Below are 144,179 nucleotides of genomic sequence, written 5' to 3'. Positions count from 1 at the left end.
AAAATTTTGGGGGCGGGAAATTTTAGCGCCATGTTTTTCGTGAATTTTAAGTCAAATAGGCAAGTATGCTCTCTCACCGCCCAAGACAAATAAGAAACATTACATCCCAAGACAAATAAGATCCTTGCTCTCTCTCTCTCTCTATGCTATCTCTCAAGAGGAAACGGTGCCCTAATTTTAGGGCAAAACATTTCACCTTCCCCAATCGCCTCCATCTCTATTCTCATTCTCAACTCTGAACTTGCCCTCTTTTTGTTGCTGCAACTGCAACCTACAAAATCTACAAGAATCAAAAGTTCAAAACCCATATATTTCAGTTTATCTATCTGTCCGCAAGAATCAAAAGTTCAAAACCTATTACCTATATCAAAACCCATATCAGCATATCATTTCAGATTGCTCAAAAAATCAAAACCCATATCTTTCAGTTTCCATCACCCGCTGTTTCAGTTTGGGTTGGCCGTTCACAAGCTTCAGTTGCTGGCTCTCAACTCTCAAGCTTGCCACCCTCTCTCTCTCTGCAACTGCTAACTTGTATGTATGGGTTTTGATTTTATTTTTTTTCTAAATCAACTAATCAAGCTCTGTAATTCTTTGTAATTTTTTTTCTAAATCAACTAATCAAGCTCTGTAATTCTTTGTAATTTTTTTTCTAAATCAACTAATCTATGGCAGGGGCGGCCTCTGCTCTCTTCCATCTTGACATCAAAAGCCGTGTTCTGGTGTGACGCAACTACCGTCGCGATGTATCAACTGTTCAGGCCGAGAAACTCTTCACCAAACCCATTGAGAAAGAGGTTCGATTTTTGTCTAATTTTTTTCATAAATTATGTTCCAAGTTTGGTTGATTTTGGTGATATATTCTACATGTGAAATTTGACTTTAATCACGAGTTGCTTTCATAAATTTCGATCTCAGATCGGTAAATTGGATTAAGCCTTTTGGTTGCTAATAAAATATAGATGTTCCCTCCTTGTTTTGATGGTCCCCAAGTCCACTGTTTTCGCCAACCTATTACCATAGGTTTTTTTATGTTATTTAAGCAAATATCTTAGGCTTTTATTAAACCTGTTATATCTATTTCCTTGGAACTAATGAAAAAAACAAACGGTTGTTCTCATTTAATTGAAGAAATGTTGAAGATGGTGATGAAATATTTAATTTCTTAGGTCGTCCCAGTTGGAGAATTAAAATATCAAGCGATTATAGTGATTTAATTGAATAAATGACGTTATAAAAAATCAAGTAGTTATTTATCAAAAAGATAATTCGATTAGCCCTAATTGGATTGATGAAGAATCAAGTGGATGTTTTTAAAGTATGGAAAAGTCAAATTGTAATAACCCGAATTTTTAAGCTTTTAATTTATTTAAGTATATTTTTTTGTGTCATTGGAGACTTATTAATTAGAGATTGATCTTTATTTTTATTGGAGACTTAACCATTAGATTTTTTTGATATGAATTGCAGTTTAATTTTTATAGCATTTGTATACATATAATTATCGTTATACAAGGCATCAGGTGGAGTGCATATGGGGCTGCCGAAAATTAAAGAGAAAGAGGAGAATAATGGTGATGGTATTTAATGGGGTTGTGTGATTATATTATAATATATTATATTATATATATATATATATATATATATATATATCAATGTGGTTTGGTGTGATTATGGCACCATGGTGCCGAAAATTGGTGGAAAAAGAAAGATTGAGTTGGTTCGTTATTGTGGGACCCACGAGGAGATTAAATGGGGATTGGATTTGTTATATATATATATATATATATATATATATATATATATATATATATATATTCTTGGTTGCTATTAGGTGATGAAGGAATAAGAAGAAAAAGAGAAAAGGAAAAATAAAGAGAATGAAAAGCTTGATTTTGGGGTCCCACTTAAGATATTTAAGGAGTTAATTGAATTTAGTTGTGTAATATATGTATATATATTTGTGGTGTCTGAAGGAAGGTGGCAGCAAGGTCAGCCGAATGAGAAGGATGGGTTGATTTGGTTTGGTTTGTTTCATGAAATATATATATTGTCTAGTGTAGGAAGATGGGCTGCCAAATTTGGTGGAAAAAAAGAGAAGAAAATGGTAATAAATTTGTGGGGCTCACTAAAAGATTTTTAAAGGGAGCAGGCAGCCGACATGTGAAAAGAAAGAAGGAAATCAAGTGATAAGGTTTTTGGAGGCGGGCCCACAAGGAAATTGTTGCCAAAAGCTCTTTGATTTTAGTCTTTCACGTGGGCTTTGTCTATAATTTTAGAGAGATAAGGATTATTGAAATGATGGTTGTTAGCTGGTATGTATTATTGTGTCGGTTGAAATTCTCTATTTATATGGGCATCTGTTTGGTGAAGAAGAATAAGAAAACTAGAGAATTTATGTGAGCGACAAAAAGAAGGAAAATTAGAAAAACAAAATTGAGGAAATACAGTGAGATAGAGAGAGAGTTTAGAGATACAGAGGGAGCCGAGAGGGCTTAGTATTTGATGCAAGCTTGGATGATCCAGTGTGAAATTGTTTTACAGAGTAGGGATCATCATATCTTGAATGGCTTGGATGATTTGTTTCAAATATTTTATAATTGCTCTTTTGTTTAAATTGCATATACGTATTTTTGTTTAAATGTATACGTATATTTTTGTGAAATTAATTTTGCATGAAACTTCTTGAAATCCTTGTTATGGTTTTTCCTACTGTCTAACCCCCCCTACAGTTTCAAGTACCGAGGATGAACTTGGATTCATAGTTGCGGGCTTAGGTGGAAGAGTTGGTGTTGATGATTATTTTATGTAATTTAGAGATAGTGTATGTTTTTATTTGAGGAATTGATTAGTATCAATAAAATGATATTTTATTTATTTTGAGATCCTGGGAGTGTAATACTGATGTATTTTGATTTGAATAAATCAAAAATTTTATTTAGAAAATTCGGGGCGTGACAGAATGGTATCAGAGCCTGTACCTAGCCGAAAGTGTAAGTTTAGTGATGATGTTGTCAGGTGTGTGTGGGCGAATGTTTAGTATTGACTAGCTACCACTCGTAGCCGGGTGTGTGTGTCCGGATGTCGTTCACTGGCAGCTATTGGGATGATTACTATCAGTGATTAGGGGCAGGTGTCCCTAAATCACTATCGGTTTTATTTTATGGGCGGGTGACGGCATCGTCTTGTTACCACAACGGTTACGGAGTGTGTGGGCTGATAATTAGCACTGTCAGCTACCACAACATTTTCATGTCACTGAATTTCACATGGGGTAAGGATTTTTGGATTTTGTTTTGCCTCTTTTGATGTTTTCGGGTATGCGAAGACTATTGGGTCTGACTTTCGGGACAAAATTCTTTTTAAGTGGTGGAGAATGTAACAACCCGAATTTTTAAGCTTTTCATTTATTTAAGTATATTTTTTTTGTGTCATTGGAGACTTATTAATTTGAGATTGATTTTTATTTTTATTAGAGACTTAACCATTAGATTTTTTGGATATTAATTGCAGTTTAATTTTTGTAGCATTTGTATACATATAATTATCGTTATACAAGGCATCAGGTGGAGTGCATATGGGGCTGCCGAAAATTAAAGAGAAAGAGGAGAATAATGGTGATGGTATTTAATGGGGTTGTGTGATTATATTATATTATATATATATATATATATATATATATATATATATATCAATGTGGTTTGGTGTGATTATGGCACCATGGTGCCGAAAATTGGTGGAAAAAGAAAGATTGAGTTAGTTCGTTATTGTGGGACCCACGAGGAGATTAAATGGGGATTGGATTTGTTATATATATATATTCTTGGTTGCTATTAGGTGATGAAGGAATAAGAAGAAAAAAAAGAAAAGGAAAAATAAAGAGAATGAAAAGCTTGATTTCGGGGTCCCACTTAAGATATTTAAGGAGTTAATTGAATTTAGTTGTGTAATATATGTATATATATTTGTGGTGTCTGAAGGAAGGTGGCAGCAAGGTCAGCCGAATGAGAAGGATGGGTTGATTTGGTTTGGTTTGTTTCATGAAATATATATATTGTCTAGTGTAGGAAGATGGGCTGCCAAATTTGGTGGAAAAAAAGAGAAGAAAATGGTAATAAATTTGTGGGGCTCACTAAAAGATTTTTAAAGGGAGCAGGTAGCCGACATGTGAAAAGAAAGAAGGAAATCAAGTGATAAGGTTTTTGGAGGTGGGCCCACAAGGAAATTGTTGCCAAAAGCTCTTTGATTTTAGTCTTTCACGTGGGCTTTGTCTATAATTTTAGAGAGATAAGGATTATTGAAATGATGGTTGTTGGCTGGTATGTATTATTGTGTCGGTTGAAATTGTCTATTTATATGGGCATCTGTTTGGTGAAGAATAAGAAAACTAAAGAATTTGTGTGAGCGACAGAGAGAAGCAAAATTAGAAAAACAAAATTGAGGAAATACAGTGAGATAGAGAGAGAGTTTAGAGATACAGAGGGAGCCGATAGGGCTTAGTATTTGATGCAAGCTTGGATGATCCAGTGCGAAATTGTTTTACAGAGTAGGGATCATCATACCTTAAATGGCTTGGATGAAACTTCTTGAAATCCTTATTATGGTTTTTCCTACTGTCTAACCCCCCTACAGTTTCAGGTACCGGGGATGAACTTGGATTCATAGTTGCGGGCTTAGGTGGAAGAGTTGGTGTTGATGATTATTTTATTTAATTTAGAGATAGTGTATGTTTTTATTTGAGGAATTGATTAGTATCAAAAAAATGATATTTTATTTCTTTTGAGATCCTAGGAGTGTAATACTGATATATTTTGATTTGAATAAATCGAGAATTTTATTTAGAAAATTCGGGGCGTGACACAAATGGGTTTCCAAAAAAGAGATAATGGTTGTGAAATACGAAAAATTAGGATAGTCTGAAGAATAATGTTCCAGCAAACCTCAAGAAGCCATTATTCCATCTTCCAGCAATCCTCACTTTGATAAATCCTCTTCCACTAGTTTTGTTTCCCATTCAAAATATTTCATCCAATCAAATCCATAGCTACCAAGGTCATCTCCAAACCCATTCTCTCCAAACTAACCATTATCTCTACCAAACAAATTCTTAGCATCACATCACATCTTCCTTATTTCAATAATGAGATCTAATAATAAAAATGGTTATGGAAGAATCAAGTCATTAGAGAAACTTATTTGCTTTTGTTAAAATAATTGTTAGTACCATAATTGAGAAGATTTATTACCAATCAATAGAAATTGTCCATGATACTCGAACAATCATAGCTCTGTCCCCCAGTACCTTTTTTATCGCTATGTCCATGATACTGGAACAATCACACCCAATACATTTTTTTTTTTTTCTACTCTCTCCCAGATGCTTCGGGCATAATTTTATTGGAGAGGAAGACTTGAACACACAAACACACCTAATCGAGGATACTTAAATCCTAAATATAATAGTCTAGATCAAGGATCGAGTATCACATAATATCAAGAGAGGGATTCAACCCTGGTGTGGAAAAAACTGTGCGAGTACACTAGATAAATAAAAAATAAAAATAAAAAATCCAAATCCATATGCAAATGCCTTTCATAGTTCACTATTATTACACAGTTTGTATATCATCTTAATTTCAAAATGTATATTCACCTTCCTTGTCCTTTTCCTCTCATTTATTTCTTTCTTTTTCCTATCCTCCAAATCCTAGATGCACCATCCAACACCATTTGATTAATGGATTGATATTAATATTTCTTTTTGTTCATCTTTTAAAACTAAAAGAAATTTTATTTATGAAATTATCAAAGCTATACTGGCCTAGCTTCAAGTCATGCAAAATTCGTATAGTTCAGCCAACATTCCATTGTAATTGTGTGTATGTGTGAAAAATTAGTTCATTACAAGCAATTGTTTCAAAATTTAAGTGAATTAAAAGGAAAGTAACAGCGTCCATTTTGATTTAATATAGCAACTATTTTCTAGTACTGAAAAAACTGCAAAGCAAAAAAACAAATCAAAACGTCACTTAGATATATAGTTAATTAGTTATGACAAGGGTTTTTATTTATTTATTTATTGAGGTACAAGATATTCAAAACATAATTTCAATACTGCATCATTTTCCTTATCCTACCTAATAAAGGTAGCAAGCCAGGGGAGGTAAAATTGCATCTTGAAGACATTAACATTATGTGTGTATATTATTGAAATATATATGTAGTATAAAACAACTTCTATATAGAAATTTATATATTTTATCGCTATGTCCTCCAGTGTATTATTATTATTTATTTTATTTTATTTTTTTTTTTTCATGTTTATGTGCGTGTTCGTGTCTGTGTCGGTATCCATGTCCTGTGTCAATGTTCATGCATTTTAGCAAACCAATCTTGAGAAGCTCCTTTTACTTATAGGGGCAGCTCTAGTTTATTCCAACCTGAAACACATCTTCTGGATGTTCAAATTGAAGCTTTTGCCTGATAACAAAACCCCCAAAAGACTCCCAATCTCATCATCCATGGCCAAGATTGAAACGCCTTCTTACAATGAAGAAAATAGAAAAGCTGATAAGGATGATGAAGAATAAGAGAGGAAGCTTTTGGTTTGAAAATAATAAACGCTTTAGTTGAATCTTCTCATTTCTTCATTTAATTTATCCCCTTAAATGTCTTTTTTTTTTCTTTTTTCTTTTTCTTTTTTTTTTAAATGGTATTAAAAAAACACAAACTACAGGTTATTTTATCTTTCATTTCTTGATAGGCATAGGATTTAGAAGTTGGATTATGGTTTTCACAAAAAGAAACTGATGTTACAAGTTAGGTTTTAATCATTGACTGCATGGTAATGTGTGGTCTGAAAATTTAAATTTGATAATGACTACTTTCAGTAAAAAATTATTCAACTTTTTTCTTCTTCTTTGAAATTTCAGAAATTTTGTATGACGACAGCTTATACATTACCACCATTTCTAGTTTTACCGGCATTGCGGGATTTTTGGGATTTTCTTCTTTTGTTGTAATACTTTACGCCATAATATGTCATAGTGGATATTGTTTGCTATTCATATGTTTATGGGCCGAATTGCAATTTTATTAATGAGGGACTGGCCACTTGTCATCCGACGCAAAAGATATAAAAATAAAAAAGATACAAAAACCTACATCATGCAGAATTGTAGCCTTAGAAAAAAATCAGATTTCAGAGTTGAAATTCATTCTCCTACTTTTAAAATTTTTTACATATCATTCATGATATGATAAGAACCTATATCATTCATGATATGGTAAAAACCTAAGTAGATAGAAGTAGTTTATTGATTAAAAAACTATGAAATGCAGTAATTTAAAGAAGTTGACTGACAAAGTTTTGAGATTCATATGTTGCTCGTGCAGAGCAGGAGACACGTGTTGCTCGTGTAGAAATGAAGGAGACAGTGTAAAAGATACGTGCTAAGTATGATGTAAAATACGAAGCTTTGAATGCAAAAATGGCTATGCTTTTGCATCATATCGAATATCAAAATTCTAATGTACAGGTAAATAATTTTGTTATTGTACCCTTGTAAACATTTAACTATATAAATATTATAAGTCCTAATATATTTATAATTATATTCTATTATGAAGCTGCATAATAAAATTATATTTTATTGTGAAGGTACCCGGCTCCTCAACTACACTTGGTGATCCTAAAATTTTATTTTTGTTCATGAAATTTCATCCTTGGTGAACACTATAGATTTTAATTATCTTATTTTTTTAACCATACATTTAATTATCTTAATTATTATTCTTTATTTAATGGTTCAACTTCATCTCTCGAACAGAAAGTAGTTGAGAGATGGATGTCTATAGAAATTCAAAGCCAAAGCATTCAAATATTAATATGTTATACACTTACACATCAAATCTTGTGAAAATGTTATAATTTATTTTTCTTATTCTGAATCTAGTTTTATTCTTTATTTTAGAAAAACAAATTTGCTACACTTACGTGACACATTGGGAAACATTCTGGTGGAATGGAACAGATTATACTTTCTTGTTATTGGACAACAATTTTTTTGTTTGCATGTCCAATCTTGAATTTATTCTCCACAATGATTGTATTGATAGATTGGAATCAATAAAGCTGTAATTTTTATTCAATGTAAGATGATTAGAGTGTTATCATCTTTTGATTCTTGATGATAAATTATCTTTTAACTTTCTGACCTCTCCTATTCAGTTTTAAGATATTGCATTTTTCATATTGGAACACTTTTGGAAAAAGATGGATTATCGTGCTCATCATATGAACTATGGAAAAATATGTATTGTCATGCTCATTATATGAACTATTATTTCCTTTTCGGTTAGATTAGTGGTCATAACCTATCTTTAAATTTCTTATTTTTTTGGACAGGCAATCTTTATCATGCCTAAGAGAAGTTATATCTTGGAGACAAATTGCTTCTAATAGAAGGGATGCTGTGGTTAATGTTAATGTTCCAGAGTCTACATATGCTAAAAGAGATACCGAGAGTTTGCTAAGTTTAAAAGAGAGAATATTAAGGCTTTGGATGTATAATACCATCCCGGATAAGCAACAATGTGTTATCTTTAGTAGTTTATCTATTTTTTGTTTCTTTATGGACATGTTAGTTTTTTTGTAGTTTATCTTTGTTTTTTTAATGAATATGCCATTGGTATATGTATGTAATGGACAAGCCATGCATGGATGTATTTACTAGTTTGTTTTTTTGTCTTGCATAAACCATGTGTATTATCTGTATATGTATAGGACATGCCATGGATGTATCTAATTTAATAAAATGAATTACCTTTTATTGTTTTATTATAAGTGATTGGTGGTATTTAATTATTAGTTTATTTCAAATTAGAAAAGATGAAAAGTAGACAGGTATATTAATTATATTACCTATTATATTATATTTTTTATTACAAAATAATTGGTTATTTGCGACAAAACATAATGGTCGTAAAAGTGTAGATTATTTATGACCAAATATAATGGTTGCAAAAGGGTAGGTTATTTGTGGCCAAATATAGTGGTCGCAAAAGGGTTGACCATTAGTGACCAAACCTTATGGTCGCAAAAAGATATGCCTATTTGCAACTAATTTAGTGGTCGCAAAAGGAGTGCCCATTTGTGACCAAACCTTATGGTCATAAAAGGATTAGCCTATTTGCGACCAATTTAGTGGTCGCAAAAGGTTTGATCATTTGTGACCAAACATTATGGTCGCAAAAGGGTTACCCAATTTGTGACTAATTTAGTGGTCGCAAAAGGGTCAATCATTTGTGACCAAACCTTATGGTCGCAAAAGGGTCGCGACCAATTTTGTGGTCGCAAAAGGGTACTTTATTTATGACCAAATACTATGGTCGCAAATGAATATATTTTTTGCGACCATACATTATGGTCGTTGAAAGTCATCTTGGTCAGTAATGTAATTGGTCACAAAAAATGACTTATTAGCGACCAACTCATTTTTTTGGTCGCGAAAGACAATTCGCGTCGCGGTATCGTCGACCACGGGGCGACCAAAACATTTTGGTCGCTAAAGGGTATTTGCGACCAAAATATGACCTTTTGCGACCAAATATTTGGTCGCAAAAAGGCATATCTGTTGTAGTTAGTGACACATATGTATTTGCATAAGTGGATCACTTGAGAGTTGTATTTGGATTGTTTTACTTTAGGCCTTGCAAATTGTCTTACAAATTTATTGGGATGTTCTTTATAAATTATGGACGAAAATATATACATAACTATTAAGATAGATTCAACATATGTATTTGCATAAGTGGATCACTTGAGAGGTATTTGGATTATATTACTTTGGGCCTTACAAATTGTCTTACAAATTGATTGGGATGTTGTTTATAAATTATGAACGAAACTTTCAACATACCTATGAGGATAAGTTAAACATATACATTTGCATAAATGGATCACTTGAGAGTTGTATTTGGATTGTTTTACTTTAGGCCTTGCAAATTGTCTTACAAATTTTTTGGGATATTTCTTATAAATTATGAATAAAAATATGAACATAAGTATTAGGATATATAATACATATATATTTGCATAAGTTAATCACTTGAGAGTTGTATTTGGATTCTATTACTTTGGGTCTTGCAAATTGTCTTACAAATTGATAGGGATATTTTGTATAAATTAGGAATGAAAATATGTATATAACTATGAGGATAAGTCATACATATGTATTTCCAAAAATGGATCACTTGAGAGTTGTATTTGGATTGTATTACTTTGGCCCTTGCAAATTGTTTTACAAATTTATTGCGATACTTTTTATAAATTATGAATGAAAATATATACATAAGTATGATAATACCATCTACATATATATTTATATAAGTGGATCCTATAGCAACCCGAGTTTTTCAACCCGATTCGTTAGTGATGAACCGAAAATTGACCCGATAACGAGTCCGAAATGCGGAAGCAAAGATAACTCAAAGTCTTTAAAGATATAACGCATCTCTAAGACACCAATGTGACCTTCCATGAAGTCACGAAGCTCAATGAGAACGAATGCGGAAACAAAGGGTCAAAACGGACAAAAACCATAACCAAAGGGCAAAATGGTCAACTCACCATTAAAAGGAGAAACATGACTCTGAACAATTCAAATAAGGTGGAAACAACCTAATCTAATCATTTCAATATTTTCCAAGAGGTTCTAAGAACATTGGACAAGAATCTCACAAAACGCCCTTTCCCGGTTTAAGCAAAAACCGATACACTCTCACTAAAACTTAAATAACTCCCACTGTGATTAGAATCTAAGAATGGCATTAGTATCATTGGAAAGCTGACTCAAAATTCATGAATTTAGGCTCAAGAATCACCCCATTTGGATTTAAAACGAAGGAGTTATGGTCATTTGAAGTTGGAAGAACAGTGCTGAAACTGGACTGAAGCTACTCTCGGGATCTAGCTATTTCGGTCGACCGAAATGACCCATCGGACGACCGAAATGGACAAAATTTTAGCTGTAAACAAGTCTTTAAGGCTTGGTTGGTTTGATACACCAAAAGAAACCATTGGTCAACCGAAATGAGCCATCAGTCGACCGAAATAACCCTAAACGCTGACTTTGGCTACTGGAAAGTGAAATTTCAAGGTTCAAACAAAACGCAAAAGGCTTTGGTCGACCGAAATGACATTTTGATCGACCGAAATGACTCAAGAAAGTGCAAAAATTTCAGGTTATGCACTCAAGGCTGAAAGTTTACTTGGAATCCCCCATGGTATGTTCAATTCACATAATACGCTAGTATGTGATAATGTGAACATGCACGCAAGTGTAATATGGATATTTAAATATGTTACAATGGCCTACGGCCTCATTACATTCTATTTACAAGATTTGACATGCCAAACCTCCAAGTTAGGAAAATAATACATTTCAAAAGCAAAACTTGGAATCTAAGTGCATACATTTGAACTTTAAAGTTGGTGACCCTTGGCCGCAAATCATACATATCATATAGGTTCCAAACAACTAACTTAAGTATACTTTACATACAATGAGACAAAAATAGCATATTGAACCTATCTAGGTGCTATAACATCAAAAAGAAACTTGAACATGCTAACACTTGCATGTAAACAAGAATGTTTTGAAAGAAACTTCAAATCTCCAAACCATCAAAGATAAACGCCAATCTCCATATCTTGAATCCTGTACCTAAAATATGCCCCAGTAACGTAGGGGTGAGCAATATAAAGCTACTCGTAGGAAATGAGCATGCATCGACCTGCGTTTTACAAGTTTGCATGATTTAATCATTGTGGTTCATTCCACCTAACGTCTATGTCAAAGGTGAGACCCAGGGAGCATCCTAGCTACCTAAGATCATTACTAGCATAAAACACATCCTTTATGCAATTTCAACAACCCAAGAGCATGTTACACATAGCAACACGATATAACATGCTTACACAAAGCAACAAGATATAAATATGCTTACACAAGGCAACAATATAAGAACATGCTTACACCAATCATCAATATAGGAACATGCTTACACAAAGCAACAAGGTATAGATTTTCCAAGTAATCAACTTAAAATCTAAAATGCGAAATCAACTAAATATAACAATTTAGTATAATTAGAATATCTAATACCACACATCAAGACATAGATTCTCTAGACTATTAACTAGAAATATAAAAGTGTGAGATCAACTAAATATAACAATTTAGTATAATTAGAATATCTAATATCACACATCATGACATAGATTCTCTAGATTATCAACTAGAAATCTAAAAATGTGAAAACAAATAGTGGAAGATTTGGACATCACGTCTCGGATTTCCGCCGAGAACAAAATGGTTATTCCTGGCATTAACCTGCTGGGAAGACCACCCTAGTGCGCACTATCTCAATTGGGGAGAACTCATACCTCCCGCACTAAAGCCGAACTTTAGCCATGTCACATGTAACAATGTCCCAAGAGATTCCAAAATATATATCAAGTTCAAAACTTATATATATATAATAAGGCATACAAACCACCTTACATGCACAAGTAAGTTAAAACCACACAATTCATGTCTTAGGATTTAAATTCTAAAATGGCATACATAATGTCACCACGAAGTGTACAATTCATTACATAAGTTAGTTATATATCCAATATTGGAAACAAGTTCTCATGAATATAATTTTAACAACAAGGTACTCAATGCTTAAAACATAATCAAGGGAATACACCACAAGTCTAAATTCATGATCTTAAAATAGTAGCAACTTCTAAAACATGATTAAATCCATGGAACAATAAGATATAGTTTAATTAAATAAAAATAATTAAACCCTCTAGATTTTCATACTCAACCAAATGCTCTCAAATTAAAGTATGTTAACCAACATGTCAAAACTTAATTTAGAAGCATAATACAACTCAATTTTATGCAAAGTATGGCCATAAATTTTAATCTTTCACAAAAGATAAATATTAATTAAAAAGTGCAATCCTTATTTAATTAATCCCAATTTAATATATGTTAACCAACATATTAAAGCTAAACTTTCTAGCATGCCACAATCCAAATCAAAGTTACATATCATCATGAATTTTAAATCTTATACAAAGAAATAAATATTACTAACTTTCTAGATTTGATACAAGGCAAACATATAGGTTGTATAATCATGGGAAACACATAATACAACACATAAATAATCCTAAAACATTCCCTACCTCCATTTGAGATGAAATCTCAAATCCCGACCCAAATGGAAGTGCTCCGAATCCGACGAAACTTCTAGGTTTTGTCGGGGACAACACCACAAACAAGAATCCGAAGAAAGCCCCATCAAAAACACATCTTGACCTCAAACCCAAACTCAAGAAATGGCCAAAACTGAGTTCTAATAAGGGGGAAAGGTAAAGCACGGCGAGGGGAACAATAAACACAAAGGTACTACACCTTTTCAACCAAGGGAAGTGACCGGAAAAGAAGAGAGAAGCATGGCAGCCATGGCTACCATGAGATCCGGCCAAGAGAGAGAAGAGAGAGAGAAAAATCTGATATTTTCTCTTAAGTGCTCCTATTTATAGAAAATCTCAAAAAGTGCCCCAAAAGGGCCCCGCCGGGTTCGGAAAAGTGAAATTCGAGCAGACACACTCAAACGGTAAAACTCTATGAACAAAAAAGATTCAAAATTAAAAAATATGAATAACGGAAGAAACAGCGTCAAAAATCGAGTTCCGAGCAGAAAGTTATGCCCCAAACGAATTTGGCACAAACTGGGGCTAGAAACCCTGAAACTGGAAAACATCGACCAGGAGGAAATTCCAAGAGTACACGACTCGACGAAAAGTGAAAATAAATCCCGTACGAGGATCCAGGCTCAAAACAAGACATTGAGCAATAACTTTCATTAATTACACAACGGCCCCTCTAAAAAGTGAAAACTGCGAAACTGCCCCAAAATGAAAATATCTTCCAAAAAGATATTTTCTTAGAAACCCCTGAAATAAATATCTTCAAAAAATATTTATGAAAAACACCCTAAGAAAAGAAAAAGATTCCAAAGAACTATGCATCCATGCCCCCATAGACACCCGGAGCAACCAGAGTACTTTACTACAAAAGTAAAAATACGTATTTCATGGAAACCACTGAGAATGAAGATACGTGAAGTCAAAAACCAACACCGAACACAAAAAGTGTGGTTAAGCCAACAAAGTGACAAACGGGGAAAAGACATAATAGGGAAAAAATTAAATGGGGAAAAGGACAAAAAGTGAATAGTGTCGAAAAACGAAAAATGTGGAAATGACTCGGTCCTCAAAGGAAGTTGTCAATCAAAATAAAAGAGTCTCGGAAGTCATTCCAGAGCACTCGAGACGACACTAATCGACAAGAAACCAAACTCAGAAGAGAAAAGACAACGGAAAATTTTTTTTCCGAAAATCCAGGTTATTACAGATCCCTTGAGAGTTGTATTTGGATTCTATTACTTTGAACCTTGCAAATTGGCTTACAAATTTATTTGGATATTTTACATAAATTTGGAACGAAGATATGTACATAAGTATTAGAATAAGTTTTACATAACTTGAGAGTTGTATTTCGATTCTATTACTTTGGGCTTTGCAAATTGTCTTACAAATTTATCAGGATGTTTCTTATAAATTATATTGAATATATGTATATAAGTATTAGGATATGTATTACATATGTATTTGCACAAGTAGATCACTTGAGAGTTGCATTTGTATTATTTTACTTTGGGCCTTACAAATTGTTCCAATGCATTTACCTCAATTCAAATACTTGACTCACACTCATATGTCACCAATTACATTTCATAATACATTATCAAAACCAGTTATTATGCATTTTCATAATACACAAAATAATACAAATTTGCTCAACCTCCCGAAATTGTTATAAAAGTCAACAACAATTAAGCAGAGTTAAATCAACAACATCATAAAAATAATGCGAAATACATAATTGAATTATTGTCAATAATGAAAGAGTTGTTCAATTGGTCAGTCCGTCTCCGCGATTGGCATTTGGGATATTGGTCTGACACTCGATTCGCAATTGTTTAAATCTGCTATCTTTCAATATAATCATGCCACAAAATGCAATCAAATTAGATAACATCATAACACACAAGAAAATTCCATAAAAATTACTGGTACGAATTGTGTTGATGAGGACAACTACATACCTTATCACTTCTGAAACCATCAGTGAAGCAATCATCATGTGAATAATTGGTATTGAAATTGCATGAATCGGCAACAAAGGTCTGCAAAATTTTATAGTTTTCCTTATATATTATAAACTATCAATTAAATAATTATACAACTTTGTATATTACAATTTATATGTTGGTTCCAACTTAACAGCAAACTTGCCTGGTTAGTTAATGGAGTACTTATTTCACCATGCGGTTGCCAAAACCTTGTGTGATGCATTACACGTTGTGGTGACATCACATAACTTTCTTCATTGAGAAATTCAGCGGAATTTCACAGCCCTACAAAATAAATGTTGTAAAACATTTGACCAAAGATTAACTTGTAACTATAATGAACATGTTAAACAGCCTGGGAAGCTGCGAGACAGAAAATTGAAAAGGTAGATTGGGCTGGCTTATGTTGGAGTGGGGGTAGACCTAGATGGTCTGTTCATTCAGTCTTAGTTATGCAAAGAGTAGTTATTACTCAGGAATTCTTGCAAAAACGAGGCTTTGCATTAGCAGCAAGGTGTTATATATGTTATAAACAAGTTGAAACTTAGGACCATGTGTTCTCTAGTTGTATCTACACTTGGAAAGTCTGGACTTTTCTTTTGAAACTTGTGGGTGGAATTTGCATAGAAGTTTAGGTGTTCAGGACCTGGAAGATCAGTTTATCCAGAACTCTCAAAGGAGAGATATCAAGAAGATGGCCAGAATTAGTTACACTGGTACTTTGTACTTTCTATGGTGGGAGAGGAAAAACAGATTGCCTGATAAGATTGCAAGAGTAGCTAAGGATCTAGCTAAATGTATTTTATGGGAGGTTTTAGATGTGATGGGAGTTAATCTCCAAGACATTTTGTAACTTTCCATTGCTTGCTAGTTCAAGTGTTTTAGTGTCATTTTCTAGGACTATGTTTTGTTTTAATGAGGGTATGCCCTCATTTGTCTCCATGTATTATTTGTTTATATTCAATATACTCCTTTCATTTAAGAAAATAAAAAAATAAAAAAATATATATGTTAAGCAATGTGCTGAAAATTGTTATGCAACAATACTCACATTCACTAACACGTGGTAGGGGATTGTTCCATTATGACTACTGCGACCTGCCTCTCCAGATTGAAGGGCTTCATTACAATTCTAAAACACAATTATGAGAATTATTACGTATGCATAATTTAATACATAGAACTGGTATTATTTATGACACTACTTAGAAAACAGTAAAGGGATAAAAGTACCTGAACCTAAACTGTTCATTTCGTTGATTTCGTCTTATTGCGACTCTTTAGCTCCATGGTCTATTTTAACCTCATAAATTTTTGTTTCCGTGTATCTTTACACTTGAGGCCATCAGGGATTTTGTCACTATTTATGGTACTCCCCAAATATTGGTTTTTGCTTGTACCACCACTATAAATTGTATTCCTCTCAGCAAACCTACGCCTACAACTTGATTGGGCAATTTTTTTCCACTCCATGGCTTTCACTAACAAATCATTGTATCCGTCCTTATCCTCTGATACAATGAAAGAAATTTCTATCAGAATACGACAAAGTACCCTATGCCATCTCCTAACCTCAATTTTTGGATCAGCATCTGTGATATCCCTTGGATCCGAGACACGGGTTGATCAGGCCCAGGCCCAAACCCGAGGGAAATATCAAACAATTAATATATAACGAACACAGAATACAAAACGGATTAATAAGAAATAAATAATAAATGGCTAAAAATAATTCTAATTGAAAAATCCTCAAAGTATAATTGTTCAAACCCATTAATTCAAAACCTCCAAATTATTTAACAACTCGGGAATCCATCTAGTATACCCCTAATAAAAATCCCAACTATAAAATAAAATAACTGTAATCAAAATCCAAAGCTACTAAGGAAGCAGTCCTACGTAGTCGGTGGAATGGAAGTCTGTATCTGCTCTACACGACCAAGCTCTAACCCTGGAACTGACGAGCACCTATAAAATAAGAGAGTGGGTTAGGCCCACACGCAAGTCCTATTCTACTACGATCCAAACAGGAATTCAATACGCAGATACATCCTAGATAGACTCAACAATATCTAGAGTAGTCCATATATGTATATAATACACACTATAGGACGCTCACTAGACCAATAGGTCTGTCTCAGCCTCAGTAGAGATACCATGCAAATCGCACATAATGTGGTCATGTGTACCTAGACCTACCAGGGAATAGCAACTATTGTCCAGCTATCCATCCTAGGTGATATACGCACCCTAACCATAGTCCTGAGACTCAAACTCATACCACGGTACTGTGACGACCTTGGTTTTTTCAAACCAGTACGTCCTGTGATGAACCAAAGATTGACCCGATAACGGATCCGAATGCGAAAGCAAAAATAGTAAACAAGACTCAAAGAAGTCAAAGTGAACTTCCATGAGGTCGTGGAACTTAAAGAGAACTGATGCGGAAGTAAAAGATCAAAAATATGACAAATAAGCCCCCAGGGGCAAAATAGTCATTTCTTAAAATTGTGGACTTGGATGCCACCGAGTACACTGCTGGAAGGATAATGAAAAACTAATCAAGATGGACTCAAGAATCGCATGATTCGAAGTCCGGACAAAGAAGAAACGGCATGACGAAGAAAAACGAGCACTTAAAGCAAAATGGGTAAACTGGTAATTATCCAGAAAGATCCACTTTCAACTGAGCACACCGTTGGAAAGACAGTGAAAAATTAGTCAAGTTCAAAAAAAAATTCACTCAATTTGAAGTCCGGACGAGGGAGAAACAAGTATTTGAAGTTGTAACATTGCGACGGCCCGACGAAGGCCATGGCGTGCCCGGCACCCATGCCGGCGCCCAATGGCATGCACATGTTGACAGCAAGAAAAAAAATTGAGTGTCCAGAACTGGGGCTTGAAACGGAGGTCGAAACGAGTTTTTCTGGAAAAATACGAAAAACATGCCCCTACTAAAATTGAGTTTTCTATCCGACTACATAGAAGGAAATGAAAAAAACTCACTGTAAAATTCCCAAAATGCCCCCAGATTAGAACTGGACAAGAGGGCAAAAAGCTACTACAGGATCTGAGATCGAAAACGGGCTACCAAACGAATTTTTCTGGGAAAACACAAAAAAGAAACCCCCCTCAAAATTGAATTTTCTACATGAATTAAAAGATATTTAAAAAAAAAAACCCACTGTAAAAGGCCTAAAATACCCCTCCATGAAATCTGGTCATGAAGGCCAAAAAGCTGCTACAATTGAAAACTGGAAGCTGAAACTTCACGAGGGATTTCCGATGCCAAGATAACATTTTCTGAAAAAACACGAAAAAGAAACCCCCCCTAAAATCATATTTTCTAAGCGACCATGTTGAAAGAAGAAAATAAAACTGTTGTGAAAAGTTTAGAAAACCCCTAGATCAGATTATGCAACAAAGTTTCAAAATGAGTCCGTAGGAGGCTCATTTCACCAAAGAAGAAGGTTTGCCCGGAAACGACCATGCACGCAAACGTAACTTACCTATTAGGACGTGCTACAATGGTCCATGGCTTAAAAATACCACCGATGCAAAATCTGACCCCCCAACGGGCAAAAAGGCAAAAATAAACAAGAAAAAGGGAAATTTGAAAACCAAAATTGACAAATGATTTCAAATTACCGTTTGGCCCTTGGCCACACTTCAAACATGATTAATGAGACCCTATGATAGAATAAAAATGGAATTCTCACACCCGATGCAACCATGGTGAGATAATGACTTGGCACTTTCCAATATTTTCATAATATTTCATAAAGTTAAAAGTTACATAGGATACAAATTAGATGTCATTGGCCCATGGCCTCATCTCATACATGTCAAATACATTGTAAAGAGTATACTTATCTACACATTATATAAATAGAATCAAATTTACATATTTTGACATATAAGGCTATAAATGGCATTTCAAGCCAACATTTTACAAGAAGTGAGAACTTCAAGTTTACAAATCATCCAAGCATGATGTGAATCCCGAATCTTGATCCCGGTACCTGAAAAATGTCCCCACTACGTGGGTGAGTAACATAAAGCTACTCGTAGGAGATGAGCATGCATCGACCTAGCATTTTACAATTATATCACCTTATGGTGAAACATGTTAAAAGGGCTTATGCCACCTACCATCTATGTCAAAATGAGACTCAGGAATCATCCTAAACTACTCATGCAATTGAATTGAATAACGACATATAAGTATACATGCTCAAGTACACTAAACCGTATTAAAACATGATACACGATATACAAGCATACATATTCAAGTACCCTAAATCATGTTAAACAAGAAAAGCAATATCCAACATACATACACAAGTATTCGATATATATATAGAATACTCATAAATCAAGTATACAAACACACGTATACTAAGCTAAATACATACGCACAAGACAAGTATACATGGCACAAGTATACTAAAATGAAATCCGCACATACAAGACAAGCATACTAAGCGTAAATACACTAGATAGAGTTTAGATACACCAACAAGGATACAAATTCAAGTATACAGTTTCAAGTATACTAAATGAGATTAAAATACATAAGCAAGAACCAATTCTCAAGTTACAAGTAATACATGATTAACAACTTGAAATTGAATGCGAAATCAAAGTAGAAAGACTAGGACATGTGGTCCCTAGACCAAGCAAGTGTTTCCGGGTAATTACGACCCACAAGGCACTACCTAGTGTATACATGCATGAGTTATTCCGGGCAATTACAACCCACATGGTACTACCTAGTGCGCACTTATAACGTAGAAGACTCTTATCTCCGTACTAGAGCCAAACCCTAGCCATCACGTGAAATATGTCCTTACAAACTTTCCAAAATCAATAAGTTCAAAACTTATACAAAAATTAATAAGTTAGACCAAACTTATACCAAATTCAATAATGCATAAAACCATCTTCCATGCACAAATAAGGTTGAATCCACACAAACCATGTCCTAAAATTCAAGTCTAGATAGCATATGACATGTCAAGCCTCCAATATGCAATTTATACACCAAAATAAGAATATTTTACAACAATTGAACCACATTACCACACTAAGCCACAAGTACTAAATAAGTCTCAATTTAGTAACTAGCTTCCAAGGTAAACAATTATAATATTCTAACAAGCTATATACCTACACAAGATATATCTAAACAAGATATGCAAGTCAATGATATTCTATATCATGCTAAGTCCAATGACCATTTCAAGATGCCTCAAGTACTAACTACATCAAATTAGTAACATGCTCACAAGGTAATTACACGGACTACATTTCAAGGGATTATCAACCTATTACCTCCAATATCAATTTAAGTGACCAACACACTTAAAATAAAATTAATTAAGCTCATTAATTAATTTTTCTTTAGATTTTCAAACATATCCAAATGTCCTCAATTTAATATATATTAAAGAACTCCCCAAGGCCTACTTAAATATCATATTACAAGTTGGTTTCATGCTTGATACAATTATGTGAATTAATCTTTCACAAAAGATAAATATTAAATAAATTTTGCAATTCTTACTCAAATGCTCCAAATTTAATATATGTTACACAACTCACCAAGGCCTAATTTACTAGCATGCCATAATTTAATTCTAAACTATATACCATCACTAGAATTAAATCCTAAATGAGGAAAATAAATAAATTAAATTCTAAAAACTTGAACAAGGCATACTCACAAGTTGTATATGCTTATAAAACAATCAATACAACAATAATATAAACCTAAGACATCCCCTACCTCAATTTGAGATGAAAATCTCAAAAGCCCACCGAAAAAAAAGTGTTCCGAATCCGACGATACCGAAGGGTTTTGTCGAGGACAACACGATCTACATGAGCCCACAAGAAGCCCCATCAAAATCACAACTTGACTTCAAACCCGAACTCAAAATTTGGCCAAAAACGGGTTCTAATAACGGGGAAAGATGCGCGTGGTCAAGACGAACACAAAACGCAAAGACACTTCGACTTTTTAACAAAGAGAAGAAGGTTCAAATGAAAGAAGAAGGGTGGCAGCCCCCTTGGGCTGCCATAGCAGGTTCTGGTCATGCATGGAGAGGGGAGAAGATGACTTTTTAATTTTAAGTCCCCCTAATTATAGAAAATCTCAAAAAGTGCCCCGAACGGGTCCCGCCGTGTCCGGAAAAGTAAAATTTGAGAAGACGTGCTCAAATGGAAAAACTCTGTGAACGAAAAAGATTCAAAATAAGAAAATATGAACAGTTGAAGAAATGGCGTCAAAAACCGAGTTCCGAGTAGAGAGATATGCCATGAACAAGTTCTGCGGCAAGCGGGGCCAGAAACTTTGAAACTGGAGAAAAACGACCAGAAGGAAATTCCATGAGTACACGACTTGACGAAAAGTGAAAGTGAATCTCGTACGAGGATTCAGGATCAAAATGAGGCAATTTTGCAATAACTTTCATTAATTGCACAATGGCCCCTCCAAAAAATGAAAACTGTACTAATAGCCCAGAATGAAAATATCTCCCAAAAATATTTTCTTAAAAACCCCTGAAATAAAATATCTTCAAAAGATATTTACGAAAAACACCCCAAGAAAAGAAAATAATTCCAAAGAACTTTGCATCCATTCCCCTATGGACATCGGGAGCAATCAGAGTACTTTCTTGCAAAAGTAAAGATACGTATTTCGTGGAAACCACTTAGAATGAAGATACATGAAGTAAAAAACCAACTCCGAACACAAAGAGTGAGGTTACGCCAACAAAGTGACAAACAAGGAAAAGACAAAATAGGGAAAAGGACAAAAAGTGAATAGTGTCGAAAAACAAAAAATGTGGAAATGACTCGGTCCTCAAAGGAAGTGGTCAATCCGAAGGAAAGAGTCTCAGAAACCATTTTCAAGCACTCGAGACGACACTAAGCGACGAGAAACTGAACTCAGAAAAGAAATTTCAACGAAAAAAATTCATCTGTGAAATTCTGAGGAAAGAGAAAAGGAAGGAAATGACCGGGTCATTACAACCTACCCTCCTTAAAGAGATTTTGTCCCCGAAATCAGGAACATTCTCAGAAGAATAGAAGAAGGACCGTACACAAGGTCACACCAAGGAATAGATCATAAAATACCCAAGGACAACTCCAAATGTCTCAAGATCAACGAAAAGACACAAAACCACGAACCGTGAGACACTTCACCAACAAATTGACATGCCAACTCAATGTCAACCACCCCAAGGAGATCAAGGCGACTACACATCGAAACAAGGAACGCAACTAGAAGCAACATGGCAGTACGAATACTAACTAAAACCCGCCCACAACGTGCCCAAAGTGTGGTAGCATCCACAATGTCAAGTGCCCGCCCACACTCACATTACTAGCTAGGTAATGCAAGGTAGCATCGACGGCAACTAGCACTCGCCCACACACAACCTGTACGGTAGCATGACAGTATAAAGCCCCAATTCATCACCTGCCCCCAACAAGCTTACCCGTGAAACCTATCAATACAAATCACATCAATGTCAAAATGATCATTACCAAAAGCACCACGGAAACCAGGCATTCTGTGAGAGTTGTTATGGTCCAAAATGTCCGGCCAGACCATTCTGGCCAATCCAAAACTCTGACAACAATGTCATAGGCACCGCTACGCTTAAGGCCTTAAATCCTCAATACTGGAAAAAAAAACTGACAACCACAAGTCTCAAAACACTGTTGTCAACCACACCAATCACGAATCCAAAGCCTGACAAGTCTATACTTTCAAGCCAATGGATTAGACTTTACAAATCAAACGACATCATCATTACCCTAGTCACAACGACTTCCAACAAGACAATGCACCCAAAATCCTCCACGTCATCCTAAAGCTGACCTACTACAAGGCTACACCTAAGAATCAAGACATCGGATCAAGTTTACACACACAATCCCGACAACTAAGGTCATACAACCCCAAGCACAGTGCGAAAAGATAAAGGAAATGAACTAATAAAGCAATTAGTCATGAAACATATATACATATGCAATCATACATTCACAAGTATACTAAGAAATATCGAAATGGAAATACTATATATATATGTGTACAAGTATACATTCGCAAGTATACTAAGCAGTACTAAATCCATGCTAGACAAGTATACAGGCTCAAGTATACTAAACCCAAACGGAATGAAATAAATAACGAAAAAGCATACTAGGTACAAGTATACTAAACATAACTGAAATTCTATGCACCAAACAACTAAACACATAGTGTATAAGGGCAATTAAATATGCTACCAATCACATACGGGTCAAGCATCAAAGACACGCTACACATCACCTATGACGCTAGCATGACAAGCAGATATAGTAAATGAAAAACATATCATCTATATCATCACATAACCACCAAATAGTCATATCCCCTAACATGTTTCTAAGGCATTCTCAAAACAACAAGGCATATAAACATGTAGGAATCACTATGCAAATAACAATCCTGCAAAATCACAAGCAAGAAGGGATGAAATGCCTCTTAGAAGGACAAAGTCACGGAAAGTGAATCCCAAAAACCCGGATGAGTCTGATCTCTCTCCGTGAGGAAATGAATCATCTCCTAGAATGAACACTAAGGTTCCCGAAACAAAGAGTCCACAAGTCTTTCCCAAGACTGGCCCAAACACAAGGTGGAATCCTAACGCCACACAAAACAAACAACGGTGTAATGGATAGTTTTAATACTAACCATTACGAGACACCAACGAGAGAACTCAACTCAAGATGCCAATGAGTTCGATGAGAACTCTATAAGATCCTGTCCATACAAAATCCCAAGTCTCCAAGGACGAGGGAGAATAATTAATTGCACCAATGAAATTAATTACGCGTAACCACTCATACCCCAACCTTAGCTTATAAGAGCTGTCCAAAGCAAGACAAGAAGAATCTTAGGTCAACACACCTATCAAATCTCTAACCATCACTCTAAGAAGAAGAAACGCGAGGACCTCGCTATTGAGGGTCACGAAAACAAAAACTACCAATCCCCAAGGAAAAACTCGAGTCAATCTGACCTATTGTCCCATGACGCTAGAAACAAGATACCAATGATGTCACCACATCAAGGTCACCACGAAACCCCAAGAGATGATGCCCTAGCATCAATCTCAACCAACCAAGCTGGAACAACCCACAATGCCTAAATAAGACATAAAAGTAAGCAGTTGACACGTAACATAGCAATAGACTACATACTCACACAAGTAGTAAGGTCATATAAGGCATGTCAACGTATGAATCATACAATCAGGCTAAGGATGACAAGCACATGCAATACGCTAAGCCAAATAAGCATAACCCACATGCTAAGTAGACAAGCGTAAATTGAAATGCTAAAACAGACAAGCATAGAGAAGGTACTGAAGTCGACAAACATATACAGTATGCTAAGATAGACAAGAACATACAACATGCTAAGACCTATAAGTATATACAATGTACTTAGACAGACTAGCACATACAATATACTAAAGCAACAACCACGTATATCATGCTGAGACAGTTAAAGTAGACTTCTAAACATACATCCACATAAGCACGTAAACATGTGATCACATTCAATATGTTATCAAGAAGTAAATAAAAACATAGAGCATGGCAACACAAGCATGATATGCACCCAAAACCCGTCGTCCTAAGGTTTTCGAACCTAGGAGCTCTGATACCACCTGTGACGATCCTGGTTTTTTCAAACCAATACGTCGTGTGATGAACCGAAGATTGACCCGATAACAGATCCGAATGCGGAAGCAAAAATAGTAAACAAGACTCTAAGAAGTCAAAGTGACCTTCCATGAGGTCGTGGAACTTAATGAGAACTGATGCGGAAGCAAAAGATCGAAAATATGACAAATAAGCCCCCAGGGGCAAAATAGTTATTTCTGAAAACTGTGGACTGGGGATCCACTGAGCACACCGCTGGAAAGACAACGAAAAACTAATCAAGATGGGCTCAAGAATCGCATAATTCGGAGTCCGGACAAAGGAGAAACGGCATGACGAAGAAAAATGAGCACTTAAAGCAAAAAGGGTAAACTGGTAATTATCCAGAAAGATCTAAGTGCAACCAAGTACACCGTTAGAAAGACAGCGAAAAATTAGTCAAGTTCAAAAAAAAATTCACTCAATTTAGAGTCCGGACGAGGAAAAAACGAGTGTTTGAAGTTGTGACGTCGTAGCGGCCCGACGAAGGCCATGGCGCGCCCAGCACCCATGCCCGCGCCCAATGGCATGCACATGTTGACAGCAAGAAAAAAAATTGAGTGTCCAGAACTGAGGCTTGAAACGGAGGTCGAAACGAATTTTTCTGGAAAAACACGAAGAAAAAAACCCCCCTAAAATTGAGTTTTCTATCCAACAATGCGGAAGGAAAAGAAAAAAAAAAAAACTCACTGTAAAATCCCCAAAATGCCCCTAGATCAGAACTGGACAAGAGGGCAAAAAGCTGCCACAGGATCTGAGATCAAAAACGGGCTACCAAACGAATTTTTATGGAAAAATACAAAGAAGAAACCCCCCTTAAAATTGATTTTTCTATATGACACGGAAGAGAATTAAAAAAAAAGTCACTATAAAATGTCTTAAATACCCCTCTATGAAATCTGGTCATGAAAGCCAAAAAGCTGCTACAATTGAAAACTGGAAGCTGAAACTTCACGAGGGATTTTCGATGCCAAGATGACATTTTCTGGAAAAATACGAACCCCCCCTAAAATCACATTTTCTAAGTGACCATGTTGAAAGAAAAAAATAAAACTGATGTGAAAAGTCTAGAAAGTCCCTAAATCAGATTATGCAACAAAGTTTCAAAATGAGTCCATAGGAGGCTCATTTCACCAAAGAAGAAGGTTTGCCCAGAAACGACCATGCACGCAAAGGTAACATACCTATTAGGACATGCTACAATGGTCCATGGCTTAAAAATACCACCGATGCAAAATCCAACCCCCCAACGGGCAAAAAGGCAAAAATAAACAAGAAAAGGGAAATTTGAAAACCAAAATTGACAAATGATTTCAAATTACAATTTGGCCCTTGGCCACACTTCAAATATGATTAATGAGACCCTATGAAAGAATAAAAATGGAATTCCCACACCCGATGCAACCATGGTGAGACAATGACTTGGCACTTTCCAATATTTTCATAATATTTCATGAAGTTAAAAGTTACATAGGATACAAATTAGATGTCATTAGCCAATGGCCTCATCTCATACATGTCAAATACATTATAAAGAGTATACTTATGTACACATTACATAAATAGAATCAAATTTACACATTTTGACATATAAGGCTATAAATGGCATTTCAAGCCAACATTTACAAAAAGTGAGAACTTCAAGTCTACAAATCATCCAAGCATGATGTGAATCCCGAATCTTGATCCCGGTACCTAAAAAATGTCCCCACTACATGGATGAGTAACATAAAGCTACTCGCAGGAGATGAGCATGCAACGACCTAGCATTTTACAATTATATCACCTTATGGAGAAACATGTTAAAATGGCTCATGCCACCTAACGTCTATATCAAAAAGAGACTCAGGGATCATCCTAAGCTACTCATGCAATTGAATTGAATAATAACATATAAGTATACATGCTCAAGTACACTAAACCATATTAAAACATGATACACGACATACAAGCATACATGTTCAAGTACCCTAAATCATGTTAAACAAGAAAAGCAATATCCAACATACATACACAAGTATTCGATATATATATAGAGTACTCATAAATCAAGTATACAAACACACGTATACTAAGCTAAACACATACGTACAAAACAAGTATACATGGCACAAGTATACTAAAATGAAATCCACACATACAAGACAACCATATTAAGCGTAAATACACTAGATAGAGTTTAGATACACCAACAAGGATACAAGTTCAAGTATACAGTTTCAAGTATACTAAATGAGATCAAAATACATAAGCAAGCACCAATTCTCAAGTTACAAGTAATACATGATTAACAACTTGAAATTGAATGCAAAATCAAAGTAGAAAGACTAAGACATGTGGTCACTAGACCAAGCAAGTGTTTCCGGGTAATTACGACCCACAAGGCACTACCTAGTGCGCACATGCATCAGTTATTCCGGGCAATTACGACCCACAAGGTACTACCTAGTGCGCACTTATGACTTAGAAGACTCTTGTCTCCGTATTAGAGCCAAACCCTAGCTATCGCGTGAAATATGTCCTTACAAAAAATCAATAAGTTCAAAACTTATACAAAAATTAATAAATTAGACCAAACTTATACTAAATCCAATAATGTATAAAACCATCTTCCATGCACAAATAAGGTTGAATCCACACAAACCATGTCCTAGAATTCAAGTCTAGATAGCATATGACATGTCAAGCCCCCAATATGCAATTTATACACCAAAATAAGAATATTTTACAACAATTGAACCACATTACCACACTAAGCCACAAGTACTAAATAAGTTCCAATTTAGTAACTAGCTTCAAAGGTAAACAATTGTAATATTCTAACAAGTTATATACCTACACAAGATATATCTAAACAAGCTATACAAATCAATGATATTCTATATCATGCTAAGTCCAATTACCATTTCAAGATGCCTCAAGTACTAATTCTATATCAAATTAGTAACATGCTCACAAGGTGATTAAACGGACTACATTTCAAGGGATTATCAACCTATTACCTCCAATATCAATTTAAGTGACCAACATACTTAAAATAAAATTAATTAAGCTCATTAATTAATTTTTCTCTAGATTTTCAAACATATCCAAATGTCCTTAATTTAATATATGTTAAAGAACTCCCCAAGGCCTACTTAAATATCACATTATAAGTTGGTTTCATACTTGATACAACTATATGAATTAATCTTTCACAAAAGATAAATATTAAATAAATTTTGCAATTCTTACTTAAATGTTCCAAATTTAATATATGTTACACAACTCACCAAGGCCTAATTTATTAGCATGCCACAATTTAATTTTAAACTATATACCATCATTAGAATTAAATCTTAAACAAGGAAAATAAATAAATTAAATTCTAAAAACTTGAACAAGGCATGCTCACAAGTTGTATATGCTTATAAAATAATCAATACAATAATAATATAAACCTAAGACATCCCCTACCTCAATTTGAGATGAAAATCTCAAAAGCCCACCGAAAAAAAAATGCTCCGAATCTGACGATACCGAAGGGTTTTGTCGAGGACAACACGATCTATATGAACCCACAAGAAGTCCCATCAAAATCACAACTTGATTTCAAACCCGAACTCAAAATTTGGCCAAAAACGGGTTCTAATAAGGGGAAAAGATGCGCGTGGTCAAGACAAACACAAAACGCGAAGGCACTTCGACTTTTTAATAAAGGGAAGAAGGTTCAAATGAAAGAAGAAGGGTGGCAGCCCCCTTGGGCTGCCATAGCAGGTTCTGGTCGTGCATGGAGAGGGGAGAAGATGACTTTTTAATTTTAAGTCCCCCTATTTATAGAAAATCTCAAAAAGTGCCCCGAACGGGTCCCGCTGGGTCCGAAAAAGTAAAATTTGAGCAGACGTGCTCAAATGGCAAAACTCTATGAATGAAAAAGATTCAAAATGATAAAATATGAACAACGGAAGAAACGGCGTCAAAAACCGAGTTCCGAGCAGAGAGATATGTCCTGAACAAGTTTGGCGGCAACTGGGGCCAAAAACTTTGAAACTGGAGAAAAACGACCAGAAGGAAATTCCATGATACACGACTTGACAAAAAGTGAAAATGAATCCCGTACGAGGATTCAGGATCAAAATGAGGCAATTTTGTAATAACTTTCATTAATTGCACAATGGCCCCTCCAAAAAGTGAAAACTGTACTAATCCTGAAATAAAATATCTTCAAAAGATATTTACGAAAAACACCCCAAAAAAAGAAAATAATTCCAAAGAACTTTGCATCCATTCCCTATGGACACCGGGAGCAACCAGAGTACTTTCTTGCAAAAGTAAAGATACGTATTTCGTGAAAACCACTTAGAATGAAGATACGTGAAGTCAAAAACCAACTCCGAATACAAAGAGTGAGGTTACGCCAACAAAGTGACAAACAGGGAAAAGACAAAATAGGGAAAAGGACAAAAAGTGAATAGTGTCGAAAAACGAAAAATGTGGAAATGACTCGGTCCTCAAAGGAAGTGGTCAATCCAAAAAAAAGAGTCTCAGAAACCATTTTCGAGCACTCGAGACGACACTAAGCGACGAGAAACTGAACTCAAAAGAGAAATTTCAACGAAAAAATTCATCCGTGAAATTCTGAGGAAAGAGAAAAGGAAGGAAATGACCGGGTCATTACAGGTACCATATCATAAATATATAAAGTCCATATCTTCCTAATACAAAATATCACCCATCTAGTATAGTGGTTTGATATATGTATAACAATCTATCCCAGAAACCAAATTATGTCATTCAGTTATTTACTAACCTGAGACAAATAGGAGTTGGACTTAACCTTTATGGTTAATCCACACCTTAATCCATTTTAGATAGGACTTAGTGTTGAACTAATCCATACCTAGTATGCCACCGTCCCATACCGGTGCATACTATTCTCCAGCTAACATAGTTGACAAAACAGTATAAAACATTCATCAACCACATTCCAAAATAAGCATATATATAGTTTAACATGTGTATAACCAGATTATGCATCCAATATAAGATTTAGAAATCCTATTCTGGTCCTTGAAACTGATAAAGTAAGATTACCCAATCAACTCCTCCAAACAGTACCATAACTGATGCAATGTATAGCAGGTTTTAAACATCAATTAATTCCATCTAAGCATACATATATTTAAACAATTATATGGTCATATCACAGCTAAAAACATGATTCATAATTTAAGATCATGCAGAGAAATAAAAATTGCTAAAACAATAGGCAATTTAAGTTATTTATCCAATCATCCACATACGGGTTCATTGTTTAACCATATGTTAATTCCGTCCTCCATATTAAAATGTAAACATGCTTTGCAACATTTTTATAAGTCTTTAGCAATGAATTACACCATCCAGTAGCCTTTAAACAGCTTTAGAAAAACCCAGTTCAGCCAAATAGACCCCAAAAAACAGTTTTTATGCTTTTAAAGGAGAGAGCATGCTCCTAAACTTGAGAACCTGCTCTGTTACAAGGAGAGCCAGCTCCCCATCCTTGGGAGCTGGCTCTAGGCTGTTGAGAGCCGGCTCTCAACCCTAGAGAGCCGGCTCTAGCTTTGTGGGAGCAGGCTCCCTCCCTTTTTGGAGCCTGCTCTCACCCCAAAGAGCCGTAGTCCATTCTTTCTTCGACTCCGGTGATTTCCAGGCCTCTGTAGTAATTTTTATTACATGTTTTAAGGTCTATCCTAGTTCCAGATTGATCATAAGACAATAATATACCGCCAAGACTTGAATTTAAAGCACAAGTTTTTAAGCATCGGCAGCAAGATTACAGGTTGAACTCTTAAAACAACTAAGAACAGATTAATTCTATGGAAACCCATAACGATTAAACATGCATAAAATGTGTATTTAAGCTTCAGTTTACCCTGGAGTCTACCTAAGCATACACAGAACACAAATTAAAGGGAAAGAGTAGAACAGAAACTTGCCTTGAGTTTCAGTTTTGAAATTCTAATCCACCATCTCTGAATTTTTTGACGAAATCCCCGACTGATATTCCACCTATGTTGCTCTTGGTTTCACCTACGAACAACTTCTCCTTCCTCCTCCTTGGTCCAACCTTATTCTAGACCAAAACCTAGCATTCCTCTCCTATCTCTCTCTGTATTGCTCTGTATCTCACCGTCTCTCTGTTTTTCAGAATTACGCTTACGTTTCTAAAACCCTAACCACCGTAATAACTATATTTATAGGCTTAAAACACTAAACCCTAATCCTTGTTTAATTAGAGCCAGAGCCCTAATGTAAAATCCTAGTCGGCCCATAGAATAACCTAGGTTATAATATACTCGGCTGCATAAACGTAACTTAACTTTAATAACCTAATTTTAACATTACAATACCTATATGAATTTAATCTTATTACAACAGTGAATTTCAAATATAAAAAAAAATAATACAATTAACACACAATAAATAAACAATGTAAATAAGTCAAATAATGCATATAAAAATAATTAAATCAATTTAATTCAAAAATCAATTGATAAACGCAAATAAATAATTAAAAAACCAAAATTAACAATTAAACAAATAAAAAGACAACAAAATAAAAAATAAAATGCCGAGACTATCCTTTTAAAATTAGGGGTGTTACAACATCGGCAATCACTTTACCGGAAATATTTTCCTCTAACCTACCATCTCTAGCAGTTCTAGTCTACCTTCTTAATATATATCGACGAAGCAATGTATTGGCGAACATAGAGTCCTTTAGGATTTTCAAACTATGCTTGCACATAATACTCTCTCTTTCAAATTTATAACAAGAACATAACAATTCATCTTCTGATGTCTTCGTCACGTTGTGTTGCATCCCATCCTCACCAACAACTTTATAAACACAGCCTCCGTTGCCATCGATGGGACTGCAACCAATGATCCTCTGACTGGTTCCAGCTGCTAAGAACTCCTCCTGGAAAATATTAAATATAACATTTGTGTACAGGTTTGCCGCCTCTACTAATATATTACAGTTTGTTTTCAGTTGAGGTAGATTGTAGAGCAACCCATACCCGGCTACATACTCCTTGTAATGTTTGTCGGACAATAGTCTTTTAAAGTGTGTGAAGAAATCTGGAAGAATCAGTTGCCTGGATAAGTATGCCTTCAAGCAACCATTGAAGCTTTCACTCAGTTGTGTGTTGTGGATACCCGTGGACCAGGCATATTTAATAAATGCCATGGCCCATCTATGTTTCAAACCTAACAGATTTGTAAGCCACGTGTTACCAACAACACCATATTCCATTGTCATTAAATTCCATTCCCTGCTAAATTCTTCCTCCTCCTCAATTTGAAACATTAATTATGATAACACCTTTTTAAAGCCTTGCGCATGTCTAAACAAGAACCCTAGATGCTTCTGTGCATTTTGCATTAGGTGCCAAACACACAGATTATGTTTTGTCCCTGGTATCACCTGCAAAATTATTTTCTGTAATATAACTACATAATAACATGTACCACTGCCAACTACACAATGCAAAAGGAAATGGAAAGAGTGGAGATCTGAATTGAAATCACCTGTGTCAATGCCTTTCCCATTGCAGCATCTTGATCAGTGAAGATCGTCTTTGGCGCTTTATTGGACATTGCTTTCAAAAACGTTTGAAACAACCAAATAAATGACTCTGTAGTCTCGTCATACATAAATGTTGCTCCAAACATAGCGGTCTCTCATTGATGATTTAACCCCAAGAAACTTCCAAATGGACGGTTGCCATGTACAACTTTGTATGTTATGTCAAAACTTACAGCATCTACAAAATTGCAATTATCAACTATCATTTTTTAATCAGCCCAAAATATGTTAGTGATCATTTGATCACTATCCAATTGGAATACATAAAAGAAAGATGGATCTTCACAAGACTGAGTCTCAAAATAATTCATTAGCCATGCTGCCTCTCCATATTTAAGCTCAGTTTGTGATGAGCGCTGAAAAATGCACATTTAAACCCCTTAAGCTTGGGTATTCTAGTACTTTATCCTATCTTATTTTTTCATTTTAGTCTAATTTCATGTTATCTCTCTTTTCAGGTACTTATCCCCAAAATAAATTAATTCAGCCAAATTAGAACATAAAAGAAGCAATCTCAAGCTGAATGGAAAAAAGAAGCAAAATGGAAGCAAAGTGGTGGAAAACAGCACCTTTGATCGATCAGACCAAGCTTTGATCGATCTCACAGCGATCGTTCCAACCATATCAAGATGGATCGAGACTTTTGACATTTTCCTCACCAAAATACCTTCTTCGATCGATCCAACATTTCTCTGATCGATTGAACACCTTTGAACTTATCCCCACCTACCACTTTTGTCCTTTTTCCTAAAATATCCCGAAAATATCTCAGATTTGTCAGTATTCCAAAAGGCACCGCCATGGTTTGATCGATCTCACCAGATTTCGATCGATCGAACCCCCTCAAGTGCAAAAAAAAAAAAATAGAGTTCCAACTAATTAAAAGGGTGCTCGTGGTACAATTATTTGGAGGTCCTAGTGCATGAGGTCTGACTATTGGGTGTGACACTTGAGCTACCTATCATTTTACACATATACAATCTTGGAGAATCATAAACACAAGAGAGGTTGGAGGAGCAGAGATTGGAGAGATACACACTATTTTGAGAGTTCTTCCACTCATCTAGGGTTTCCATCAAGGAGAAAAAGAGCATTCCTACCATGGAGATGGCTCTTGAGGGTTGGATGACTACATCAATGAGTGGCTAAACATCTTCTTGGGGCTAGAATTAGCCCTAAGCATGCCTCCTAGACTTTGATGCTTTGTATTTTGAGGGGATTTGTGTTGTAATTCTTGTCTTGACATTTGATTTATATATGAATCTTGTTTGTATAATGATTTGTGTGGTTTAATACTTCCAAATGATCATTTCATTCTATTCATATGTCTATGTGTGCTAGAATTAGATGTTCATGTGTTTATCTCTAGGTTTTGTGATATTGATGCATGTTTATGTGTGTTGATGCTATGAATCTAGAGATTGTCAAGGCATGGTGCTTAAATAGAATACTCTTGTGGAGTATTTGATGGTTCATACTTATTTCTTGATGGATTGTATCTCTTCCTTAGTTTCATTAGTTTAATTTTCATGTCCCTATCTTAGTTGTAGTGTAGTTGCCTTACTTTCCTAGATGAGAGGACAATCCATGCTTGTTGTTTGATATTCCATGCTTATAAATGCAAGTAGTATATTTCTTAGTTTGTTGGTGTGTTTTGATTGTGAGCTTAAAGGAAGGAGCAATGGCTTAATTTGATATATTGTGCTATTCATTAGTTTGTCTAGACTGTGTATGCTTAAATGGTCATCCATGCTTGTTGATTCAATCAATCACACACTAGTATTGTAACATCCAACCCCCCTCATTTATTGCACATTGAGTGTCTAGGAAGTTGATGTTTAGCGGTGACCTCTAAGTCCCAAAACCTCTCTCTCTTATTTCTCTATACTTTACTTACTTTAGTTGTTCTACATTGATTTCATTTAATTTAAAATTGTAGTTTAATTCACCAATCAAACCACCTTTTGATCACTCAACCTACTAATCCGACCTTGTTTCCAAGCAAAAGTACGCTTCCAATCCCTTGGGACGATCCCTACTCACCCTAGCTATATTTAGTAGTTAGAAGTAGTAGTGGCATTTTATAAATTCAAACTTGGCCACTCTTTAACACATTTTAACTTGTTAGTTCACGATGACACCAAGTTTGTCTTTGGGTCCTTATGTGGTTTAGTAAATCCAACTTCATGTACCCGACTGATTCTTTTCCACCAGCTTGCTTTCCCATCTACTTATATGAATTGCGAGGGCTTATTCCTGAATCAGAAGCCAATTCCAAATCAATGGCCTGAACGCGGCTAATTCTACGCTAAGACGGTAGCATGTGCATGCATTCATCAATCATCAATAGATAGTTGTGGCTTTCAACAATTTTTGTATTATGGGTATACTTGGAAACTTGTATAAGCATTCGAGCAAGGCAACCAGTTCGTGTTTCGGCCTTGGAAGTCTTTGTATTACTGTCCCGAACGTCATCAACCCTGAAACCCTCCTTGCAGCATGTTAACAATCTCGATGACAGCTTACCAGTCTTCTTGCTCTTATTAAAATACTATTTGCGGATGTTAAAACCAACTTGACCGGCATATGAATTATAGAAATCATATGCCTCTTCCTCAATTTCAAACTTCTTACCTATTCTTGGTTTCCATTCTACGACATTGGCCCCTGCAATAGGAGCGTTTTCTGTATATGTGGTGTCTTCGATGTTATTTAATACCTCTTCCATTCCAATAATTCAAATCAGAAACCTACAATATTAAAAAAAAAAAAAAAATTGAATAAATGGCTGTCTTGTAGGTATGGATTATTAATTGGAAAAATTTTCTGACCTATTAACATTATTCACGATAATATAATGTATCAGGGATCCAACTTCCTCCACTGCACATATTTTAATTTTGCTACAAATAACAAAATTAATAATTTATTTAAGTTTTCCTAACTCAAACATGCACTTCAAACCTTTTTGGGCCTTCTATTTTCATAAAATTTATACTATGTTCAATTATTCATTTAACTGTTTCTAAATCAAACATGGACTTGCAAACTTTTTTGGGCTTATTTTGAGAAACATTACAATCATGTTAAGTTATTTATAATGAACAATCATAACTCTCAATAGAAACTTACAAGAATACAACGGAAAATTTATTCTAACATCTTAAATTGGAAGTTTAAAACATAACATGACTTATAATACAGAATATCATAACTTTTACACAATTTAATAGCTTAATTTTCACAATTTCTCATTCAATTTTTCACATTTTAATAACAGTTAAAGAATGACCAAACAAAACTAATGAAACACAATGTTATACTATTCACAAATTCACTTACAAAATCAATACACTGTAGCTTCGTCTTCCTCAGCCTTCAATCAAACAGAGGACACTGTACCTTCGTCTTCCCCGGCGTTCGATCAAACCTTTTCAAAGATATTGTAAATTTAGAAAGAAGAAAATTAAGGAAAGCTGGGTCAAGAAAATTTTTGGGAAGAGGAATTTATTTCTTTCTATATTTTGGGAGACATAAGAAAGAAGATTAAGAACATGCGTTATACCTTCGTCACTGTAGCTTCGTCTTCTCCGACGTTCAATCAAACATTTGGAAAGAAATTGTAAATTTGGAAAGAAGAAAATAAAAAAAAAGATAGTTGAGACTTTTTTTGAATGAGGAATTTATTATTTTCTATATTTTGCAAGAAGAAGAAGAAAGAATGTTAGAAATTTAGAAGAGGCACTAAATCTGTTTTAGAATTTTTAATTTGGCGCTTAAATCCGAGTTTCAATAAGTATAATTTCATATATGTCTGTATATATAATTTCGCACCATTATTTCAGTGCCTAAACAGTAAGAACCGAGGGAAACAGGTTCACCTATTCCAACGGAAAGAATTTTGATCCAATTTAAAGGATTCAAACCCATTCTCGTATACAAGATACAATTCATCCAAACACCGAAGGAAGGCACGCTCTACGTAAACGGGCAAGTACAAAATATTTAGAGTACGCGTTTTAAAGTCAATATTTTAGTACATCAATGTAAACGCGGACTCGAAACTTTTCCCTTTCGGTAAAGCTACTTGTCAGCCCAACAAATCTACTTGTCCTAGAGGGAGAATCTACTTTGCACACGATTTTTCACATTGAGTCATGTGGCTCAAATCTTTCCTTCCAATATTAGAAGCCAACACTATCCACTTCAACACTCTGTACACTTAAAATAGAGCATGGAACTAACATTTTCCCTTAATATTTTATATTTTATTCAAATTTTTTACTTACGTGTTCAAGTGCTATTTAATTATTTTATAAATTGATATATATATATACAAAAATTAGGTATAATACTTAACAACCCAATTTCTTAACTTGTTGACAATTGTAAAAGATAGTGGAAAGAATGAAAAGAAAAGTTTTTAAAGGGATATGATATTAACGGTCTACTTTTTTGTATTTTGCAATCCCTTTGATTATTTTTACAGTAAATAAAATGACAAAATTACCTTTCAAAAATAAAGTTGAGGAGTAGATTTTGAGATAATTGTGTAGCCTGTTTTGAAGGTCTATTGTCTAATTTCTTTTTATTTTCTTTTTTTTTTTTGTCAAAAAAGTATATATAAAAAAAATTGAAATAAACAAGTCAAGGGCAACAGTATAAAAATGGGATTTGAATATTATTTCTTTTATAATAGAATAATTAGTGATATATGTTTTAGAATGAAAATAGATTTGATATGAAGTTAGTTATTTAGTGCTTGTTTGGCTGAGTTTCCTAAGGGCTTAAAACGGGTTTTCAAGCCTATGTAGTCCTTTTCAAAAAAATTATGTTTGATGACAACTTGAAAATTTGCTTTTGGAATTCATTTTTCAAGAAGCCAGATTTTAAGTTACAATTTTTAATTACAATTTTATCCTTATTTTAAAAGGGAAGAACACGAGATCGACGTGGAGGATTTGCAGAAATTTTTTTCCATTGATTTCCATTTGATCTCGAAGACTGAGGAGCGAAAGAGTTATAAAAATATGTGAACCCTCGTCCAAAAAAAGTTAAACTCTTGGTAAAAATCTGGACAACTTTTCTATCTCTCAATATATATATATAATATATTTTTTAAGATCTCTCTTTTGTTTTAGGCATCAAGTTAGGGTTTTATTATAACTTTAAATAAGAACGAAATGATATTGGGTCTAAATACTTCTGTTAAATTGCTACAATCCTCTCACCGTGTTATTTATTTATTCCTTCAATTTCTATAGATCTATATACATAATATATTGATCTTTACTTTGTCATTGATGGTGAAAGTATAAGCAATGAAATTATGCACAAAATTCACGTGTCAATTAATTATTGCTCCATCATCTCTAATTTTCACTCCATCACTATAAAATGCATTTTGTAATGCCCATTCGGTGGAAGGAATTTTAAAACTAGGAAGCCCCCCCAAACAAAGTATTAGTGTTCCACTCAAAATCTATTAATTCTATCTTGATTATCATAAATTATAATAGCTACTCCTAAAATTTAATTGAATGAATAAAATTGTCATTTTCACAATTTTTTATTTTTTTACTTTGGGTGCACAAATATCTATTGATTCAAATAAATTTAAACCATACAATTTTGTTTGATTATGTGGATTAACGATTCGAATCCTACCCCAAAAGAGCTCATAAGTCTATATTTGTTTTCATTTGATATATTGTTAATTTTTAAAATAAATTATATTGGCGACTTTTGAAATTTAGACAATTTATAAATGTGTCTCTCCTAAGATTTGATCCGTATGTTCAATGGTACTCCTAATATATATATATATATATATATATATATATATATATATATATTTGTGCAGTTATTGACCCGATATTATAAAAAGATAATTTCATCATTCATTCATATAAAATGTGATATATATAATATTATAATGTAAAAATATTACTGTCTTTTCACACGAGAAATCCAAATCCTAAACAATCTACTTATTTATCCAAACCTCAAAAAACTCATTATAATTTTCCGTAATTTTTATTGCCATAGATTTCCATAACACACACTAATCTTTACCTTCATTATTAAAAGCATAAATGTTTTAATTTTTGTTGTCATATTATTTATATTTTATTCCCATGCTACAAGTAAATCATAAATATATATATATTATTAAATGAAAATTTTATCTATATCATACTAATGCTAAGTTGAAAACGTCTTGTTTTAAACTATTACTATAAGCTGAAAAAGTCTTGTTTTAAACTATTACTACGTACTATATTCTACCCATTAAAAAACATTAAAATTGATTTAGTATGATTCAATCTTTAAATCTAATCAGTCCATTTGATGTCAATTTAAAAAAAACCATTTTTGATCAAATCCAATAGTGTAAAACATAAACCTAATCCCTAAAATCTTCACGTGCGTGTCACATTTACGTATGAGTGAAAGTGGTGGACACGTGTAAAGGACCCAAACCAATAACCATCTGAGACCTCACCACCGATTCCTCCAAAGCCTCTCTCCTTCATCTCCTCTCCTTCGCTCCTTCCTCTCTCTTTCCCAACTTTCAACTCAATTTCTCCCATTTACCCTTCCTTCACTTTCTCTCTCTACACTCCATCGTCATTCCCCCCTCTCTTTCTCTCTCTAAAAACTGAACCAAAGAAAACAGTTGCGACTTAAGATCAGAACTCGCATAGATTCATCACGAGTCTCACCGATCCGTGTCAATCTCTCTCTCGGGCATGGCGTCGACAATCTCCGAGAGAGTCGAGCTCGCGAAGCTGTGCACTTCTCGAGACTGGTCAAAGGCGATTCGAGTCCTCGATTCTCTTCTGTCCCAGTCATGGAGCATCCAAGACATCTGGTGTGTTCGCCAAATTCAATTCAATTAACTAATTTATTGATTCTTCATCGATCTTCGAAAAAGTTCATAGATTGATTGATCTGTAACTGTTTTTTGCTGTGAATTTCAGTAACCGAGCGTTTTGCTATAGTCAATTGGAGCTTCACAAGCATGTGGTCAAGGACTGCGATAGGGCTCTTCAGCTTGACCCAGCGCTTCTTCAAGCCTACATTCTCAAAGGTCTGTTAAGTGAAAATTTTAACTCTTGCTTGTTCAATTTGAATCAAAGACAATTAATTTAGGATTTTCAGCAAAATTGATGAACAGAAATGAAGCTAAAATCGAACATACGTGTGGAATTTCCAAATATGTGATGAACAATGAAAGGGGTAAACAATTGCTCAAGCAATTATAGGCTTCATTCAGAATAAAATTCTGTTGTGTACCCATCTTAGGATACACTAATTTGCAATCTACTAGAGCTGGCAGGAAAACTAATTTTTTATTTTTTAATCTACTCTTCTCAGTTCAACTAATTCTTCTTTGGAGTCAGTTATGTTTTTATCATTATTCTTTGTTCCACATGTGTCCTAAATATTTCAACCCATATTAATTATGGGTTTTTACCAGTAGCACTACCTTCAATGTGGATTGTGCCACTCTTCCTAATTGGTGCACTAAGGGGTCTTTACTGTACATGTTTAAAACCATCATAATTGGTTTCACTAATTTTATCTCTGATTTGCTCTACTTGTACCGCCTCAAGAATGTGTTTCTTTCTAAATCAACATTAGTATTTGGATTATGCTCATTTTATGATCACATTGTTTCTTAACTACCTAACACTTGGGTCCGTAGAAAGCATGACTGGTCTTATTATTTTCAACTTTATGGGTATAAGTTGGTTACAAAGCACACCAAAAGCACTCCACGTTGCTCATATCGTCTTAACTTCATTAGCAACATTCTCCCTCTAGTTTTGTATGATCAAACTTTGGTAGTAAAAATTGTTCCCTTTTTGGTTCTTTCTTGCTCTTCAATCTCACTATTTTCCCCTTGTATTTTGCTAGAAATTACACATCACACACTCAATTTAGTCCAACTTTTATTGATGTCTCTTGATTTCAGAGCTTCTCTCAGGACTTCTAATTTGGCATTTGCCTTATTCTAATCTTATCAGTTAAAAACAATACCACTGAAAAAAAAGCACACATTTGAACCTTATATTGGATCCGTCACACACTCAATTTTGTCCAACTTGTATTGGTTCCTCTCGATTTCAGAGCTTCTCTCAGGACTTCTAATTTGGCATTTACCTTATTCTAGTCTTATCAGTTAAAAACAATATCACTAAAAAAAAGCACACATTAGAACCTTATATTGGATCCGTCCATTTCATTCATTAACAAATATCTGAAAATGATAAAAATATAATGCTAATCTTTATGTAAACCATAGTGAGTGAGAATTTACTCGACTCTCATGTAGTTGTTCTTACTATACTAATCCATCATAAATATCTTTCATCATGTGAATATATTTATTTGCAACGCTGACCCTCCTCCCCCCAAACTACATAATATCTCGAGGAATCTTAGAATAGCCTTTCTCTGAGTCTTAAAACAGTGCATGGGGATCATTGTATTCTCTTTACACCTTTCTATTAATCTTCTGTTTGTATTGAAATTTTAAATCCTGTAGCCAAGCTAGTATTTTACCACTGTTTGTTTCATGTCTAATTCATTACTCGATAAACATCTCCCTAAGACTCATTTGTTTAATACAGTGCAGATTTTTATATCTACTTTTTATTTATTATTATTTTTTATATGAGTCCTGAAATACTCTTTTATCACACATCAGATATTTTCTTATAATGTTGCTTTCTTTTTGATAAGTAGGATAAAAATTCTATGAAAACGAAAATCCTAGAATGATAGGAATCTACAAATAAAGCTATCTCCTCATTAAGCTGGTAGAATAACGAAAGCACAATTCTTTTGAAAAAGAAAATTATATAATGATTGGAACTTCATCTAGTGATTCAAAAACTCCTTAGGATCCCTTGAATGGAACATCCTTTCCAACCGACCAGCATGTCATCACTAATTCCTCGCTTAGTCTATACTAATTCCAAACAAGATGAGTAGGACCACTCTTTCTTACACATACAACACCAATCACTAATGACTTAGATCGCTCTTTCTTGAATATCAATTGACAAGATGGCTTCTAACGTTGTTTTGTGTGCAAAGAAAGCTACCTTTAAGGGTGCCTTTGTTCCCATATTACTTTCAAAGGAAAGGACTGCTTGTTACCACTAGAGAGCCTATGGTACATTTTCAAAATAAATTCTTGTTCCAAGCACCATCCACCTAATGGAGTATTCTCCCTCCAAATAACTAACTAATGCAATCAGCTATGAAAGAAAACAAATAAATCTGAAGAAGGGAAAACAGAGAGCTAATTCAAGCTAGAAAATAGCTTAAACACCCATAACTCAATCCCAAAGAAAGGGAGAGGTAAAAGGCTGCTACAGAAGACTGAAAATATTGATAATACGTCAAAAAGCTGCTGAATACAACTTGGAACAACCTTTTATAAGACACAAGGGATGCCCTAGCAAGGAATTAATCCTAGCCCTTCGTATAAATATAATCTAATAGCTAGAATTCTATCCAGCAAAATAAAGACGCTAAAATGACAAAATAGTGCTTAAGTGGTCACATGACTCGCTTAAAAAGGCACATGACTTATAAAATAAAAACTAAAATGACAATAGTATCCTAAGCATGAAATAAAGACAGACTTAAGACTTATATAAATGACTCTAGACCAATAAACAATCACACAATCTGATCACATCATCAGCTGCCCTTATTAATGGAAACTCATCATAGTCTTCTTGGATCTTTAACTGTTTGAAGAAAGTCCTCTTCCATTTGCACTGCATCTGTCCTTCTAGGTGAGAGAAAACTCGTCCTCGAGTTAGAAACAAATTTCCACGACCAATAAAAAATCAGAGCATGGTGTTCCATCCCCTCTTTCTTCTTTTCCGAACTTGAATCAAATACAATGATCTTCTTGTACTAACAAAGATTACATGTATTTTGCTAGATTTCCTTTGAAATTGGGTAGATTTGCAAAACCCCAGTCAGTGGAACATGTATCCTGAACTAGAAGTTTAATCAAACTTCAATTTTTCTTCGACAAACCGCCTTGCAGTTGTAATGCGTTCGAAGAATTCACTCCAAATCATATCATAAAAGTGAAATCCATTTTTAGTGCTTGAATCTTCAAACACCAACCAATGATCAGATTTGTATTCTTGCAAAACTTCCGCTAGGGAAAGGTTGAACACTTCATTGTTCTCCATTGCTCTTGTTAGCGCCACGATATCATAGCTTCCTTCATTTTGAGATTCTTCTTTTGTAGCTTCCGTACCAGAGATCGCTAATTGATCCCAATCCATAGATTCAATGTGTGGTTCTTCATAAAAAATTGGAGGCTTACTCAAGTCAACAAATGGTTCTATGGTAGTCGATGTTATGAACAACCATGGCTCATCATCTGTTGAATCATTCTCGGAATCGTGATAGAAACTTTCTAACCGTGGCTTCTCATGATTGACGAAAGCGTTCTCATTGGACTCGTCATCCTTATCATAAATAGGTTCCTCTCCTTGTGGTTGTTCTTCTTCTCCACCAAGATATCCTACAAATTCTGGAATTTTCACCTTAAAGCCACCATCCCAACGCCTTTCTTCAAATGGAATAGATGCTGGTCTGGTTGCTGCGTTTCCGGAAAAGGATTAATAAAATCCTCTTCCAGATTGTTCTCCTCCTCAGATTCGACGCCATCTTGAGAAGGGGCTGGGGTTTGCGTAACGTGCAGGGCTAAAGCTTCAATCTGCCTTCTTAGATCTTTTATCACGTTAAGCACTTGTTGATGATCAACAGCTGCGTCCTGATGAGGCCAAACGGCTGGTTTGCGAAGTGGATTTCTTCTCCTTGGTGGCATTTTGCAAAACCTAAGAGATATATCTAATATCCCAACGCAAAACCACTGGACCAGAACTTGCTCTGATACCAACTAATGCAATCAGCAATGAAAGAAAGCAAATAAATCTGAAGTAGGGAAAACAGAGAGCTAATTCAAGCTAGAAAATAGCTTTAACACCCACAACTCAATCCCAAAGAAAGGGAGAGGTAAAAGGCTCCTACAGCAGACTGAAAATATTGAAAATACGTCAAAAAACTGCTGAATACAACTTGGAACAACTCTTTTATAAGACACAAGGGATGCCCTAGCAAGGAATTAATCCTAACAGCTAGAATTCTATCCAGCAAAATAAAGACACTAAAATGACAAAACAGTCCTTAAGTGGTCACATGACTCACTTTAAAAGGCACATGATTTATAAAATAAAAACGAAAATGACAATAGTATCCTAAACATGAAATAAAGACAGACTTAAGACTTATATAAATGACTCTAGACCAATAAACAATCACACAATCTGATCACAGCATCAGCTGCCCCTATTAATGGAAACTCAGCCTAGTCTTCTAGGATCTTTAACTGTTTGAAGAAAGTCCTCTTCCATATGCACTGCATCACTAACCTTCATAACAACTTGAAGAGGGAGACCATTGCCCCCTAACTCCCAGTGCTAAAAATCTCTACAAAATAAAGGATCTTTTTTTTTTTTTTTATAAGTAAATAATTTAAATAATTCATAAAAGGCGTTCAAAAGGGGAACGCATCCCAAATACAAAATAAAGGATCTCATACCACTTCTCCCTCCATAAGGAACATGAACTCAACGACTCTCCCTCGGAAATCACTTTCCTAAAAAGACAAGATGCTCTCGCCAAATATCATGTCAAAATCTAATCATTTATGCATTTGCCTCAAGTAATGTAGTTTGAGTATACCCTCACCATTTATTAATGCTCTTCCAAACGAGAAAAACTTGACCAGTGTTATCAAAGGCCCAAGGCGCAATAAGGTGCTAGAGGTCCTTTGGAGCCTAGGCGTAAGACGAGGCGCACATTTGAGTGAAGTGAGGCGCACAATGGAAAAATTAAATTACTATTAAAGAATTTAAATTCCATATTAAAGGCGCTAATCCATGATAAAGATGCTATTAAGTAAGGAGTTGAGACGTTTTTATGTCAACTGCAAAACTGTTGGTTATGGCATTAAAGCTAGTCTCTTTAGCTGACATGAGAGAAGGGGTGTGCCACCTCTATGTGACGTATTGTAAATGGTCGATGATAGCACGTAGGCATGATGACATGGTATCACCATTGTACCCAAGTTTTTCTCCTTCCAAACACCAAATCCACAAGATAAAAACACCTCCCTTGAGGAGCACCCCCTTTTAGGAATTGCAATTATTGCATTCCGTTACTCTCTTCCACAAAGTCTTCCCTTGCAACCAATGCTCCGATACCCGTTATTTAGAAGAGCCTGATTAAACCTTTTCAACCTCTTCACCCTGAACTCCTTTCCATTTTAGGAGAACAAGTAGCGTCCCACTTAACTAAGAGTGATACTTGAACTTTTTCGCCAACCAGTCCCATAAGATCAAGCTTTCTTTAATCTCTTCCCAATTGAAGCCAGTTTCGAGAAAATGGAAATGAAATAAGTGTGCAAACTTGATGTGATGAAGTGCCCTTATTTTAAAAGATATTGCCTCTTCCATCAAACTTATCTACTCTCAGAACAGTGATTGATGCAATGACTAATTTCCATACCATTTTCACCTTAAATAATTTCATTAACCAAGACACATAATATATCGTCAATTTTCTTGAAGACCTTCCTTTTTTTCCCTGCAAAGTAAAGTCCTTGGTATTTTCACTTTATCAACGCGCGCGCACACACTCAAATATCTGCCTTGGGCACTTGGATTCTAAGAAAAGATCTATTATCTCTAATTTTATTTGACAGCTTCTAGGAAGTAATCATTCAACCTCCATATAGTTTCTTAATCTTTCGCTCAGACCTCGAGGTCATCACGGTTTATGCACTTATCATGTTCATGATATTTTTATTTTTTTCTCACTGTTTGCAAGTTTGTATAATTCTTCTCCTGTGGTATAATTATTGACATATGTTTTAAACTTAGCTTCTATTGGTACCTCTTTTTTCTTCTTCTTGAACATTTACATCTTTCAAAATTTTCCTCATTTCTAATTTTTTTTGCTAAGTTCCCCCCCCCCCCCCCCCTCCCTCTCTCTCTCTCTCTCTCTCTCTCTCTCCGGTTTGCATTTTTTAATTCTACTAACTAAAAGCTGTAGATAATCCATCATGATTACCTGAGACTATCTTCAGTATTCTTTTAATTGTTCTATTTCGCTTTACATGAGTTTTGTCTTAAATATTTCATGCTACTTCCTATAACATTTTTTCTTCGATCAGTTCTAACTTCTCCCCTTTTAAACACCAGTATTTACTTGTATTTCTGATCTCTTTTCTCATTCTTAATTGTCCTTTGATAAGTATGTCTATAACATGATGCAAAGCTCTCTCTCCTGAGAAATAACCTTGCACATTAGATTATCTACTTTGCTAGTTCGGAAAAATCTGTTTGACCCTTATTTGATCTTTCTTTATTCAAATATGTGTTTGCTATTATTATTTTTCCTAATTAGGTGTTTGCTATTATAAGATCACTTGCCATTATAAACGAACTATAAAGTAGCCTCCTAGAATTATTCTTATCTCCAGTTTCATTTTTTTTTTTTGATAAGTAAGAATTATATAAAAAGCGCTCAAAAGAGGAGTGAATCCCATGGAAACATAAGGCCACAAAAAGACTCAAGCCTTCAAAGAGGCCAAAAAAATAACAATCTCCTCAACAGAACGATAATCTCTCCCTGAGACCCAACAAAAAAGAGTAGAAATAATAGAGAATGTAAGCATAGAAATGGGTTTCTCCTTGCCATCGAAATATCTCCGATTCCTCTCGAGCCAAATGCACCACCAAACATAGAGAGGGGTAGCCCTCCAAGCATCCCGGATGAGAGCCCCAACTGAGAAAGCTCTCCAAGCTTCAATCAACCCTCTAAAGGATCAGGGCATAACCCAGGGGACCCCAAATAACCCAATCATCATATCCCGACAATCTCTGGCCATATTGCAATGCAATAGAAGGTGATCCACTGTCTCCTCATCGCGTCGACACAAGTAACAGCGATTGATAACCACCTGCTTTCTCCTTCTCAAATTATCCTGGGTTAAAATCCTACCCAAGACATCCAAGCAAAGAAGGCCACCTTAAGGGGAGCCTTGGAGCGCTAAATAGCCTTCCAAGGGAAAGGGCCACCCTCCCCAATAGAAAGGCATCTGAAAAAGGATCTCACCTCGAATCGACCCTAAGAGTGTGGACTCCAAAGCTAACAATCAGACTCCTCATGAGAGATCACTTGACGATACAGTAACTCCAAAAAATGAGTGACCACCTCAATTTCCCAATCTTGAAAATGCCTCCTAAACTGAACGTCCCAAGTTAGTCTTCCGTTATCAAGATGATAACAGTCAACCACCAAGGCCTGCCTGTTAGAAGCAATCCTGAAAAGTCGAGGGAAAGAAAGAGCAAGGGGAAGCTCCTCACACCAAAGGTCCTCCCAAAATTTGATCCTCCTACCATCCCTGATCCGAAATCCAACATGATTACGAAAAATGTCCCATCCCTTTCGAATGTAAGTCCACACCCCCACACCCCTAGGACCACGCACCTCAAGAGAACACCACCCACCTCAAGAGAACACCACCCACCACTGATTTCGCCCAACTTTCTGGCAATAACTGTCCTCCAAAGCCAATGCCTCTCAACCAAACCTCCAAAGACATTCCCAAGAAGAGCCCTATTGAAAGGCAACAACCTTCGAATCCCTAAACCTCCGCTCCGAAGAGGACGACATACTTGCTCCCATCAAACCAGATGATATTTGAACTCCTCTCCTCTCCCTCCCCAAAGAAAATTGCGCTGCAAACTCTCAATTCTCTCCGCCACCGAAGAAGGAATCTGAAAAAGGGAGATAAAATAGGTGGGAAGGCAAGAGAGAGTGCTCTTGATCAGAGTGACCCGGCCCCCTTTGGAGAGGTACTGCTTCTTCCAACCCGCCAGCCTCTTCTCAAATCTATCCATCACCGGATCCTAGCTCCCCACACATCTCGAAGGAGCACCCAGAGGCAAACATAAGTAAGAAATGGGAAAAGAGCCAATGCGACATCCGAGTATCTGAGCAAACATATCGATATCAGGAACATCCCCAACCGGCACTAAAACACTCTTTCTGACATTCACTTTAAGCCCAGAGGCAACTTGGAACCATATCAAAATGCATCTCAAATGTCTCAGTTGGGACGCATCAGCATCACAAAGAACCAAGGTATCATCCGCAAACATCAAGTGAGAAATCTCCAACTGACTAGTAATATCTCTACCCACTTGAAAGCCTCTCGACAATCCCAGCTCAACTGCCTTTTTCAACAACCTGCTAAGCGCCTCCATCACAAAAAGAAAAAGGAAAGGAGAAAGCGGACCCCCCTGTTTCAAGCCCCTCGAACTAGAGAAAAGCCCGTCGGAGCTCCATTCACAAGGACAGAAAAGCGCGCACCAGAGACAAAAAAGAATCCATATTCCCAAAATTGTGCCTTTAACATGATTTTTTTATCTGACTTGGGGTGCATAAATGCTAATTTATTTATTTAATTTTTTTTTTTTGAAGAATTTGTCTTTTTAGCATCAACTCAATGAAGCCTCGTCCTGACTATTTAAAGTTAGATAGACGGCGATTTTTATCCATATGTTCTATCTGAGGCCATAATTTTTGTTGCATCACAATCGATCTTATCTTTCCTTTATTACAATTCATGTTAATTTTGGGTTCCCTTTCCTTTAGCACTACCTTCAATGTAGTCACGTCATGCTTCTTTACATGTATAGTTTTTGGTCTTTTCTGCACATGTTCAAACCATCTTTATTAATATCCTCTCAATTTTTTATTTTTTGATAAGTATTAATATCCTCTCATTGTATCTTCAATAGATGTTTACTTCAGCGATCTCACAAATAGGGTTCTTTTTCTAATTATATGTTATTTTTTATTTTTATTTTACCATGTATGAATCTTGACACCGTAAATTCTGCTGCGTTGATTTTATGAACTTGTTGTCATTGTTTTATAGATTTTATCTTTTAATTTTAGAGATATACATTAATGATACATTATACCCAAAGTGCTCCTATATGTTTTAATTCTAAGAGCAACATCCCAAGATTCTCTCTCTTTGTGAAGATTTTAATAATTTAATCTAGATAGTGTAAATATTCATCTCTCTCTTTCTGAAGAATTGAATCCAGATGGTGAAATTATTCAACTTTTGGTATCTATAGATTTTCGGTCTTCACTTAGTTATCCACTTTTTTTTTTTTTTTTTTTTTGATGAGTAAGATTGTATAAGAAAGCGTTCAAATGGGGAACGCATTTCAAGAGAAATTACTTAAGGGCCAAAAAGGCCCTAAGAACCTAAATAATTATTTCTCCACTTGTATTTCTAGTTTTGTTAAAATTATCGCCCATATATTAGTTTTAGTCCTACTTATAATAAACTCTTACAAGCTAAAGCTTTTCTTTGTACCTCTGAGGAGTACTAAACCCTATTTTAGTTTAATCAATTATAATAATATCATCAGTAAATCATGAAATGTGTTTTATCAATGTATTTATAACTAAATCAGAAAAAGACGGGGTTCAGAAAAATATGGGGTTATTGCTGATCCTTAATGTAAGTATACAAAACTCAGAAAGTCACTTGTTCCTCTGGCAGTTGTTTTTCTGTAGTCACAATTTTATACATACATACATATATATATATATATATCTAGGAGTTTGTTTTCTAAAACCCATCATATTATATCTCTTGGGCCCCTATCTATTTGTTACTCCTTTCTTTTATAGAAGCTACCGTATTAATGTTATATATGCCTTTTTAAGTTTGAATATCATCAAAACTTGCCAAATGTAAAAATATTTCTTAATAGTTATAATTGTCAAAATATTTTCTAATGTCAGACAAAATTTTGTTCTATTTTTTTTTTTTTTTTTGATAAGTAAATTTTTTTTTTTCTATTTTAAAATAAAAAAGACCATTACCCAATGTTCGTTCCACCAATATTGGAAGCAGGGAACTTATCAAAAAAAAAAAAAAAAATACTGGAAGCAGGGAGGTCAGACTAGTTCTATTTTGAAATACATAGCTATGATTCACTTAATTGAAACTTTAATGAACTGAAACTTTCAATCATTCTCCACCATCTAAAACATGAACTGTTACTACTACTTGATATAATCTTGAATTTTTGTTTGCACACACAAGGTTGCACTAATCAAGGTTCTCACATCAATATGTGATCCTCTTATTACCTAAGGAGTTGAACTCTGAATCCACGTAGTGAACTGTTGGGTAGTTGAACGAGTCCCACATCGGTTAGAAAACAAGGAAATCTGGGACACTTATATAGGGCAAGGGTCACTCCACCTAATAGGTTAACCTTTTGGGTTGGATACCCACAAGCCCAATAACTGGTATCAGAGCCAGTTCCCAAAGAACCGCATGTGGACTCAAGATCCCCTAGCTGACGGAAAGATGAGAAGGGAGCCTCGTTCAAGGGACCAATGACGTTCTATCCACCGGGGGGAGCCTCGTTCAAGGGGGGGATTGTTGGGTAGTTGAACGAGTCCCACATTGGTTAGAAAATAAGGCAATCTGGGACTTATATAGGGCAAGGGTCACTCCACCTAATAGGTTAACCTTTTGGGTTGGATACCCCAAGCCCAACATGAACCTATAAACTAGTCTACTACTGATGAGCTTATGTGATTGGCCTGATACAATAAATAAGTTGTGTTATTCTGCTTATTTTTGACAGTCAGTTGTCCCTTTTTTTTTATTTTATTTTTTCCAATCTTGTTGATTTGGACTAACTAGAACTTGAAGATATAACTGATGATACACTGATGTTCATGAGGACTTCTTACAAGGCTGATGAGTTTCTAACTAATAATGTGTGATGTGCATTAGATGCAAAATCTGAATTGAACTTAATCATGTTCCAGCTGTCTACTGACTGAACACACCCGCACACACTCTCTCTTTCTCCCTCTTCGTGTGTGTTGTCCTTTACTAATGTAACCATATTATTGACTGGAAATACGCTACCTCACAGTCCTCACCTATTCGTCAGGTAAATCTGTAATTATAAGATGTGAACAAGAAATTGCAATTACAGTTGATTTTAGTAATAGTGTGACAGTTCTAGGTGACAATTTAAAAGAATAAATAATTTTGGAAATCATCTTTTGGATAATCTTGCTTTTGATATTTCTACTTTTGGATACTTGCAAAGCCAAGTATCTCTCAATAAATATGTAAAAAGGGGAATGGCATATGGTCACACATGAATAATGTCTGCTTAAACAAGCAAAATCGAAACTTTCTACAATGCTATCTGTACCCTCGGTCAGTGAAATTAATATATTACTGTGACAATCAAGCTGAAAAGTTATTCTTAATGTTCATGTGATTGATATTTCAAACGATAATTTCTGATGAAAACTTGTACTTATTTATTTATTTTGGTTGATTTCACATTTGTCATGCATTGCCCCCCTTCCCCCCATAAACTCCCCACCCCCAAAACATAAACTCAGTCTTGTTGACTCTTGTAGTCTTTTTGATGTATAGGTCGTGCATTTTCTGCATTGGGAAGGAAAGAGGATGCTCTTTTGGTCTGGGAGCAAGGTTATGAATATGCTGTTCAACAATCTGCAGATTTGAAGCAACTGCTTGAACTGGAAGAGCTTCTGACAGATGCAAAACAAAATAGAAGTACTTGTGAAAACCATGATATGGAGTTCTCTAACTCTTCTTTGCCTGCATCTGAATCCGGGCCTCTAATTTCTATCAAATCAAGTGAGATCTGTAATAATCATAGTAAGTTGAGTAGTGAGTTTGAACAGCAGGGTGAATCAAGTGATACATCTGTGATTCACAGCGAGTCAAACTGTAGATCTGACGTACCTGGTGAGTCAAGTGATAAAGTTAAGAACATAAAGTCTGATAGCCAACCAGATGGAACTTACAGTAGCCAATCAAATGGAACTTATGGTAGCCAGCCAAATGGAACAGATGACTTAAGTGATACATCAGAATCATCCAGCAAATTATCAGTGATTTGCAGCAAATCAAGTGATATATCTGAGTTTCGCAGCAAGCCAAGTGATAAATTTGGCATACGCAATGAATTAAATGATGATGCCAAGAAAAACAAAAAAATAAATGATGATCCCAAGAAGAACAAAAAATTTGGTTTTACTAGGATTCCAAAGGCCAAGTCAATAACTGTTGATATGCGATTGTCAAGGGGAATAGCACAGGTGCGTCTCCAGTCATTTTTGCCACTCCTTTAACCTGTTCCCAACCTCTTGGTTCTTTTGTAGCTAAAATTTTATAGCTATATATAGTTTTAATTTTGTGCGTGTTTTATTTTCTTTTAATAAGGTGTTACTCTTTGGCCTTTGTATGCCGAGGATGTCAAAACTTTACCTTAGTATTTATATACAGAATTTCATGGTTGCATTTTCTCAGATGGCCTTATAGTTATGTCCTCTTTAGAGTTTTGGTTTCACCTCTTACACACAAATATTGTCAAAATTATATGTTATGTCCTCTTTCTGTCCCTTGTTACGAGTCTTATGACTTACTGCATATGGTCTTGTGTGGATGATTAATTTTTTCACGGCTGACATACTAGTGGCTAGATCTGGGTGATGATGATAATTGGTTAGGAGGACAGTTATAAATGTAAACTATGAGGTACCTAAAAAGTATTAAAAGGCAACTAAAATAATATTGAAGCTATGAAATTGCACCAAGATACAAGTATCATTTGAAACCTTTTCGCTGCTTTTAGGTGATAAATTAATGTGCGTAATTGGGGCTTGGCACCATGTGGGTCAACAAGGTCTGCCTTGTGTATTGATTTCCATTGGGGCCCGCCTAAAGACTTGGTTCAGCTTATCCTAAGAATGGAATCTAATGGCTAATGCCCACAGCGGAAGCCCATTTTAGGATGGTTGCCAAGGGCATCTGTTTTATTCCATTTTAGGGCAGCTTGGTGGTGGTACCTCAGAAAGACGCTTCGAGTGTGTGATCCTAGTATTAGGTGAGCTTGGCGTTAATTGATGGTGTGGTTGAGGCACCACATACTCTCTATATTGGACCCTTAGGTACTCTTTACTTGGCAGCCAGAGTTGGGGGCTAGCTGTGGTAATCCTCTCACTCGACTGGTTAAGGGTGACAGCCGGTGTCTTAGCCAACCTAAAAGAGAGGGGATTCCATGTCACTGAGACACACGCCACAGTAGCATGTGCTCCATCCTTTATCAACGAATTGGCAGTTATCTTTTTGTTAGTTTAGTTTGTTAGCCTAGTGACACAAGCTTTACGAGCTGGCAGGCCCTACCATGATGTCAATTATGATCGGTGCCAACTCCTATGGTTTAGCTGGCTCTCATATCCCTAAAAGCCCAGATAAGGCTAATAATTCAAGTTTTCATGGGCTACAAAATCCATGGAGCCTTAAGACAGTAATTCATTTCCCTTTGATCTTATATAACCTCTCTCTCACATTCACATGTTGGCTCCTCTCACTCAATTCTGGCACTTTGTTCATCCCAATCCTTTGCGTGTCATAATAGTATTTAACCATCCCTTAACAGTGCAATTCATTATTTACTCATTTCTCATTGCAATTGGTCAGATAGACCATTGACTATTACATTACCAAAATAGGTTTCATTGTCCATTAAATTGGTAGGTCTGAAGTTGTATCTTAACACATATGTGGTTGTGCCACGGAGGCATGTTCCCTCGTCGAGTACTTTAACTTCTTAAAAAATAGCTGCTTCATGTGCGAAATTTACTGAAAACAAAAAGTGTATTGCCCAATATATGTCCACCTACACAGTCCTCTAGGTGTGGGGAGGGGATGATTAGAGACAGGTAAAACATTTGACAAATTTAGTACCAACTGTTAACCACCATGTACTCTAAAAGCTTAAACTGTTAGAGATGGTTAATATACCACCATTTACTAAAAGCTTGAGCTGAAATGATCCCCTCTAATTCGCCCCCTCACATATGGCCAAATTTTCATTCTGTTATGTGTTTTTATTTTAATAATCTGGGCGAAGGTGAGGTTTGACCTTAGGACTTTGCCTGCTTTGATACCATGTTAACCACCACCTACTAAAAGCTTGGGCTGTTAGAAATGGTGTAACTTAATTGTATATATTCTCTTAAAGATAACCTATAATTCTTGTGAATTAATCAACTCTCAAACTCTCGGTTCATCCAATCCTACTTGTATGACCTCCCTGGTAATTTTTACAAACAAAATATAATCTTTAACAATATATTATTGCAATTAATTAAAAAGTGATTGGTCTTAATAGATTGCCAAATTTGGATTTCCAATATCTACTAAATGGGGGATTGGGAATTTGGGAGTTAGTACACTCCGTATGGAGCCAGAATTTGTTTCAGTGGGGTGACACACTAGAGTTTTGACAATAATAAGTAAAAAAAATTTAAACCAAAATAATAATTAAAAAACTTATTTATTGATTTGTAAGATTTTTCATTCAATACATTTATAATCATTCATGACAAATTTCATGTTTTGAAACCCTGTTGCGTGATAACCTCAGTACTTGAAGAAGCGCGATTTTTGTGCATTGATTATTATTATTGTTAATATTATTATTATACCATGGTAGGTGACACGCACAGTCACCTTTTGTTGCTAGTGGGACTTGAACCTTGACCTTCTGCTTCAGAAGGTAGATGAAATACCTCTAGGCTACAACTATTGGTGGTGGTTCTTATGCATGGATCAATTCCTGCTTAAACCTAATTAATATTATTAGGGATGTGACACTGCACTTGATTTTTTAAATCAAGGAGATGACACAATTACCTTTAATAAACCGGAGTGCAAGAGCAATATTTGGGATAATTGTGGAGTGTTGGAGTGCTTTTGAAGGATAATTGTCTTATTTCCATTTTTTAAAAAGCAAGTGGAGCGTAGAGCACATTAGTGGAGTGCCCCGTATTTTATAGGGTGAATGAAATTCACTTGAAACTAGTGCATGATTCATTATTATAGGTGCCGAATCATGCTTTTGTATCCCTAATAAAATTTAGTAAATATAATTAAAAAATTTGGATTTGGTATTCTTATATTGATAAATCCATAGCTTTTTAGTGAATTACGTATTTTCCAGTATACATGCTTTATTGATCACCTCCTTCCATGATGCTGCAACTGAAACTTTGATCTATTGTGTATTTCCAAGGATTCTGAAATAGTTTTCCTGCATCAAGGTTGACCTTTTGGGGAACCAACTTTATTTGGGACCTTTGCTTTACATTAATAAATTAACCAAGTTTTTCATAACCATTTTACCAACACAGGCAGAAATGGCACATAAAGATGATGTACCCAATGAAAACAATATGATGGACATAATCTTTTGAAAGCAATTGTTAAGTTAAAAAAAAAAAAAAAATGGTAACTGAAAATTCTGTTGTCTCAAAGATGCAAATTATACAATAATGATCTGGTATGTGATACTTTTGAAGAAATGCTAATTAATATTATGAAACTCTCTCAAATAAGAGGCAAAGGCTTTGTCTAGTTGAGTTGTATGGTCAAGGAGGTCATCATTTGGATGAGTGCATGCTGAATTTTTAAATAAATGGGAAATTTGAAAATAACTCGAATTAAAAATTAAGGAATTTGAAGACATAGGTGTTTCGTGATAATACTTACTGGTGGAATGCAATTTTCAGTTGGGAAGTGCTTTGTTGATAAACTACCTAATATTTCTTGATTTAAATAATATTATGAGTAATATTGCATTTTTTTTCTTCCCCTTTCTCTCTCTCTCTTCCCTACTTGCTGTTTTATTGTCCATATTAAAATTTAGCAAATAATTGAATGTCGTTCTTGAGCTTTTTTCGGAAGAAGTGGCATTATTTTTCGTTCCATCAAGTTTATGTATTATTTAAGGTTTTTTTTTTCCCCAGAAGGTATATTATTGAAGTTCTTATTTATAATTTGTCACATGTTTCATGGAAGTGTTCTCTTAACATTGTTCAATTGCAGGTCAATGAAGGGAAATATGCTCTTGCCATATCCATCTTTGACCAGGTTATACTTATTTATTTTAGCCTTTACATTTGTCCCATGGAGAAATTTTCATGATCCTTGTTTCGTTCTTTCCTTCATTTTTCGTTTTCTGCTTTTAGGGTGGAAAAAGGGAATGCTTTGAGTTTGAGTAATCAACAGTATATTTTTCCATTATCAAGTTTGACAGAACTTTGTCTTACCTTATATTATATACACAGATTCTAAAAGAGGATCCTACTTATCCTGAGGCGCTAATAGGAAGAGGAACAGCATATGCATTTCAACGAGAACTCGATGCTGCTATTGCTGATTTCACAAAGGTATTCAAAGCTCCAAAATCGATGTGTGCATTAAATATTTTAACTACTTGTCATAAGTGGTTTTTGTTATTTATATCCTAGGCTATAGAATCAAACCCATCAGCTGGTGAGGCATGGAAACGAAGAGGGCAGGCCCGAGCTGCCTTGGGAGAATCCATGGAGGTAAGAGCTTTCCATGTTGTATTGTTCATTTGATCTTTACTTATCAAAAAAAAAAAAAAAAAAAAAAAAAATGTTCATTTGATCTTTAGTTTCTTTCATGCCACAGCCATCTTTGGTTATTGGGCAGTTTGTTTAGAAGTCATTTCCTTGATGGTTCTGATAACATGTTCAAAGTTTTGTCAACCTCCATAAATTTATTGAAACCAATTTTAGTTTCAAAACAGTTTAAGTTCCACATCAAATTGATTTTACAGTCTTATATTAGTTAAGGTTTTATTTATTTATTTTTTAACTTTCATAGACTTCCATCTTTCCACAACTAAAGCGTTCCTAGAAGATTAAAATTTTCTAAAGCCTTCCTAGAAGATGAAGTTTTCTCTGATTTTAAGCACGCCCTAGATCTCTATTTAAAGTGATTTAGTGACATAACTAACTGTGTTTTTGGTTGAGAGTGTTTATTGGCAAGTCTAGTCAAATAGGCAGTATTCTAGGGTAGGCATTTGGACATTTATGCAAGCCTAACACACAGGTTGCCTTCTGACCATCTTAGCAAGACCAATTGGGTATCACCTTGCCAGGGATATAACCGCTATTTCCTAATTCATTCTTTTTCCAAATTAGACAAAACTTATCCTGTTATGTCCGCCATAATCTCCTTTCTTCCAAGTATATCAACTTACAAATGGTAGAGATGGACAGGGAAGGAATGGCAAGTGAGAATTTGTAGAGAGCATTAGTTCACTTACCCCGATGCAACTATTTTCATACACCATTCTGTAAAAAAAAAATATAGATTTTGTAGACCACATTTTTACATCGACCGAATCACCCTTATGCAGAGAGAGGGAAATCAAGAAAATTTTGACAACTTGAAGGAACTTCCCCCCTAAATACTTTCCCTCGAGTTTGGCAGAAAATTCTCTCATACCAATCTTGAATTATTCTTGTGTAGCTGAGCTCTGGACACAACCTCACCAAGAGCATTTGCTAAAGGACTCGATTGTTTTATGTGGAAGTGCAGGATTCAATTGTTATATGTCGAAGTGCAAATTTGAATTTACTTTCCTTTTTTCAATAAAGGAGTAACAACCACAATATGCTACATGCAATCATATTGGTGGGATTATGTGCAATATTACTGCTTTGTTATTTTTTCACTATTTATTTCTCTTGTACGTCTTTGTCTTGTCATTTATGCATGAACCCTCTCTCTCTTTGTCTCTCTCTAGATTCCAATTTCTTGTATCATACATCAAATTGAGTACCATTTGCTTCTTTATTCTTTCAATTTGTTATGTGGATGGATTGTAACGACTCACTCCACCACATGGTATGATATTGTCTGCTTTGAGCCCGAGCCCGCGTGGTTTTGCTCTTGGGTTTTACCCCAAAAGGTCTCATACCAATTGGAGTGTACAAATCCTACATATATAGCTCTCCCCCTTTCCACACTAAGGCAATGTGGGATTGTGCACCTGTAACTCGCCAGTGCCTCTTGCACCCGCCCACGGCACACTCGCCTACAAGGTTGCCACAATCACTCCCCCTTAGGGGCCTAATGTCCCCTTTGGCCACACTTCCGGCTAGGTTTGATACCATTTGTTACGACCCACTTCACCACATGGTATGGTATTATTCACTTTGGGCCCGAGCCCGTACTGTTTTGCTCTTGGGTTTTACTCCAAAAGGCCTTATACCAGTTGGAGTGTACAAATCCTACATATGCACTTTGACTTTCCACACCCAGGCGATGTGGGATTGTGCACTTGTAGTTTGCCCAGTGTGACAGCCTGCCAGTGCCTCTTGCACCCGCCCACGGCACACCCACCCACAAGGTCGCCACATGGATTATGTGTGAACTTTCAGTCATGGATATCGGTCTTGATTTACACAAATTAGTTTTGGGATGTTGAAGTTCATTATTTAATTTCTCAATTGTTTGTCTATTTTTCCTCATTGAGTTAGTGGATGTTTTCCCTAGTCGGTGAATCCTTGTGACTCGAGATATAGGTTCTTGTCTCTTCTCTTTTTTTTTTTGGATGTGACACGCCAAGGGGACACGGCTGTTCAGTAATTTTTTTTTTTGAAGGATGAAGATGTTATATACGTTTGTGTATTCATTCAAAGATATATATATATATATATATATATATATATATATACACACACACACACACTGTTCACTTGCTCACTGGTGTGCAAGGAATTTATGCACGAATTAAATCTAACCGTTAGATATAAAAGAATAAACTACCTTTTTAACTGCCCAATGGAATTTAACGGTTAATACTTGAGGTGTGCATACATTTTCCTGCACACCAGGGAGCAAGTGAACAATTCTGTATATATACACATATTTTGGATGTGACACGCTAGAGGACACGGCTGTTCTGTAATTGTTTTTTTCGAAAGTTGAAGATGGTATATAAATGTGTGTGTATCCATTCAAAGAGATATATAGGTGACAAAGATCTAGATATGTATATCTGAAAAGATGGGGGTATGAGAGGAATCGCTGGAAGAGAGAGAGAGAGAGAGAGAGCCGTGAATGAAAGAGAGGAAGATAGATAGAGAGTAAGGTGAAGAGATGGAGGAGATGAGATAGACATCATTCTGGAATGAAAGAGTCACAGACCCATGAATGAAGGGGAGTGGGGAAGAGAAAGGGGATAAAATTACAATCTAATTCTTCTTTACAACGTGTTTGTTTACAAGGATAAAAGTTTTTCCTTTTGGATATAAAGGTATATATTTTTTATTTGTATTTTAGTAAAATTTGGGCGTATGGACCTTTATGCTTTTTAAAAGAAGTATGGACTATCTGGTGGTCTAATTTAAATGGGTTATGTTTATGAACTTATCACATAAAGCGGGAGCGTGAGAGTGTAAGAGTTTAAATTTTTTGAGAGTGGTAGCGTTTGTATATGTACTTATCTCATGCAATACAGTATCATCATATTAATTTATTAAATAATATTTTTAGTTGAGTTTTTATTTTATTTTATTTTTTTATAATAGGACCATTTAAACATAATTAAATATTTTTCTAAACTGATTTTATTAATTATTTATAAGAATATTATATAAAAATATTTTGCAAATGAAAAGGGGTATGGTTGATTCAGGGGAAAAAAAAAGGGGCTATGGTTGACCGGTAAGTATTTGTGAGTTAGATTCTTACCTGTGCACTTAAGTGGCTTGCTTTTATCATCATAAGTACTTAAACAGTTGCCTTTGGGTGTGGAAGTCTAGAGAGCAAACAAGACTTTAAAGGCTTGATAGCTGGATTGCACGCAAATTCGAATAGAATACGTGGATTGCAAAACTCAATTCACGAACTTTAAAATCCAATTCATGGATTCTCCGCGAATCTGCTCCCAAGTTGCAAATTAGCTCGTGGAGCTTGGGATCGATTGCCCTATGCGCGAATTATGTGATCTAGTTTATGAATATAGATTACAAATTTAGCAAAAAATAAAATTTTATATATAATAAAAAATTTATTATTATTTTATTGCCGTGTCCATATCCTATTTTTTTGAAATTTTTCGTATCGCAGTGTCTGTGTCTATGCTTCATAGGGCAGTGTCTGTGTCTATGCTTCATAGGTTCTTGTATGGATTTGACGAGGAATAAAGCAATTTATTTCTGCAAATCTGGGAGGTTTTTTATTGATTAGGTTCTTGTGTGGAGAGAGCATTATTATTTCAAAATAGATGCACAGCAACTTCAAGCAGTTGGTAATGCCATTCAAATGTTGGAGCTAGTGACTTCCTTTATTCTCTTGACACTACAAGGTAGGGTTGTGAGTTTTGGTGATGTTTGAGCTTGGAGCTGCTCCTTAAACAGGTTTTAGATTATTCTGTGAACAACTATTGTATGGCACTGGAAGACTTTTCATGTGTTGCAGTTATGAATGGTTGCGTTGTCATTTTGCGATAAAACTTTTCTATTTTATTTTATGGCTGTTAGTTGTTACAAGACTCTTTTAAATCAGATTGGAAAATGAAGGATGAGGCTCAGGAAGGCTGTTTATGTTTATTGAGCATATTAGAATTTAAATTAGGTGAGAAAATTAGAGTGGACTTGCATGTTAATCGAGCATTTTAGAATTAAATTTTGATTTAACTTTTACCTGAATGAATCAGTTTTTTAATTTTTTATGCATGTGACTGAAAATTTTCAATGCCTTTTCTTATACATAACCCATATACACATATTCATGGCATATTTTGATTACCTTTTGATACCAGGCCATTTCAGACTTGACCAAGGCGTTAGAGTTTGAGCCGAACTCAGCAGATATATTACATGAAAGGGGTAACTTGCTTAATCTCAGACAACTTATTAATTCTGGTATAACTAGATTCAAATTCCCTCAAGGGATGATGATTGTTATGCACATCACACAAGAATGTAATGGTGGTTCCACGGCTTCCCAGTGCTTACTAGATTTGGCGTTAATGCAGGAATTGTCAGGTTCAAGTTTAAGGAATTCAATGCTGTTGTTGAAGACCTATCTGCCTGTGTAAAGCTTGATAAGAACAACAAATCTGCGTACACATATCTGGTTAGTCTGTAACATAAAAAGCTTTGCTGGCTGTGGAGTCCAATGGAATCAGACTGATAAAATTCACGCACATTCTTTTCTTTTCTTTTCTTTTTCTTTTCTCAAAAGAAATAATTTTTGTGATACAAATTTTAATTCTTACAGGGTTTGGCGTTATGTTCACTTGGTGAATATAAGAAGGCTGAGGAAGCACATATGAAATCAATTCAAATTGATCAACATTTTCTTGAAGCATGGGCTCATCTAACACAGGTATCGATGAATAAGTACTCGGTAAAATTCCCCTATAAGCATCAAAGTCAATTCAAGCTATAGCTGAATGCATCTGCTGTCATACCATAATGAAAACCTGGGAAATAGATTATACACATGTTTTAGTGCAAATTACTCAACTCAACACTGACTCTGCATAAATTCTTCTAGTTTGCTATATGTAAGTCATTTTTATTGAAATTTAAGGTATTTATGTCCTTTATAACGGCCTCTAGCTGTATTCTTTTGCCTCCCCCTCCTGTCCTCTTGGCATCTTTAACTTGAATCAATTCACTCTTTTGTACCAGTACATTAATTAGTCCATATTGCCTTTTGCCTCATCACACCAATAAATGGCTTATCCTCTTACCTTTAATGGGTGACAGCGTGACACCTCTAACTTCCTATTAGTTCATTTGTTGGTAATTTCATCTTTAACATAAAGCATAACTGGTACTTATAAAGCATAACTGGCGGCGTTACTGTTTTATAGAAAATTTTCCTTTGGTCTGGCCTTTTAGTTCGAACTGTTGATGAAACAAAATTTTGCGAAAACTAAGCTACACAATTACTTCTGGGGACTTTTGGATTTTATTGGTCTTTTTTTTTGGTGAATCTTGGGCCCATGATCTACCAGGAAGAAAAAGGAAAAAGAGAAATAGAAAATTTTAGTATATGGGTCCGAGAAAAGAAGATAATAATGTTACAGTGCAGATAAGTGCCAGTGTCATTATGTGCAGCTATTTTTTACATGATTTGTGTGGATCAAATTGTTTGACACTTGAAAACCATGATATCATCAGATTGTGAATTTCTTGTTGTAAAGATGTTGATGTTGCATTTTGCCAGATAAATTATTAATTTGTTAGCATCACATAAATGCTGGGTACCTGCTTGTTTCTAGTGAGCATCGTTGATATTCATGGGGCATATACATTCTAGTTTAGTAGGCTCTACTTCTTCAGATTTTATTGTCATTGTCATAAATTTAAAATTTTATACAGTTTTTGTTTCTGTGGTTTCCTAGTTATGCTATTCTTTGCACTATGTGAATGAATTTAGGTTTTGGATAACATTCATGTATTCTATTTCATTAGAAACATGTGCAAGCAGTTTATCACAATTATTTTATGTGTCACTTAGTTTTGACAGGTGGTGTTGTGGTGAATGTTTGATATGTTTGCAGTTCTATCAAGATTTGGCAAATTCAGAAAAGGCTTTGGAATGCCTTAATCAGGCTTTGCAAATTGATGGGAGGTATATGTTGTGGATATGCATATTTGAACTTGATATTTTGGTGTTTGATTTCCAGTGTGATGCCTACTCTTTTGACACTCTTTTGACTTATGTTACATGGGATTCGGCCCACTTGGGGATGTGTCTAATCATCAAATTTATCAAATCTCCAAAGCAGGGGTGCAACTCAGGCGGGTATAAAACAATCAGTTGGGTGGGTTGAGGTGCAACTGAAGGTATAAACACTCAACCCCCAATGGGACATTCAACCCAAGCTCCCCAACCCTAGTCCAACCCATAATCGAAACTTTGAATTAAGCTTTGGTTGGAAAATTCATTTTGAAGATAGGGTTGATATTGGGCTAGCCTTAGGTAGGGTAGCACCTTAGCATAAAAAGTTATAAAAACTGAATATAAATTTGAAAAAAGGTATAACCAAGCTCTAATGAAATTTGTTATTCAAAGGACTAATATGCAAAAAGTCGAGATTTAATAAAAGAAAGAAAGGTTGATCATATTTATAAATGTATATAATATATATATATTTTTTTGATAAGTAAAATATATTAGAAGGTGTTCAAAAGGGGAACGTGTCCTAGGCTATACAAAAAAACTGAATCTATGATCTCAAGGAGCCCAAAAAGTCCACTATATCCTCAATTGAGGAAAAATCTCTCCCCCAACCCCAACAGAAAATAGTACAAATAATAGAAAATTTCAACACCCCAATGGAGGACTCCTTCCCATCAAAAATCTTCTATTCCGTTCTTTCCAAATGCTCCACCAAACACAAAAAGGGGTTACCCTTCAGAAGACTCTCGCCTAAGCCCCCGACCCATTTGCCCCTCCAAAAATCCAGCAATTCCCGAGATGTTCGAGGCATAACCCAATGAATACCAAACAAATAAAAAATGAGACTCCAACAGTCATGAGCCACAGGACAATGCAGCAGTAGGTGATCCACCGACTCCCCATTCAACTTACAAAGACAACACCGATTAACAATAATATGTCTTCGCTTCCTCAAGTTATCCAAAGTCAAGATCTTACTCGAAGCTGCAGTCCACACAAAAAATGTCACCCTAAGAGGCGTCTTGGACAACCACACCGTCTTCCACGGGAAGGAAACACCATGAAAACCGGATAGGCACACAAAAATAGACCGGACCTAGAACATCCCCTGAGAAGAGGGCACCCAAATTAGGGAGTCAACACCAGTGCCCTCCACCTCCTGTTTGTACAAGAGAGTCAACAAGCCAGCGACATCATCCAACTCCCAATCCTGAAAAGATCGCCGGAATCGCACATCCCAAGATAACTCCCGCTATCAAGGCGATAGTAGTTAGCAACCATAGCATGTTTGTCAACAACAATCCTGAACAGCCTTGGAAGCAAAAGAGCTAAAGGCCTATCCGCGCACCAGGGATCCTCCCAAAACTGGACAAACCTTCCATCCCGAATTTTGAATCTAACATGTTTGGAAAACTCGTCCCATCCTTTTCTAATGGCCCTCCACACCCCTACTCCACTAGCAGACCTGGCCTAGCTGACCACCCCCCTCTCCCCTCCCCAAAGCGACAAGAAATAACCCTTCTCCATAATCTATGCCTTTCACTGCCGAATCTCCAAAGCCACTTACCGAGGAGAGCACTATTAAAGGGGGCCAATCTCCTAATCCCAAGTCCGCCCAACTGAAATGGCCTGCAAACCTGCTCCCATCTCACAAGATGATACTTAAACTCCTTTGCACGACCCCCCCAAAGGAAGTTTCGTTGAAGCATGTCATGACGTCCAACAACCGAGGCTGGAACCCGAAAGAGCGAAAGAAAATACGTTGGGAGGCTTGACAAGATACTCTTCACTAACGTAACTTTACCACCCTTGGAGAGATATTGCTTTTTCCAACCAGCTAATCTTCTCTTAACCCACCCTCCTGGCCGAGTCCTAACTTCCCACCCTCCTGGCCGAGTCCCCCAGTGGCAAACCCAAATACGAGATAGGGAAACGTTGTGTCCCACACCCTAAAACAGCAGCCAGAGTGTCTACCTCCTGAACCTCCTCCACGGGGACAAGCATACTCTTGCCCACGTTGACTTTCAAACCAGAGACAGCCTGAAAGCAAACCAAAACACATCTCAGATACCTCAACTGGGACACCTCTGCCTCGTAAAAAACAATAGTGTCATCCGCAAAGAGCAAGTGAGAAATCGCTATCTGCTGAACGGAGTCAGGGCCGATCTTGAAGCCCCTGATAAAACCCAAGTCCACTGCCCTTCTCATCAACCTACTAAGAGCCTCTATAACAATAATAAAAAGGAACGGGGAGAGAGGGTCCCTCTGCCTCAGACCGTGAGAATTGCCGAAAAACCCCGCAGGAGACCCATTCACCAACACTGAAAATCTGACAGTGGAGACACATGAAACAATCCATTTCCTCCATCTCTCACCAAAGCCCATCCTCTCCAACAGGTAGAATAGGAAATTCCAGCAGACATGATCATAGGCTTTCTCGATATCTAGCTTACAAAGGACACAAGGAGCCCCACTACACAATCTAGAATCCACACATTCACTGGCAATAAGAGCGGAATCCAGGATCTATCTACCCCCAATGAAAGCATTCTGAGACTTAGAGACAACTCCATCCAAAACCTCCCTCAATCGAAGTGCAAGGACTTTTGCAATGAGCTTGTAAATGCAACTAATCAGACTGATTGGTTGAAAATTCTTAGGAGTAAGGGCAATAAAAGATGTGTTCAGTGATTTCTCAAACTGCCCCGTGGAATGAAACTTATGAAAAGTGCCCATAACCTCGTACTGGGCCACCTCTCAGCTCTCCAACAGAAATCTTATAGTAAAGCCGTCTGGGCCTGGAGCCTTATCACCATTACAGCTCTTAAGAGCCTTCAGCACCTCTTCCTCCGAAAAAAGATTTTCTAACCCATCTCTTTCCAATGCAGAAATAGAATCAAAGTGAAGATCATCAAGACGTGGCCTCCACCGAAGAGGCTCAGAATAAAGCTTTTGGTAGAAAGAGACAATACTGCTACGCATCTCCTCCTCCGTAGTCAAAACCGCACTATCCACACACATCTACCCAATGTGATTATTCCTCCTATGAGCATTAGCAGTTCTATGGAAAAACTTGGTATTCCGGTCTCCCTCTTTGAGCCATAAGGCCCGAGATTTCTGACGCCACGAAATTTCCTCCAAAACTGCAATCTCCGCACATTCTGCCTGACAAGCTGCTCTTCTACTGCGTTGGGATTCAGAAAGAACACCCTCCCCTTCAAGTCTATCAAACTCAGCAATATCAGCCAATGCCCTATTCTTTCTCCACTCCAATCACCCAAAAACCTCCTTATTCCACCTTTTGAGGTTATTTTTCAGAATACAAAGCTTTCCTGCAAGAATAAAACTCGACGTACCCACCACCAGCTTCTCCTTCCACCACGAATGCACAAGACCCTGGAAGTTATCCGCACGAAGCCACATATTCTCAAATCTGAAAGGAGTGCAACGAGATCTCAACCCTCTACAATCTAAAACCAAAGGAATGCGATCCGAAGTCACCCTAGCCAACACAGCCTGAACAACATCCGGGAACTTCTCTTCTTACTCACTGAAAATCAAAAATCTATCAAGGCGAGATAAAGTTGGTGCTTCTTTTCCACTGGACCAAGTGAAGGAAGCTCCCTCAAGAGGGAGATCAATAAGCTGATGACCATCAATAAAGTCAGAAGAGTGCATCATAGCCTAAGTCCACGGACCTCCTGTAGATCTCTCCGCCGGGGATCTAACCACATTAAAATCACCTACCACGCACCAAGGAAGAGACCACCTCCCCTTCACCCCACTCAACTCCTCTCACAAACCATCCCTCACATCATCATCATCAACCGGCCCATACACCCTAGAAAAGATCCAAGTGAAACCATCCTCCTCCATCACAAAGGCACAAGACAGAGAAAAAATCCCCCTAGAAACATCCACCTTAGCCATCCATCTTCTATCCCACATAATAAGAACACCGCCTGAAGTCCCAACAGAATCCAGGGCCTCCCACTCAACAAACTGGTTACCCCACAAACTCTTCACTATCCGATCATTCATAGAATCAATCTTTGTTTCTTGAAGACACACCAAATGCACCCCCCATTTCCTCACCGCCATCTTCACCACCTTTCGCTTGCCCGGACCATGTTGGGTTGAGATTTACAACTTGAACTCAATCCTAAATATAAGAATAGTTTCCCAAGCTTAAAATCAGATTGGGTTTGGGTCAGCCAGTCCAAGTTGCACCCCTATTTCAAACTCGGCTATTTATTCTCATTATTTATTTAATTTATTTTTTGGAGTAAAAAAATGTTTTAACATGTTTTAGAGTAATAATGCAACAAGAAGGAGACACAATAAGGATGCTTTATCTACCATTATAAATATTGTAGATATACATGTCATAAATGTCACGTGTCTTAAACGGGTACAAAACATATTTGTTAGAACGTATATAGGTGTATTTTGCATTTCTTATAAGGCATTGTTGGTTTATTTTCCTTGCAATATAAATTGTTATATAAAACAAGTGAGAGAAGGTCAACTGCATGACTCTCTGAAATATTTAAACCCCATACACAATGTTTCTTCTCTGTAAATCCTAAATTCAACATGGCATCAGGGCGGGTTTGAGATGTGTGGTTATCGTTGGTGACATCATCATCACCGTTATCATTGGTGACATTATCGTCGCCGTTATCATTGGTGCTGATTGTGAACGTTGTGTAGTGATCGCTGTAGATCCTTCTTGTGTGCTGGCAATTATCTCTGCTGATCGCCATTGTTGTCGGTCTTTACTAAAGCTCTAAGTTATAAGCAGTTGAAATTTATTTGTTCCAAGCTGGGATTACATGATATATACTCGCCAACTTGAGGGGGAGTGTTAGGATGTATATAGGCGTATGTTGTATTTCTTATAAGGGCATGTTGGTCATTTTCCTTGCGATATAAATTATATAAAACCAGTGAGAGAAGATCGACTGTGTGACTTTCAAATATTCAAAACCCATTACGCAGTGTTTCTTCTTTGCTGTAAATCCTACATTCAACAGTATTTTGAAGAGTCCATCTAAAATAGCTTTTGACACTATTGGAGATAAATTTGATACTCTTTATGCCTTTCTTTATAGGTTTGCCAAAGCATATCACTTGCAAGGACTTCTTCTCCATGGGATGGGAGAGCACAGGTAATTCTCTATCAACTTGTTGACAATCTATACTTCTGAATACTAATTTGATACCATTGGTGGCCACTTAGTGAGTAGTTATCATGATGTGATGCGCCATATACACTAGTGAAGAATATCTGATCTTAAATTGGTATATATGCAAGGCACTTCGGGAAACATTTTATTCTTGTGAAAAATGAGAAGAAAATCTATCCATTATGTCAAAATCCATTATGTCTGGGCTAACCACAATAATTGTGATGTTTTTAGTTAGATTCTAGTCAGCAATGGGGTGTGATTAGGTCCATGCATATATTTTGGGTCCTTTTATGTTATAAAATGAAGCATAAGCATAAGCGGAAAGCCATTGATGGTAGCAGCCAATCCTGCTGTTTTATTCACTGATTTAGACTGCATGGAGTGGACTAGAGTGCCCAAGATTTTGAGGGGGTGTAGGATGGACTTCAATCACATGCGTCTGGTGGCTAATTGCTCAACCCTCATATAGATGGAATGATATTGGCGCTATTCTTGTTCAATATATTTATACAATGCTCGCAGCTGCCTCTAGTTAGAGTGACCAAAATCAAATAGATTTAAAAGCAAGCTGTTGTAAGATTTATTTTTCATTTCTTAAATAAAGCTGCCACATGGAAAGCATCCACAAGAACCATGTGGGAAAATCGAACTCTCAACCACAAGCTAATGGCTGGTGGTTCCTTCTTCTTGGTGTTTCCAAATAACGTGCATACTGGTCGTATTTTTGCCTGTCCCGTAGTAAAAACACTATAATATTGATCATCAATTGAGATTGCAACCTAATCGGGGGAGATATTGCAAAGAGCTCTGACATTTTTGTTTTCCTAGTTGATGCTCACACACTCACCCCCTCAAGGAATTGTTTACACCTAATAGGAGTCAAACCTTAGACCTGATGCTTCATGAGGCACCAGGGCCTTGTGACTTACCTACTTGAGCCAACCCTTGGGGTTAGCTCTGACATATTCTAATCAAGACAATTGGTAAAAGGTCTTCAAATTACCTCAGTATAATTACCTTTTATGCTTCTTGTCAGCCTTTTAATATTGGGATCATAGGCTTTTGTTGAGACAAATATTATATGATTACAACTCAATAAATTAAAAGAAGAAAAAGAAAACAAAAATACATATGAACAAGGTCATTTTATAAAATTTCAATAAATATTTTGAAACCCTTGGGGGATTTAGGCTAATGTTACCTGAAGTTGGTATCGGCAAAGTATTGAGCACTTTGTTTTACTTAGGTAACTGTTGCTCCTTTTATTGATTTGATGTTCTATTAGTGGAACGCTACCCTTGACCTGTTCCTGTTCAAAATCAAAGGTCTTCGAAGTTATATGTTTCTTTTTCTCCTTCACATTTCATGTTCTGGATATTATTTTATTTTTTCTTCCCCCCCCCCCCCTGTCTCTCTTCTTCTCTCTCTCTCCTCTTTTTTTTTTTTGGGGGGGGGGGGGTGGGGGATGTTAAATTAAGTTTATTATTGTTTTTGTAACGTAATTCATTATTATAATAAAAAGAGAATTGTGCTTTCTTTCTGTATGTAATTCTTTACATTTCTACCACTGGAGCCCAGCTAGTATAATTTATCCTCCCTCAAAGGGGAGGTAAGGAGTTTGAATCCTATAGTGGACATTTGTGGGTGTGTTTGAGTATTACCCAACCAAAAAAAAAAAAGAAGTCTTTCAATTTCTTTTCATTTTTGCCTCATATATTGATATTGATTATTCTATGCTTATTCCGTCTCCACCTTACTAATGTTTTTATCCTAATTTATCAAATAGTAACTATTCTCTCTTTGACTGTAGCCTTGAAAATATTTGGATAACAACAATTCCATTACTAATTTAAATAATCATTTTGTTCCAATCTTACGCCTTAGGTTCGCCCATAATCCTTAATATCCCGTCTAAGTTTTTTATATTATCTTCACCCTTTTATTTCATGCCACAACTTTAGTTGTCCAATATTCATTTCATTTTTTCCCCTTTATCTTGTTTCTCAGTACCTATAATGTTTTATTTTCATTATTGTCCTTTATGAAATTAATAATATTTATAATGGCTCTACTTATTCAGTTAATGATTTCATTTCATTTTTAACCTTACAACGTCTACAATACCCATCATGTACTACAATATTTAAATACCATTTTGGCCCTATACCTTGTATGATGCATTGCAGTGCCCCTTATGTCTTATGGTTTCACTTCATTCTTCTCACTCATGTCACTAATATTAATTGATAATAACAACAATGCTATTGAGTAATGGCAATACTGTTTCCATTCTTTCCCTTAGCAGCAATTGGTAGTGGTGATAATGCCATTACTTAATATAAAAAAAGAAACTGATATTCATGTAACTCTTCCACCATTTTTTTTTTTGATAAGTGTAACTCTTCCACCTTTTCTTTTCATTATTGCCATTAGTAGTGATCGATAAGAACAATGCCATTTATTAAATATGAAAAGATAGCCAGCCAACTTCTTCTTTTTATTTATTTATTTATTTTTATTTTTATAAATTTTGCTCTTCAATAATTACATTATATATTGTCCTTGATATTTATTTGTAGGGTTCAATAACCAAATGGGACTTGGGGTTGTGCTAAATATAGAAAAAGATATATCTATTTATATTAATTATACATAGCAATTATAATCAATTTTTTTTTTTTTGGTAAAGATTTATATTGTACCTGAATTTAATTTGCTTAATGGTATTGGGCATCGTTGGCCTGCTAAAAAGGATGGCAACCACTGGTTGTCTGTTTGTGTCTGGGGGGTTGTCCAGCTTCCCATAGTGACATCCTCCTTATAGAATAGACCGCCAACCTTCCCTGTCCCCTACTGATGTCAGAGTTTTACATAGGTCTCATCCCTAACCCCAAAACAATCCCTGCAACCCCTGAGAAGACACCAGAATGTGGGGAAGTGGGAGAGAATGATGGATGGAGCTAAAACAATGAAGGGGAGGAAGCCCCAGGCTTATCAAACAGGGAAGGATAAATGCATAATTTGTATAGAAAATGAGTTTATTTTAGTACTCTCAATATCACTGTGTGGCATGGCGATGCTAGTTCCTTCTAAATCAAATAGCTCTATATATATTTATATCTATCTCTTTCTTCCGTCTCCCCTCCCTCTTATAAACCAACTGAACCTGCACTTACCCAATTAGGGCATTACCCAACCCAACCCTGTAGGGTCAGCTTATCACTCTACCTATTTACTTCCCCTTTGTATCTACTAGTTAATGTTTAGAGGGAGAAGTTCAGCTTCGGAGTGTTGATATTTATGGTGTAGCTGCCTAAATGTTTCCCTCTCGCTTGCTCGCTCTCTCTCTCTAACCTCTTCTTTTGCTTCTCTGCCATTCAAGGGTTTTTTTCCTTTTTTTTTTTTTTTTTTTGGTTTTAGGGGTAAGTTCTCTGAAATTCAATGTTGTGTTACTTAAATTCAAACCGTATTAAACCACTAAAACAGCCCAAACCCCTTCCCTCCACAATCTTACTCCCCAACCTAGTTCCTCACTGTACTTCATCATATATCAGAATGGTCTAATACCAGCCATTCATTCATATTAGTGCCAGTTTTGAACATCTCAAATAAGGTCAGAGAACCTGCAGAGTTCTTGATATATCTAGAATTTTATGCTTCTACTTTTACTGTGTACTTGATTTCATTTTTGGTTAGAAACTGTCCCTAGCAATGTTGAAATTGTTCTTCCCCCTGGTAAATTAGCTGAATTGAGTAATTGACTGTTGCAGGAATGCCATCAAGGAGTTATCAAATGGGTTGAGGCTTGAAAGTGCAAACATTGAGAGTCTATATTTACGGGCTTCATGCCATCATGCTATTGGAGAATATAGAGAAGCGGTACTTTGAATTATTTTACTCTCTATTCCATGTTAAATTGCTGGGTGTCATATCTGTTCCTTTTGCAGTGTCACTATGATTTACTAAAATTTGATCTTATTCTAAAGGTGAAGGATTATGACGCTGCATTGGATTTGGAACTAGATTCAATGGAAAAATTTGTGTTTCAATGTCTGGCTTTCTATCAGGTTTGGTTTTTTTTAATATTATAACCTATTAGAAACAAGCAACAGTAGGCATCACTATTTCGATATCAGGAGTATGATTTTTTACCCCAAGTTTCTATCTTTGCACTCTTAAAGATTGATTACTTTTGGATGAAACTTAGATCCTTCATTTTGGTCAATTCTTCAAACTCTTAATGGTTCCATTACTAATTTAGCATTATTGCCAAAATATTACTAACTTGTAGCCTTTCTGATGGTTCATGTTTAATATGGATTGTCTAGAAACTGACACATAACTGACATATAGTCGTATTATATTGTGTTTTTTACTTTAAATTCTTTGTGGTTGTAGCCTTTTTCTAATGATAATGGGGGTATAATCTGAAGCCTTTTTTTTTCCCGATAAGTAAAATTTATAAAAAGCACTCAAAAGGGTAGCGTGTCCCAAGGGAACTACACAAGGCCAAAAAGACCCCTAAACTTTCAAGGAGTACACAAAATCTACAATCTCCTCTAAATATCTATAATTTCTCCCCATAACCCAACAAAAAAGAGTAGAAATAATAGAGAACTTAAGCATGAAGATAGGAGTCTCCTTTCCTTCAAATGATATATTGCTTCTTTCGAGCCAAAGACACCACCAGACACACAATGGCGTAACCCTCCAAACATCCCAGACTTGGGCCCCCATTATGTGACCTCTCCAAGCCTCAATCAACCCTCTAGAGGACCTTGGTATAACCCACTGAACACCAAACAAACCAAGCATCAAATCCCAGCACTCCCTAGCCATGGTGCAATGCAAGAGAAGGTGATCCACCGTCTCCTCATCTCTATGACACATGTAGCAACAATTGACCACAACCTGATTCCTTATCCTCAAATTATCCTGAGTCAAAATCTTCTCCAAAACAGATGTCCAAGCAAAGAAAGCCACCTTTAAGGGGGCTTTGGAGCGCCAAACAGCCTTCCACGCCCGAATCCCTCCATGAAACATCTATAGAAGGACTGAACATCAAAGTGACCCTAAGAAGTAGGGACCCACAACCATTCATCAGAATCTCCACTCATGATCTCCTGGCGATAAAGTAAATCCAAAAGACCAACGGCTACCTCGATCTCCCAATTTTGAAAGTGCCTCCTGAAACGAACATCCCAAGACGATCTTCCGCTATCAAGGCGACCACCATGGCTTGCCTATCCGTGGCAGTCTTGAAAAGCCGAGGGAAAGAGAGAGCAAGCGAGCGGTCACCACACCAAACATCCTCCCAGAAACTGATCCTTCTACCATCCCTGAGCCGAAATTTGGTGCGTTTCGAAAAAACATCCCATCTTTTCCGAATGAATTTCCAAACACTAACTCCACCTGGAGTACGCACCTCAAGGGAGCTCCAACCTCCTCTCCCCTCCTCAAATCTACTCGCAATCACCCTCCTCCAAAGCCTATGTCTCTCCACCCCAAATCTCCAAAGCCACTTCCTGAGGAGAGCCTTATTGAAAGGCACCAATCTTGTAATACCCAAGCCTCCGACACGAATCTTACAACAAACCTTCTCCCAAAGAACCAGATGGAACTTGAACTCCTCCCCCAATCCCCTCCAAAGAAAATTCCGCTGCAGCCTCTCAATTCTCTCAGCCACGGAGTGAGGAATATGGAACAACGAAAGGAAGTAAGTAGGAAGACTTGAAAGTGTACTCTTCAATGAGGTGACCCTTCCTCCCTTAGAAAGATTTTGTTTTTTCCATCCCACCAACCTCCTCTTGAACCTCTCCACCACAGGGTCCCAGCTTCCCACCCTTCTCGAGGACGACCCAAGGGGTAAACCCAAATAGGATATAGGAAACGAACCAATGCTACGCCCAAGACCCCCTGCTAAAATTGCGATCTCAGGAACTTCCCCAACAGACATCAAAACGCTCTTTCCCACGTTCACTATCAAACCGGAGACAATTTGGAACCAAACCAGAACACATCTCAAATATCTCAACTACACATCCGTGTCACAAAACACCAAAGTGTCATAAACAAACATCAAGTTAGAAATCTCCAACTGACTAGCTGCATCCCTCCCCACTGTAAAGCCTCCCAGAAAACCCAAGTCCACAGCCCTCCTCAACAGTCTACTAAGGGCCTCCATCACAATAAGGAAAAGAAAAGGAGTTACTTATCAAAAAAACAAAGGAAAAGAAAAGGAGAGAGCAGATCCCCTTGCCATAAGCTCCTCGAACTGGAAAAAAATCCCGTTGGAGATCCATTCACAAGCACAGTGAAGTGAGGACTGGAAATGCAAAACTAAATCCATCGCCTCCATCTCTCACCAAACCCCATCCTTTCCAACAGATAGATAAGAAAACTCCAACTCACATGATCATAAGCCTTCTCAATGTCCAATTTACAAAGGACACCAGGAACCCCACCACACAATCTGGAATCCACACATTTGCTAGCGATAAGGGCTGAATCCAAAATCTGATGGCCTCCCACAAAGGCATTTTGAGAGTCTGAAATAACCCCATCCAAGACTCTCCTCAATCTAAAAGCAGGAACTTTGGCAAACACCTCTTTATTCCATGTTTTAATGTCTTCCTTCAAAAGGCGCAACTTACCCGCAAGGGCATGACTTGGAGTGCCAACCACCCCATATCCCTCCCACCATGACTGAACCCTGTCAATAAAGCCCTCTGCACGAAGCCACATGTTCCCAAATCTGAAAGGGGATATTCTACTCCGCAACCCACCACAGTCCAAAACCAACAGAACATGATCAGAGGTAGGTCGAGCCAAAACTGCATGAGTCACATCAGAAAATTTCTCCTCCCAATCTCCAGAAACAAGGAATCTGTCCAAGCGGGAAAGAGTAGGAGAAGATCTGCCACTACACCAAGTAAAGGATGCACCCTCCGAGGGCTAATCAATCAAATGAAAGTCATCAATAAACCCTGAAAAAAGCTCCATATCCGAGGTCCACCTACCCCCCATCAAGCTCTCAAAGGGATAGCGCACGACATTGAAATCCCCTCCAACACAGCAAGGCAAAGGCCATCTGCTTCTAACAAATCCGAGCTCTTCCCAGAACAGATGTCGTACATAATCCTCCGTAGGGCCATAAACACCCGAAAAGAGCCAATGGAAATCTTCCCCCAAAGAAAAAACGCACAACACTGAAAACCTACCTGCCCAAGAATCCATCTTAGAAACCTATCTTTTATCCCACATAACAAGGATGCCTCCCGAAGAGCCAATAGCATCCAAGGCCCTCCACTCCACAAATCTCCCACCCCAAAGGCTTCTAACAATCAAATCTGACATCGAGGCAATCTTGGTTTCTTGCCAACACACCACAAGAGCTCCCCTTATTTGCTAATTTTGCCTTTTCATGTTTCTCGAGGATGCTATATATATAATATATATATATTTGGTTAAGTACTGGAAAAGTAGAGAGATTAAATGGAGATCCAATTGGTTTTTAAATTATTTTATTATTTGAAAAGCGAGAGAACAAAATCAAAATTGCGAATTAATTTGTATGCTTTTGGTTGGTTTTTATCAGAACTGTAATCATATGAACTTGAAAATTTTCTTCTTTTTCCTTTCCCCAAAGTAGATGCCATCCTAATCTCTGTTTTGGTAGACTTGTCCAGATAAATGTATTGTCTTCATAACCATTACACATTTCAAATACAAACTTGTTGTGCAGTTGAAGAGATGTTCACCCCACAAATTTATGCTTTTGTCTATTCAAATTTCCTGTAATCAATGGATGATTGGAGCTTAGAACAGTACACATAGTCCTTTTCTGATTCTGAACAAGCCTGTCAAAGCTTGTTACGTAGGTGTTTTGTTCTTTTGTTGAATAAGAAATATCAGTATTAGTTCAGATCAGATTTATGTTTCAGATGAACCACTAAAATTTATGTTGTTGAAAGTATATACTTAAATATATATATTTGCTTACAACATAAGAAGTTAGCAATGCCACCACCTGGATTGGATAAGAGCAGCTGTGGTGAGAAATTGACCATGAAACCAGGCAATGCTGGGATCCCAAACCCAGGTTTTTTGTCATGTTTTGCAGACTCCTTGTGTCTTCATCTTGATCTAGTTGCTCATCCCTTGCCATTCGTGTTGGCAAAATTTCCACATTAGTTTTTTGTAAGTACTCAATCATGCAAATGTATATATGTTGAGTTATATACATGCATATGTGAGCACTACAGAAAAACCAGCTTCCTAGTTCATATTTACATGCATATGCGAGCACTATATAACGAGATTCATTACTTTTATGTAATTGTAGATTCTTTTTGAACTATAATAAATGGGAAATTTTAGTGTTGTTTTTCTTACTTTCATGAACTTCTCTTGCAGAAAGAAATTGCTTTATACACTGCTTCAAAGATCAGCAGTGAATTCTGTTGGTTCGATATTGATGGAGATGTAGATCCGCTATTTAAGGTGGGTATGGAAAAATTATACTTCTCCGTTTTTTTTGTTTTTAGTTATTTAATTATTAATTTTTTTATTATTATTGTCTTTATCTTTCTACAACTAGATGCCTCAATTTTAGAGCAGAAGTAACATTTACTCTTTTAGTGTGCCAGCTTCAAATTTGGCTAATGAGAGATTGTCTTGATGGTTAAAGGTTGCTTGCTGGTCAATTGATTTCAGTGAGAGCAGAAAGGCATTAAGTGGATGAGCAATTTCTGAAGTTTGTTTCATTAACAAGTACCCATTATGTACTTATAAAAATAAGTACCTAACATGTCAAAGAACTTTTTAAGATGGTTGTGCTTCCAGCCATGTTTTATGGTACAACTTTTCGATAATAGAAGGATTTCTCATCCATAATAACATATTCACAAAAAAAGGATGTTGAGATTGAATGAAAAATGAGTGCAATCGTGATAAGCTAGAGTTGACACTGGTAGAGGTCTAGATGAGAAGTTTGACTTGGATGATCTGGTCATGGCCAGAGGAAACTATTAACTGCACCAGTGAGGAGTAATTGATCAAGTGAGTATAAGGAAAGGAGGAAGGCTGCCTATTTAGTGTGAAAATTGATATGTAACCTGTCATAAGTTAATTTTCTTTCACAATAAATTTCATTTGTTAGCAACTTTGCTAAATCTATGAATTCTTGAAAAAAAAAAAAAAAATTACTTTCTAGCTCGAAGTTCAGAGGTATTGTGGCTGCCCTTTAAGTTATGGATGGGAGCTGAGAATGACAATTTAGTTACTGTATCACCCATTGTCTGAGTAGAGCCGCATATTTTGGTTCTCCATTAGTTTGATGTGTGGTTATGTGAACATTTATGTTATTGATGTACCATATGATATACACATGAAAGATTTTACAATAATGCGAAATGCTTATCTTAGGAAGTGTGTTCTGCAGTGAGCCCCATTTTCTAAAAAATTGTTGATTATATGTTCTTTCTGTTTTTTACTTTAATTTTTTTCTTTTTCTTTTCAGGAGTATTGGTGTAAAAGATTACACCCCAAAAATGTATGTGAAAAGGTTTACAGGCAACCTCCCCTGCGTGATTCTCTGAAAAAGGGTAAGCTGAGAAAGCATGATTTTGCCATCACAAAACAGAAAAGTGCTCTTTTACAGGCTGCAGATTATATTGGCAAGAAGATCCAGTATAATTGCCCTGGCTTCTTGCCTAATAGGCGTCAGGTGCGTGATATTAAGAACTCTTTTGAAAATAAGCAAATCTCTCTATTTTAGTTTATGGATGTGGGCTCTTTTGTGTTCCCTTTCTTTCTTTTTCTTTCATATCTTCTAATCCATTTTTGGTTTCTTCTTTGGACACTCATTGAAACATCTTGTTTTCCTGAAAATTACTGTTCTTGCCCAAAAAAATTCATTTATTTTAAATATTCTAAAAGTTCCTTATTAAATGTCATCCTACAGGAAGTGGATTGGGTTTGATTTACAAACTGGTGATTCTTAAGTATCCCATTTTGGGATAATAACTAGAATATGGGACCCCATCAATTAAATCAATAATATTGCTTACACAAATATTAATGACATATTCTATATGATCAGGATTTATTTAGGATTTACTTTATTGAATTTATGGAGATGAAACTGTAGAAAAATCAAGGATAGGCAGTATTTTATTTTCATTTCTTTCTCCATTTGTTTAATTGGAAAGTCCGTCGGTTCTTCTCATATTAACCCCGCAGAGACTATTCAGTTGTATGGTTTATGCTTGTTCCCCTTCGAAGGAGATTTTACAACTTCTAGAAACTGTATTGGCAAATTTGCATTAATCGTTGTGAACATCTCCTCTATATTATGTCATGGCAACTGCTATTTCAGCACATCATTTTCATTATTCATTCCCTTTTTAAAATTGTCATTTTCTTACAGACGGGAATCCTCTTGAATCAACAAGTGATTATATAACTCATTGTCATTCCAAAAGTGACCCCAGATAACACAGCAACAAGGGGATGCCTGTTGTACTCTCACATCCTGTTCTTATCTATATTTCATTTGTTTGTTTTGCCTCTCTCTCTCATTTCCTTCTGAAATGGCCAAATACATAAAAATGTCTTTTTTCTTTTAAGGTAATGGTAATCTAAGATCCGTCAACAGTGATGGCAACAGGTTCTTCAAATTGGAGAATGTTCAGTGATTGAATCCTTAGGTTCACTTTTGTGTATTTGTTTTATGGATATTATTTAGAGTTCAACATCTTCTCTTCCCCTTTATCACTTTGTTGTTTGTTAATAGCCATCTACTCCAATAGCTTAAGTTGTTAGAGTGGGTGTAAATTAAATATTTAAATCCTTCAACACACCCCTCACATGTGGCCTTCTTTTGGTCCAACACGTGTTTTCACTTCTAAATCAAGGTGACGGTGAGGTTTGAACATAAGACCTACCGAGCTCTAATACCATGTTAACAATATTAGAGCAAGGTTGGTCCCTTGTTCAAATTTCATTGTCACCCGATTAAAAATTGAAACACGTGTGAGTAGGGCTGTAAATGAACCGAGTGCTTGACGAACGGCTTGGGCTCGGCTCGACAAGGGTTAGGTTTGTGTTCATTTGTTTCGTAAAAGAACCGAACTCAAAATGAATTTTCAAGCTCGATTAATAAACGAGCCAAGCTCAAACAAACCCCTGATCGGCTTGTTTGTTCGTGAACATGTTCAAAAACAGGCATGACAAACGGCTCGTTTAAAGCTTGTTAATATATATATATATATATAGGTTAAGTAGGCTTGTGAGTTGTGAGCCATTTAATTTCATGTAACCCATAAAAAAGTCCAAGCCCAATTCAATCCAACCCACTCATTTCATATTATTTTATCCATACAAGAGCCCAGTCCCCAAGCCCACATCCCCATTATCATTTGTAAGACAGTAGACTCTTATGGCTTTCCCTTATTCCTTCTTTTTCTCACTCACACAAACCCTAGCCGCAAGAGAGCTCTCACTCCTCACACAAATCCTAGCTGCTGCAGAAGTCCAAGAAATTGATGATTCCTCGCACAAATCCTAGTTGTTGGAGAAGTCCAAGAAAACGATGATTCCAAGCTTCCTGATTCGTCACGATCGCAGCTGGAGAACTCCAAGAAAACGTTGATTCCAGGTTTTCCCAATTCATCACAATCGCAGCCAAAGCTCTTTCGCAAGTGCAACTGTGCGAGCAAATTAGTTCTCTTTATCTCCCCTCTTTTCTCATCTATATAATCTCTCATATTTGCATGGATTTTGAAACCTGAAGTTTGGTGTGATTGCTAATGGATTGAGATTAACAACGATTTTTTCCAAATTAGCATATATATATATAAATATATAAACAGACAAAAACACACAAATAAACACGTAGACATAAACAGGAAAATGAGCTTGACTGAGCCGAGCTCGAGCCCGTTCAAACAATGCCAAGTTGAGCTCAATCTTGGCTAGTGAAATCTTGATTGAGCTCGAGCCTAGCTTGAGCAGTCCTCTGAAGTTGATGAGCCATGCCCGAAGACCCCAAAGTGTGTTTCGTTTACAGCCTTACACATGAGGGGGGCGTGTAGAAGGATTTAAATGTTTAAGTTATGCCCTTTCTAACAGCTTAAGCTTTTAAAGTAGATGGTTGTTAACATGGTAGCAGAGCCAAAAATATCAAGTTCAAACCTCACTCTCACCTTGATAATTAAAATTGAAAACACGTGTTGGACCAAAAGAACACCACTCGTGAGGAGGCGTGTTAGAGGATATAAATATTGAAGTTAAACTCTCTCTAATAGCTTGCTTTTAGAGTAGATGGTTGTTAACATTGTTAATTGGAAAAAGTTATCAAAATTTTTGGAAACTACATTAGGTAACCTTGACTTAGAATTGCTACAGGATCACAATGAACTTGGTATCATACTATATAACATTAAAATGTTACTCGTATTTTATGAATACAGATACGGATCATCAGTTTTATGGGATTGATATTACGAATCCTCCATCAATGCATTTTTCATATTTATCACTTGTATTCTTTCACTTATTAATAGAGGTGGTCATTGTTTAAATACACACACACAACACACACACACATATAATAATAATAATAAAAACTGATGTAGCCTTTGGGGTTTCTGTGCCATGGATGTTGGCCGTAGTGACCGTACCACATATATCCTTGTTTTGTTCATGCTTGATAGAATATTGAAACCATTACTAGACCATAAATGTCAAGTTATAATATGTGGTCAAGATTAATGTCCTGTGATCAATGGAGTTAGGTGGATGAGAGAAGTTTTTGGCAATTGAACAAGAAAAGGAGCTATATTTTTGCACCTTATTTGTTTTTCCAGACCCACTCTAAGGAGATGGTTTAATTGTGGACACAACAATTCCTGAAGTTAACGAGCATTATTATGACTCATTCCAAAATTTCACTCATGTTCAAGGACACTGGAAATGTTTTAAAAAGAAAAAGCTTAGTCTAAAGAGGTAATTTAATTGTGGACGGTGTCACACAGCAATCGCTGAAGTCAACAAACGCTATTAAGAGTCATTTCGAAATTGTTCTAACTGATAAGAGAAAATCACATTCAAGGACACTGGCAAAGTTTAAAAGAGAAAATAACAGAACAAGGGGGAAAATGGAAAGGATGGTGGAGTTAGAATTAGAATGAGAAAAGGATTGAAGATACAGTGGTTGCGAACTCTTACTCCATTTCTAGCTACCTTGTTTTAGATGATCCGTATTCGTACTTAGTCCTTGGTTTAATTCGAGCTTGACTTTGAACATGTGTCATTTTACAGAGCACCAGGGCTGAGCTTGAGCAGCCAGTTACTTTGTTTGGACTCAGCTGATTTGCAGCCTTATGCATTCAACACATTATATTTAGAGCGAAGTTGTTATTTAATTTTAGAATCCTTTATATTTCGCTCTTCGTTTTTCTTCATAATATAAGATCATACTAATTCAGTCTAACAATAAAAGCGTCAAAGTTTTTCATTATTTTTTTCCTAGTAATTCCCATTACATTTTCTGCTATTTTAGTTGGACTGTTGAATCTGTTGATCATATATGAACTCTGACATGTACCAGCATCGTATGGCGGGATTAGCTGCTATCCAAATTGCACAAAAGGTCTCAAAGGCTTGGCGTTCTTTACAAATAGAATGGAAATATTCTAATAAAAACACAACAAAATATGGCAAGAGGACCCGAAGAAAGGAAAAGATCAGTATCCCCAGCCAGAATAGAGGCGGTGCTGGTTGTAGTACTAGCAATTCCTCAGAAACATCAACTTCATATGGTGTCACCGAAGATAGATCATCGGGCCGTTCTATGATGTCATGGCATGATGTTTATTCATTTGCTGTCAAATGGAGACAGATATCTGAGCCTTGTGACCCAGTTGTGTGGATTAACAAGTTAAGGTAATAATTTTGCTTTAATACACAATTGAATGGTACTTGTTTTCGTGTCAGCCTGTCATGCGTGGGCAAAGGTCTACTTGGTCATGACGTGACACATGATACACGGAAGTAGAAAATCCTTGTGAAATTTGATTGTGGCATGGCAATACATAGAAACTTGTTCTTGTATATATATTTATATATAAGATTTAAGTTTTGTTAATTTGTCAAAATTTCTATCTTCACAATCCTCTAACAAGGAAGATGAAGCTCTACAAATATCTAATGTGTATAATTATATTAAATGCTAAACTATTACTCTCTTAATATATATTCTTTTAAGCTATAGTTTAGTTTCACTAACAGTGTACTACTTGCTTGGCTATTAGGGATTTGTACAAGATTCTGTTATTAGAACAACATTTTGGTTTTGCGTTTTCTCCATATATTTCTTTGTGATGTTGTCACTATTCTAACTGTCCTTAAGGCTTAATGCAATATTTCATTTCTCAAATTTTCAAAATGAAACTTCATAAATTAAGACATGAAATATTTTTATTCCAATTAAATTTCTCAAATTTTTCTTGAGTTACTTTTCTACTTAAAATTCTAATCTCTTATAGCGAAAGAAGGGAAAATAATAATAATAATAATAATAATAATAATAATAATAATAATAATAAAGTGCCCAATACTAGGAAAGCACAAATGCTTCTTAGGAGGAGCCAGCCATGTTTGTGTTCAACATGGTGCTGCTGTGTCGGTTAAACATTTGTCATACTTGTAGAAATGTTGCGTGCTTGGCTCAATTTTTTGAGGAAAAATTAATATCTTACACATGGTTAAAACAATTGAAACATGTAAAAAAATACAATTCAATATAGAAAATAATGTAGTTATAAGAGAAGGGATATAATAAGGTAAACGTAATAGTATAGCTTAAAAAATATTATATATGACATTTGTTGAGATCTATCTTCCTGAGATATGTTGTATTTAGTATTGAGATTTTAATAAATCAATCACGCCTGTTCCATAAATATTTTGTATGCATAAAAAAATATGTTTACATATATTGCTGAAACTTCTTATGTTGTGTCCTTTCCCAGAATTTTTTGTGTCCACATGTTTTTGTTTTCTCCATCGTTTTTAATGCTAAAGAAATCCAATAATATTGAATACAGCAATTACATTTTTATCTGCATTGCTTAGTTTATGTCCCTCCTACAAACATTCAAAAGGGGAACGCGTCCCAAATACAATAACGCCCTAAGGCGCCAAAGAAGACACAAAATCAATTAACTCCTCGGGGGATCCACAACATCTACCCGAGCCCCAAAAGACGAGACTGGAAATAACAAAGTGCTTGAGAACAGCAGTCGAGGCCTCCTTTCCTTAGAAAGCTCTGTTGTTGCCCTCCCTCCACAAGCACCACCATAAACACAAAGGCACCATCCTCCAATACCCTCTAACTTGGTTTCCAACAACCGCCCCACTCCAAGCCTCAATCAACTCTCTCGTAGACCTAGGCATGAACCACTGAACTCCGAACAGGCCCAACACAAGGGACCAACAATCCATGGCCACTGGGCAGTGCAAAAGAAGGTGATCCACTGACTCACCGTTATGGTTGCACATGTAGCACCAGTTCACAATGATGAGCTTTCTCCTCAAATTGTCAAGCGTCAAAATCTTACCCAACACCACCGTCCACGTAAAAAAGGCCACTTTAAGTGGCACTTTGGATCTCCAAACTGCATTCCACGGAAACCTCCCAACTGAACCTGAAAGACAACCGAAAAAAGATCTCACACAAAAAGTCCCCCGGCAAGAAGGGATCCAAACCAAAGCATCCCTTCCTACATCCCGCATCTCCTGTCAGTACAAGAGCTCCAGGAAACTGTACACTTGACCCAGTTCCCAATCCTGAACAGATTTGCGAAACGAACATCCCAAGTCGTCCTCCCGCTATCAAGCCGATAACAGTCAGCAACCGAGGCATGTCTATCCACATCAATCCGAAACAATCTCGGAAAAGAACAAGCAAGAGAGAGATCACCACACCACCAATCCTCCGAAAAACTAACCTCCTACATAGGGTGCTTGAAGGGGACTAACTCAAGAAACCTAATCTTTGGCATTGTTTTGCACCAAGTTTTTGCTTTAAGACTTAAATCATATCCTTCCCATATCACCTAGAGCTAACAATGGTTTGCATGAGGTTGGTTTGAATATTTTCCAGGCTTGGTGGCTAAAACCTAACATCAACATATTTGCTTTTTTAAAATTTATTATTTTTACCAAAAATTTGGAATTTTTTTAAGTAAATAAATTCTATCATTTTGTTATTGGTACCCAAGGTGACAGGTTGGTGACCTGGGTCATCTTTTGGCAACTCTGCACTGGTTATTAGGGTTTGCAGTTTTCTGTCCTAACGAGATCGAGTTGGTTGTGGAGTAATATTTCTAAGCATAGAATTCAGGACACAAAGTTCAGTTTTTGTAATTTTAAGCCCTTGTTTAGCAAAAAATCAAACTAATGATTTGAATCACGTTCGTAAAAGAAAAATATGATATAATATATATGTTATTTTTTGGGATGTGCATGCATGCTCATGATCATTATGCATCACATATAACATGTACCTGCATCTTTCGTAACATGATATGTTATAGTTTGGACAATTTGAACTTTTATTTGGTTGCCTATAAAATGGGTTACGTATGTGCTTGTTTGAAAGGTGAGTTAACTTCCAGTTAGGCTGAATCTTTATAGCATTTGCTTGTTAGAGAACAACAAGCAAATGATCTCAAACATTATCTTTAATTATTTTTGGCTTTGATTTTGTTGAGAAAAGGTTGACCACCTTTTGCTCTAATCTTTCTTGATTCTGCAGAGTAGTATCATTTGTTTTCTGAATTTTATTTTCATCTCTAACATTTCCAAATTAGAGTCTGAAATTTAGCTTCTGTTTTGTTCATGTCAATGTGGGCTTCTCTGAAACCAGTGAGGAGTTCAATTCTGGATTTGGATCTCATACGCCGCTTATTCTTGGGCAAGCAAAAGTTGTTCGGTACTTTCCAAATTTTCAAAGGTATAAGCAGTCTCTTCATTTATCTCCAAAGCCAAACCTTCAAGAAAATGCTCATTAATTTGCCAGTGCTGCAGGACACTGAATGTTGCCAAGGCTGTCATGAAGGAAAAGATGTATGTCTACAACAAGGGAGACAATATCATTGATCTGTCTGAAGATGGGAAATTACAAGATGTGAGTCATATTGTTGTTAGATTAAAACTATTATTCTAGAAATGGGAACTCCATGAAGAAACAGGAGTGATGCCCTTATGTAGTGGAATGCTTCTATATTGTCCAGTGAACCAGTGAGTTTTCAATATTTTGTTTCAATCTTCTTCATGCTTATCAGGTGATGCCTAGAGTTCTTATAAAGATTGTCTTTTGTATAGAGGATTAAGTTGGCAAGTGTAGAAGTAAGGCCCATTATATTATTTTTCTCTGGAAGGATTGGAAAAATATTGGAGAAAGTATAACTCAATATTGTAAAGTTGAAGACTCTTATGTTTATCATTTCTTTGTATAAGAAGCGGGCTTCAAGCCTCCATGTCAGCCTTTCAATTTATTTATCCTGTTTTCCACTCTGGTTTTTGGTATCGTCTATTGTTCATATTCATGAATATTTATTCACCAAAAGACTTGTAGATTCTTTTTTTTTCTGTTTTTTCTTTTCCTGCTGAGATGCCGTCATTCAGTCTTCCGCTGTTCCATAATATTTTTATCTATAATAGCTCATGGTTGAATAATATATGCAGATTATGAATGCAGAATCGTGCTATGATCTTTACAGAGTTGTCAATGAGGACTTCTGGTTGGCCACTTGGTGCAATAGTATAGCATTTGAGGGGTAAACATGTCTAAATAGTTTGAAGTCCTGTTCATTGCATATAGTATATTGAATTTCATTGATGAACATAATCTTTGGCATCTGAATTTTCTTGACATGACCCATAATTTGATTTATTGTGCATTTCAGGAGGCGTCTTGAAGGAACGAGGATCACCATGCTGAAAATGTAATTACAACTTTAATTATTAGTTCCTTTTTGTCATTCCATTCTATTCATTGTCTATACTGTTTATTTATTTGGAATTGTCGTGTGATTTTTCCAGGGGGGAACATGGTTTTGACTTTGCAATTCGAACACCTTGTACACCTTCAAGATGGGAAGATTTTGATGCAGAAATGGCAATGGCCTGGGAAGTATGTGACTATTGCGATTTCAATATTCAGTTGTTATTTTTTAATTTTTTTTTTCCGTAAATCTGAATTCAAACTGCCAAGTAAATTATCTTTTTCCCTGGGCTCTGCCATACTATTGCTTCTACTATGTTTGTTAGAAACTCAACTCAGATTCTAAGATATTACAAGCTTAAGATAAGAAAGCACTGAATTGCTTTGGGTCTGACAAAAAATTGCATGAGGGAAGACTCCTTGCGGGGACCCCCAATTGGCTTTGATTCTACTCACGGTTCATAATGTTTTGTGATTAGGATTAAGATTCGAGTAATATTGTGAAACTTAAATGTCCTAGGTAAGATAATAATACCAAAATGTTTTTTTTTTTTCAGTGTGCAAGGACCCTTCTTGTTTGCTTAGACTATTGACTATTGAACTCCTTTAGAAGGGCATTCTGTTCCTTTTTCTGAGTATTCTGACTAGCTTGAATTCGACTTAGTTTCTTCCCTTTTTTAAAAAAATAAAGTAATTTGTTTTGGTGGTTTAATTTTCTATGATATGTAGTAGAGAAAACAACTTTGTTTTAGAAATACTGCTTCACTCCATTGGCTTTGATTTGCACTCACTAATTTGCTTCAGAGGTCAGACCAATCTTTCTTTTATTTACAAAATGGATGTTTTCATGACCTGCTGGGCTGCATCTCTGAAAATATTTTTTTTTCTTTTGCAATTGGATATTTTTATGCAATGTCTGATATGATATGTGATCATTCATAAAAAAAAAAAATTATCAAAAAACTTTTTTAAATCTCAAGTACTACATATATTTGTTAAAGTGCTCCATATATTTGTCTTACTTTTTCTATACATTTATATTTTAATTAGTTTCAGGCTTGTTCATGGTATCTTTTTAAAAAATTTAAGATGCACAAATATTATCAGGAATTATCTCTTTCATATTTTAGAATCTTATGATTTTAAATCCAATATTGCAATCCTTCTTGAAGACCCTTCATCAAGCCTAGGATCCCAATTTCACAATCTTGGCTTCAAGATATTTTAATATTTTATGCTCTTGAAATCGACACGATGTCAATTTAGCTTCATTAATGGGATGTAAATATAAACCATGCATTCGCACCATCTGGGTTTTTTCTTGCATCGTCTAAAACTGTTAAGCAACTGACAGAAAGCGTCACCCTTTTGTCCCTCAACTGAACTGGCCAAACACACACACACACACACACACTTGAAAGAGTTTTTCTTGTTGGGAGAGTGGCGGCATAGATATCTTTGTCTAAGGAAGAGGCTTCATCTTCCAGCTCCTCATAAATGATATTAGGGTTGGGTGAATCATCCCCAGAATGTTAAAAAGAAAACAAGACAGAACGGAATCACTATTTCTCAGTGACATAGTTGGGACGCCTTGATCGAAGCCAAGCTGCGTAGCCACCCTATGAGAGTAATTTTCCTCAATCAGGATTGGATCGATTCTTGGGCAGACATTCTTTTTTGATGCAGCGTTCATCATGATAATTCCTATTAGCTGTGCCAACGACGGATGACTCTATTCATGATAATTTGTATTAGTTTTTGAGAGGAAAGATGTCTCTCTAAACTGAACAGTTTACTATACCACCCTGAGCTATACATCAAAAAGTGGCTTTTGATTAAGGCTTCTAGAGTAACCAAAGGCTCTTAGCAATTGATGACCAATTAGTTAAGCTCTTTTGTTAAAGCACCTTTAGGCGGAGGTTTCTCAATCAACAACCTGAGGTTTTTTATGCAATCTTTTAGTTGGAAGGCTTATGCATAACCACAGGAATGCTTATTAGTGTCTCCATTGTTGATAAAATGATCTTTTACAGTAAAGATAATGACCTTTCCCTTGTATTTGGTTATAACGAAAACCACTGAAATTATGTCACGGGTGTGGCAGAACCTTCTTAGGTGGAAGTGGGATGTAACAATATTGTTTTAAAAATTTTCCAACCCAGTTCCAATAATGCACTTTTCTGCACTTCATCCATAGGGGAAAGCAGATATGCTCAACACTGTGTGGCACCAAGGACTAGTTAAGCTTGATCTGTCAACTCTAGTTCATTACGTAGTACCTGAAACAAAATAAGATAAATTGGGGTTTTAGAATATTTCTTAGACCTAGAAGTCATTTGTTTGGCACTAAAATTTTCATGAAACATGCAATATTTCCTTCCTTGATGCCTTTTCTCCAGTATTAGCTAGTAATATCCCCAAGTTAGCTGCCATCACAGATCAAATGCCGCACTAACTTTACATGTTTAACCTTTATCCATCCTTGACCTTAAAGGCTAAAAGTATGCTGCATGCCTAGCATGCTTTTCACAACTATGAGCAAGATTCAGGACTCGTCCACATCCTCCCTTAATGGGTGGCATCTAAGTACCAATGGACCACCGTGCTTGTTATAGCATTTAACCTTATCTGCATCTCATCTCTTCCTTAACTGTTGTTTCAGGTATGCAACTTGCTATGTGTGTGTCTGTGTTTTTTTTTTTTTTTTTTTACCCCCGTGGAACTTGATATGCTGGTAGACTCGATAATGCAATAATTATTCTGATTTTAAATTGACTGGACTCCATTTAATATTGAAATGTGCTCAACTATGCAGGCTCTGTGCAATGCTTATTGCGGTGAAACTTATGGGTCTACCGATTTCGATGTGCTAAAAAATGTGAGAGATGCAATCTTAAGGATGACATATTACTGGTATGACATGATTTTCACTGCACAAAAGTGGTCTGGTTTTTGGACAATATATTTGGGTTGTCTGTGTAGTTAAAAGTTCATATGATTTTCAGGTACAATTTCATGCCGCTTTCTAGAGGTTCTGCTGCCGTTGGGTTCGTAGTTTTGCTTGGATTACTTCTTGCTGCTAATATGGAATTCACTGGGAGCATCCCGCAAGGTTTGCAGGTGGATTGGGAAGCCATTCTGAACTTCGATCCAAACTCCTTTGTGGATTCTGTAAAGAGTTGGTTGTATCCATCTCTCAAGGTCACTACATCCTGGAAAGATTATCCAGATGTCACATCAACTTTCGAGACAACAGGTTCAGTTGTTGCCGCTCTGAGTTCCTATTCTGACTGAGCATTTTACATCCCTAAGAGGTGAATTACGTAAGTAGGTTTGATGAATATATTAGGAGGCACCAGATGTGCCATGTTCTATTATGCTTTCTGTGGCATTTGAAGACCCTTAATTCATAAAATTAAAATAGATTATCTATAGAACTCATTGGAGTCCTTGCACAAGGCTGATATTTTATAAAATTGGTTCTGGAAGTTCGAGTATGAACTTTTCCTAAAATATGAGATGTATTTTTTTCAAATGCTGTAACTATGAAGAACAGAATCAACTCATTTTTATTTTTATTATTATTTTTGAGCCATACAAAACATCTTTAGTAATATTCTGACTTGTTCACGAACTTAACCTTTCTGCAGAGAGCATTGTAAGCAAAGCGATAAATTCTGGCCATTGATCGCCTCTGAAGTGGTTTATTCTGGCATCCTGAACCAGTAAAGAACCTGATTAACTCGAGGCAAGATTGCTTCATGTTCTCACAGGCTTGTGTTATAACATATGTGATTGTTGTACATTATTTTCCATTCTTTCATGTTTTTTTTTTTTTTCTTTTTCTTTTTCTCCCCCTTTTTTCCTTCAGTAGTTGTCTTACAGTACAATTTCTACTAAATTTCTAAATAATAGCATTTCACATATGGCAATTTTTATTTTTATTACATAAGAAGTCTTAGTCTCTTATCAATAAGGTCATTCCAATAACAAACCATTCTGATACGTGCAGTTTCTCTATTTGATTACCGAGATTAACATATTGGGCCTGTTAAATAATTGATTGGTCTACACTCTACACAGAGATGCTAAAATAAGAACTTAAAAGACGTCTTCGCAAAATGTTCACAATGTTATAGATAACTCATTCTTGAGAGGTGTGTAAATTGGCATAACTATTTCTGTCAAAAGGACTTCAATTTGGTTGTGATTTTTGGACTTGGGGTAAATATGAAGCAAAGTCCCATTTTGGTCGAGGAGTTTCTGCACCAGACCATTGCAGTGAAATCGGTGTATATTGGCTTTTGCATATAACTTGCTCATAAATAAAACTTTACAGTGCAACTCGTAATAAAATGTAGTAATGAAATCATTAAATAATATAACATACCTGTAATCTTATGATACAATGACTGTTAACTTGTAACTAAAATCATTAAACTACCATTATAATTGTCAAAATATGAATGTTTTGAAACCTCTACACCATTTAAACGATTTGGGTATCTAAATATTCAAAGCAAAACCAGCAATGACAATGCCATAGAATATACGCACTTTTCAGGCTACCATATCTGTGGAGTACTTTACCCAAGACCTGCCTAGCTCAAAATGTTTCGGCTTTGAGATTTGAGCGCTGAACTTGAGAATAAGTGCACTGGTAATACCTTATCGCATTATATTTTGTCACGTAAATAAACACTCATTTATTTCAGTGGAATCTATTAATATGTGTCAATATTTAATCAGTCGGAGCTCCCATTAAAGTATTTTTTTAATCTAAGCTCACTGACCCTGAGATTCCTTCCTAATGTGGAGCCGCTAAGATTAGTTGTATATTTTCTCCAATTTTGGAGCTAAATCACCTACTCCAATTAATATAATCACTATATATATATATAATTTGTTTATCATAGCTGAATTCCAATAATAGTTCATTGTTGTGGACACGTATAAGATCATTATTAGTATGGTAGGTTTGATATGGAATCCAGCAAATCTAACTTTAGGATTAGGATAGATTTCTCTTAGTTTTCATTTTGGTTTTACAGTTGTTGGGGTGTCTTAATCTGAGATGCTCAAAGGTGGAATGAAATGCAATCCCTTAACTTTCACTAATTACTTTGACATGCAACAATTATAATACTTCTATTAAAGGTTTAGCATTCAAGACTTTGAACATAGACATTAAAAACATAATGAGCTTCATGATATTGAACCCATACGTACATCACATGGTCTATATTGGTCAAATCAAAATTTTGCCCCCACCCTCTTTTTAAAAGTATTGCTAGTTGGATTGAAGAGTTTGGCCGAAAGAGAGAACCGAGTCCCTTGTGAGCCTATGATGGTTTAACGGAGGCTCGGTTAAACCATCAAAGGCTCATGAGGGACTTGGGCTCGGTTATACCATCAAAGGTTTAACCAAGCCTCCGTTAAACCATGAAAGGCTCGTGAGGGACTTGGTTCTCTTTTTTGGCCAAACTCATTGGTATCAAAATCATTTTCCTTTTTCAATGCTCAGCAGTTCGTAGTTCCTCTTCCCCTCATTGGAGTGTCTCAGCGAGCAAAAATACCAACACATTTACATTTCCTTCTCTGTGCTCGGCTTTCTTGCTTTTTCCACCTCTGTCCCTTCTTCACCAAGGATTCCTCTACCATGTTGGACATACCTTGAAAAGAGAGAATTGTCAGGCTCAGTGTGAGTGTGACCACCAAGCACACATGATAAATGCGAACAGTCACCACAATTCATGGTCTTGGACTACCATTTTGGCTGCATATTTAGCAACATTGTGTACAAACAGATATATCACAAACACATTATAGATATGTGTAATGTGTTGTGTCTATTAATAACTTGGCCAACCCCATTCATATGAGATAAAGGCAAAGATGATGATATATTTGGAACTTACCTAGAAAATCCTTCTTTTCCATCGTCTTTCTTGTACTTATATCGTTGACTTGATCCTTGCCCTTTGATTGTTGTATGACTTCGTGATTGCCATATGTCTTTGATTTGGCAGCAGCAAAAATCCAAGTGGCATTCATCTGCTTGTTAATCATGTGTGCAGCATGATATGGGATCGTTGTATTCCTTCTATCAGCCTCCAATTTGATGCGCCCATTGATAAACTTGAAGCAGTCCATCAAGCTTTCTTTAGCCAACCCTTTCATGTCATAAGCCTGTGATCTTCGCCACAGGCTCTTATTGTGAGGACTCGCTTCACCAGATAGACACAGAGCTCGGGTTGTGTCACTAATGGCCAATTCTGGTTCTTTAAGAAGCAAATAACATTGAGCTCTATTACTGTAAAGAACTGTCCTTTCTCTTTTCATCTTTAGCAGACACAAGTCCAAGGCTTTTGTGTACCTGACAACAGCTTGTTTGATGTCACCTGACCAGAACCTTTGGTTTCCTTCTCGTTTCAACATCCCCGCCAAAGTCTTTCTCTCTCCAACTTCTTGTTCTGACATCAATGTCTCTCTCTTTCTTCGCTCCACCTTCAACTCCCATATCTCTTCCAGTGCTCTCCGAGCTCTCTTGCTTTTCATATGGAGTTTTCCGTATTTGATTTTACTATAATCCTGTAATATGGTTTGTGTGATTCTGTCTCCAACTTTTACCATTCCTCGGCTAACACTTTTGAGCTCAACCAAATCAGCAAGAAACAGGATTACAATATCCAACACTATGTGTCTAGTATCATTGTCTTTAAGAATCAAAAGAAGACACTCAATTGCCTTGTACTGCCAATCATCTGAGGACCTAGAGAGATTGCATAAACTCTCTAGGACTTGTTTTGAATCCGCGATGCTTTTTCTTCCCTTCTTGGTGTTGCAAAGAGTTCTAATCAGCCCAATTCCAACCGGGGAGGCACGATTTGCTAGTCCGCCCCACATGCCACACAAGTCCTTCAAGAAACCTTGTTTGCAGATCTGATTGATGGATGATCTCTCTTTACATGCAAAGCAGTTTAGGAGAAAGAGAGACCAGTACTGAAGTTGACTAGCCCATTCCTCAGCTTTTCTGTTCTCTATTTCTAACTCTCTAACCCCTCTTGTAAGCAGATCACAGTGGTACTTCAATCTTTCAGTATCTTTCACGCCAACAAAGTTACGGTAAACCACGTCGAGGCATGTTGATGCTATCTCCATAGCCAAGCTTATTATCTCTGTTTCATGAGCTGCAACGGCTTCAAATGTGCTTTGATGGCTGGCTAGGTGGCCGAGGGCTCTAACGGCGACTCTTTGCTCCACCCAACTGATTTTTCCTCGCAAAAGCTCCAATAATGGCAGTATCACACCTGATTTAACTGCCATCTCCGCGAATTGAGCCTTGTTCATGGTGTAGGAGCCAATAATATGTGCAGCGTAGTAAGGGACGTATATGTTTTGGTCTCTTGAAAGCCAGTCATCATCATTGATGCCTCTGTCTATAAATTTAGCCATGCATTCAAAGATGCCAAGGCAGGGAAATTCCGGATCATCAGGCTGAGTCATGGCGGTGTTCCAGAGGCTGCTTAACACGAGTACGTTCTCTTGGTCATCTCCGTGAGGCAATTCTTCGAAGTAATTGGCCATATAGGTTCTTCTGAGAGATGAGGATGGTTCGTTCACGGTGCAGAAGAAGCAACAAGTCTTGCTGCATCTGAGCTCTGGCTTTTTAGCCTTGTGGTTGGTTGTCTTGTTTGGGTGCTGTGACTCCATGGAAGGGTAAGATGGGGGAGAAGTTACAAATATATGCTCGTAAAGATTTATAAGAGAGCTAGTGAGCAAAATGAACTTGCATATGGATAAGTAGGAGGGAATGGAAAGGATAGTATCAGTTAAGGGGGAAAAGGATTGGAGAAATGAAATTGCATAAGAGAGCTAGTAAGCAAAATGGGCTTACCTATGTATAAGTAGGGAGGGAATGGAAAGCACAGTATTAGTTGGGGGGGGGGGGGGGGGGGGGGAGAGAGAATGACTGAATAAAATAGCATTAATTGTCATAGAGCACTAAGAAAAAATAATGAAAGCAATAATCCTTTCATCTGGAAATGGTTGAAGAAAAAGACAGGAACTGATTTTTTTTTTTTTTTTTTTTACACAGGACAAAGATATAGCATATGCATTCACTAGAGAAAAAAAAAAAAAGAGAGAGGGTCAAAATGGATAATTCCCAACTCTCTTGTCATATCCTTGTGTTTCCTTCTAGTTGTAATGGGATAAGCCAAAACACAATTTAAGGGATTAATATGCCCTCTTCCCTCCTATTTCCTTCTTTTTCAAACTCATTTTTGGACCAAACACTGTTTTTCCCCTCCTCCTCTCTTTTCCTTTCCTTTCCTTTCAATTCAATCTAAATGCACTCACTGACTGTCATTTTCAAGATAGTCCACTGAGGCCATATCATCTTTTAGGAATCAAATAGGGCCAATTGTGTATTAGAACCTATTTACATCATCTCCTTGAACCTCAGTACAGTTCTTAGGTGTGGCTCCATCATTTTGCTAAGGTAGACTTAATATTCTTTGAGTAATCATGCATGATGCAATTGATCACATGGCTAACACTTAAGCACCAATAAGATTTAAAACACTATTTTTTGCCGTTACTTCGAAGAAAAATGTGACATTGCAGAAAAAATGAGACAGTCATGATGTTCACCATTTTACCCTAAAAAAACCTAGGCATTGGTCCCCTCCTCCAGAACAAACCAATCAATGGCCTCACATTGAAAATGGTTGTATAACTTGTAAGCCATTCAAATTTCCCACTCAAAAAAAGCGAATAATAGAATATGTGGGCAAGTACAAGTGTGGTGGTCTCAAGAAAATGCGGCTTCTGTATAGAATATGGAACCACTTAAGAAAAAAAGCAGTTCTTCAGTTATGCTTAGTTTAATAATGTGATTTGCAGTGTTTTTAATCATGATTATGTCCAAGATCGCGCGGTAATTTAGTTCATGTCTTGACATCTGGATGTGTTTGTGTTGTTGTTCGGCGTGATTGGCATTCATTTCTAGGCAGATGAACATGTAAACTGTCCACTAGGTTAAAAGTGTGAATTTTTCTAACTTGTTGAACTAGTTGCAGAACACAGGTGAGTGATGAACAAGGGGACTTTTGAACAGAACTACCATTTTAATATAATCTCTGCGAAGCCTAAATCTAGAAAGCACACAAAGCCAATAGCACTCTTGCTGAGCTTGAAGTTTTTTTTTTTAATCCTAAAGTGGCATGTAGGGAAGGATTTCTCTGATATATATATATATATATATATATATATATATATATATATATCTTGGCAAACTAGAGCGAAAGGGGACTCGAACACGAGCACACTCACTCGGAGAGTTGGGCGCTCTACTAATTAGGTTACTGGGTAATGCCCGAGAAGGATTTATCTCCAACCTAAACTATCTTTGCGGAGTTGCAAGGCTTCAAGTTGCTTTGACATATGGAACAAACCATCTTGTGAGGGCTCTAATGCAGATCAGTTTTGTGAGTTGTTGATGCTTTTGAATCTGCAACTATATATAAGTTGGTTTCCGCATGATTTTATAGTACAAACTTTCTTACATCAAAACCTTAAAAAGCATAGTTTCGCTTTGGAAAATTCTAAATTTGACTTGCACGCTACAATCGATTAAGAGATATGAGTGTTGGTTGTTGTAGTGGGTCGGTTGTCAACAAGTATAGCACGATTTTTTGGCTTCTGTTTGAGCACATCCTCCATCTCTCTTTAATTAATGTTAATTATTAACTTGCATAGATTAATTCTTGTAATTATTAACAGCTTAGTGATACAAAATTCCTATTTCTTAAAGTCGATCAATAATTCGAGCTTTAAATTTTCGGGAAAAAAAAATAATTCGAGCTTTAGTTAAAAGTATGAGTGTGTGAGTATCGATTAACAGAAGAAAAAAAAAATAAAAAATAAAAAAAAATTAATTTGTTGCGGTCACCATATACATATTTGTCATATCCAGCTATACTTTTTTAACATGTTAAAAGTACTCCTGACTCGATCACTTTGATAAGACTCTCACATTAAGAGATGACATTGACGTCGACTTTATACGACTATATTTATAGTCATTTTACTTTCATGTTTGTTGTATCCATATTTTTTATATTTTTGGATTTGAGCGGCATTATTCCTTAAATACTCATGTCAAACTAAGCGAAAAATGACATAATAGCCATGTCAAATTACCGAAAAATGATAATAAGCCCCAAACACTTCAATCCAACCCTTGTGACGAAACATCAATGGGTAAAGTCAAATAAGAATTTTTGTCAATTTTAAAAAAAAATAAAAATACCTTTTTATAAATATAAAATAATTATTAGTTATTACATCAAATCAGTTGTATAATCGAATAAAAATAAATTGTTAAGTATACATTGAATCATACTATATAAAAAATAAAAAACTTAATTTTTTCTCCAAATTGAAGAAAAAGTGGGCCAAGACATAAGGTGGGATGGGACCCATTGCACCTTGATTCTATCGGCTCGTTCATTAATGACAAGAACTAAAATTTGAAACAAATAATGTAGCTGGTGAGTATCATAATGAATGTAGGAAGATAAGACTAGTAAAAATTGATGCATGAAAGGTACAAGATTTCAAATTACTGTGCAAGAAATTAATGTAGGAAAGTACTTCTTCTCGTGTTATCTTTTTCTTGGCCAAGTTCTTGAGTTTATCCAACTTATAGATGATGAAAACATGAGCAAGAAATAAATTATGTATTCTGTGTGGCCGGTACATTGGGCACATTAGAATCATCTGTACATAACAAGTGCGGGCACAGACAGCTTTGATACCAAACACACCGATTATATTCTTCATTGCTATCAAGATAAAATATCAGAGAACAATAATAAGAAAACAAATAAATACAACCAATCCCTGCAAAAGATTATTTAAATAATAATAATAAAAAATAAATAAAAGGGAAAAAAATAGTGAAGCATAGAGGACATGGGTTGTGGGGCTAGGCAGGCCCATATAAGGTGGATGTCTTGGGCCTGCAAATTTTGGTCCATTTGATTTCGCATCATTTTGAACATAGAAATATCATTTAGTGGGCTGGTAAAGGTTTCTCCTTTTGTACAAACAAAATTGGACTTTCGTGGTCCGATTCAGATTTTGGACTATCCAAGTCCTTTTCAATTTTTATTTTATTTTATTTATTTTTTTTCAGCGCCAGTGACAAATAACTCCCACAGTGTATTTTGAGAGACTCGATCCCTCCACCTTTCGTAATGAAAGAAGAGACTCGATTTCAAGGTGCTTCAATATAAACTTAATTTGTGGTCATTGTTAATGGCAAATGGTAAAAGTTCAATGTGATAAATGTGAGAATGTAAGTTCGAGTCTCACAACATTCATTCAGCATTCAATCTTATCTTGCAACAATGTTTAAAATATATAGAAAAGAGTTATTTCAGTGCACGAAACTCTCAAAAATATAAACTTATGGATTGACGTTCTGAGACTCAAATCTATGTCAGTCATCATTCATTCAAGAACCAAATATGGATTTAGGGTTTCGCAATTGTAACGGTTAATGAAAGCCTCGAGGGTCATATATATAAATAAATAACTATATATATATATATATATATATATATATATATATATATATATATATATATTAGCCTTTTCAGCACCTTCCCTTCCCTCCTTATATTATTACACACACCACATATAATTTTTGGGACCATATATAATTTGTCCACAATTATTTATATCATCTCAACCAACTACAACTCTACTCCACACATAATCAAAGCAATTTTGTTTAAATTTTTATTTCCATATTGAGTTATGATTAATTAAAATCATATAATAATTTTTATTTTTTTTAATAACGTAGTCAGCAAAAGCCCTTAAAATTTAATTATCTATGTTCATTATATAAGATACAAATTAATTTACTTTACATTATCATATAATAATATAAAATTTATTATATTAGATGAAGGTAGTGAAATTATTTGTTGAAAAGCTGGAGTACAAAACAACTCTAAAATTGTGATTTAGAGATGATTGTATGTTAGTAATTACTGCAGTTTTTGTTATATATTTATTTATAAATAAAATTATAAATGAATATTATTATTAATAAAAGAAGGTGGGCTTTCTTTGAATAAATTGAATGTAGAGTATTAAATATATTTGAACCTAAACTTTCACAGTAAAACATCTACCAAATTCTGACCCTCCACCCATTGAGAACAATGTGCAATAGGAGAGAGAACAATTTTGTTACTAGTGAAGTTTAAGAACTAAAGATAGGCAAAGAGAGTGAGTTCATAATTATTTATCTAGTGCTTAATTGTTATATAACAATTAAGCACTAGATAAATAATTATGAACTCACTCTCTTTGAGTGAGTTCATATTTATTTTTATCTTTTTTCTTCTTATTTTCAGAAGGGTTTTATTCTAAGGCACTTCACATGACAATAGGTAGCTTCTTTTTAGTCATTGTCATAGGTAGGTTCCTTCTTAGTCTTTTTTTAGTTCTCTTTAGGTTCAAGTGATTTTGTTAGACTTGTGTCGAGTGCTTTCTTTTTTTATTTATTTATAATAAAACTTATCATTATTTTTATTTTATTTTGTTAACAATGAACTCACAGAACCATTTATTTCTTAATCATTTCTAGTCATTCACTTTGAGAAATAAATGAGATATCGCTGTACCACTATTGAATAATCATGTTTACTTTCTATTTGCAAATTATATACATTAATGCTCCTCAAAATTAGTTTAATGAGTCGAAGCATACAATCGGAGGAACGGGGACATCAGAAAAAATTGGAAAAATACAGAAAAGATTACTGTGGACCATTACAAGAGATATTTGTATAGAAATCAGTTCAAGGTATGCAATACTATTAGGAAAATGATAAGTGAGCCGAGTCAAACAACCGAATAAAAAGTCGAATTTAACGTGGCTGAGCCACGTCAGATTATTTTCTAAAAACATAACTCCTACCTCTTCCCTTCTCTCTCCTCTCTTAATTCTCAATTTTTCTTCTTTCTTCTGTATTCAATATTATCTTTGATTTTGGTTTTGTCTCTCCTTTTGATTTCGTAAAATTGAAGATAAAATATAAAAAAAAAAATTAAATTTCTTCATGTTTTGCAAATATAGAAGCACAAAACCAAAATAGAACAAAAAAGAAAAAGAAAATAAAAGCTACAATTTCTCTCATTCAGATTTTGTATTCATAAAAATCAAACAGAAATTTTGAGAAGATTCAACCGTTTCTCTTCCCTTTTTTTTTTTTTTTTTTTTTTTGTGTAAGAGATTAATGTATTTTGTAATGGCAACTCTTGTGTGAATATTTACTTACCACAAAAAAAAAAAAAAAAAAAAAAATCTTGTGCATATTTTTCATCCGGGATTGGAAAGATTTATTTTTGGAAGATTTATGAATAGAAAAAAGTAGGTGATCTTAAAAAAAAAAGCGAGGATAAAGAATTTTGGATCTTGTCTCTAGAATGCTTTGGATATGTGTATATCAAGAGAGGGAATGTATAAGAAGAATTGGTGAAGAACCAGACACAGAGAGGAGAGAGGAAATAAGAGGAAGAGAGAGAAAAAGGAAAAATTGGGAGAGAAAAAATCGATAATAAAGAGTTAGGTAAAGAAATTATTTGACGTGACCAATGGTGATTATTTCGGTAGAAATATTCGGGTTCTCTGTCACTGCTCGTACTATTAACATGATAGTCTAGTAGGGGATGATGACACTATTTTCTTTTGGAAAGTAAAAGCATTGAAACAAGTTTTAGCCAGAGAATGAACTTTTTCCTTTTATACCTATATTGTTAGTCAAGCCACAAATGACTTAGATCCTTAGGTGTTGTTTGGCAACCATAATTGGCCTTTACGTTTTTGCTTTGACTCGAAATAGAAGTAATTTTTTTTTTTAATTTTATTTTAGAGTGTATATAATACTATTTCGAGACATATTTGTGATAACGTAAATTTGTTATAAGATTTTTGTAAACAAAAATATAAAAATATGACTAATGGGCCAGTGGCTTAGCAGTATCGATCATGTCCTTACCTTTCTTTGGGTAAGGGGTTCAAATCTCAGTGAAAGCATGTATATATGGGTACCAACTAAGGAAATAAATAAATATATATATATATATATATATATATATATATATATAAGTGTACGTTATAAATGTGAAATATTAAATGGCTAGTTAAAAAGATCATTTTAGAGATTTTTTTTTTTTTTGGAACAGTGCTTTTGCTACATCAGCACTAATTTGGTACTTTCTATTTTGGCCTCTATTTCAAAAGTGCTTTAATACTATTCAAATTACAGAACCAACACGTTTCTTTGTGCTTTTACTTCGCTACTATTATTCGAATAAAAAAAACGTAGAAAAAAATGGTAATAATAAAAAAAAATAAGTGATTTGCCAAACAGACTCAAGTACTAATTTAGATGGATTGGACTAAATTTTTCACAGTTTGGCAATGAAACTTCTAAAAAGTTAGATGAAATTTTCAAACAATTTAAAAAAAAAAAAAAAGAAAAAAAAGAAAGGAAAAGAATCAGTCACACTAACAAAAAAAAAAGGTTTAATGAAGGACTTGGTACATTATTAATGAAGAAGCAAACATTAATTTATGTGGAGATGTAAATCAGAGTTTATTAATTCGATCAATTAAGAAAATCAATGAGACAAATCGGGGATATTGTTGTTGCACCTCTAATATTCCAATCACATGAAGAAAGCTAATTTAAAAGTTTGAGGTTCAGTTGGGTTGGTTTGTTGTTTAGTGATGTATACTTAAAAAAATGATTGAATCCATAAGATTTAAAGAGTAAATCACACCGACATCATTTCAAAGTGAAGTGAAATTACATGCGCCAAAATTTACAATGGCTTCAAGGGCAATTTTTTTGAATTTTGACTTATCCTCTATATGAATTTTGTTACAAAGGAATGCAAAATTGTAAAAATGATTATGGAACGGGTTTAACTAGGTCAATTCTTCCATTTCATTCCCGTCCCAACCCGAGACGAGTTTTTGGTAACAATACCATCCTCGTCCGAGGAAGGTATTCAAGACTTCATTCCCATCTCAAAAAAAGACAGATAGAGTCAAAAAGTTCTCACCTAAGTCATAATCTTCACCTAAATGTAGTCACGGAGGTTGATCGGTGTTGCAGGCTTACGACGAGCTGAGAAAGGGAGTGGCTACTACTCTTGTATTTTCTAGAAGAGGAACCTGTCAATTGAAGAGTGAAAATCAACCCTAAAGTGTAATATATTGTAAAGAAATAATACATTGAAATTAAGGGTGCATGCATAATTTATTTTTCTCATTAGGGTTCAATTACATATTTACCTCACCTCATTCACATTACAACTTCTAATACTATACTCATTTTTACCCCCTAGTAAGATTTTTGAGAACACAAAGGTATGGTATACTTCTCTCCATTAAAGGTTAGTGTAATTTAACAAAATAAATAAAATAAAAAATTATTAAACAATAAAATAAACTATTTATTTATTTATAATTTTAACCTGACATTGTTGGCAAGTAAAGAGTTATATTCATCAACAACCATCTCTCTTCATCTGCCATTGTGAGGCAATTAACAGAGTATTTTTCGGATAATATAATTCTAGAAATTAATTATGACATTTTATTATCCTCCTCAAACTCACCCGTGACTATTACCATCTTATCTTATAAATTTATAGTCAGTATAGGAAATACCATATGTTCTTAAAAATATAAAAAAAAAACACAAAATTAATTAAATATGGTAGGTTTGTACTGGGACCCACACTGGCGGTGCCCTGAGAGTCCAGCGAAAGCTGGCCAAACCTCCGGTAAACTTACTCCGCAATCATAGCCCCCAACAAGCCACTACGTGTCCAACTCGCATTGGCCCATCTTCTTCTCGGGCCCACATAAGGATTTCCAGCTGTACAAGAAGTGCCCTAATTCGAAAAAGCCAAATCAAAACGCCACAAAAATAATCACAAACAGGTCAGGTGACGTGGCGATCATTAACCACATTATAATAAAATAACTCGCGTCACATGCAATCCTGTCCCACTCTCCGAGCACAGACTGTTTCGATTGCCACTTTGCGCTGGTTCATTTTGTTCGCTACTGCATGGCCCACACAACTGTCGAACCTGCTTTACTCTCTCTCTAACGTCCGATCTAACCCTTTTTAATCAATCATGATGTAATACATTGATCTAACGCTCACTATTTATATACTTATCTTTGCTCCTTCTCCCTTCTATCACCATCTCCCAGATACACACGCTCTTTCTCTCTCTAGTTTCTCTCTCTAGAAACCATGGATAGGAAGATTGTGTCGGCGTTTGCATGTGTGTTTATTATAGTTGTTGGTGTCGGTGCGCAATCTCCGGCGGCGGCACCGAGCATTACGCCGCCTGCTACGGTGGTGACTCCCGCTGCAACACCGGTTACTGCGACGGCGCCGTCGACACCGAAATCGGCAGCTCCGGTGACCGCTCCGGTTTCGGCACCGCCGACTGCTGTTTCGACGCCGCCGACTGTGGTTTCGACTCCCCCGGCTACATCTCCGGTTTCGGCTCCGCCGACAGTGGTGGTTCCAGTGCCGGTTTCAGCTCCACCGGCTAAGGCACCTGTGAGCTCACCTCCGGCTCCAGTGCCGGTCAGCTCTCCGCCTGCTCCAGTACCAGTCAGCTCTCCTCCTGTTGTTGCTCCGGCGACTCCTCCAGCTGTGCTTCCGCCTGCGAAGGTTCCTGTGGCTGCGCCTCCTGCGGAGGTTCCTGTGGCTGCGCCGCCTGCCAAGGTTCCTGTATCTGCGCCTGCTCCAAGCAAGAAGAAGACTAAGAAGCACCATGTGCCTTCGCCAGCGCCGACACCCGAGTTGCTCGGACCACCTGCACCACCGACCGAAGCTCCCGGACCGAGTCTCGACTCAGTCTCTCCTGGTCCTTCACTAGCAGATGAGGTAAGTTTTGCTTGCACCCAGATCTAACATAATTCAAGTCTCATTGTGTACTTTCTTTTGAAAATTTATTTATTTTGGTATTTGAATTAGATTATTAATTAATTGTTTTCAAAATGTGAAAAAAATTCATGATTTTTTTTTTTTTAAATTTTAAAATTATAAATTATTGCAGCATTATTTCTATTAAAATGATATAAAAATGGTTGTATAATTAGTTTTCTCTAGTTCCACATTTTCTTAGTCATATACTCAATTTTAATGCTTCTGAGAGCAAGATATCATAAGACAATGTTATATTCGGTTGTATAAAATTAAAATTTTGATAAAGTAGCTTTAGTTATAAACACATTATTATCGATGCACAGGAAGTCTTTCTTAAATTAAAGTTAAATAATGGCAGTCTATTTATTAAAATTAAAAAAGTGGAAATTGAATATTATATCCTTCATTTAAATCTAAAATTAAAAAAAGTGGAAATTGAATATTATATCCTTCACACAATAATTGAATTCTGAAATTAAATTGGAACCAAATTGCAGAGTGGAGCAGAGAAATTGAAGAGCATGCAGGTGGTGGTCGGAAGCTTGGTATTGGGATGTGCTGTCTTGGGTTGGCTCTTCTAGAGAGAGAAAGTGTTTTATTATTATTAATTTTTTTTTTTTTTTTGGTTATTTAAATCTTTGTCCCCACGGGCCATGTTTCACTTTCATTATCGCGGGATCGAATTTAATGCTATTATTTGTTGTTTATTTGTATTATTATTAATTATTATTTGACTGGCTTGATATGGGGATTTACCAAATTGGGGCTGGGCTTTGTATTCTTTGGTGTTGTTTGAGTTGAAATTTGTTTGTTAGCATTGTGTAGACAAATTTCTTCCCTTTGGAATATATATGAGACCACTTTATTCTATTTTTTACTTTTTACATTTGGGACATGTCGCTTTCTCTTGGATTTTATGAACTCGATATACTTTAGAATGAAGAACAAGTAATCTAAGAACAATGTTTCTTTGTTTTAGTTGGATTCCAGACATTATTATATAATCTCGATCAATTACAATTTGACTCGTAAATATTTAACATATTTATTGATATGTCAAATTGTGATCGACTAGATCATGCAATTTCGGACAATGACTCATATAATCCCGAATCATAGTTCTAGGACTTACGAGTGCATTTGTGTTCGGGAGGATTATATATGCATCCAAAGGTGCTAGTTTAAACTCAAGATGAATTTGGAACACTAAGGTCATTATGGCCAAAAAAAAAACTTTGTCTATGAGGCTAGGTGTAAAGATTTCTATTCATTTGATGCAGTGAACTGCCTATCTTTGAACTTACTTATTATACGAAATGGATGGAAGCTTTATAGACTTGACAAATAAATTTGAGAATTCTATCTAAATATCATTATTTTCTATCCAAGGTGGGATGATAGATGATGGTTAAACAAATGATTGTGCTGTCTTAGATATTATTTGTTTTACATATTTACAGTTATTAAAACACATTAAAATAGTTAGACTGCATTCCAACCATCTCTCTCCTGGCAAAATAGGACATCCGGTAATCACGGACACAATCTCTTTGAATTACCATTTGCTTTCACTATGTCAAACCACGTGGTTATGATTAAAATATTAACAGAGAATTGAATATTTAGAATTTTGAAATAATGTTTACTACAATGTCAATGTGCGTGTCTATTACTTACCCAAAACTTTTTGGAAAAAACTTTTCTTACATGGCATAAGCAAGACTCTACTTCTAATGCGGATATGGATCAATAACAACATGACATGTGTCGAAAAAAATTAAACTTGAATCATTTGATGTTTCACTGGTCATCCAAAAAGGAAGATGATTTTCTCTCACGCGTGTGTGAGATTTGGTAATGGATTCTTCCTCTCTTTAACTCATAATTCATTCTCTATTCCTACCAAATCCCTATTGATATCCACCATCTCTCTAATTCGGAAACCCTAATATTAATTCTCTCTTCTACCAACCGACCTCCACCACCTGTTTGCCACCTCTTCCATTCCCAAACCCTAATATTTTACATTCACCCTTTAGAGATGATTCAAGCCGCCATATTTGTTGCATGTCATCTCTGTTGCAATCCCATCTCCAGAATGACTCAAAAGACCGACCAATTAATAAATACGCATAACTCTAGTGGTATCTAAAATTTTGAAATTTATCATCACCTATTGCAATTTGAAGCGAAATTAAACTATATTGATAATTGGAGTTTTACAATTGTGTTTAATTTACCATGTTTGTATTAATTGTTTAGCTTCTTGTGTAATGGATTGTTTTGCAATAGAAAATCTCAAACGCATAAGAGAAAAAAAATAAAAATAAAAATAAAATTTCTTTTGAATGATCCGCAAAAAATCCAAACAAATTTTATTAATTATTTAAAAAAGTTTATGACACATGTCATATTTTTATTAGTAAATGTCAGCATCATAATTTCAATCCTAACTTATGGGACCTGAGACAAGCATTGTTCAAATATATATATATATGGGTGCCTATTATATGTGAAATTACTTTAGGAGACAACTAATCTATGAAAAAATGGAAGCTAAACATTTAAATTTGGTGAAAAACATTATTTTCCTAAGGCACGTGATAGTTGCACTTTACTTTTTATTTTTTTACTTTTTTTTTTTTTTTAGAAAAGATAAATTACTTTGAGACCCATGAGTCCCTAGTAGTGTTATATTTAAGAAAGGGCCCTAACCAAATATCAATTGTACAATTACAAAAATACCCTTACTTTTATTATACCAATTCAATGTCTTATTTAGTAGATGTAAGCAATAAAAAAGAAATGACCAAATTTTAAAGGCTCTACATTCCCTCTCTCTCCACCCCCACTCTACTAGGCCCCAAACTTCCTCCCCCCTTTTATTCTCTTTGTCTCAGATATGCGCTCAAATACATATCCTTCACAATCCATTTTCTAGGCTTATTGGATATGCAATCAATTCAAACCCCACATGGTACCAAAGAATCATAAAAAGCAATCAAAACAAAACTTAATTCCAATCATCTTTTCAACTCTTGTTCAACCAAATCAATTGATATATTGGGGATGAGAATGAATTTAGTTTCATATATTTCGCATGACGTGCGTCTGGGGAGACACGATTGTTAGGGTTTTTGTTGCCGAGGAATCTCAATCACATACATTTCTTCAAATCTCAAATGTAAAGTGAGTATTAATTCTTCGGCCAATTCTAATTGGGAATTAATTTTCACGAGTTAAAAACAAACTCATCAAAACTGCACCAAAAATTGTGTCTGCCCCGCCATTTGGGTTTATGTGGTCCAAACAGTCCATATAAACTTTGACAAAGCATTCAATATATATTTATACTATTATTAAATATGCAAAGTGTTTCAGTATTTATTTATTTATAAAAAAATATTTATTAATTGATATAAAAATAGTTTTTGTAAAAATAGTTTCTATAAAACTTTAAAAATTACCTAATAAAATAAATCACATTTTATATAAAACTCTTATTTTTAGTTATTTTTTATGGATAATTATAGTTTCTATAAAATTCTAAAAATTACCTAATAAAATCAATCACATTCTATATAAAATTCTTATTTTTAGTTATTTTTTTATGGATAATTTTCACAATATAACCAGCTGAGCCCAATTCTGATTATGTTATTATCAGAAAAAGACACATGTCATCATTCTATTCATCCAAGAAGCCTATAAATAGAGTCATGGAGGAAGGAGGAAGGGGTACAGAAATTGAGAATTCTAGAAATTCAGAATTCCAAAGTTTTGCCAAAGAGTTTCAGTATTTATTTATTTATAAAAAAAATATTTATTAATTGATATAAAAAGAGTTGAATTCCTACCTAATAAAATTTAAATTAACCTATTTATCTATTTATTATTATCCATTTTTAATAAAACAAAATCTAATTAGATAACATTTATTAATATAAAAAATATTTATTAATTGATATATAAAATAAAATAATTTTTATAAAACTCTACCACAAATTAGCTTTTATTATGAGTAACTTAATAAAATTAAATTTAATTAGACAAGTATATATTTAAAGAAAATAAAATAATTTCAATAAAACTCTATTACAAATTACCTATTTTAGTATCAATAAAACTCTATCAACAAAGATATATTTAAAGAGTTTCTATAAAACTCTAACACAAATTACCAATTTATCAATTTATTATGAGTTTTTTAATAAAAGTAAACCTAATTAGACATGTATTATTAATATAAAAAATTATTTATTAATGGATACAAAAAGAGGTTTTTAAAGAGTTTTTAAAACACAAATTACCTATTTATCTATTTATTTTGAGTTTTTTTAATAAAAGTAAATCTAATTAGACAAGAATTATTAAAATAAAAAATATTTACTAATTGATATAAAAAGAGTTTTTAAAAGAGTTTATATTAAACTGTAACAGAAATTACTTATTTATTTATTTATTACAAGTTTTTTAATAAAAGAAAATGTAATTTACCTAATAAAACCAATCACATTCTATATAAAACTCTTATTTTTAGTTATTTTTTATGGATAATTATAGTTTTTATAAAAATCTAAAAATTACCTAATAAAATCAATCATATTCTATATAAAACTCTTATTTTTAGCTTTTTTTTTTCATAAATAATTATCACAATATAATCGGCCCAGCCCAGTTATGATTATGTCATTACTAGAAAATGATACATGTCATCATCCTATTCATACTAAAAGAAGTCTATACATAAAGGCATGGAGGAAGGAGGAAGATGTACAGAAATTGAGAATTCTAGAAATTTAGAATTTTAGAGTAAAATACAAAAGCTCTGCCAAAGAGTTTTAGTATTTATTTATTTATATAAAAAATATTTATTAATTGATGATATAAAAATAATTGAATTTCAGAGTAAAATACAGAAGCTCTGTCAAAGAGTTTGAGTATTTCAATATTTCTTTATTTATATAAAAAAATATTTATTAATTGATATAAAAAGAGTTTTTATCTATATTATTATTAGATGTGTAAAGAGTTTCAGTATTTATTTATTTATGTAAAAAAATATTTATTAAATTATATGATAAAACACTAAAATCTACATAATAAAATTTAAATTAACCCATTTATCTACTTGTTATTATCAATTTTTTAATAAAATAAATCTAATTAGACAAGAATTATTAATATAAAAATAATTATTAATTTATATAAAAAATAAATTAATTTTTATATGACTCTACTATGAGTTTCTTAATTAAATTAAATCTAATTAGACAAGTATATATTTAAATAAAATAAAATAATTACAAAAACAGTTTTTAAAAAACTCTAACACAAATTACCTATTTATCTATTTATTATGAGTTTTTTTAATGAAACTAAATGTAATTAGACAATAATTTTTAAAATAAAAAATATTTATTAATTGCTATAAAAAGAGTTTTTAAAAGAGTTTATATTAAACTCTAACACAAATTACCTATTTATTTATTATAAGTTTTTTAATAAAAGAAAATCTAAGTAGATAAGAATTATTAATATTAAAAATATTTTTAATTGATATAAAAAATAAAATAATTTTTCTAAAATTCTACCACAAATTACCTTTTATTATGAATTTTTTTTTTTAGTAAAAGCTAATCTAATTAGATAGGAATTATTAAAATATAAAAATATTTATTAATTCATATAAAAAGAGTTTAAAAATATTTTCTATAATACTCTAACACGTATTGCATATTACAATTTTTTAATAAAAGAAAATCTAATTTTTAGAGTAAAATACAGAAACTCTACCAAAGTGTTTCAGTATTTATTTAATTATATAAAAAAAATTTATTAATTAATATAAAAAAAAGTTTTTATCTATACTACTATTAAATGTGGAAAGAGTTTCAGTATTTAAGTATTTATTTATATAAAAATATATTTATTAATCGATATGAAAAGTATTTTTTTTATTTTTTTTTAAAAAAAAAAAACTCTATCAAACTCCAAAATCTATCTAATAAAATTTAAATTAACCTATTTATCTATTTTTTATTATGAATTTTTCAATAAAAGAAAATTGAATTAGACAAGAATTATTAATATAAAAAATACTTATTAATTGATATATTAAATAAAATAATTTTTCTAAAACTCTACCACAAATTAACTTTTATTATAAGTTTCTTAACAAAATTAAATTTAATTAGACAAGAATATATTTAAAGAAAATAAAATATTAAATGTGTAAAAAGTTTCAGTATTTATTTATTTATATAAAAAATATTTATTAATTGATATGAAATGTGTTTTTATAAAAAAAATAAATAAATAAAAGATTTTTTTTTTTTTATTTATAAAACTCTAAAATCTAACTAATAAAATTCAAATTAACCTTTTAATCTATTTATTATAATGAATTTTTTAATAAAAGTAAATCTAAAGTTTAAGTATTTATTTATTTATTTAAAAAATATTTTTTAAATGTAGAAATAGTTTCAGTATTTATTTATTTATACAAAAAAATATTTATTTAAATTATATGAAAAGAGTTTTTATAGGAAAAAAAAAATTTCTATAAAACTCTAAAAACTACCTAATAAAATTCAAATTAACCTATTTATTATTATGAATTTTTTAATAAAAGAAAACCTAATTTTCAGAGTAAAATACAGAAGTTCTGCCAAGGTGTTTAAGTATTTATTTATTTATACAAAAATATATTTATTAATTGATATAAAAAAAGTTTTTATCTATAGAATTATTACATGTGTAAAGAGTTTCAATACTTAACTATCTATTTATATAAAAAAATATTTATTAATTGATATGAAAAGAGTTTTTATAAAAATAAAAATAAAAAGTTTATCAAACTCTAAAATATATCTAATAAAATTTAAGTTAATCTATTTATATATTTATTATTATGAATTTTTTAATAAAAGAAAATCTAATTAGACTAGAATTATTAATATAAAAAATATTTATTAATTGATATGTAAAATAAAATAATTTTTCTAAACTCTACCTCAAATTAACTTTTATTATGAGTTTGTTAATAAAATTGAATCTAATTAAATAAGGATATATTTAGAGAAAATAAAATAATTTTTATAAAACTCTATCATAAATCACAAATTTTATTTTTAATAAACTCTATCACAGTAGACAAACATATAATATTTAAAGAGTTTCTATAAAATTTTAACTCAAATTTCCTATTTATATATTTATGAAGTGTTTTTTAATAAAAGGAAATCTAATTAGTCAAGTATTGTTAATTTAAATAATTATTTATTAATTGATTTAAAAAGAGTTTTTAAAAGAGTTTATCTATAACGCAAATTACCTATTTATCTATTTATTGTGAGTTTTTTTTTAATAAAAGAAAATCTAATTAGACAAGCATTATTAAGATAAAAAAATATTATTAATTGACATAAAAAGAAGCTTGAAAAGAGTTTCTATACAATTCTAACACGAATTACTTATTTATCTATTTATTATGAGTTTTTTAATAAAAGGATTTCTAATTAGACAATAATTATTAATATAAAAAAATATTTATTAATTGATATAAAAAAGTGTTTTTTAAAGAATTTCTATGTAACACAAATTACCTATTTATTTATTTATTATAAATAGATTTCCAGAAAATAAAATAATTGCTATAAAACTCTACCACAAATTATCTATTTTATTTTATTTAAAACTCTATCACATATAACTTATTTTTATCTATTTATTATAAGTTTTTTTATGAAGGAAATCTAATTAGACAACGATATATTTAAAGAAAATAAAATATATTTTTAAAAGAGTTTATATAAAATTATAATACAAATTACCTATTTAGGTATTTATTATGAATTTTTTAATGAAATATAATATAACTAGACAAGAATTATTAATATAAAAAAATATTTAATAATTGGTATAAAAAAATAAAATAATTTTTCTAAAACTCTTTCACAAATTGTATTTTATTATGAGCTTTTTAATAAAAGAAAATCTAATTAGATAAGGATATATATATTTAAAAAATATAAATAATTTATATAAAATTCTACCACAAATTACCTATTTTATTTGCAATGAAACTCTATCACATTAGATAAGGATATATTTAAAGAGTTTTTATAAAACTTTAACACAAATTACCTAAACTTTACCACAAATTAAGTATTTTATTTTTTTTAAAACTCTATCACATATAACCTGTATTTATCTATTTATTATGAGTTTTCTAATAAAATAAAATCTAATTAAATAAGGATATATTTAAAGAAAATAAAACAATTTCTATAACTCTATCACATTAAACACGGATATATTTAAAGAAAATATATAATAATATAATAATACATATAAATAAAATATAAATGTTAAAGAATTTGAACATTTTAGTATTTATTTTTTAATATAAAAAATATTTATTAATTAATACAAAAAGAGAACTCTATCACATATAAGTATATAACCCTTGTATTTATCTATTTTTTTTATGAGTTTTTTAATATAAAAAATCTTAATTTTACAAAGATATATTTAAATAAAATAAAATAATTTCTATAAAACTGTACCACAAATTACATATTTAAAGAAAATAAAATATAACCTAGGGTCTTCCAAAAACCACAAACTCTATATAATAAATTTTTATATCATTTTCAATCTAATGTATAATTAGTATAATTGAATTTCTATTTTAAAATTTAATTAAAAATTAATATAATTGAATTTCTATTGTAAATTAAAAATTATACTAAATTTCAAATTATCTAATAAAATTCAAATTACAAATTACCTAAAAAAATTTGTTACTTTGCAAAACTCAAATATTTCACTATTAGAATAAAAAATTATTAATTAATAAAAAATAAAATATACACATTTCAGTATTAATATAAAAACGTAAAAGAATTTATTAATTTACGAAACTTAAACTCTATCACCAATTTCAAAATATTTCAGTATTTATTTATTAATATAAAATAAATATTTATTAATCAATATGAAAACAAAAATTTTATGAGTTACTAAATATTCACTACGTGCGATGCACGTGCCTTTTCCTAGTATATATATATATATATATATATATATATATATAAAGGGTAAAATCATCGTTTGACACATCAAATATTATGTTATTTATGAATAACAACATTTAGGGTAACATAGTAAATACTCACTCATCGCTTGTGTTAATGACCCTAATTTTGCCGAGGTTAGGATAATTTTGCCAAAACTTTAATCTATAAGTGCAAGCTCCAAATTTTAAGGGAGGTTAAAGTCATTTACTTCGATTATAATTAATAAAGGTGTTAAAATACAATATGGAATGGGGTGTTATATAATAATATAAATATTTTTGTTACGCCTATTTTGAGTTTAAAAAATATGATGAATTAATCAACTTTATTAATTTCAATATAAAGTGAGTACAATCCTTCGTAAAATTGTCTTCAGATTCGATCTCCTTTATGAACCAGACTCGAGGGCTTTGGATGTTGGATGAATTCAGAGTTTTAGCAAAACTTCAGTCTTCTTGTTCGATTCTTCTCCCCTTCTTCATCCCCATAGGCCTCTATTTTAATAGGCTCAACCAGAAATGTAGAGACCCTTTGCCTTGAACCATGGTGCATGGATGCTCCGATCGGGATTTGACATGTGTTAATTGCAATTATGTTGATAATTATTAATTATTTTGATAAATATCGAATGTGACAATTATTTGTTAGAAAATTTATTTAAGGGTAAAATACAATTTTTTTTTTTTTTTCAAATTATAAGCTAATAACACAAAACTCTCTGAATTAAAAGGCCCCCTAAACTATTAAAAAATTCCATTTGAGAACAACAGGTTAGGTCTCCTGTACAGGAAAAAAAAAAAAACAAAGAAGATTAAAATTTACCCTACACCTACACGGTGCTTTATAAACTTGTGTAGCTAACGTGTAAAACAAAATATAACCCAATCGCGATCGTAAAATTATCAACCCATCATCGACAAAACCATATAAGAGAACTTTCACTGAAACTACTGTCGCTGCAACAACCACGTCGACGGGTCTCGCCGTCGAAACACCATCACAGCCATCGACCTTGTCACCACCGCGTTGATTCTTACTGTCGCCATCGTATTCCTCTCCAGATCTTCGCCATCATCGGATCTGTTGGTTCTTCTTATTGCTTTGTTCGTTGAATGAAGAAGCTGACCAGATTTGGGTTCTGAAGTGGGTTTTAAATCGGGTCAAGACAATCCGATTTAAATGGGTAATAAGGCTATTCTTGGCATTTAAAATTTATGCTTTGGTCATGTGATGTCAGACACCACTTTAACGTTGATAATTCACCGAAATTTGAACGGAACTGGGGTATTTGCAAAAAGATAAAATAAAATAAAAATAGATTAGGTAGTTAACTGTAAAAATAAAAATTCAAGGGAGAGTTCTTTTCACTTTTACCCTTTATTTAACTATCTACTCCCAAGTGGGCCTTAGACTAGTTGGATAGTAATTTAAGTTGAAAGTGGGCTCCGACTAGATAGATAATTTAAATCAACCCATGACCCATATTTTGTGTGGGATTCAATTTGGCATGGGATGCCCCAACTGAACATGAATTTTGACTGATCCATTAAAGAAGGTCCAACTGTGAGCAAATTGTTACTAATTTTAGTGTGATCTACTATGTTTAAGCAACGTCTACTTTAAAAGTTAATGTTATTATTATTATTATTATTTTTTATGACAAAAATATTAAGGTTTAATGGTTAGTAATTAGTAAGGATGGTAATGGGGCGGGTTTGGAGCAGATTTTCCTAAATCCTAACCCGCCCCGTTTAATTTTTGACAAGTTCATGCCCGTCCCGTGCCTCACGACAGGTTGGATTTTCATGTCCAGCCCCGCTCTGTTGGGAAATATTGTGCCCCGTGCCAGCCCTGCCCGCCTCGTCAACAAATTTTTTTCCTCCACTTTTGGGGACAGAAGAAGACGAAGAATAGATCAATCCTTCTTCCTGAGAAGAATAGATCAAATAAATTATAAAATAAGAGATATATATATATATATATATATATATATATATATAAGTATAAAAAAGGGAGAAGAAGAACTGAAGAAGAATAAATCTACCTGCGTGAGTGCGTGGATTTACCTGAGAAAGAGAAACAGAAACCGGTGAGGGAGAGAGGGATTGAGGTCGAGGGTTTGGTTTTTGAGTTTTGACTCTGTCTTGACTCTTCCCTTGATTCACTGTTCAATTCACACATAAGGTTTAAGAAATTAAGATTGTAAAAGATGGGTAATGGATAAGTCGGTAAAATAAGCAATAAATATTATATATATATATATATATATATATATAGTTATATGCTTAGCGGGGAGGGATCCCAACGAATATGTATAAGAATCCTTACCCGCCCCGTGACCCTCGACAGGTACAAAATTTATATTCATACCCGCCCCAATGATATAAAAGGTGTTCTCATATACATTATTAACGGGCGGGGCAATAAAAATTGACACCTCTGATAATTAGAGGAGAGAAAAATAGGGCAAGGTTCGAATACCCAAAAAATGTGAATTGTTGATACCTACCCCAAGTAAAAATTGCTATTAAGACAACAGGGCAATTGGGTGCAATTGACCATTTAAAACGTCTTGCACAGTTGTTAGATTACATGTGATCTTCTTAAATGTACTAAAAGTGGAAGTCAAAATGATTTTCTAACTATTAATAAGCTAAAAGAGTGTGCAAACCAATCCTCATCAAATCCATCTTTCAATGTGAATTGTTGATACCTACCCCAAAAAAAATGTGCATTTTTGATACCTACCCCCAGGAAAAAAGTGTAATGTTGATCAGTAAACAAATGCAAGTGGGGACTGAAAGCACAGCCTGTTATCTACCAAGAATGGCATTAGGTATCAACAACATGGACATAAAATAGTAGAGCAGTACTCTTTGCTTTACTATTTTATGGGATAGGACAAATAAAGTAGTGAAATTTTAATTTGGAATTCTTTGCTTTAGAGAGCTGCATGAACCCCTTCTCCATACCAAAACCTCTCTGGTTTGTAACCTAAAGACTCAGCAAAGTCCACAAGTTCTCCATTCCCACCACATGACCCAACTTACAGTCTGTATAGAGCTGTACATTTTTTTGTTTTGTTTTCTCCAACTCTCTCTTCCCCTCCATACTCACCTCCCTCACCTGAATACTATTTTCATGAAAGATGGTCACCTCTCTCTCTCTCTCTCTCTCACACACACACACACACACATAACTATATTAGTTTTTAAGAAGACTTGTGATTAGCAAATATAAATACCCCACAAGGTCTCATATGACCATCACTTCTTAAAATCTATTCTTCTGTGGTTTAGTTGAGCCCATTCTACTAGCCGGACAACTTAAATCTCTCTTTCTACCATTAACCCTTTCAAAGAAGAAAAGATGAAGATTGTTTTGGCCACTTTGCTTATAGCTTCTCTGGTTCTGAGCTCCTCTCTCCTTCAACCAACCATGGCTGATCCAAGTAATATAAGTTTCTTCACCTAAAATATGAGTTTAAATCCTCCCTCACCCCCCCTCTCTCTCTCTCTGTGGTGATAGGTTCAAGTATTTTTTTAAAAAGCCAGTTTTTCATGTTTTTATATATATATATTATTAGTCTTGTAGGTTGACATTTCTTAATCAAAGAGTCTGAATTGGACTGGACCACCAAGTCTCAGTCGAGTTTCATTATCAAAGAGCACTGTTATTTGTGCGATAGGCGACACTCACAAGCAATGACACATAATTTGAACGAAAACAATTTAAATTAATGGCGTTATTTGATTGGCAGTGATATTTAACCTTTACGATTTTATCATTGCACCAAGTAATGATACATTTTCTACATAATTTTTTTATTTTTTTATTATTGAACTAATTGGTGTTGTTTTGTATAATATTGGAAGGTTTCTGCGATTCGAAGTGTGGAGTGAGATGTGAGAGTGCTGGAATACCAAAACGTTGCTTGAAGTACTGCAATCTGTGCTGCCAGAAGTGCAGCTGTGTTCCTTCAGGGACATATGGAAACAAGTCGGAGTGCCCTTGCTATAGAGACATGCTCAGCTCCAAGGGCACACCCAAGTGCCCTTGATGCCCATCACCACCTTTTTCACTTTCATGTCATGTATCGAAAGTATTTTTCTTGTACAATATTTATATTCTATGAACGAATAAATTTGAATAAATAAGAGCCAATTGTCTTTGTTTCTTATGGATGTATTGTGACTATATGCAACCTTTTCTTTGCTGATGCGTGAATAAAATCATAATAAACCTGTGTTTTGTTACAATAGACCAGTCTTATCGTTACACCAAATCCACCCTCTTTGAACTATTGTGCAAACTAAAGGAGGACCTTGGCAAAATGTTAAATTTAATTTCATATTTATTGGATCATTTAATATCAACTACTATGTAAATGGACATTTTCATTGCCATAATAATCTTGGGACAAAATGGCTTGAACTTTGATGTCATTCACACACACACACATATTAAATTCGGCAGCTACTTTTTTTATGTACTAGTAAAAGAATTGCAATGCGTCAATCTTAAAAGGGTAGATAGCCCACGTTTATGTTATGGGTCTAAAGAATATAAAATCAAGTCAGCTATAGTGACTTTATAACAATTTGAAATGTATGATCTCAAAAGATTATTTAAAAAATAAATAAATAACTAAAATAAAAATAAAAATAACTGATAAATGAGCACAGAACTGTAGCCATTTCAAAATTTCCATATAACCAAACACAACTTAAGAAATACATATAATAAAAACTAACTTCTTGTGCCTATAACAGAAGCAGAACCATGAGCTAACCAGAACATTAGGTTTCCATATAGCAAATACAGGTTTCATGTTAGCAAGGCAAATGCATTACATAAGGCCGGCTCGAAAAAAAGGTTGGATAAGAGTTTGGTCAAGTATCAGTTACTCAAATTAGAAAATTACATATATGGTTGGTGTGAAGGCTGAGTTGCACTACCCATGTAACTGCCATAACTAGACGGAGCAGCGCTATAAGTTGTTGCAGTAACCCTCTCATCTTGGGGATAGTAGTATGACCTTTGATCGTAGGCTTGCTGAGGGTATGCGGCCTGGCCACTAGGTGCTTGGTAATCGTATGTGCTCGGACCAGCATATGGATACCTCTCCGACGTTCCTGCATATGTTGTTCTCTCGGCAAAAACAGTTGGAGCCTGTCTACCGCCACCAGCAGCAGCAGCAGCAGTAGCAGTGGCAGGTGCACGGAACCCATAGACTCCATTTGCTCGTGGCTTCTTGAATTGTTGCTTTTTACCAAAATCTCCAAACCTCTTCCTATCAGGCTTTGACTTCTCTAGCTGCCCAACCCTTCTCTGAAGTGGATCAAGTGGGTAGTCCTCCTCAAGCTTGTACTCTTGAATGCACCAAATTACAGCTTTCACTGCTGTGAGTTCTTGAGCATTTGCATCATTCTATATGAGAAAAAGTTCCAGTTAGCAAGTGGGAAAGACAATTATCAAAGAAACTTCAAATCGAGGCATACTAGTACCTGTTGACCACTGGCACCTCCCAACCTACTTCCTTTTCCTTGTGAGTTTCTCCTCAGGTCCTTCAGATACGTCTTTAGGAGAGGCACGAGAGGGAACCTTTCTGTCAGCTGGAATGAATGGACAAAATGTACTGCATGAATTTGTTTCTCATTGTTGATCAATTCTTCAACAACACCTGCATAAAATCAGACTTAGTAAATTCCATATATGACTTGTAGCATGCATCTTTCGAGTGTAAAACCACAAGCAGCCATGCCTATCAACTTATTTCCGTGGATCTAAAATTTCTCTAAAGAATTAACAAACTACCAAGCCTAAAGCGATTGAGCGAATGAACATCTGAACTAGATAATGGTCAAGTCTCCAGACCTCATCAGGTCAGTTGATTAAAGGAACACCAACCTGGAATTTTATGTGCTAATCCAAGAGAGTGGCAGAGCTCAGGTGCCCGCCTCTGATGAGCAACTGCAAGAACAAGCTTGCAGAGTTCTTCTTCGTCAAACTCTGAAGCAATACTAAAAGTTCCAAGGAGCTGCAAGAATGCCTCAGCTTCCAATGAATTTCCATTGGCAGCATCAATGCCTTCACCAGCCAACTTAGGCTTCCACTCATCAGCAATGACCTTGGCTTGCTGCTTAATTTCAGGGTTCAGAAGGTGATCGGCACCTGGGTCAGCCCTTGCCAACAAAGTGGCCATGGCTTCCATTAAAATAAGACAGGATTGGCGCATACCCTGAAAGGCAGCATCCCTTATATCCCCTTCTTGGGTACTGTCATCTGGAGGGTAGAAACCCTCCAGTGAAGCCAGCACCAAACGGCCTGGTTCAGTTGCACTTTCCAGTGCGACAGAGAGTTCCGCACAAATGGCAGATTTATTTTTTTGATTCTCCATTGTAAAATTCAGAAGCCCTTTTGCATCCATCTGCTCACAAAATTGTGTCAACTCTGGACGAGGTTTAACCTCACCAGCCACAACTTCAACATTTTCACCTGTTCTATGAGGAGAATTCTCCTCTAAAGCAGCAAGGTGTGCATTTGCATCACCAGGAGAGGTGCTTACCTTGCTTTCTTTGCTGTCTCCACTATCAATGAGTTCCAAAGATGCTGGCAGGTGAATTGCCCGTGCCTCTGCTATTGCACCAACAGCAGCATCTTTTAGTTCCTGAATCCGATCTGACAAATCTTGCTCTTTGGCAGCAACAGCCACCTCTCTCTCTGAAATCATTGTGTGAATCTCAGATTCTTTTTCTATAATTTCCTTCTCCCTAACTTCTAGTTCTTCAAATTTCTTCTTCATCATTGTCTCAAGGTGGCAAAAATGTTCTTCAATTTCAGCCCACTGAACCTTATCTTCAGCAGCATCCTTGTGAGCTTTCAGTTCGAGGAATGCCTTACCAAGCTGTTCTATTAGAGAAGTTGTATCGGTTCCCACTACTTGATCCACATCAGCCATTGCAATGCAAATTATTGGAAGCTGCAAGAGAGATTCTACCAAATGCATTAAAAGACAGGACAGCTAGTGAATACCAAATCAAAATATCCCCCCAAAATGTGAAATGGAAATGCAAGCATACCACAAAAATTACTTATAAGAACATAGAAACACATTATGCCTTTTAATAAAATCCTTTTGAAAAACCATGCCATCGCCTACATCTTAAGCAATCCATGTTTCAAAACTGATACACTATTATAATCACTGTAACCAAACATTGCTTCAATATCATTTATGAATTTCTCATGAAACAGGCCATGTGACACCCCACTCACATGCAAAAGAAGGCAGGCCCATAAATCCTAGTAAGCATGTCAACTCTGCTAATTTAAATGATTTAATTCCATAGCAGAGAAGCCAGATAGACTCAAAACAGTGTTTCTACTCGCAGGTCATTGACAAAGTCAAAGAGGCTTCAGGACAGAAAGCAGGAATGCTTCCTCGTTGACAAATTTCGTTTTTTGCTTCAAAAAGATAGACAAAAGGGAGCCTAAACCGTGTATAATTTTACATGTTTCACCCCCCCCCCCCCCCCCAACACACACACACACACACTCTTCTCTCCTCACTCTTTCCCAACAGTTAAAAAGAAAAATGCTACAGAAAATAACAAAGCACAACAAGAGGCAAATTGATTTTGCAAATGCATGTGATAATAATACACCCAACTTAACAGGGGCAATAACATAAAAGAAAAGGATTGTACCCAACAGCAAGACTTTTTAAAGTCTAAGATAGCATAAATGTCTCACTAAGATACTAGCAGCGTGCCACACAGCATGCACCTGCAAAATTTTTTTGCTTTTTTTCTTTACTAATTTTACACCACTATAAGGCGAGGCAGAAATTTTCTTTGCTTGGGGTTGGGAGTGTGGGGCTTGTTAGGGAAGGGGAAGAAACTGAACTGCAACGTGTCACAGAGTGAGGTAGAATGAGCTGAAAAGAAGTATTTATATGAAATGACTTTTAACCCTCAATATTAAAAGTATACCACCTTCAGTTCAGGGTTCTTGGAATAGTTGGCATTTGTTATGGTGGTGAACCCACACAAATAATCTCATTAAACAGTAAGAAGAAAGTTAAATCATGCACGGAATCTAGGAATCAACAGCATCCAAATTGTAGCAGTCTGAATGCTTCTAAAAGTGGAGAAAATGATGCATTTGCAACACCGTTGATGCATTTTTGTACATCAAAAATTACTTAAACATTAGGTCCAAAAAACCCATATATGCAGAGTCCAGGAATCAACAACATTTGTTTCCAAATTTGTTAGTCTGAATTCTTCTTAAAAACGGAGAAAAAGATGCATTTTTGTACATCAAAGATTTCTTTAACTTTAGGTTCAAAGAACCTATACATTTTAACTTTCTACCAATCAATATGAACCCATCTATCTATCTATCTATCTAGAAGAGAACATGATATGGCTGATTTGCAAACATTATAAAAACCAGTTATGAGATTTTATAAGACAGAAATATATGCTCTGGCAAATCCAACAAATATTAAATAATTTGAAATTAATAATTCCAGGAACAGTCTGGTTAGAATTTTTAAATTCATAATTTAAGGAACTGTCTGGTTAGAATTTCAGTAATACTCTTTTGCTTTTAAAAGTAAAGAAGAGGTGCAGGGTAACAGCTAAAAATGAATAAACAATTAGATAACTGAAGTGAATTTGTCAATAAACTTTACAAGCATTTCTTCAGATGCAAAGGAAGTACAAATTTATGCTATGTTTGGTTGGAGGGATGGATGAGCCTTCTCATGTTTGGTTGGAAGGGAGGGAAGAAAGGGAGGAAGCATAAGTTTTCTTATCTGTCCAAAAATGGGCAGAAGAGAGAAGGGAAAGAGTGAATAACTACCTAATTTATAAGAAACTAATTTTGACCTTTCCAAAAAAAACAGTGTTATAATTCTAAATAATGAGGGTATATTGGTAAAAAGATATAAAAATTCTTCTTCCCTTCCAACCAAACAAAAAAAAGGTGTCACCCCATCCATCATGTTCACTATCCCTTCCACTCAACCAAACAAAAAGTGAGGGAGACACCTTCCCTTCCCTAGGGATGCCGCATCCATCCCTCCCCCCTCCCTTTCATCCAATTTTTCCATCATTCCAACCAAACGAAGCATTATTTCAACTGGAGTCGTTGAAGTTGCTCAACACAATTTCCACCAAAACAGAACCTACACAGCCTGGATTGTATCAAGCTGAAACGGGTTCAAGTCATCAAGGATCCAACCCAGTTATTGTCCAGTCCAAATAGGTAAGCCCCTTTAATCCCAAATTTTCTTCTGAAGGATTTTCTCAATAGAATCATCCCACAGTATTTCCAAAATAAGAATCTACCCTTACATTAAGTCAAGATTTGGGCAGACAAAATTCATCAGCAAGAACTATCTAGAGCAATCATTCTTGATAATAGGTTCTAAATCTTCAATCCTTCGTTACCTGGACTCGGGTACGTGTGTCGGGTGCCGGTACGTATCCAAGCATCAAAGATCTAAAATCACCAAGTAGAACAACAAAGGGACACAGATAAATATTAATATTATCTAAGATTTTTGTTTAATTTTATAGAGTAAAATAATTTCTTTATGTTACATAGTATTTAATATAGGCATTTCACTCTTTTTGAAGCAATGATATATTAAAATTGAATCATAAAAATATGCTTTTTTTAGGTACATGTCCAACCAAAAGTGGTGGACACATATCCCATACCCATGTCCCTATACAGCGCGTTTGTGTCGGGTACTTCAACTACTTTTGAAGAGTTCATGTAACAGCTTCAATCTCAACGATGAGGATTTATGGAGAAAGTTATAGAAGATGGCTCAGTTATTTTGGGGGAAGCTTATTTTCCTGTGACACTGGCAACAGGAAATGCATCTATCTAGATGCAATCTCACTAGGGTCCCGATATGGTTAATTTGACATTGAAATTATGAAATAAAAACGGCTTAATTTTCGTAGCTCTTGTGTTTGGAAACCCATTTCTCCTGAATCACATTAAGTGTAGGCATGTGCCCAGGTCGGTGTTAAAATTAATACGGACCAACATATCCCAAAACTTTTTCCTTTAATCTCAGCCACAGTAGTGACCCCTAGAAGATTGGGGTTGAAGTTCCTTGAATGTGCAAAAATGTCTCTTTTGCAAGCCTTTGGCACTTGAACTTTTTCCAATGGTAAAATAAAATTAAAAGATTGATGAATTCGCATGAGTATTAAAAGACATTTATAGAGTTGCATATTTATTTGTTTGGTATTTTTTATCTCAATTATTAATAGATAGTTTTGACAAAGTGTATAACAACGTTGTTGAATTAAACCATCATAACATTCAACAAGAAAATTAGATATGCAGGATTGTGTGATAATAAACTTAGTAGTTATGACTCACAAGACATCAAAGGATCAAGACCAGATTGCTGAGATGATTGTTATGCAATGTGCCGAGTAGTCTTTTCATGAATCTAGTGGTTTAGAAAGTCAAAGAACTCAAGAATGTTATGGAAATTGTTGAGAAGGAGAACCAAGGAAATAAAAATTTCTTTATCTCAACCACTCAAAAACAAGAATCAGAGTTTTGGTGGGTTTGGTGGCTGTGGAAGAAGGAATGGTGGAGGTGGAGGTGGAGGCAGATGTTTTGGCAACAGAGGTCTGGATATCACAGAGGTGGATTCTGTGGTGACTGTACTGGTTTTGGAGGTCGTATTTCTGGTGATACGAATGGTAGAGGAGGTGCAAATTGTCAACCTATGGCGGCGCAAGGAGATGTGGAGAAGACAAACAAATCTCATGCATGGGTGGTGCGTGAAAATGAGGTACATGGTGAAACCCCAAAATTTACGAAAACAGAATTCCCTTATTTGTGACAGGTGGCAGTGTACAGCTGGGAATCAAGTGAACACGTGCTCTGTAACTAACTCAACTAAAAAATCAGTGGTTGCAATATTAATGAAGATCCAACAAAAGGCCATACATTGAAAAGTACTCTTATGAAATGCCTGTTCACTGCCATCCTTTGGAGTATATGGAATGAGAGGAATAGAAGATTTCATGGTGTGCATGTTCGTAGTCTACAACAGTTGGTCATTGACACTTGTCATGAAGGTTTATTTGCTACTGGTATTACAATCTCTAACATAAGTGTCACTTTTGACTCATTGCAACCTTTGGGTGGTCTAAGCTTGTTTGTTTTTGCTGGTTCTAGGGATTGTCCTAACCTTTTCTGTTCTTGTTTGCTTTAGTGACCTTGCTGATCACTTTCTTATCATGTACTATAATGTTTTTACTGTAACAATAAAATACTCACATTCAGGAAAAGAAAAAATCATTAATGAAGATCCAGGGGTGGGAATCCTAAAAACTCCAAAGGAGTAGAATGCAAAAATAAGTGATCCAACAATGGATATGACGGGTCAAAATATAAATGGATCTTGGACAAAAATTGTTGCAGGTGAACCCAGTAAACCAAAAATATGGTTACCATTTTTCCCTCCTACTGTCCAAATTGGCGAGGTAGTGGTGGAACCGCCAGAAGCAATCTCCAACGAAGGAGTTAATGATTGAAATTGTTGCATTGTTGGATATTTGTTGATAGGAAGATTCCATACTTCATTGTAAACTCAATAGCTCATAAATTATGGGAAAAATTATGTCTGAAGAAGGTTCTAACTAGATAGAGATACTGTTCTGGAACAAGGACCATGGCACTTTGCTGACAAACACGTTGTTTTAAAGAAATGGCACATGGGTATGTCTTTGCATAAGGATTGGCTGGATAAGCTTCCAATATGGGTTAAATTTTCAAATGTTCCAATGGAATTTTGGATGTGAAAGGGTTGAGTTATACTGCTGGTGTTATCGGTGAACCTTAACATGCAGATTCTATAACTGAGGAGAAGAAATTTGGGTTGAATTTAAAGCTCTAAAACACCTAATTCGGGAATTTAGACTTGCTTTACCAAATGGTGAAAAAAATCCCATTTATGCTAAGTACCAGTTGGTTCATTTGAGGTGTTCTTATTGTCCAATCTTGGGGCACTCCTTGAAAAGCTGTCGTGTTGCTAAAGTCAGTGCTACTACTAGTATGGAGGAAAAGGTGAGTCCAAAGCAAATTGAAAATGAAGGAGAAGTGTGGATTGCTGTTACAAAGAAGAATAAAAGAGGAACAGCTACTAAAATAGAAGAAGAAATAATACAAGGTCACAAATTGGGGATGGTAATTGGGTTTAAACCCATTGTGAAAGGCAAAGTCCATGAAGCTAGCCCAAGACATGATTGCTGTGAAGAGGCCAATGGTATCTGAAGGAACCTATTCTGGAAATCAGATGAAGAACGACTGAATGAGGGCAAAAAGAATGGGAAACAAAATAAACTCGGGGGGTCTGGGAATAGATTCCAAACCTTGGATTTAACAGAAGATGAAAATGTGACTTAGACAAAGAAAAGATTGTGGAATATAGGAATAACAAAAATAAAATAAAATGTGTTTTGACAACACTAATAGCCTCTCACTGTGACACTGAAAGTGCTCAACCAAAAAATGCAAAGGATATGAGGTATGTTAATAAACCCTCTATACACTATGCTAAAAATGTATCTCCAGGAGAACACAATACTATCAAAAAGGGATTAAATCTCTGTTTGAGAGAATGTATTCTCCTTCACTTCTTTGCAAATGATATTTGGTTGTCTGAATGTTAGAGGATTGAATAATACTCATAAACAATTTGAGTTAAAAAAAACTCGTTAGAGCTTACGATATTTCCCATTTTTGGGTTGGTTGAAACTAAAGTGAAGAGGCTAAATGCTGATAAAGTTCTTTGTTACCTTGTTCTCGGTTGGCGTATTTTGAAAAATTATAATTGGTCTGCATTGGACAGAATATGGGTGTTTTGGGACCCAAAGAGGCTGACAATTCAAGTGCATGGTCTAACTGACCAGATTATAACTTGCACTATAATTTAATTGTGTGGGGAGCTTTGTTTATGGAGACAATTCTTACATCAATAGAAGAAACATGTGGAGGGAAATTGTGCAATTTTCAAATACTGTCAAAAATATGCCTCAGTTTATCATGGGGGACTTCAATGCTGTGAGAAACAGAAACCAAAAATTTAGACGATCAGACAAATGGAAAAACTATATGAATGATCTAAATAATTGTATTGTGGATGCTGAATTAGTGGACTTGAAATACTCAGGCGTTCATTATACCTGGACTTACAGAACCTACTTCAGTAAGCTGGATAGAATACTTGCAAATGATGCCTTAATGATTACTTATGCTACTGCTGAAGCAATTTTTGAACCAGTTGCCGTATCAGATCATCCTGTTGTTGAAGCTAAATTTTAAGATAAATTGACCTTTTAGATTTAACAATTATTAGGTAATTAGAGGACGGAACCAGAGAATAGAGGGTAGTCTTATCTTTTCAGTTCAAAGATTGAAGCTGATCAAGGGAGACTTAAAGCTCTTAAATAGAAAATTATAGTGATCATTCAAATCAGGATGTGGATGCTAGAAATAAAGTAGTGGCTGCTAAAACTTACATGGATAGAAGTCCTATGTGTGATCAAGCCAAGCAAACAGAAAAAGCTTGTCTGAAAGGATTAATTCACCTGCACAGAGCTGAGGAGGTTATAACTAAACAAAAATCTAGAATTCAGGGGTTGAAGACTGGGGACTTTAACACAATTTATTTTCATAAAGTTGAAAATCAAAGAAGAAGTTTCAACAAATTTAGTTCTATTTCTAGAACAGGCGGAACTGAATTGGTGGAGGAAGATCAAATTAAGACCAAATTTGTATCCTATTTTCAAAATATGGTAAACACAGAACCTGGGCACACTGAGTTTGAAGATATCAGTCAGTTTATTTCTAGTCCCTATTTCAATTGAGCAAGCTCAAAGTATGGCTACAGATGTCACTGTTGAGGATGTCAACAAGGTTGTCAAAATCGGGATTGTACGTAGAATCGTTTTGGGTTCCATAGAATCGGAATTGTAGAATCGTAAGATTCTACCAACTTGTAAAAGAAAATTCAAAATAATTTCTAAAATAAGATTGTGTATAAAATATATCAAGATTAAGGCTAAAACACTTCCAAGTTATTCAACCAATAATTCTAGTTATGCAATTGCAATACCGACATAAACATAAACAGAACACAAAACAGAAATCTTCAAATTGTGTGGCTGCCAATTAATTTTGATCAAGTGGTTAATGGAACAGCAAAATTTGCTTATAATTTTCATACACTGGGAGCATAACAATGGCAAGACAATTGAACAATAATGTGCAAAAATTGTTTCACCAGTATTCGTAACAAGGGTGTGAACAAATTAATCCAAAAAATAATTCAATAATAAAGCACAAAATTTTCAGTCAAATTATTTACGAGGTTCAAGGACTTCAACTCCAACAAATCATAAGTATGTGTACTTAACTGTAATCACAAATCTTTAATACAATCATGTTGTCATACTTTTTCTTCATGTCTCCTGATCAGACATACATGCAATTACCGGGGAAAAAAAAAGTTGCATCAAAGCAAATCGGCACCTCATATCTCTCACATTCAGTTAGCACAGAAGTTAGAATAAAAGCACAAAAATAAAACACACACACACACACCTTGAGTTTGTAACTTTGTTGCTCGTCAAAGGGAAGAAGCTGCTCGTCAGAGTTTCAGAGAGAAGAGGCTAGGCTGTCTGATTTCATGATTTAGGACCTTCGGTTTGTAACTTTGTTGCTCGTCAGAGAGAAGAGGAGGCTATCTAATTGCACGATTTAGGGCTTCTTTTTTTTGCACGATTTAGGGTATTCTTTGTGCTTGGGCCTAAAAATGGTTGGGCTTTCTTATTAAAAAGAGCCCAAACCTTTGAATAAAGCTCAAACAAGGTGTACCAGCCCAATAGAAGGCCAGGCAAGGGGTTAGAACAGAATCACTCAAAATGGGTACCATAGTAAGATTCGATTCTACGATTCCATGAACATTCCATCGATTCTACAGCAATTTTGCTCAAGGACTGATTTTTGTGCGATTCAAATCGTTTTGGGTACCTAGGATGGTAAAATCATGTAATTTACCACCTAGAATCGCGATTTTGATAATCATGGATGTCAAGACTACTTCTTTCTCGCTTAGTCACAGTTTGGTTGGAGAGAAATGAAAGAAAAAGAAAGAAAGCTAACGAAGGGAAATGGTATATTGTGTTTGGTATAAAAAGTTGAAAGGAAAAGAAAGAAAATGGAGGGATTTGTTGGGATGCAAATTAGGCATTAGGTGTAGCTTTGTCTACCTACCCAAAAATGGGAGGAAGTGGTGCTCTGGAAAGCTCTTTTTTACTAAGAGAGGATTAAGACAAGGGCACTCAATATTCCCTTACTTTCTTTGTTTTAGCTGTGAAAGGGTTGACTGGAATCATAAACAAGAATACTGAAAGGGAGGGTTTTAAGTACCACTAGAAGTGTGCCAAACAAAAATTGACTAATGTGATGTTTGAAGATGATTTATTTATGCTTTGTGCTGGTAATGCTGATTCTAGGAACACTTTGGTTGAAGCCTTGCGAGAATTTAGTTTATACTTTGGGCTGAATCCAAATCCTGAAAAAAAATCGATTTTCCCTTCTGGAATTGATGCAGATACAAAGAACACTATTCTTCAAGCTCTAACATAATTATTTACCAGACTGGAAGAAATAAAAATAAAAAAAATAAAAATAAAAATAAAAGATGATTGTAAAAATCTGGTTGAAAGAATTGCACCTAGAGTTAAGTCATGGTGCAGCAGATACTAGATTTATCTCCTTTGCTGCAGTCAAAGAAATAAACAGAATCCTAAGGAATTATTTGTGTAAAGGAGTTCTTTTCAAAATGGCAGCTCTAGAGTAACTTGGGAAGGTCGCTGTTTGCTTGCCAAAGAAAGAAGGTGGGTGTTGAAAGACTTCGTGTCATGGAACAAAGCAGCTATGGTTAAACATATGTGAGAAATTCTTCAACCGAAGCCAAACTCTCTTTGGACTAGCTGGGTTCAAAACAATCTCATAGAGAACAAAGATTTATAGTCTCTTGGAATTCATGTTGATTGTTCATGAAATCTTGGGTTAAGAAGGGAATTCAGATTGGGATTATGCACAAAATCGGTGATTATAGTGACCTTGTGGGCGGGTGTGTGTGAGCGTGTTTAAGTGGCACCAGTAGGCTACCACACTAGCCGAGTTACAAGTGTATAATCCCACATCGCCTGGGTGTGGAAGGGGCAAGTGCTATATATAGATTCAACACCCTTCTATGACATAACGCATTTTAAAGCCGTGCTGGCCGTGAACCTACCAGAACTCCAGAGTTAAGCGTGCTTAACTTTGAGTAGTACCAGACAATATTGTGTCTGGTTAGGGTATACAAATGGTATCAGAGCCTGACCTAGCCGGAAGTATGGCCAACGAGGACGTCGGGCCCCAAGGGGGGGTGATTATAGTGACCTTGTGGGCGGGTGTGTGTGAGCATGTGCAAGTAGCACCACTAGACTACCACACTAGGCGAGCTATAGGTGCACAATCCCACATTACCTGCGTATAATGCATTTTCAAGCCGCGCTGGCCGTGAACCTACCATAACTCCGAAGTTAAGTGTATTTAACCTGGAGTAGTATCAGGATGGGTGACTTGGGAAGTCTCTGGTTTGGGGGAGTTAAATGGGTAGGGTGAGGATCATTACAAATGGTATCAGAGCATGACTCAGCCAGAAGTGTGCCAACAAGTATGTTGCCCCCAAGGGGGGGCGATTGTAGCGACCTTGTGGGCAGGTGTGTGTGAACGTATGCAAGTGGCACTAATAGACTACCACACTGGGCGAGTTACATGTACACAATCTCACATTGCCTGGGTGTGGATGGGACAAGTGATATTTTATTTTAAATGTTTTACTTTGATTTTTTGGCTATTTGATTACGTGTTTAATTAAATTTGTTAATTAAATATTTTATTAACTTAAATGTTTTATTTGAATTAAATGTTTAATTGAAATTATGTGCTTAAATATTTTATTTGAATTAGTTAATTTATTTGTTGTGTTTGTTGATTTGTAATTAATTGTAGATTAAATGATTAAATGTTTATTTTGTTTCATTTTTATTTTATTTTATTTTATGGATATGGTTAGTAGTAATGGATCAATCAATTGAGTCCCATGGACTACTTGAATAGGAGGTTTAATGGGTATGGATAATTACCCATAAATAGTTGTATATGTATATATATATATATAATTATATATATATAAGGAAATCAATTTATTAATTAATATTATTGTCACCTTAGTATTAATAATAAATAATCTAATGTATAGTTATATATTTATATAATAAGGATATACCTAGATTATATATGTATCATATTTTTAGTTACTTTTTTAATATTTTAGTTTTTATTTTCTTTATTAAGTTGACTTAGTTTAGGAAAAGGATTAGGGTTGTTATTTAGCCTATAAATATATAACTATAGGTTTGTAAAAAGGGAGCTTGAAATATCCACGTATTATATTTTAGAGGAAAAAAGGCAGAGAGTTTAGAAAGAGAAGGAGGAAGAGGAAGGAAGAAAGATGAGAAGAACCATTAGAGAAGAAGATCAAGGAAGATGGAGTTTAACTTTCGATCCGAAAGTTTAAGGTAAGTTCTTGTTCTATACTTCTCCCTTAGATTAGTGATCTATGTATCTCTAGTATAACTTTAAAAATGTTTAAAGAACAATTAAAACTAGAATCTATAATTTAATTGATTTAGAATATAGGTTTTATGAATTATGTTCATGTTTGTTCTTGTTGTATCAATTGATAAATTCATGGATTAAATCTAATTTCTTTATGGATTTTTACATGTTATAATTATGTAATTTCATGCTTGGGTGTAGATGGGGCTTAGTAACATACCTTAGAACCCTTAACAATGAAGAATAGGCTTACAGTTGGATTTTCGGGCTGATTCACGTAACAGTGCTCGATCCACTATTAAAATGTTGAAGCCTTGGAAGCAAAGCTCGAGCCATGGGTGAAAAACTCGAGCCTTGAATGCAAAGCTCAAGCTATTAATGCAAAGCTTAAGCTATTAATAAAAAGCTCGAGCCATGGATAGAAAGCTCGAGCCTTACCTGGGGAATTCTCGTAAACAGTGTTTAAATTGGCCTTAATTGATTTTGAGGGGTCCCGAACATTAAATAGGGACTATGTATGAGTTTAAATAAATTTTAAATAGATTCGATCATAACGATGCATGTTATTTGAGTGTTGTTTAAAGAATGAATTGATTTAATCTTTTTAATTTATTCTAGCAATTAAGATTAACTGTTTAACATGAATTGTATTTGGAGAATGTTTACTTGACTATGAAATAAACTATCAGCATGTTTAAGATTTAGTTTGTTGGGAGAAATATGATATAAGAAGCTTAAATAAATTTTAAGTCATTCCTATTTTGTGATAGTATGATATTATATTATTATGTTTATTCTGGATTATTTGAAGTATTACTTTATTTGTTACATCAATTATTGGATTGTATGGATGTAATGCACCAGTATGGAATGGTGGCATTCTAGGGACGGATTAATTAAAAAGGTTAAGTCATACCTATTCGGATTTATAAGGGAACATATTAACTAGAAAGTTAAGTCCTACTTATTTTCATGTCAAGCCACTAAATTAATTGGATGACATACTGGATTTTATTTTATGCCTTAGACAGGAAGGATTTTATATATGTGGGCATGTTCCATGACATGAGCTTGAGTCTCAGGATCAGTGGTTAGGTTGCGTATAGTGCATAAGGTGGTTATCTAGCTATAGTGGTTTGTAGTGTGCCCTAGTAGGTCTAGGTACTCATGTCCACTATATGTGCGTTTTGCATGTTGCCTACTATTCAGGTTAAGGTCGCCCTATAGTCCAGTGGGAGCCCTTTTAGTGTATATCTATATATATTTATGGAGTATGTAGTTATTGCATGGGTTAGCTATAGATGTATAGTTTCTCCGGTCTCTATTTGGGTTGTTGTAGAAAGGACTTATTCGTGGGCCTGACCCACTATTATTTTCTAGGTGTTCGTCGATCAGTTTCAGACATAGAGCTTGTTCGTGCTGAGCAGAGACTGTCCACATCATTCTTCCGATTCTATGTAGGATTCTCTTTATGTTCTAGTTTTTGGATTTATTTATTTTATTTTTAATTGGTTTTTGGATTAGGGGTCCACATGATGGATTCCCGAGTTGCAATTTTAATTAATTACTGGTATCAAAGAATTTAGTTATTAGAGGATTATTATTAGATTAATTAATGGGTTTATTTATTATTATTAGGTATTCTTCCAACTTTTATTCTTTATTCTTAATTCATTTTCTATTCTATGTTCGATTAAATACTTTAATTGTTTGGTATCCCTCAGATCTGTACTCGGACTTGATCATCCGTGGCTCTAGAATCGAGGGGTATCACATGTAGATTCAATATCCTTTTATGATACAATGCATTTTAAAGTTGTGTTAGCCGCGAACCTGCCAGAACTCCAGAGTTAAGCATAACAATATTGTGTCTGGCTAGGGTGAGAGACGTTACTGTGATGTTAAATAAAATCTTTATGAAATGAATATTGACTTCCTATGGAACCCATAATTCTTAGGACAAAGGTTGGAATCATAAAAGAAACATGTTTAGGGAATCAAGCAAAAGCCCTACACATAATAAGTAATGGATCGTGGAACTGGCATTCAACAAAAGATTTTCATGCTACTACAATGGCTATACCTATTGATTTTCTACCTGCACAGAATATAAAAGTCAGTTTGGCTTCCAACTAAGGATAATTTTTCTATAGACTGTCTAGGACATTATTAAACCTTAAAAACAAGTAGTGGTATGGTATGACTTTGTCTAGTTTTCTGGTGTTATTCCCAAGCATGCTTTTGGGCTATGGATGACTCTTCTAAACAAACTTCCTACACAGAGCAGGCTGCATCAATTTGGGGAGGGGGGTGGGGGGTGGTTTGGATTCCATGTAAGTTGTGTCTTCTGTAGAAATAATATTAAGGACAGAGACCATTTGTACTTCAAGTGTCCGTTCACGTACTCACAGTATATGGAGCTATATATCAACTAAGGGTGCTCTAAATTGGCCAAAATATAGTTGGTATGACTTGATAAATTGGACTAGTATCACTCTTAAAGGAAAGACTCTGACATCCATTACAAACAAATTGGGATTTGTTGCTATAGTTTATGGAAGGAGAGAAACATGAGGATATTTCAAAATGAGAACAGAGAAGATGTTTATATTCAAGCTAAAATTGTGGACTTAATCAGACATAAAGCATTCTCTTTGACAAAATTCAAAGATTCCTAGCAAAACAGGTAGTTAGTTAGAGAGTGGAACCTCCCAACAAATGCCTTGAATGGATAACAGTGCATACTTGAGCTTAATACATATGCAAAATTGGTTCTTGTTTTCCCCTAGAAAATCAATGAAAGTCAGTTTTATATTTTTTCTAGTGGCAAACATATTCTCAAATGGCAACAGTAGATGGTTATTGGTAGTCCTTTAACTCATAATAACTGAGATCGGTTTAAGTTGAAGTAGGATGTTGAGGTATTTTGCAGCTCAGTACTTTGAAAATATGAGAAATCTTCTCTCTGTTTTTTATCAGTTAGTTTGGATCCATGCAAGTAATTAAGTTGAATAGTCATGAATGTTAACTTCTGAAGGAACATAAAACATAGATATTGGTGTCAAATGAAGGTTGGGGACATTCTAGAATGCTATGGTTCTTCAGCTTCGCTTAGGCTCTTTTTTTTTTTTTTTTTTTTTTTTTTTCGAAAGGGCTTAGACTCTTGTTGGATAGCGGAATTAACAGATTGAATAACAATAGTTTGTTATTAGTTTTGCTTGTTTGTAACTATAGTATGTATTCGTGCTTGCTCTTATTTGGTCCCCATTTTGGTTTCTTTTACTTGGTAGCACTGAGAATTCCATGAGTTGTTTTTGTTTTACAAGGGATATGTCATTTGTGATTGGTTTTTTTTCCTTACTTTCTGTATAACTCATTCTTCTAGCAATGACTTCATATGTCAAATATATATAAGATGAAGTTCATAGTCAAGTATTAATGGTTTAAGGACTCGTATGAATGATGTAATGATATACATGATCCTATAGAGATGAGCTTAAAATGGATTCATAAATACTTTAACATTAAATCCTAAATTCTCACCATCCTATCTACCCATTTCTTCAAGCTTTGTCCATGATTATTTATACTTTGAGGTATCTTGCTTTCTTCCTTTCTTTGAGTTGTTTTCTTGATCGTTGTTTTCCAAGCTATCTTTGAATGGACTTTGTATATAACTCTTTGCAAATTCAAGTTTTTTTGTATTCATTGCTTTCCATTGATGTGATCTTGAATAATGGAATACTTTGAATGATCTTTATTGCTTCATTTTGGTCATTCTTTAAATGTGAATAATCTATAACACTTAATATAAATATTAGTTCTTAAACACCATTAATGGTTTGCGATCATCAAAACAACTAGATTATCCTTGGATAAAATCTTTAAGGCAACAATCTCCCCCCTTTTGATGATAACAAAACATTGATGTGTTCATAAGTAAGTAGAGTTGCATTTGAAAAATGTTCCCTCGATCAAAGTGCATATAATGAACATAATGTCAGAAAATAACATGTTTGTTCTTTCTATATTAATTTTAAACATTTGCATGCATTTAAGATCATTTTGAGCTTTAAGAGATTTATAAAAAAATTCCCCCTATCAACATGCTTCTATCGAAAGATATATATCATTCATTTGACATGTATATATATAAGCATAATGAGACAATGATATATAACATCAAGCATTTGATAGTTAACATAGTGAATCTTGTTAACATAGTGAATCTTAACATAGTGAATCACATCACACATATTTCTTCCCCTTTGTCATATCAAAAAGGTGGGAGGCCTAGACAACTTCATTTAATATATTTCATTTAACATCAAGAAATGGTAATAAAAAAAAAATTGCAATATAGTAGTAATGACTATAATGTGCTTAGGAGTGAAACATATAAGCAATTATATCATATTGGATGCCAATTTCATTAATAACATGAGTTTAAGACATCATTAAGGTTCATGGCATATACTAAAGTATACATAGTCAAACATGAAACAAAAATGAAGCATGGACTAGAAAAAACCAAAAGGCAAACAACCTCTCAAAGGCAAATTGAGGAACTCAAAAATACTTCAATCCTAAAATATTTCTCCCCATTTGTTATCCTCAAGAAAGAGGGAAACATCATCAAACTCATGAAAACTCATATAAAATGAATATAATGACCAAAAAGTCATTTTATGGAATGCTTGACCATTTTTAAAATAAGTTAATTTAAGCTTAGCAAATCATGTAATATTTATTTATAAGAGATTATCAATAATCTTCCCCTATAAATATGCTTTCATTTATCATATATCATTCATTTGGTATGCAATAAAACAATGGTATATAGAATAAGACCGTAATACCAAAAAATCTTCTTTTATTGAATAATCTAAATTGTTATATGATTTAATGTTCAAAATGCTTTTAAACTCATATATGGCATGAAAGACACAAAGCATATGCATTTAGTGACATTACTTCTAGTCATATGCAATAAACTTCTAATTATACAAAAACGTATCTTCTTTAAGACATGCGGTGAGAGATTGGCTATATGATTTTCCATATGGATGAGCTTAATATTTCTTTTAGACACATTCTTTAAGAAGTGATGTCAATGCATCGTATAAAGATCTAAAGTGCTAGAAATGGATACATCAAATAATATAGCACTTGTGATATTACATTAGTCATCTACACTATAACAAAGTGTTCTTTGAATAGCATATTCCCAAGACAAAAGTATCAAACAAATTTAAGAAATTTAGTTTTATCACACTTAAGGAGTTTTAATCCTTAGAAGAAATCAAGTTAACTCATCACGCTAATTTCAATTCATTTTACATGCTAGTGGTAAACTTCTTTACACAAATCATAAATGATGATTCAAAGATAATATTATTCATATAAGTCCAATTAATATATTTTCATCAATGGTTTTGAAAAACTAAGATATATATATATCAATTTTGTCAAAAATCATCATTCATTAGAAAACCACTAAGTCTTTCAAAAAGAGCTGTATAAGCTTGTTTTTAACCACACAAGGCTATAAATAATTTTAAACATGTAGTTTAGAATTCATGCATTTCAAATCCGGATGGTTTATTTATAGAGATCTTTGAAAAAAAAAATAATAATAAAAAAATAAAATAAAATAAAATTTACAGTTGAAAAAATCATTTCATGCAAAAACATATAGCATTTTTATTGCTTCAATTAAAATCATGTGTGCAAAGAATCATTCATTTAATTCCTTCTTCATATTTGAACCTTTGGGAATAATCTAACTTAGTTACCCATGAGGACATATGGTGCCTAGTATGATGTGATTATTTGGTGAAGGAACAAAAATAAAAGTATAATAACTTTAAGAAAAAATTAGTTCCTCTGACTAGCACATATAAAATATTCACCAATGAATGATTAATTGAATGGTGGTGAACTATTCTTAAGTTTTTTAGGAAAGCATTAGAAATTCACATTCTTATTTTTCATGAGATGGCTCTTCCAAGGAAATTTGATCCTTTAGGTTTTCAAGAGAGAACTTATATGATTTATCATTTTTCAAGTACATCTAAATTAACCTTTTCAAATTTAATAACCTCATTTTCTATATACATGGAGTGACACTAATAAAATGTAGATGAAACATTTAGGATCATAAAAGCACATAGATGACTTTCTAGACATAACTACTTTAATAGATTTGATAAAGTTCAAATGAAATAGTGTTAATGGTTTATATGATATATTGTATGCTTTCCTTTGATGGCATATCTTCCAAAAAGTTGTCTATCACAAAGTTTAGGCATAAGTAATTTAAATATATTTTAAAAGATAGAAAATCATTTCGTGTTAGCATGTCCATAACTCAAATACCATAACAAATTACTTTCATGCAAAATATCACATAGACACTCTTCATTTCTATTTGCAAAAGTAGCATGTCAAAACCATCATAAAATCAATTATGTCAAGATAGATGTGAGAATAACTATATTGTCCAAAACACATAATTGATTAGTGCTTAGAAAGTCATGATTTAATACTTCATACAAAAGCATAAATGTGATACTCTCTTTAATCAACATGCTTCAAATTAAATTAACAATTTAAATGGCTCTAGCATGCTAGTGCATATGTCAATTCAATAAGAATATATGCTTATGATTACATACAACTCAATGAACCAATATAAAATGAGTAATGATTGAGATACATAGTATAATTTCATATATGGATCATAATGAAATTCTATGTGCATTATCCATGATAAAATTTAAGAATTGACAAAGAAGAATCGTTCTTCTTAAGTAGGCAAAAATGAATTGAGGGCCCCCTTTTCGAAATCCTTATAGGGTTCAACAATTTGAAGGAAGATACATTTCTTTCCAAAAATAAATTTTCATTTACAAAGAATGTTAGCTCATTGGAAAGTAAATTCTTCTTAAGACATACGTTTTTTAGAGCAATTTTCTCTACTTTTAAGTGTAATTCTTCAAATGTAATTTCAAGAAATTCATTTGAATGTAATACATGTAGAAAATTATTTTTCAATGAATAAAAGTATGCACTGAAAGGAAATTGCATAAATAATGAATTTTGGTACCATAAAGATAAGATAATACAAAATTTCAATAATATAAAGCATAATCATTATCGTTTTGGAAAATATAATTTTCAATGGTCTAGAACAATTCATTTAAGGACTTTCCACGTGTGATGATTTAAGGCTTGAAGTTACATTTTCATTTAGCCTTTTAAAGATCATAAATATACCAAGGAAGTAAGTAATGAAGCAATTCATAGCATGCAACGAATCTATAAAATTTACCAATTACCTCACCCTTGTGGTTGTTCCCAAGTAATGCTTGTGATACCTCCTAATTTCGGAGACGCGGGTTGATTAAGTCCACACTCAGAAACCGGGGGAAATCAAAACAATTAAGTATTTAAACAAGCACATATTACAAAATAAAATAAAATAAATAAATAATACGCTGAAGGAAATTCTTTTAAATAATAATTCCATTATTAATAATCCTCCAAAAATTACAACTTGAAAATTCCGTAATTCAAGGACCCCTAAAAACTATAACCCAATAATCCAGTCATCTATAAATAAAATAAAGTGTAACATCTAATAATGGATAAATATCTTACTTCGACATAAGTAAAAAGAGTAGATAAGTCCCCAAACTACGGATTCTCAACCTTGACACTTAAACTTCTAATAACCTGAAAGATAAAAATAAAGTGGGTAAAACCCACGAGCAAGCTCCATCTACCAAGCCTCTGAAAACTGATAACTAAAACATCTCTAACCAAAATCAATCATAATAAAGTTTTATCCTTTAATATAAAATGATATTTAATAATATACAATATTAACTACAATAAATAAATCCTCTAAATCATAAACCATAATTAACAGTATAATTAAATATACATATATAACTAACTTTGAACAGACCAACACCTTTCTAGAATTTCATCCTTAAAAGCACAACTTAATTATAATGGTTAATGAACCACTATCAATAAATCCCTCATATAATGGATATATTTCTCCTGATTATAATTCAATTATCATTGGCAATTCTACCATGCCTCCAAGAGTATGCTTATGTCTATACAATTCAAATAGTAATGTATATATGCAATGGCAACTTATCCATGCCACATGTATAATTTTGTTCATACCATAGAATAGCAAATTCTCCATGCTATTAATGCATGTATTTTGTTCACACAATTAAATGACAATCTGTTTATGCCATGACAACTCATCCATGTCTCCGAATAAATCACCTTCAACATTTAATACAACATCCATATAATAGATAACACATACTTTGTGTATACATGCATAAAACTTTACTTTCATATTTTACATGCCAACGTATCAATTCAATATTACCATATATAGCCATGACACATATACCATTACAATCATAGATCTGGTTTATAGATCATAAATACCAATAAACATCATTTCATTCAGCAATTAGGTTTATGTATTAAATTACACAATTTAATAATATAATATATTAATTTAAAACTTATTAATTAATATTAATCCTTCCCATCAATTATCATAACACAAGGTTCTTTTCCCATAAATATTCTATCTCGGTTTAAATAATTTTTCGACACTGTCTCAATAAAACGTAAATATCTCCTAGTAGGATAGGAATCTAAGAATGAAATTGGTACCATCGGAAAGAGAATGAAAAATCATTGAGTTTGAGCTCAAGAATGACCCCATTTGGATTTAAGATGACTGAGTTAACACCATTTCAATTTCAAGTGTTGCAACAGGCCAACAGGGATCAGCACGCGTGCCTACGCGCTGGATTAATCCCCGCTTGCACTGGCGCAAACTCATTGGTTGAGCTCATGTACTATAGTGAGCTCGCCCACACCAGATTGGAATGTTGGGCTCACCGCGGTAATATAAGCGCACCCGAACCAGATCCACCCTATTCATCAAGCCATCTCAACCATTCAGATCTGCGTGCACCGTAGTGTTGTGTACCGAGCCACACCAGATCAGTAGCCCTTCCTCTCCATCACCAGTGACCAGAAACTCTCCAAAAACTTGCCGAAAATTCCAGAAAATTAAAAAAATGCCCATAAATTTTTTTAAAAAAAATCTAAAAATACCCAAAATAATCTTTAAAAATCATAAAAATTCCAGAAGCCTTAATTAACCTTCCTAGGCTATAATTGAAGCTTAAAGGTTGATTTAAAAAAATATACAACACATATATATAACAATTAAAATCCAAAAATACCAAATAATAATAATAATAATAATTCTCATGCTTTTAAAATTCCGATTTAACAATGATTTAATCAATAAATTATAACCTAAACTTTTCATACCCAAGGTGAAAGATTTATGAGTCTTAAGAAAAGAAGTAGAAAAAAACTCATTTGACGATTTCGTAATGAAACCAACGTCTCAAGCCTTGGTTGTCTCTTCCGACTCCGACAGCCTTCTTGTCGCCGGCGTCGTCCTTTCTCTGATCCGGCCTCCTTTTGGTCAGATTTCCCTTCTTCTTTTTTCTCTCTCTCTCTCTATCTTATTTTTTTAACATGAAAACCTTTTTAACAATACTACATTATGTGTATATATAGACACATGTATACCTTAATCATATTCCTAGTCTGACAACCCAATATAAATATATACGTTATATCCTTAGTAATATATATATCATGTAATTTATATATATATATATATATATCCTTCCATAATAATCATAAATTACTTAAAACACATATACATATGTATCATGTAATATATATCTATATTTCATTTCATAATAATCATTAATTAATTATATAATGAATGGGTTGGTAGCCTAGCGGTATCAGACCTTTACTTCCCAAAGGGGGATCAAGGATTCACACCTTAGTGGATGCATGCATGTGTGAGTACCAATTATGAAAAAAATAATTTAGTTAATTATATATATAATTTTATATAAGTTATCATTAATTATCTTCTTAACTATGGGTCGTTATTAATTAACCCAATAAGGCTTCATCCATGCCAAAGATCACATTCATTGTTCCAACTTCCCTTAAACCCAATCCAATTAACTTAAATAATTAAATTAAATTTATTAATTATAAATAATTCACAATAAAATCACACAAGCATAAATACACACATAGTCAAATAAATAACCCAATCATAACATTCCATAAAGTAAAATATCATATCAATTCAACAAGTAAAATACGAAATATAATTTAATTAAAATAAGACAATTAATCAAAATACCCAATTAAATAAAACAAATAATTTAAAATAAAATAAAAGCAATTAATCATAATTAAATCAAACAAATTATTCAAAATAAAATAAAAGTAATTAATCCCAATAAATAATTTCTTTAAAATATAGGGATATTACATTCTTCCCCCCAACAAAAGAAATTTTGTCCTCGGAATTCACGAATCCATGAAATGAAAACTCTGTTTATTTATCCCAAATTTTCATTTTCCTTTTCTTCGTGTGGAATTAACTTCATCCACTATACCAATAATTAGCAAACATAACACACAACTCATTTTATTAAGAATACGTTAAGCTTATCCATACTTCTTGCATTTATTTACAACCTAACCTCACCAACTTATATATGTCGGTAAATATCCCCATTACTGTATTTTCTTGCAACAAAATGCATGAAACCCATTTACACACTTGCCGCAAAATATATAATAGCGCCAACAACAGGTTATTGCCTAATCAAATAAGATATGAATAATCCACATAATGAGGTAATAACATTCTCTTTATTGTTAAACCACGTTATATCCTTCACGGAAAATGCTTTAGATAATAACCCATTTCCCATTTTCGAACTCTAATATACAAGTTTACGATAACCTAACAGTTTCGCCCATTCTGGCAGTACACATAAGATCTCTAATAAAAGTAATATCCGTAAGTATGTCCTTAATTAATGTAGGACTCATAATTCAACTCTTTTAAACAACGATCCACAAATAGAAAATTTTAAAAAATCGTCCATACAAATCCTTAAGTAATGCCATACCAACAGGAAACTCCGAAAGCTTTATTTAATGCTCTAAATCGATCTTGGTCAAAATATCATCTATGACCCATATAGAAATAAGAATCTTATCTCAACGTCGGTACTCCCATGCTTTATTCCATGAAAGTACCCTCTCATATCCACTTTAGTATATGAAGTGGTTACACTAACTCCGTGATTTCCTCCTGCCCTCCTGAATAGTCAAGAACTGAGAGTTAAGTTCTTCAGTCATCACTACTTTCCTTAAAATTATTACGAAGACTCATTAGTCATCCCCTGTAAACCATACCTTGTCGGATTCCACTGAGTAAAATAAAATTCCTCCGAAAGTCAACTCCTTATTTCCAAGTTGACCCATAGTTTCCTTGTCAGTAATAACAGGTGCACCAGCTTTCACACTATACCAAAACCAGATAACTTATCAACAGACTAACCATTTTGTATCGTGTTGACATTTGAGAATATCTGTTGCTACATTCATCCTCCCAGAACAATACTGGGTGTAGAAATAATAACTTCCTACAATTTAGTTATCTACTCTGTCTTGCACCTGTGTGAAGTTATATTATTGACCTCCGTAGTCTATGCAATTCAATCAGTTTCTACAATAAATATTGTCTCTGTATATACTGATTTCGCATACGATTCTGACGCCTACACTCTTGCCTCCTCAAATACCTTCCACATTGGTGTCTTTCTATTTTCTGATAAGACGATTTAAAGTTAGTACACACTAACTAGCCGAATATAGAATACAATGAACTCTAGTACTTAGGCTCTAAATATCAAAGACGCAGCTGTGATACCCCCTGATTTCGGAGACGCGGGTTGATCAAGTTCACAATCAGAAACCAGGAGAAATCAAAACAATTAATTATTTATAAACAAGCATAGATTACAAAATGAAATAAAATAATAATAATAATAATATGATGAAGGAAAATCTTTTAAATAATAATTCATTTATTAATAATCCTCCAAAAATTACAATTCCGGAATCCTGTAATTCAAGGACCCCTAAAAACTATAATCTAATAATTCAGTCATCTATAAATAAAATAAAGTGTAACATCTAATAATGGATAAATATCCTACTTCGAAATAAGTAGAAAGAGTACATAAGTCCCCAAGCTGCAGATATTTAACCTTGAGGCTTGAACCTCTAATAACCTGAAAAATAAAAATAAAGTGGGTCAAACCCACGAGCAAACTCCCTCTACTAAGCCTCTTAAAACCGATAATTAAAACATCTCTAACCAAAATCAATCATAATTTTATCCTTTTATATAAGATGATATTTAATAATATACAATATTAACTAGAATAAATAAATCCTCCAAATCCCAAACCATAATTAACAGTTTATATATATATATATATATATATATAAACAACATTAAACAAACCAACACCTTTCTAGAATTTCATCCTTACAAAGCACAACTTAATTATAATGGTTAATTAACCACCATCAATAAATCACTCATATAATGGAATATACTTCTCCTGATTATAATTAAATTATCATTGGAAACTCTACCATGCCTCCAAGAGTATGTTTATGTCTATACAATTCAAATAGTAATTTATCTATGCATTGGCAACTTATCCATGCCTTCACCAGTATAATTTTGTTCATACTATAGAATTACAAATTCTCCATACTATTAATGTGTGTATTTTGTTCACATAATTAAATGTCAATCTATTTATGTAATGACAACTCATCCATATCTCCGAATAAACCACCTTCAATATTTAATACAACATCCATACAATAGATAACACATACTTTGTGCATGCATCCATAAAACTTTACTTTCATATTTTACATACCAACATATCAATTTATTATTACCATATATAGCCATGATACATATACCATTACAATCATAGATCTGGTTTATAGATCATAAATACCAATAAACATCATTCCACGGGAATTAGGTTGATGTATTAAATTACACAATTTAATAATATAATAGATTAATTTAAAACTTGTTAATTCATATTAATTCTTCCCATCAATTATCATAACACAAGGTTTTAGGCCTACAAAAATGGCTTCCCATAAATATTCCATCTAGGTTTAAATAATTTTCCGACATCGTCTCACTAAAACGTAAATATCTCCTAGTAGGATAGAAATCTGATAATGAAATTGGTACTATTGGAAAGAGAATGAAAAATTCCTGAGTTTGAGCTCAAGAACGACCTCATTTGGATTTAAGATGACTGGGTTATGATCGTTTCAATTTCAAGTATTGAAACTGGGCAATAGGGATCAGCATGCGCGCCCACGCACTGGATTAGTCCCCGCTTACACTGGCGCAAGCTTATTGGCTGAGCTCATATGCTATGATGAGCTCACCGACACCAGATTGGAGCGCTGGGCTCACCGCGGTAATATAAGTACGCCCGCACCAGATCCACCATATTCATCAAGTCATCTCAACCATTTAAATCCATGCACACCGTAGTGCTGTGTACCACGCCACACCAGATCAGTAGCCCTTCCTCTCCGTTACTAGTGATCGAAATCTCACCGAAAACTCACTGAAAGTTCCAAAAAAATTTAAAAATACCAATAAAATTCTAAAAATACCCAAAAAATTCCATAAAATTTTTAGAATTCTTAATTAACCTTTCTATGCTAGAATTGAAGCTTAAAGGTTGATCTAAAAATATATACAACACATATATATAACAATTAAAATCCAAAATTTTAAAAAAAATAAATAAATCTCATGCTTTTAAATTTCTGATTTAACAATGATTTAATCAATAAATTATAACCAAAAGTTTAATACCCAAGGTGAAAGATTTATGGGTCCTAAGAGGAGAAGTAGAAAAGAACTCGCCTGAAGGTTTCGTAACGAAACCGACGCCTCAAGCCTTGGTTGTCTCTTCCAACTCCAGTAGCCTCCTTGTTGTCGACGTCATCCTTTCTCTAATCTGGCCTCCTCTTGGACAGTCTTCCCTTCTTTTTCTCTCTCTCTTATTTTTCTAATGTGAAAACTTTTTTAATAATACTACATTATGTGTATATATAGACACATGTTTTCCCTAATCTTATTCCTTTTTTGACTACCCAATATAAATATATACATAATATCCTTAGTAATACACACACACACACACACACACACACACACACACACACACATATATATATATATATATATATATACTTAAATCATATATATATATAAATCATGTAATACATATCTATATTTCCTTCCATAATAATCATTAATTATCTTCTTAACCATGGGCTTTTATTAATTAACCCAACAATGCTTCATCCAAGCCCAAGACTACATTCATTGGTCCCACTTCCCTTAAGCCCAATCTAATTAACATAAATAAATAATACAATTAAATTAAATTTATTAATTATAAAAATTCACCATAAAATCATACAAACATAAATATACACGTAGTCAAATAAACAATCCAATCATGACATTCCATAAAGCAAAACATCATATCAATTCAACATATGAAATACGAAATATAATTTAATTAAAACAAGAAAATTAATCAAAACACCCAATTAAATAAAACAAATCATTTAAAATAAAATAAAAGCAATTAATCCCAATTAAATTAAATAAATCATTTTAAATAAAATAAAAGTAATTAATCCTTAAA

At 34.5% G+C, this 144,179-nt stretch overlaps 5 protein-coding genes across 16 annotated transcripts; 3 read left to right on the top strand and 2 right to left on the bottom strand.

Annotated features, from left to right (window-relative positions):
- Window positions 1-39,158: 39,158 nt before the first annotated feature.
- LOC132266956 (suppressor of RPS4-RLD 1) lies at window positions 39,159-89,530 on the top strand. Of its 2 annotated transcripts, none has more exons than XM_059767990.1 (24): window positions 39,159-39,518; window positions 39,628-39,737; window positions 51,261-51,952; window positions 55,746-55,790; window positions 55,988-56,089; window positions 56,171-56,251; window positions 60,505-60,571; window positions 60,721-60,821; window positions 60,966-61,073; window positions 62,260-62,330; window positions 67,496-67,552; window positions 71,344-71,452; window positions 71,560-71,640; window positions 75,989-76,075; window positions 77,094-77,300; window positions 81,186-81,520; window positions 84,507-84,593; window positions 84,668-84,767; window positions 85,328-85,419; window positions 85,549-85,587; window positions 85,685-85,775; window positions 88,402-88,499; window positions 88,592-88,842; window positions 89,237-89,530. In XM_059767990.1, exons 1-24 carry the CDS (start codon window positions 39,397-39,399, stop codon window positions 89,272-89,274), a joined length of 3,171 nt encoding a protein of 1,056 aa, XP_059623973.1. In that variant the 5' UTR covers window positions 39,159-39,396; the 3' UTR covers window positions 89,275-89,530. The 2 variants fall into 2 exon arrangements, with proteins under 2 accessions (XP_059623973.1, XP_059623972.1); XM_059767989.1 differs by having other exon boundaries at window positions 88,592-88,900.
- A 1,224-nt stretch (window positions 89,531-90,754) lies between these two features.
- On the bottom strand, window positions 90,755-93,493 carry LOC132266955 (uncharacterized). The gene is made up of 2 exons (XM_059767988.1): window positions 91,505-93,493; window positions 90,755-91,258 (listed from the first exon to the last, which is right to left on the bottom strand). Exons 1-2 carry the CDS (start codon window positions 93,297-93,299, stop codon window positions 91,146-91,148), a joined length of 1,908 nt encoding a protein of 635 aa, XP_059623971.1. The 5' UTR covers window positions 93,300-93,493; the 3' UTR covers window positions 90,755-91,145.
- Window positions 93,494-101,878: 8,385 nt separating this feature from the next.
- LOC132266954 (lysine-rich arabinogalactan protein 18) lies at window positions 101,879-103,507 on the top strand. Its single transcript, XM_059767987.1, has 2 exons — window positions 101,879-102,595; window positions 103,135-103,507. Exons 1-2 carry the CDS (start codon window positions 101,951-101,953, stop codon window positions 103,216-103,218), a joined length of 729 nt encoding a protein of 242 aa, XP_059623970.1. The 5' UTR covers window positions 101,879-101,950; the 3' UTR covers window positions 103,219-103,507.
- An 11,377-nt stretch (window positions 103,508-114,884) lies between these two features.
- Window positions 114,885-115,876, top strand: LOC132267633 (peamaclein-like). Its single transcript, XM_059768764.1, has 2 exons — window positions 114,885-115,171; window positions 115,596-115,876. The coding sequence occupies exons 1-2, from the start codon at window positions 115,090-115,092 to the stop codon at window positions 115,778-115,780; spliced, it is 267 nt and encodes an 88-aa protein (XP_059624747.1). The 5' UTR covers window positions 114,885-115,089; the 3' UTR covers window positions 115,781-115,876.
- Window positions 115,877-116,396: 520 nt separating this feature from the next.
- LOC132266952 (FRIGIDA-like protein 3) lies at window positions 116,397-126,538 on the bottom strand. 11 transcript variants are annotated; one of them, XM_059767976.1, is made up of 8 exons: window positions 126,376-126,538; window positions 125,292-125,360; window positions 124,956-125,083; window positions 124,744-124,831; window positions 121,182-121,233; window positions 117,631-118,702; window positions 117,228-117,403; window positions 116,397-117,150 (listed from the first exon to the last, which is right to left on the bottom strand). In XM_059767976.1, the coding sequence occupies exons 4-8, from the start codon at window positions 124,758-124,760 to the stop codon at window positions 116,641-116,643; spliced, it is 1,827 nt and encodes a 608-aa protein (XP_059623959.1). In that variant the 5' UTR covers window positions 124,761-124,831; window positions 124,956-125,083; window positions 125,292-125,360; window positions 126,376-126,538; the 3' UTR covers window positions 116,397-116,640. The 11 variants fall into 11 exon arrangements, with proteins under 11 accessions (XP_059623959.1, XP_059623957.1, XP_059623965.1 ...); XM_059767974.1 differs by having other exon boundaries at window positions 124,956-125,071; XM_059767982.1 differs by lacking the exons at window positions 121,182-121,233; window positions 124,744-124,831 and having other exon boundaries at window positions 124,956-125,071.
- Between the last annotated feature and the right edge of the window lie 17,641 nt (window positions 126,539-144,179).

This window comes from Cornus florida, unplaced genomic scaffold (assembly GCF_030987335.1).
Source record: "Cornus florida cultivar Cherokee Brave unplaced genomic scaffold, ASM3098733v1 CherokeeBrave_3.0.0_Hap2_Chr07, whole genome shotgun sequence".
In the NCBI taxonomy this organism is placed as follows: Eukaryota; Viridiplantae; Streptophyta; class Magnoliopsida; order Cornales; family Cornaceae; genus Cornus; species Cornus florida.
The sequence above is the reverse complement of the archived record's forward strand: the minus strand, read 5'-3'. Positions and strand labels throughout refer to the sequence as shown.

Excerpts from the sequence above, each read along its gene's own strand:
- LOC132266956 (XM_059767990.1), top strand. The coding sequence starts at position 39,397 with ATGGCGTCGACAATCTCCGAGAGAGTCGAGCTCGCGAAGCTGTGCACT. Across the intron at positions 56,252-60,504 it reads CCTTGGGAGAATCCATGGAG|GCCATTTCAGACTTGACCAA; the intron begins GTAAGAGCTTTC and ends TTTTGATACCAG. Across the intron at positions 76,076-77,093 it reads ATGTAGATCCGCTATTTAAG|GAGTATTGGTGTAAAAGATT; the intron begins GTGGGTATGGAA and ends TTTTCTTTTCAG.
- LOC132266955 (XM_059767988.1), bottom strand. The coding sequence starts at position 93,299 with ATGGAGTCACAGCACCCAAACAAGACAACCAACCACAAGGCTAAAAAG. Across the intron at positions 91,259-91,504 it reads GGAAAAGAAGGATTTTCTAG|GTATGTCCAACATGGTAGAG; the intron begins GTAAGTTCCAAA and ends TCTCTTTTCAAG.
- LOC132266954 (XM_059767987.1), top strand. The coding sequence starts at position 101,951 with ATGGATAGGAAGATTGTGTCGGCGTTTGCATGTGTGTTTATTATAGTT. Across the intron at positions 102,596-103,134 it reads GTCCTTCACTAGCAGATGAG|AGTGGAGCAGAGAAATTGAA; the intron begins GTAAGTTTTGCT and ends ACCAAATTGCAG.
- LOC132267633 (XM_059768764.1), top strand. The coding sequence starts at position 115,090 with ATGAAGATTGTTTTGGCCACTTTGCTTATAGCTTCTCTGGTTCTGAGC. Across the intron at positions 115,172-115,595 it reads ACCAACCATGGCTGATCCAA|GTTTCTGCGATTCGAAGTGT; the intron begins GTAATATAAGTT and ends TAATATTGGAAG.
- LOC132266952 (XM_059767976.1), bottom strand. Across the intron at positions 117,404-117,630 it reads ATTAGCACATAAAATTCCAG|GTGTTGTTGAAGAATTGATC; the intron begins GTTGGTGTTCCT and ends GATTTTATGCAG. Across the intron at positions 117,151-117,227 it reads GAGGTGCCAGTGGTCAACAG|AATGATGCAAATGCTCAAGA; the intron begins GTACTAGTATGC and ends TTTCTCATATAG.